Source organism: Triturus cristatus, chromosome 7 (genome assembly GCF_964204655.1).
Source record: "Triturus cristatus chromosome 7, aTriCri1.1, whole genome shotgun sequence".
Classification (NCBI taxonomy): domain Eukaryota; kingdom Metazoa; phylum Chordata; class Amphibia; order Caudata; family Salamandridae; genus Triturus; species Triturus cristatus.
Window position 1 is genome coordinate 1194418057 of NC_140590.1, and position 144179 is coordinate 1194562235.

A 144179-nucleotide genomic window follows, 5' to 3' on the forward strand; every position below is an offset into this window, starting at 1 on the left:
GAGCTGCGTTGCGCTTGCGACGCATCTCCAGCAGTGCGTCACTTTTACAGCACACTTGCGTCACGCATCTGTGCCGTTTTTGCCCCATGGTGCGCCGAATTATAAATGTGGCGCATCCATGGTGGCGGAGCTGTGGCGCACAATAACTGGCGCATCCCTGCTGATATGCAGGGATGCGCAGGTATTGTAAATATGCCCTTCAGTTTCTATAAACCTTAGTCTGTAAAACTAATAAACACGTCATACACAATGATTAAAGCATTTCAAAACACATAAAATAGCATCCCCTAAAAAAAGGATGGACTTTAAGAACTTTCCAAAGCCCTATCTACATCTGCTGATTGTTTCTTCTGAGAGTTTAAAGACTGGAGTACTAAAGAAAAGATGAGCACAGAGTAAGGTTTAGATAGGAACCTACACACCAGACAAAGACCAGCTGTGCAGAACCATATCACCAATTCCAGTTGAAGGTTACCAGAGAGGAAGGCACTCAGCTCTCGCTTGTTGGGCTTGTCTGTGCAGCTTGACTCACACAGCAAGAATAGCAGAACCTGCTAGTTTACTGAACACAGGCCTTAATGTTTAGACAGGCATGTGGGTTTGAACCATCTCTGAAATTCAAAATAGATTATTTTTCTTCTGTGCTAGAATTAGTTTATGCTTAGAAGTAGCAGAATGAGGGTAGAAGTGCTATGAAAACATATAGCACTTATTTTGTAGGTTTTTTTTTTTTACTCTTGTGGAAACCTTTGATGGTGCCATTTATTGTTGTTACTATTCATATTGTGTACATTATATTGGTTTATTAATTTTATTAGATTTTCACAAGTTATTTTTGAGTATTCTTCAGCCGTGTTATTCCTTCATGAAATAGGATTTGGGGTTCGATTAGCAATACCGTTAATGTCTCACGGCATTGACCGTTACCTGAAATACACCACACTCCAATATTGGTCAGTGGGTTGTGGAGTGGTTGCAGTTCAACTGATTTTATTTTGCAGGTTGATACATTGCCCCTGAGTCCATAGTACCAGGTGGCTTTAGGAAACCCAACTCTGCATTCTTGAACAATCTATAAAATGCATCAAGGCGGGTGCATTGACTTCAGCTTGCACTTAGGAGAGGGGGACATATTTTCTCTGTTAACCTAGGTAGTAATTACAGAAAAGTCGGAACAGTAGAAAACCACTACAGCAAAAAGTTAAAAGAAAATACATTTTATTTGGGAGGTAAAGCCATGTGGCAATCTGTTCTTTAGATGTAGCTGATCTGATTTTTTTTGTCCACCAGGTATGTTAAAAGATTGATCGTAAGTCAGAAGCTGAAAATAGATATTGAATCCCTTTGGTGGTGCAGCTGTCTGAGGGCCCCACTAAGATGGTGTTCACAACATCATAGGAACATGCCTCCATGGCAAGATGTAATGTAATGTAAATTGATACTTGTATAGCACACTACTCACCCGCAAGGGTCTCAAGGCGCTTGTACGAATACCGCTGTGAAACCCATCCTGGCTTACCCTGTGAGGCGTCCACTCCTGGGCACCCCCAAGGTGGAGGCCAGGCATCCTTAGCGTTGTGGGGGCCGTTGTGGAGATTAAGCAAGCTATTGCCCAGAGTTGCAGAGTGGGACTCCCTGATTGGAATAGGCACGAGGCGAGAATTATCAGGTCTGTGGAATTTTTGAGCCCAAGACCCGCCGAGGCGGGGAATTGAACCCTGGTCCTGGGCTAGACCTCTGCATCAGGGTCTGCCGCTCTAATCATTGAGCCACACTTCTCCACGAAGTTCCAAAGTTGGTAATGGTGGCATTTGGGACAGGTGAAACTCACTTGCAGGGCCCTTGAGAGAGCAGAGAGGCAGCAAGATGATAATTGCTCCTGAGACCCCTAGAATCAAGGTGAGGCATTACTGATCTGATCTGATGTTGCCAACAAGGGTACTTGTGGGCAGTAAATGTGGGTTCACCTGTTTGCCTCCCACCACAGAATAGATCACTGGGATGCAAGGAGGCACTATTGCCAGCCATCTTGGCATTGAACGTGACCAAGCTCTCCCTGAAGGTCTACAGTACTCCCACATGAGTTACAGGGACAATTTCAACTTCTTCTGATTCCAAGAGAGAATATTTGGACACTTCCAATTATATAGTCCACATTATTTTGACACTACTATGACTCCTGCTCGAGAAATGAACCTAGAGGTGACCATTCCATGAGCATCCTCACCATGCTACAAGACTGTTGTTACCTCGTCAAGTATGATCAGTGAGCAGGAAATATTTAACCTCTAATCCTCTGATGTATTGTGCCCATTGCATAGGGACTACTGAGATAGACCAAACAAGAGCAGCGAGTAGTAGAATCGTAGCGTTGTTGTATGAGGTGACCTCGTGAACATCCAGAACCTACCAAATGTAAAGGGTTTTAGGACACCTCACAGCAGCACATTCATCTTTGCACTCAATGCACCAGTAACTAGCTCACAGAGAATTCCCTATCAAGCATGACTTTCCTCCCCCCAATCCCGTTTACATTTATTGTGTTTTTTAATTTGCTGCTCTTCTGATTTGTTATGCCACTCTCCTTTAGTTTGTTGTTTGAATCAGAAGAGTGGTATCAAGAGTAAGAGATAAGGGGCGGATCACAACTTTGGGGGGGGGAAGGGTAACCCTATTGTCTTACTGTTGTTAATTTAAGTGGCGGTTGACATCCCTTACACTGATTTTCATCTTCTGTTTTTTTTTTTTATTCCTTGCCTGCACCACCCATTGCATGGTATTCCACTATGTGGTGCAAGTTAAAAGTCAGTCGCTGAGGAGTCAGCAGCATTACGTTATTGTCCTGATTAGGGACTCCATACCAGCCACAGCTTTTGTGGTTAGCAATTAATAGATATTGATAATTAAATCACATAATCCAAAGAACAATGATCTAACAGAGTGCAGAGTGCATGCTGGGACTCAAATCTGCAACAACAACCCTGGAAGCACAGATGTCAAAGTGATGGAGCGCACACCCTACACGATTGACTGTTTTGGTCCTGATGTTACTGAAGGAAATAAACCCAGTATCCTTCTTAAGAACTGAATTAACTGAATCTATTTATGATAAGGCCAACAGCATTTCGTCAGCTAATGGCCATTCCCAAAACCATTGAGTCTTGCCATTAAGATGCACGTTCAGCGCTGTTGGCTTTGCCTATGTGCCTGCAAAGAATTGTTTAAAACAAGTCTTAAAAAAATGTATTTACATATACAGGAAGAAAAGCAAACCCATATCTTATAGTATCTCAAAATTACATTGAACTCCATGTTTTCAATCTTTATAAATTACATGATTTATTTTTCAAATACTCTTCAATCAGGAAATTCTGAAGGGAATTTAAGAAAAGGAATTATCCGAATGTAAAGGGAAACACTTGTCAAGGCCTAATTTACTGCCCACAGGAGTCAGCCAACTGCTCCTCAGTAGCCCAGGGAGCGGGTTTAGAGGCCTCAAGGAGAAGTGTTATGCTAAGTACACCTTTTGCCTCAGACACCCCATACAATCTAATCTTTGTATTAAATACTTCACAGGTATCACAGTCCTGATACACACAGCAGAGGTTCAGGGGATAAAGTAATTATAGACCAGCTGGTGGAGAATGATGACATCAGGAGTGATATGTATTTACCACTATGAAATGCCCTTGGACCTGAGGTTCACAGCCCTCTTTCGTAGATCCAGCTACAAAATTTACTGTAGCCCTAGCTGAATTCTTTAAACGCTTCACTTCTTCCCTGAAAATCCGTGTACAGGCATGGAAGCTACTATATTGGCTATTCATAGAGGACAAAGACCCTCTAGTACCAAAACATTGTAAACCAATTTAAATACTTATACTTGACTGCAAAACCTATGCTGAGATCTTGGCTAATAGATTAGAAAAAATACTACTCAAAATAATCTACCCCTCACAAAGAGGACATTGATAACACAAGATTGTTCTGTCACGTTACTGAGAAAGCTAAATCTGTTTTCTCCATCACTACAGCCACCATGCCACATCCATCATGCTAGACAAGGCAAAGTCAAAATCCAACTTTCTTTTGGCAAACAAGCCATTGAAGTCACAAGTAAAAATACACAGTGCAATTACTTTTCATAGAATACACGACTGTGAGAACATCATTCTTCAATAAAAACAGAGCAGAAAAATACTGCTATCCAAAGAGCAGATCTTCAGACTTTTTAAAAAGGGCAATGCGTCATGGACCATTTCAACATATAAAAACATTTAGCAGGTTAGAAAGCTAACAGACCTATAAAATTTAAATATGGGAGGCTGTTCTCAGTATCAAAGTGGGATCCTCTCATATCTATTTCCAATTGCTACTGCTTTCCTAATAAAGTTGAGAACGGCAAAACACACATCTATTGTTGCGAGATTTTGTTAAAAAAAAAGTGTGAATGTTTGATTGGTTCTGAAGCTCCGTCCATCACCACCCCCTTTTGTACCGCTTTGTTCGCCATAAGTTGGCAGTTCGGGCTGAACTGTTCCCATGAGGCACAGGGTCAGACTGATTTGCATATGGCCATGTCTGAACTGGGGTGGCAGAGTGGGCTAAAGAACGGTGATGGATCAAACCCAGATCTGTTGACTGGGTGTGAGTGTTTGATTGGTTCTGATGCTCTGTCCATCACCATCCCCTTTTGTACCGCTTTGTTCGCCATAAGTTGGCAGGGTATGCTCAGAAGTGAGTCCCTTGCTCACTTTGCCACTGGATTCAAGCAAGCCTGGCTGAAGACGGCTGAAATGCCAGAAACCGGTCCTAGGAAGCTTGTTTCTGGTCCAGGGAAGACATGGCTTTGCAGTTCGGGCTGGACTGTTCCCATGAGGCACAGGGTCAGACTGATTTGCATATGGCCATGTCTGAACTGGGGTGGCAGAGTGGGCTAAAGAACGGTGATGGATTAAACCCAGATCAGTTGACTGGGGGTGAGTGCTTGCAATGTTCAACACTCCGGCCATCATTTCCTTTGGTTTTTGCTTTGTTCGCCATAAGTTGGCAGGGTATGCTCAGACGTGAGTCCCTTGCTCACTTTGCCACTGGATTCAAGCAAGCCTGGCTGAAGACGGCTGAAATGCCAGAAACCGGTCCTAGGAAGCTTGTTTCCGGTCCAGGGAAGACATGGCTTTGCAGTTCGGGCTGGACTGTTCCCATGAGGCACAGGGTCAGACTGATTTGCATATGGCCATGTCTGAACTGGGGTGGCAGAGTGGGCTAAAGAACGGTGATGGATTAAACCCACATCAGTTGACTGGGGGTGAGTGCTTGCAATGTTCAACACTCCGGCCATCATTTCCTTTGGTTTTTGCTTTGTTCGCCATAAGTTGGCAGGGTATGCTCAGACGTGAGTCCCTTGCTCACTTTGCCACTGGATTCAAGCAAGCCTGGCTGAAGACGGCTGAAATGCCAGAAACCGGTCCTAGGAAGCTTGTTTCCGGTCCAGGGAAGACATGGCTTTGCAGTTCGGGCTGGACTTTTCCCATGAGGCACAGGGTCAGACTGATTTGCATATGGCCATGTCTGAACTGGGGTGGCAGAGTGGGCTAAAGAACGGTGATGGATTAAACCCAGATCAGTTGACTGGGGGTGAGTGCTTGCAATGTTCAACACTCCGTCCATCATTTCCTTTGGTTTTTGCTCAGTTTACAGAAGTGGAAGGATCTCTTGGCGGTGCTGAAGAGGTTAGGGTATGGACCAGCATTTATGGCCTGGGTCCAACTCCTTTACACTAAACAACGGGAGCGGGTCTGGGTCAATGGGATGGTGTCCCGAGAATTCGACAGAGGTACTAGGCAAGGGTGCCCTTTCTCGCCCCTGCTCTTCGCATTGGCGCTAGAGCCCCTGGCCAATTGGGAAGACGTGATCTTGCTATATGCTGATGAAATACTACTGTATCTGTCTGATCCAGACCAGTCCATTCCCCATAACTTGGAAATCCTAACTATCTTTGGAGACTACTCTGGGGTTCCTATTAACTGGACAAAATCTGAGGATTTCCTGTCTGCCCCTGGGCAGCACTGGGTGGGGGCACCAGAGGGCTTTACATACTTGGGTATATACATAACGTGGGACCGAGCGGAATTCCACAGGTGCAACTTGGGAAGGATCCTCCAGGAATACAGGGTAGATGTCGCCCACTGGCGGGGGCTTCCTCTGTCGCTGTTGAGCAGGCCTGCCCTGCTTAGAATGATTACCCTGCCCAAGTTTCTCTACATGCTCCAAAATATGCCTTATGAAGTGCCGGAGCAGTTCTTTAAAGAGGTGAGTGCAATAACCAAGCTGCTACTATGGAATAAACGGTCTCATGTATTGCCCTGTCACTGGTAAACATCCTTTACACCGCAGTCACAACAACGACCTGCCTTTACAACAAAGCCACGGCCCCGACTGTGAGATAACCACGCGTTACTTTAACCAACAAATTGTTACAACAACTTTCTTTAGGGGGCGCGTTGTTGGACTGGTGTTAAATTTTTAATTACAACACCTTCTCTACTGTTGCATAGACTGGAGTTGGAATAGTATTTATACTATTCCAAAGTCCAGCGCCGCCTAAAGCAAGTAGCGGTAAAAACTTGCGTGGTAAAGTTACACGTGGTAACGTCGCAGTCGGGGTAGTGACTGCGTTGTAAAGGCATGCGGGGTTCCATAATACAACCCCGGTCGACTCCTACGAGGGGCCCCTATGAAGGAGGCATTGCCCTCCCAAACATGCAATTGTATTACTGGTCAACCCCGCTATTGGTTGTGAACGGGTGGGCTTTTGACCCCCAACAGGACCCAGTACTACAGGTGGACAGATACCAGATGGGTCCAGGGGGCATAACTACGGCACCTATATAGGTCGTAGAGGAGACTCACATACAATACATTGTTTTGGCGGGTGGTTCACAGACACGTAGTGTCCCAGATCATAGAACTCTCCTTAACAATAATCAACCCCCACTGTCCTCATTTAAGGAGAGGTGGGAGAGAGAGTTGGGCATGCTGGTGGATGAGAATTGGGGAGAGGCCTGCAGGCACCCGAGGGAGGCGGGATACAGGCAGGGTTCCGTCTGGTTTAGTTAAAAATCCTACATAGGGCCTATTACACCAGGACCAGACTATGCCGCATGGGAACGATTGATAGACAGGTGCCTGAGGGGATGCGGCTAGCCGGGCACACTAATAAATTAACTGTGAGGCTCCCGGGGTCAATGCTACTGGGACCAGGTGGGGGATCATTTGATGAAGGTCATGGGGTAGACAATTTTGCTGGGCCTGGCACTGGCCATACTGGGAATTTGGGAGGTGGGATCAGACGACACTTAAATATAATTTGCTGTGGTGCAACAAAGTCCTCATAGTGGGCAAAAAAACATCGTCCAGCAGTGGGGCAGCGAGAACATTCCCACAACTGAACGCTAGGCAAATAACCTGCATTGGCATGCAGGCTGAGAAGTAGGTTTACGAGGCCTGCGGATACCCAAGGAAATTCGGCAAGGTTTGGGGCCCATGGTGAGTCCACAGAGACCTGGGCTAATCAACATTCCCCCACCCTTGCAGGGAGCAACAGAGGAGGCAAAGATGTTCTGGGCACTGGCAGGTACGATGTGAAGAGATTTTGGACTCTTAAGAAAAAGATTGTTGGGTTGAGGAACCCGTCCGCTGGTCTACTTTCTGGGGGGGGGGAGGTAGGCAGTGTCATTAAAATGTGTCAAATTGATTTTTTCCGTTCTTGTAAAAAATAAATGTTTAATAAAAAAGAATTTTAAAAAACATACATTAATCAACATAGTATTAGTTTTCTATTACAGATGAAAAGCTTATCGTCAGACTGAATAAAATAGAAGGAGCTAGAGAAGTTTGCCCACTATCATCATCTTCCTCCTAGTCTTTGAACCACTGGTAACCTAAATAACAGAACAGGATTTCGTGGGTATTTAAAATGACCATCATCCCTACAAAGCTGCTTCTTATGTGGACAACATCTTTTAAAATGAAGGCTAACACCTCTAACCTGACGCTCCTTCACTTAACGGATGATTATGCTTTGTTATATAGTAATACTTTCATAAAGGCAAATTGGAGGTAAATCCACGTAATCCCTGATAGAACCCAGGTGTATATGGTGACTGTGGTCTCCACTGGCAACTATCATTTGGATTGGTTGCCTAATTTTGTATCTTGATGGGGAATACTGGAAACATTAGCAGTGATGATTACCACAATGTTTAAATATCTCTCAAGTATGAACGCAATATATCTAGCAATATCTTTTTTTAAATCCACTGATGAACAAAAAAACAAGCACAGCCTTATGAAAAACCAACTTCTTGCCAAAGGACTTCGAAGAGTTAATTAAGCCAACATTTCTGCCTAACAGAATGTCTTCCTGAGAAGACAGGGTTCTCTACAATATGAATCCAGTATAGCCATACTACTAGGTTATCAATGGAGAAATCGTTATTAGGCCTGATTAAAATAACTTCAACTATCCCAACAAACTAATTCTTGGACAAGCATTCCTATGACATCGAGGGGGACGAGGCCCAGGCCTCAGGGCTGCTGGATAAGAAAGTATGCAACAAACTATATATATATATCTCTAGTGTCAATCTAGAATAATAAATAAATAAACAGACAGGAACACAATATTTTGGGGAAATTGGCACAAAGTGGTTATCTTTGTTACTGAAGACTTGGAAGACACTACCTTCTCGTAACCTTTGCTGATTTCAAACTTGGACTTTTATACGTTTCTGAATTTAAAAGTATCACAAAGCTTGGTTGACTTACCAAGCCTAGACTTGCCTAACCTTTGAAAGTTTCTCTCAATCTTGCTCTAATTAAGGTTCCTCACAATAGACAGTTCATTCTGCCCCCTGTCTAGGTTATACTAAATAAATATACTTTCCAGACTCCTGCTGGTGCTGCAATGAAAAGAAAAGTGACCTCACACATATAACTTTCAAATGTTAGAGATTTCACCTCCTCTGGTCAGAAGCATCTATTGTCATCCAAGATGTTACAACGATTGATACTGCACTTAAATCCTCTTGTCAAGGAGGTCAACCTAAAGTTAACCCTGTATTAAGAGACCAGAGAGAAATTCTTTTAATGGGTATCAAAACCATATTTTCCAAAAGGAGATGTGCTGAGCAGATATCAATACACACATTCTGGGTATGCTCTCTTTCTCGTTTGGCGTGGATATTTCTACATTGAATCATACAGATCGGAAGAATAGAAAAACTGCATAATGGAACAAACAGTATGCACATTTAACCAAAATAAAACCCCTAACAAGAATCATATGATCTCTCTATTGGACAGTTTGCTATTTAGAATCTTCCCCTGGTGTTTCCACAAAACCTATATCTGTTCACCTAGTAACCTTGTTTGCCTTTTATTTATCACTATGCAAGTGCTTTAAATAATCACCAAGACAGGATCCATCCCATCACCTTAATGTTTAAAACCCATGTCTATAAACAAGAGTTCTTACATCATATATTTCTTACGTGTTTCTAAAATTCCTTTATGTTGGTATCTTAACCCCTTTAGTGAGGGTGTCGGCCAATAGCAGACACCCGCACAGCCTCCCCAGTGCCTCCGACGGCCAGTGGTTGACACTGAGGAGGCACATAAAAGCCCTGGGATTGCTTCATTAATTTTTTAATCTCTGGCTGAGTCGGTCTTTTTAAAATTTTTGGTGTAATGACGATCAGCATGCATGGCGTGCTGACATCATTAAACTAAAGTGAAAGTAAAATGAGCCAATGGGCTAGTATTACTTTCACTGCATCAGTGCTCGGGGCAGCTCTCAACACCCCGAGTGCTGATTGGGTGGGAGAAGTATCTCTGGAAAGGGGAGAATCTCCCCTTTTCATTTATATCTCTCCTCAGTGTATCGCCATAGGAGAGCTATACTCAAGCAGGGATCCACCCTCTAGCAGCAGGGATTTTATGGCAGTGCTCCCCCCACAGTAGATCAGTCTTTCTGCCCCTAGACACCAGGAAGGATATTTTAAATAATTACAGGTGGTGGAGGCTACCCATTATGGTCATGCCCCAACCCACCAAAAACTATTGTGTCAGTCTTTCTGTCACAATATGTCTGTTGGAAGATGTGGGAGGGTGGCAGGAAGACCTCTAAACACCAGGGAATTCAAGTATAGGGGTGGGAGCTGCACACCATGGGCATGGCCATGCCCCCAGCCCAACAAGAGAGATTGTCTCTCTGCCCCCACTTGGGTACAGATAGGGGTAAGTACCCTCTATCTGCAGAGGGAGTGGGGGGAGGATCAGAAAGCCCACTAGACACTAGTCTATTTTTGAAATACACATAGGGGTGGAGGCTGCCGATGATGGGCATGTCCATGCCGGCACCCCCCCCCCCCCAAACTAAGGTTAGTCATATCTGCCTCCCCCAACCCCCTGCAAGGGACTGAATTGACCTCCATTTGATCCATTCCTGTCGCGGGCACTGGACCCTGCCACACAAGTGGCACAGCGTTTTTATCGGCACAAGTGAGGTAACGCCAGGTGGTAGGATTTTGTGGATTCCAGCAGATTCCGAATGTTTCCATTGCAAAAATATAAGTAACGTGACATTTCAGGCACAGTTTGAGGTTTGCAGGCCATTGTGGGTAAGAAAACCTTATTGGATTCACGCAACGCACAACACCCTGAAATCCCCCAGTTGTCTAGTTTGCAAAAATGTCTATGGTTCATAGGTTTGCATGGGTGGCACCGCAGCTACCCCAATTGCTCATCTCTCAATGTAGGGCTTTGGGGCCTTTTTGTGTTGTGGCCTCGTGGCCCACCCACACAAGTAGGGTACCATTCTTATCGGAGGACTAGTGGGAACTCAAAATAGTAGGAAATATTTGGCTCCCGCAGATTCCAGAACTTCGTCACAGAAATGTAAGAAAAATTAGTATTTTTTTTACCAAAGTTTGACGTTTGCAAGGGCTTCTGGGTAAAATTACCTAGTAAGAGCCATGTAAGTCTAGTTTACAAAAATGTGCAAGTGTGCTGGGTTACACTAGGTGCTGGCACAGCTAGAGTTCAAAATCCACATCTACCCACTTTACAAACAAGCATTGGCATAGCCAATAGGTCTCGCTTTTGGGACCTTATAAGTGTTTAGCCATGCAACAGTTGCCGTTGTTGCACCAAGGATATTGTGCTGCATAACTAAATACTTGTAAGGTCCCAAAAGCGAGACCTATTGGCTATGCCAATGCTTGTTAATAGGGCATCCCGGGCCCAATTCAGAAGAGGTCAAAGGTAAGTTTTGAGATTGCCTCTCTCATTTGAATGTACTTTCGTACGTTTTGGAATTTACAGACATTCTCACTCTAATGTCTGGAAACCTGTGTCACAGCTTTTCAGCACATCACTGGGAATCGCAATCTAATATAACTTTTTCTGATGTTGCATTACCTACACTCTGGAACTGTGTGTACAATGCAACCCCACTTTGGGGGAAGCCACCACCTTATGAGAAATTGCACATTTTTTCTTCTCCACGGGGTAATATTTTTTTCCCAAAGAAAGGGGGTCCTTTACCTACATGCCCACCAAGTTTAGGAGTGTTTTGCCCTTCTTCCCTCCCTGGAAAGAGATTTACTCCTGTCCTTTGGAGGAGCAAATTTCTAACCATTTCCAGGGTGAGAAGGGTCAGAGAGACTTTGTGAATTTAGCAAAATCACTATTTTTGGTGTGCACCAACTCAGAAGGCTAGCCACACCTTGGAAAGCCTACTTCCTACCCCTGGCGTAAAGTTACTTCTGTGTGATTGGACAAACTCTTAGCATACAATTGTGTAGGTGTAAATAGATGTGCACCAGGTAAGTATCCATTTCTGAATAATTTTATTGTATCTTTATGGACAAAACACTTATGAATTCGTCACCCAGATTTAACCACTACTGAAGCTGATCCGCGTGTATTCTGCACTTCTCAGATTCCAGCTCTCAACCAAGGCCTTCCCCTCTCTCGGGGGTAGTGGTGAGGGAGTCAATGACGGCTTGAGCAAATTTCCAGTCAAATGCCCCCCATGACTCGGCCTGAGTTCCCCTTAGTGCCACGAGCCTAACGAGCGCCGAGCCCAGAAGTTGTGGATTGTACCACCTGCATCCAAGCTCCCCCTGGCACGTCATTCTACAGTCCCCTCTGGGTGCTCCGGTTTAGAGGCTGCTCGGTAACTGCCTCTACTTCCACAATTAAGATGCAAAAAGCCTGAGACACAGGCCAGAATACCCCTGGCACCTAGGGGGCTTGGAGAATGACGTGATAGCGCATAGAGGGAAGGGAGGCAGAAAGAAAGAACTAGTTGCAAGTGTGCTGACAACCGGATCTATAGGAGTAAGAAAGACGGGAGGAGAAGCTGAAGCGGGAGGTAGAGGGGCATAGGGAGCGAAAGCAAGGGAAAGCGAGAGATGATTGTAGATAAAAAGAAAGGGGTAGGGAGAAATTATACCCAATAATAAAAGTTTTTGAGCATGTTATGTCTCTCATAAATGTGTTATTTTATTTAATAGAATACAAGAGGTACTTTCTTTTGTGTGCAGAACATTCGTATTCCTCCTGCTATCAGATCTACCAATTCCTGAAAGTCGTGCTATAGTCAGGACCACTGGAATTATGCGATGTTGAATCTGCGGTGTTTTCCGTATAGTTGGGAATTTACTGCATTTGCCTCATAGTCTATAATCCACTGTATAATCTGCACCTTTAATAAAATGACAAAATAGCAAGTGTATGCTGTCACAATATGCTGCAGCAGTCTGTTTATTGATTGAGTTAGCCTTAAGGTTTATTTGGGTCGTCCTTTACCACATAATTCCAGAGGCCCTTGTGACAGATCGTACATACAGCCCCTAACTGTCCAAAAGAGCTGGCGGTCAAATCGGATAGTGAGTATATTATAGCCACTGGAAAGGACGCAGTTTAGTCGGACTGGGAATTCCCCAGCTCCTGAGAAAATGAGTCGGCCTCTACATTTAACGCTTTAAAAATGAAACACTGCAGAAATAAACCAGCGTCTGAATACATTGCAATAGCGCCGACATATGAAACACCTCCAGGCACTGAAGTCTGACACGTGATTGCGAACGACACCGGGCTTTCAGTCAATATCTACACGAAACCCCCTCTAACACAGGAGAGACCCGATCACTTCTGTGCACAAGGAAATTACACAAGGTTGTAGGAGTTCGCGAGACAAGAGTTGGGTAGAAGGGTGCCGGGGAGGAAGAAAAATGCAGAGAGAGGAAAGAAACAATAAGAGAGAATAAAATGTGAGACAGGAGTTAAAAATGAAAAGGGAGTATAGAGAAATGAAGACGAAGGAGGGTGAAAGAGAGGGGAGCTATGACAGAAGAGAGAAGAAAGGATCTATGAGACGTGAAGACGAAAAAGGAGAAGAGAAAGGGGGAGGAAAGAGGAGGACGGTGGGAGAGATAAAAGCCATACGGAGAAACGAGTACAATTTCGGGGATTTGAACTGGAATTATAGAAAGAAGTAGGTGAGAATGGAGACAGCGAAAGGATGGCACAAGGGAAGAAAATAGAGGCGTAGGGTAGAAACAGCAGAGATCCATGAAATGGAATCGGACAGAAGAGTGTGTGTAGTTGGGTATTACAGCAAAAGTAAACAAGTTACTGTATAGCGAAAAAAATCTAAGACTGCTTAATGGTGTAATGTTATAGCTAACAAGGAAGGAGGGGGAGAAGGGAGGGGGGAGAAGGGAGGGGGTAGTGAGAGCAGACAGCAAGGGGGTGGAGGAGGCTTAATGAGCCATGACAGAAAGGCAGATGGCCACTGCTCACGTGCACGCTCACGTGCACTCAAGCTTTAGGCCACCAAAAGCCTCTGGTGGCACTTTTAAAAGCCACTTACTAAATGTCTCGAAGAGACAGCATGCGCTGTCTCAGGCGAGACCTAAAAATAGGGTCAGCTTTAAGTAGAAAAATGTGATGTATCCATATTGCATTCTTGCTGATATCCTGTTGTGGGCACTAGGTCTATTCACACAAGTGAGGTATAATTTTGTATCGGGAGATTTGGGGGAATGCTGGGTGGAAAGAAGCTTGTGACTCCCTGCAGATTCTAGAACTTTCCATAACAGAAATATGAGGGAAATTTGTTTTTTTAATCAAAGTTTGGGATTTTCGAAATATTTTAGGAAATAAAAACCTGGTGAGAGCCACATACGTCATCATACCCTGGATTCCCCCAAGTGTCTAGTTTTAAACATTTTGCAAGTTTGGTAGGTTTCCCTAAGTTTCGGCTGAACACGGCCTAAAATCCACAGCTACTTACTTTGCAAGTTTTAAATGGAAAGATTTGATGCGTCCATGTTGCGTTTTGGGCATTTCCTGTCGCATGCACTAGGCCTACCCACACAAGTGAGGTACCATTTTTATAGGCACACATATGGGAGCATAAAATAGTAGAACATTTGTTATGACCAATTGGATTTTGCAGCATTTTTGATTTCCGAATGTAAGTCAGTGTGCAAGAAAGAAGACGTTGTGAAAAATACCCTCTAAATTATATGCTAGTATGGGTACCCACAATTTCAGAGATGTACAAATAACCACTGCTCCTAAACTTATATCTTGTGCCCGTTTCAGAAATACATACGTTTCCTTGATATTCATTTTTCACTTTACATATTTCACAATATGAATTGGTCTACACTCGGCACACAATGAAAAACCATTATGCGGTGCTGCTTAGTTTTTGGTTCTGGGTACCTTGGGTTCTTGGAAAACCTACAAACTCTATATATCCCCGCAACCAGAAGGATCTAGCTGATGTAATGGTATATTGCATTTGAAAATTAGTAATTGTGAGAAAAAGTTACAGATAAAAACGTTGTCACAAATGGACGTTTGCTCCTACTCATTTTTTGGGGAAACTTTTGACCCCTTGCTGAATTTGAAATTGTGTCTAATTTTCAGAAAAGTGCAGCTTTCCTGGATTACCCATGAGGTCCACACTGGTTTCCACCTCAAACTGGAAGTATGTTTTGAGCCCAAAAAAATGGCAAAACTGTGGTAAAAAAAATTGTTTTTTTTATTCAGCTCTTTATGTTCCTGAAAGCTGGTGACTTAAGCACAGCAAACCATTCGTTGATGCCATTTTTAGGGGAAAAACAGACACTTTTATTCAGAGCACTTTTTTCCTATTTTTTCCCCCGAAACTCAAAATGTAGCTATATTTTAAATTCTTTCTCCATCCTCTCCAGGGGAATCCACAAACCCTGGACACCTTTAGAATCCTTAGGATGCTGGAAAAAAAGGACACAAATTTGGCGTGGATACCTTAAGTGGAAAAAAGTAATGGAGCCTTAAGCTGAACTACCCCAAATAGCCACTTTAGGGGGGTTGGGGGATGGGTGGGAGGGTGTTAGGACCCTCAGCAGTTAAGGGGTTAACTCTCAATACAAAGCTTTGGGCGCCCTGTATTCGAAGGAACACAGATAATTAACCCATATATACACAACATTATTCCGCAAGGAATCATTTATTACGGAACAGTGTTCTGTATATATGGTATCTGAGCTAGGACTCCTAATATACATCGTTGAAATTAACCTTTTATACCCAGTCCATCTTATATTAATGCTTTACTTCAATGGCATTAAGGGATTACTGCCTGGTGCAAAATGATGCTACTGTTCTGTATTCAGTTTATGCATAACTTAAAATAAAACTATTGACATTTTAAAGTAAAGCTTGAGTGTCAGCCCAAAATACTCTAACACATCACTTAAGAGTGTTGAATGCATGAGCACATTTGCACCATAACTCATGAATATGAAACTGAGTTCAAATGTCATCACTCAGTATTCATTAGTGCATGTTGAGTTTGACATTATCTCTCACAAATCCTCAATACATGCCAATATTTGTGGCATACATTTAATGCTGATTACATTACACCACTCCCCATCTAATGGACCGAGAATGTCCTCTGCATGGTATGCAGGAATGTACCCCGTGCACTGATTGCCTGACTGCTGGTTGTAACTGGGATCCTGACTTTCATGTTTGCCCTCTTGTCCTGTTCGTCTAGCATGGGCATAGGCCTGTCACCGACAGTGCGGGGCCCAATACTTTCCCTGCGACCTGGAGGAGTTCACTAAGCATGTCCTCCTTGTATACAGAGGACTACTGACCTTGTCCTCAGGTTAGCACATAAAGTGGCAGTGTACCGTGTTTTGTGATCTTATGTTGACCAGGTTTTTATCCGTGCCACTTAAGAGTGTGACATACTGGCCACTCTTGTATAGTTCTGTAGTTGTGTGAAACCTAGAATCTTGTGGTGACATCCTGTGTGCCGTTTGAGTAGACAGTGAGATCCATTTTAAATGCCCCTGGTTTCGAATGGCACAAGATGGAGGATAAGGACAGGTTTCCTAGACAGTGGAAGTGTATTCCCTGCATTCCTGTGACTAGAGTATGGAGATTCAGACACTAAAGTTAGGAAGATAGACACAGGGCTAGCTCTAACAAATCTGTGAGAACTTTAGTTCTGATCACAGCCATTTTGCTAACGGTAGGGGTGAGAAGGGGAACTGCATTTTCTGTTGTGCAAGGTGAGGAAGCTTATAGGTTAGGTCTGTCCTTATGTCTGTCCCCGTTTATTGCTTCAGAAAGGCTGCTGACAGCCTTTTGCAGAAACTTCAAACTTCATTGTGCCCATGTTGTGGGAGACTGCCTGTGGTACCTTTTGCGAGAAGAAAGCAACCTGAGAAAGACGCTTGCAAAAGAACCAAACCATTTGTGAAGTTTGAGATAGTGCTCCAAGTACTCCATATAGAAACTGTGTATAAAAGTAGGATCCAAACAACTTCAATTTCTTTCAGTTCCAAGATTTTCATAACTACGGAAGGTAGTGCTATACAGAGAATTTGAAGGACTGCTCTGTGGCTAGGGACGGTGTCTACCTGACAGTCAGTCTCTCAGAGGTAAGGGGACAGCACCTGAAGCCTGCACTCTCTGTTAGAGGAGCTGAGGGTCCGTCTAGTGCCTATTAGCCTGCTTGCCAGTGACAGAGGGAAGGAGTCTGCCTGGCCTTCCAGGAGGAAAGACTCTGCAGGAAGAGAAGTCCTGTGTGTTCCTAGCCTGAAGAGCACCAGGAGAAATCAGATTGCTTGAGAAAGGGAAGCCAAGAGCTAACACTGCTGCAGTGGGTCTCCATTCTTTCTCCATGGTTCCTTCCCATTGAATAAAGCATCCAAAAGACTTATAATATCTGTATGTCTCCCAGGCTACTTCTATGAGCTGTGATCTGAAGCTGCTGTCCGAATAAGAAGCTGCACTGTTACCATAAGAGAACCAATTGGCACAGGAAGGCTGCAAATGCCAGGACCACACAACTCTCTGTACTGGCTGAAGCTGGGCTCAACTGTCTTGCCATGTGATCGGACTACAACAAACTGAGGTGGACTATACCTGGCAAAGACACAGGGAGCGCTGCACCAGGTCATTTGTCTGATCTTCAGGGAGGGTCCACATGCCAAAGAAGCGGCCTGCGTCTGACCTACTGAGATTGGTACAGAAACAGCACAATCGTACAGTGCCATCTACCTGTGGCTCAGACCAAGTCACTTACATGTGCTGAAGCTATCACAAGGATAGCAACCACAATGGGGGTAAGAAATAAGTGAAATGATTGTGCATTTGAATGTTTAGGGAACACATTCTACACCTAAACCTAATTTGTGGCCTAATTCATGCGTTAGCCAATGATTACTGGGAGACTATCATAAACAAGGTAACCCGGGTGGGAAAGAGCACAGAGAGCAGGTGGTATGTAGCCCACAGAGGGGAATCGTGATGAAGGGTATCATCCTTTGTTTGCTAGTTGTATTGTGTAGTATTTAGTACTGCTGAGTGATTAAAGGTACTTTTTTTCCCCTTCGAAATGACAAGCACTGGGATGGACAATACTTTATTGCTGGTTGATTGTTGAGTTCTGAGCTCTTGCCCCTCACAGTACCTCTCTTAAAAGCCTGTAAATGCTCACCCTAGCTACCCTGAGATTCAAGTTCAGAAAGAATGGTGCTTGGCCCAGTTTCACAGCCATAGCAGGTATACCTCAGGATACCACTGGAAAATTACCTCACCCACCAAGGTTGGGGCCAAGTAGGCCTTGCCCGCCCTGTGCCCTTCCAACAAGGTGTAACATTTATATACTACTCTGTTACAAAAAATGTATACATATTACTACTGACGGCTCTATATCACCATCCAGTCTTCCTTATGAACCGCTTGATTCCTATGGCCATGTTTACAACTTGTGTGTTAATTTCTTTCCATCTAATTATGAGTGGTTTGTTTTTCCTCACCCAATTTTACTGTTTGTGAGAGAAGCAAACATGATTTTATCAGCTCGAAAAATTGCACAAGGCGTGGCTGTAATAGCAGCCAAGACTGATACTGCGTTTTTTCTAACAGGGAAGCACACAAACCCCAGGCTATAAAAAAGCTTGCTCTTTTATCTCACACTCTACCCACAGGCCTATGAATATATTCAACGATAGAGAGTGTATGAAAAAAGCACTGAATTAAATATAAAAAGGTCATTGGGTAGTTTATACTGCAACAAGTATAGTTACATAAAAAGATCATGCAGGTAAGATAGCTGACTGGCTAAAGTACAGCTTGCAGAGATTAGGGTGTAACCTAAAAGTCACGTTTTTTAAATCTGACAGGGTCGACTTAAATTTTCACTTGTCCATTTGACAAAATAAGTACCTTTGAATATGACAGAAAGTTACACCAGGTATTTACAGCTACACCAAATAGCAAATGTGTTCTATAAGAAAACAATCATTGTAATGCACATTTCTATAAGCTTCATCCAGAAATGAATACGTTTTAGCTGAACTCAACAAATGATGGGGAAAGAATTTAATTGTTTTCATATGTGTGTGTTACTGATGCATTAGCTGCAGAAATATATATATATATTTTATTTTATAGATCTGTACAGTGGGCAAATACCTTTTGGGTGCCAGGGCACAGGTATTGACTGGGAGAACAGACCAGAGAAAGTTCTAAGCTAAAGATATATATTATTGATTACTTCGGAAAAAGCCACTAGGTTGGTGGCTATCTGCAAAAGGAAGAGAGTTCAATGTTTTTGCAGTAAGACACGAAAAAGACTTTACACCAGTCTGGGAGTCTCAGATAGGAGAAATGTTTAAAAGTTGAACTGAAACAGAGCAAAAGCAGTGCTCAGGATGGTAGAAAGAGAACATGCTGTGGATAAATTAATGATTATGACGGGCATCAAGCCTCCTAAATGCTCTTAAAGACGTTTCGAGACTGGAAGTCAATTAGCTTGTTTTAAACAAATGGAAATGGAAGTTCTGCAATCAGCTTCAATAGAGCCACTGTATTTTGTAACAACCACAACTGTTGGATCAAAAACAGAAGTCATACGTAGAGTAAGTTGAAATAATCAAGCCGACTTCTACTATTACCTGAAAAACTGTAAAGGTAACGTCTGCAGGAAGAAACAGAAGAATCTCCTTTAATACTTTTAAACAGTAAAATCACATGGGTGTAATTTGGGGACTCGAGATCTGAAGGAAATATTGTGATAAAATGTGAGCCCGAGTATTGAGCTATCGTACAGCACCACAACAACTTAGTTGTTTTGCAATTGCATTTCAATTGATGTCCACTGCGTATGTGGGACAGAAATATTCCAGCATTCAGAGTTTAAATTGACTTGGTCTTAATGTACAGTCGTTTCTGTACATAAATCCTGTACCACAAGAACATTCAATTTTGACATGAGGTAAGAAATTGACATAAAAAATATTTAGCAAAGTCTTCATTGGCATATTTTTTATGGGTTTCGTGAAGAAAAATGAGACCTCTTCGACTGTCCCTACTGGGATATCAATTATCCTTCCTGCAGACATTTCTGGTGGTTCCTGAATAATAAGGAATTGCTGACCTTCATTTTTTTCACTGTGTCTGATGTCTCACCAGTACTGTTAATATCTTTCCTTTTCTTAGAAAATTAAGGATTTGTTGTTTAGCTTCCTGCATGTTTTTTTTGATGTCGATTAAAATCACTTTTCCTACTGAAGTCTTTGTCACATTCTTTACATTTGTACGGTCTCTCGCCAGTATGTATTCTTATGTGACCATCCAGGTTATATTTGCGATTGAAGGTTTTGTGACAGAACGTACATACAAATGTCTTTTCCCCTGAATGTGTTTTATAGTGGGTGATTAGATGACTCTTCTCAAAGAAACGTTTCTCACATTCAGTGCAGGCATATGTCCTCTCTCTTGAAGTGGTTTGTATCTGTCCACCAAGCTCCCCTGCCGGATTGAAGTTCTCATCACATTCAGGAAAAGTATACATAGTCTGGCTTTGCTGAGTGTTTGGGAGATAATTAGCAAACTGTAAATTCGTCTGATTGCTCCCACATTCACTATATTTTTCTGAATTTCCAACATTGGAGCTTCCCAGATATACATCAAAATGTGCCCGATTGTGAAAACTGCTTTCACATTGAGCAGGTTGTTCTGCAGCGATTGACCAATCTTGGCCTCTTGAGTCTGTCTCCATGTGAGAGTTGTGAGTCACTTTTGCACCGGTTTTCACTAATAAAGTTTTAATTGGTGGCGTTTCTTCATGACATTTTAATAAATTAGCAACCTTTTGGGGTCTCTTCATGCTTTTGCTGCCTGCAAGATTTAAAACGAGACAGTCATTAGCTTTTTAGACATAAGAGGTAATGTTTTTCCCCACACAGTTAATCAAAATAGAAATGGCATAATATATAAGATAAAGTAACCCCTGCCAACACAGTTAGGATATTGCAAGTTACAGAGGAGTTCTATGACCATGTAGAGTAACGAGGCTGAAGTTAGAGGGTACTTTAATCCTTAAAATACATGGTCACAATATCACCTTTCTCACAAACCAATTAAATATTTGATGCTTAGTATTAAAGAGCATGTTTGCAAATATGAAGATTAGAAATACAATCTCTAGAGCAAAATTTAACACATCAGAAATGCTGTTAAATATATGTTGCAAAAGATATTAGAATCAGTTTAATACGAGTCAGTCATTTTAAAAAAAGGCACAGTAGCTTGAAATGTGCAGAAACATGCATAAATATTCGAACTTCTATAATAACATAAGGAGTAAAAATATAACACATGCTGCCATATCTCCCCACTGCTTGTCACTGTACAGCTAGAATAACAGAGCAGAAGAAAGAAAAACATTTCATTTTAGTTCTTAAAATAGCTGCTTCAATTACGTTTTGTGCCCTGATCTGCTTTTCACCTCGGCTACTGGCTTGGCAACAGGCATTGTGACATCAGAATTCAACTTAGTACAGTTGAGCGGCTACCTAATTTCTTTATAATGGGTGACTGGATATGTTACGAGTCGACTGTTATAAGGAAATTAGAGACAGGTTTTTAGAAAGGGTTAGCAGAATTGTGTATTATTATGATAACTTTGCAACACATCCTCAATTCTGAGCTGAGCTAATATACAAAAAGATTTTTATATGGCGATGCCTAATGAAGATATTCATAGCAAAGTGTCATGTGTTAAAAATTGTAATTGAATATATTTAAGCATGTTTTTGGTGGTCCGAGGGCAAGATGGTGGCTGATTGATTGCAGCGAGAGGTCGCAGTTCTCCCTCCCTCTTCCCAAGTCTCTGATTATGCTGTAGAGAGATGCTGGAATGCTGGAGATCCCCCTTCAAACAAACTACTGGATAGTGGCCTCGATTCGTGACCTGTGTTCACTCCGCTGGGTGCCACAGTTCACGGTAACTTTGGTGCATTGTCAGTCCAATTGGCTTTCCCAGTGGTTGTGGCGGCTTAGGTGCAAGTTTGGCATGGCGCCTAGGGGGCCCAAGCAACCAAAGGACGATGCGGCCCAGCAGGAGCAACAGGATAACAACGGCGGCAAGTAGTCATTGAAAGACCCAGCAGCTCTGTGTACTACCCAGCGAGGTACAACGCAGTCGCGGAGAGGCACTACCAAAAAGCCTGATGACCCACGAGGTTATGGCGGCGGCATTGGATCGGTGGTGACTAGCGGCGGAAGAGACCTTAACGGAGGTACCCGTAAATCGACGGCGGTAAAGATTGGCATGGATGGGGGTAAACCTAAGGCCCCCAAGGAGCTGGTACTACGGCAGCCTACCTTACAGGAGTCCTTTACCACGAAGGCAGCAGAGACGGCAGTGAACGAGGCTGGGGCTGGAGCTGTGCCGGAGGATGCTGGAGGTGTGATTGCTGGGCAACAAATGGAAACAGTGCTGCAGGCAGTTTCCGAGATGCAAGGTAGTTCGATCGCGGCCTCTGCAGGGCCAACAGCCGAAGCTCAGGATATGCAGAGTATTGCAGAAGGCAAGTTTCCTTGTATGGGCGCGAGTCTGACTGACAGTGAGGTGAGTGATGGTAGCAATTCTAAACTCGCCCAAGCTACAGGTACCGTTGGGCGGGGGAGTGAATTTACCAAATGACAAATTGACTAGATTGGGAAAAAAAACCCTTGCGGTCTCTGTGTGTTTGGTGAGGGGGGGCCCACAGGACAGACTCATACGTTAATACACAATAGAGGGATTCCTGGCACCGCGGATGGGGAATGTTTCTTTTCGCTTAATGATGAAACTGACTCTCTGTTGTCAAGCGAGAGAAGCGTGGGCAGCAGTTCGGACTTAGACTCAGCAGTTAGCTCGTCAGTCCAGAAGGCACCCGCGACTCACAGGGGTTTTCAGCAGAAAAAAAGGACAAAGTCAAAATCAAAACCCCCAATCAGCCCAGTAGGCGCTGGGGCGAATAGGAAACTTTGCTGTGACTACTCAGCGACCTCGCACCTTTACCAGGAGGGTATGGTAGCGGATTCACAAGTGGGCCAGGACAATTTAAGTAGCCTGCCTCAAGCCACATCACTCGATCTTCTCTATATATACCCTAAAGCAAATGCAGGGCGAGGCTAGACTTGAGAGCCGGAGAGCTAAGCAGGCGGCGAAGAAAATCCAGAGCTCCATGTTGAAGATGAATAAACTATATGAGATGGCAGAGTCGCTAATGTTGAGGAAAGAACGGGAAGGTTGGAAGACGATGTCAGTAGATGGCATTCATTCAAGGAGGCGCAGGAGAAGTTGACAGAGGATGTCCAATGGAAACTGGAGGATTTCAAGAATCGCCAGAGACGAAATAACATAAGAATTTTGGGGGTGGCGGAAGGGGCTGAAGGGCAGGACGTCAGGTCGTTTGTTATTACTCTGTTTAAGGGGGCTTTCCCCGAGATGGCATCCGGGGGGTGGGAGAGCAAAGTCCAGAGAGTACACCACTTCCCATTTACTCAAAAAAGATCTTAAGGGGTGTCTCAGGTTGTAAGACCTCGGGCAATCCTGGTCTATGTCGGACATTTTCTCCTTAGGCAGGAGATTATGGAGAAGGCAAAACCAGAGGCTAGGCGTACGTTTGACGGGGTTACCTTTTTTGCCCGGCCGGACTTCTGCCACGCCACTGTGGAAAGAAGGTGGAGGCTTAGGCAGTTGATCGCGCCCCTTCAGAGCCTCGGACACGAGGCCTATTTGATATATCCAGCGAGGTTTAAGGTCATTGTTAAGGGCAGGTTAGAATCTTTTTTTCCGAAATCAAGGCCCAACAATATCTGGCAGAATTAAAGGAACAGAAGGGGGGTTAGGGTTTTTTTTCTTTGGCTTGTTGAGAGACATGTTTTTGTTTGAGGGATCTCTTGTAAGGAATACGTGGTATTAAGGAACATAAGGGTGGAACATGGGGGAGAGGGGGGTTGCGACTGCTGCAGTCCAAGCTGTCACACATAGGTCATGAGTGACCTATTTGCCTGTAAAGGGGGTGGGGGGGTTTGGGGGGTAGTTTTTTGGGGGGTGGGGGTTTACACGGTGTAGCACAGCACCATGTCGGAGATGCCTGAACAGTCATAAGAGATGTATTAGCAAAAGAAGGAAACAATTTTCACAAGAGATGGGAAAATCATGTAATGACATACTGGTTATCTGGATGGGTCAGGCATATGATGTATTTTAATGAGTATAAGGATTGCTTCTCTTAATGTGTGTGGGCTGAACGACCAATTGAAAAGACAGCGCGTCGCGGCTGCCCTGAGATTAATGCGGTTGGATCTTGTTTGCCTTCAGGAGACACACGTAGAAGGGACAAGGGGTTATTTAATAGAACAGCTGAGGTTTTCTTTGCTTGCACACTCGAAACAGGGGACTAGGACTAGAGGGGTGGCTATCCTGTCTAAAAGAAGGGATGTTAAGGTCACCAGGAAGAAGGAAGATCAATGGGTTGGATGGGTTTTGATGGAATGTGTAATAAATGACCAAACAGTCCCTATTGGGTCAGTGTATGGATCCACCGAGGATGATCCGTTTTCGAATTTTTAGATTCAGAGTTGGCTTTTTCGCCAGAGCCGGTTATTCTGGGGGGGGTGACTTTAATATAAATGGGGTTGGGGGTCTGGGCACGGAGCATGGGCAGCGCTATGGAGGCCGGAAGAAAAAAGTATGCCGGGCGATACTTAATCTGGCATGCCATAATTCCTTAACCGATGCATGGGTACGGTTGAACCCATTAGACGATGGAACTACTTATTACTCTGCCCCACGTAAGGTCTGTGTCAGATTGGACTATTTTTTTATGTCAAACTCTTTAATGTCAAAAAGTCAGATGGAGAAGTTTCCTTGTTTGGTTTCTGACCATAATCCGCTGGTTTTAACATTAAAATCGACAGGCGGTGATAGCCGGACGCGAACATGGACTTTTGAAAGGAGGCTGCTTAAGGATGATGATTATGTTAAACATATGAATAATTGGATAGTTACTTTCTGGGAAATTAATCGTGGTAGCACTTCCTCAGGAGTAATCTGGGACGCTTTTAAAGCCGGTATCCGGGGGAGACATTAAGCTATAGTATCTATAAACAAAAACAAGAGGAGATCAGAGTCAATAAATTGGTTAAAGCGGTCACAGAGGCAGAGGAAGAACTGATTTTCGCTGTTCGGTCTGGCGCCTCTCCATATCCGGCACTCCTGAAAATATTGTGTATTAAAGCAAATGAGGTAAATGAGGGCTTTGCTACTAAAGCAGCCGCAACCTATTTGATAAAAAGGGAGCAATGCCACGAGTTCAGTGAGCGTGTGGGACATATTCTCGCGATTCGTACAAGACAGAGATTGGCGTCGGGAGAAATTAAAGAAATATCAGATGGTAAAGGAGGTACAGTTATTGATACCGAGGAGGTTAGGGAGGTTTTTAGACAGTTTTATGCCAAACTATATAGCTAGGATCAGTCAGGGGACCCCTCAGATATCCAGCGGTATTTGGGGGATGTTGCTGCTCCCAAGCTCTCTGAAAGAGACAGGGAGGCGTTAGATGCACCTTTGAATTCTGAGGAAATTCTCGTGGCACTTAACAATCTCCCTTCAGGCAAGGCTGCCAGGACTGACCTAATCCCCGTTGAATTCTATAAAACATTCCAAGCTGTAATATGCCTCGACCTGGTTGATACAATCCTACAGGCTCAGTCAGGAAAATCTGTGCCAGGCTCCTGGGCAGGCGCCGATATTGTTGTGATTCCAAAAAAAGGGTAAATCACCCTTGGGACCAGGGTCATATAGACCTATCACTCTTATGAACTCGGACGCTAAGATTTTTTCTAAGGTAATGGCTCTTAGTTTGTGTAAGATAATAGGGCAATTGGTTAGTCCTACACAGCATGGTTTTATCCCAGGGAGGGGAACTGCACAGCATGTCCGCAAGTTCATTACTTTATTCGATGCCACAGGAGTCTCAGGAGACCCCATGGCAGTCATGTTTTTGGATGCAGAAAATGCATTCGATCGGGTATCCTGGGACTTCCTTTGGGCAGCTTTATCGTGGTGTGGTATCGGAGAAGGGTTTATCAAGGCGATTCAGGCACTCTATCAATCCCCTACTGCCCAGCTTAGAATCAACGGAGGGCATACCTTGGCAGTGCAGATTAAACGGGGTACCCGTCAAGGGTGTCCATTCTCGCCTTGGTTATTTGCGGTTTACATGGATCTGTTGATTCGCAGGTTGGAAATAAATGACCAAATCTTACCTTTTAGGATTCAGAGCCAAGTGTTTAAAACTCTAGTCTATGCGGACGACGTTGCGATAGTGACTCCTTCTCCAACTAGCGCAATTGTGGAAGTAGAAAGGGAGGCGGAGTTATTCGGTCGGATTTCGGGCTATGCGTTGAATGGTCCTAAGACACAGATCATTAAGAATACCCAGGTGGTCTGTGACTATGTACGGGTAGTTAAATCGGCTGGGTACCTGGGCATTAGTATTTCAGCAGATCTGGATAAGATCGTAGATCATAATATCGAACCTATAAGAGCTAAAAGTAAGAAAGATCTTGATAGGAATCATAACCTTCATCTCTCCTTGGTAGGGCACTCTAATGTGGTCAAAATAATTATTTTGCCAAAGTTTCTTTACTTATTTAGGACAATTCCATTGATTTTTTAAGGTAAATGGTATGTTGCAATTGAACATGTAATCAATAGATTTATCTGGGCACAAGGGAAGACTAGGAGAGCCCTTCATTTTATAACTCTTTCTAGGGATAGGGGAGGATGGGCGGTCCCCGATTTTAAGTTATATTACTGGGCAGCAGCCTTCCAGTACATGAGTGGGCTGATGGGGGGGAGATACCCTAGACCCACAGGTTAAGATAGGATCAACAGATATATACGCAATACTTATTGGCGAAGATGCAGAAAATTGCTTTCTGAAATAAACTGATCCCAGCTATTTTAAATGAACCAGATTTAAGACACTTATGGCAGGCTATAAAATGTGGGCATCATTTTGTAAAAAACTGGGCCTTGGTAGATTCAATGCTTATACTCGGATTGAAAGGAATGTCTCTCTCCCAGGAGAAATATTCGCAGATTCTGTTATGGTTGATTGGGGCCGGCGGGGGATTCGGAAATTGGGGGATCTGATGGGGGCTAATGGCATCCTCCAGTTCGCTGATATCCAGGGGAAGTATGGTATTACTAGGAATATTTTTTTTAAGTTTTTGCAAGTTCGGAGTTATTTGACAAATAAACAGGGTGGCACTGCCGGGTTCTGTAAAAATAGGATATGGGATGTAATTGAGGGTGGGGCAGAATGTTCTATTAGAAGATTCTACGCTGAGCTGTCGGTTTTACAAAGCGACGATCTGGAAAAATATGGAAGGAAATGGGCAGATAAGCTCCAGGTGGGCCAGGATTGTTTTCAGGACTCTCTTGAGTTGGGGCGGACTATACTCTGCTCGGCAGCATTGCATGCCCAACACTATAAAACAATATATTATTTATATCATACACTTGCTAGGATCGCTCAATGGGGGGGGGGGGGGGCGGAATTAGGTGCCCCCGGTGTGATAATGTTGAGGCTGATATTATCCCTGTCTTTGCACTATGTCCGCAACTTAATTTGTTACATAGGGCCATTGAATCTTTTTTTGATAAAACTTTAGGAATTAATGTTACCCTTATGCCAGCATGGATTATTCTTGGGGTAGGTGGGGGAAATGATTAATGCAGTTCGGATTATTTTTTGTTTATGGCAATGTCAGTTTTAAGAATCTGTCTGGCAACAGCATGGCTGGATAAGGTAGTCCCAACCTTTCATCAATGGTTGGCTAGATTGCTGTCAGTATATAATCTGGAAAAAGGGATATATGATAGGAAGGGGAAAAAAGGTAGAATCCTTGGAAAATGCATATGGGAACCTATCATGAGGTGGAAGGAGAATGTTTGAAAATAATTTTGAATTTATGTTTGCTCTCTTTTATGGTGATTAAGGACTGTTCTCATGTTTTCTTGTCCTATGTGCATCTCAGACAAGTGACGGTGCTATGTCCAAAATTATCTGATTTCTTTCTGTTTGGAAATAGAAAAACTTAATAGAAATATTAAAAAAAAAAAAAAAGAATATATTTAAGCATGTTTTTGTTGACATTCACTTCACTAAGTAATTTTGATTGCTAAAAAAGGGAGACGACAGAGTGCACATGTATTTCAGGGATGAAAAGAGGAGCATAGCAATTCTTGTTATAAATATGTGTACATAAATTCCCACAAATATGCCACCTCAACCCATTTGGCATACTAGCACCCACACTGCATAATTGCACTTAAAATAATTTGGAGGTTAAACGTCTCTCTAGCAGATGCTAATGCGACATATTCTGGAACAAGAAGGCTTTCAGTCTATCAACTTATCAAAATTCATGTTAAAAAAAGCTATTTAAGGCCATACTGTCACTTCTCTGACTGTAATTGCAGGTGGAAATAACATGTTATTACAACAAGCCACGACCCTGGATACCGTCACCACATACGGTACTCCCTGTTTCATCCCACAGCAACCCTGGTCGTTCAGAATCAAATAACTTGCAATTGTAAGCAATCCGAATGAAGGCCGAATCAAGGCAGCTGGAGCACCCTTCAGATAACACAGCAAGGGGCAGATGAATGACCTTTTTTGCGGTTGCAAACGGGAATTCGGCTTGTTTGTGACCGCAAAATTGATCTGCTCCATGCACAAACCATATTTTACGACTCTGTAACCTACTACCGACTCGCAAAATATGGTTTGCGACCCACTATTAGGAAGGGGCATGCCAAGGGCGTCCATTGCTGGTAGCGAGTCTACCAGCAATGTATAATCGTTTTGCGACCGCATTTGCAGTTTACCACCCCTTCCCCTTTGTGAGTTTTGCGAAAATATTTTTTAAGAGCAGGCAGTGGTCCCAGGGACCACTGCCTACTCTTAAAAAATGAAACTGAAACGTTTCTTTTAAAAAAAAAGATAGGGCTAAAATGGTAGTTACCACAATAACGCGTTTTCCCTGAGCCAATGCTCTTTACAGCTGTCTGAACTGAAGTTTTTTTTTTTAAACAGACTTTTATTGGTTTTCTGAAAAAGCCATACAAACAGCCTTATGGGCATCATAGAGAAGAAGTTGGAGAGGCAATATGCATTACAATTATAACCATTAGCATTCCTGCGGCCATTTCCAGATGGCTACAAGCAAAAAGCCTCGACAGGGTCCCTCAGGAGCACACTATCTCCCCACAGTTAGCCTTACATATAGTTCTGTTCACCTCCATGTCTGTAACAGTCCGAAATGCAGATTCAAATAGAAAACTCCCAATACCCAACCCACCCCCTATCCCTTAAGCACCCCAACAAAGCCCCCCCACCACAACCACCGCCCCCCCAGCACACCACTAGCCACTTAAAAATACTCAGGGAATCTCCCAGCTCTCCTGCACCACCCACCAGAGTCCTTGCCTTGCAGATCTCTTTCTAAGGCAGACCGGGAACATCGGGGGGGGGTTCTTTCCAGTCCCTCATCAACCTCAACATGCCCCTCTTTCATCAAGAGACAGCCACTCCAGGGGTTGCCTGTGCGCCCTCCATCTCACCCAGAGCCCCTTCCTCATCAGGGGGGTGCTTAGCCAGTTCCACCAGCGCCGCCCACGCCCGAGCCATTTCCATTAATTTCTCGCTCCCATTACGCCTAGCCATGCATAGCCTGTAGTTACCTTCACTCTCCGCCCACTTCACAAGCTCCCGTTATCAGCGCACAAGAGCAGGTCCCTCCCTTGCATTCCAATGGGTAGTAAGCTCTCTTTTTGCCAGGACTAACCCCAGATCAATGAACTTGCTGGTGATTTTGGTCTTGGCAGTGTGCGGAAACCCGTGCACCAAGCAAACCCTTGGTGTCATGGCTATCTCCCTCTCCGTCACAGTCGCCAAGGTAGTCGTCACCCCTCGCCAATAGTCCCACAACTGCGGGCAGTCCCAGAACATGTGTAGAAACTTCGCCGCCTCCACAGTACAACAGGGACAAGCGGACGACGGCCCAAAATAGTCTTTGATTTTACCGGGTGTTAAGTATGCCCTATGTAAAACATAGAATTGGATTAGCTGAAAGCACGCATTCCGGGAGCTCTTCCATGCTATCACGACAACTTCCCCCCAAGGATTTCCTCAATGGGTTTCCCCAAGTCTGCCTCCCATTTGAGTCGCAACGCTGTCAGAGGTTGGCACAAGTCCTGGGTAATCCGCCGATAAAGACAGGTTACCGCTTTAATAGTTCCCGCTGCCAGCACTACATACTGACAGGCGAGGAACGTGTCCGGTTCCTCCAGTCCCTTCCGCCAGGGCTTTCTGACAGCCGCCATCAGGGCCGCATGAAATAGGAAGTCCCCTTGCGGAAGATCATGGCGATCCATGAGATCATTGAAAGGGAGGAGGTTGACATCCTCGTAGAGGTCACCTAATGTGAGGACCCCCGCTTCTTCCCAGGACTGCAGCTTGCTCCAGTCACCCCCATAGGGCAGCACCTCGCACATCTTCAGCGGGATCTCGGGCGAGTATGGGGTCCTGATGTGCGCCCTCCTGGCCATGCACGCCCAGCATCGCTGTACCACGCGCACATCAGGCGGCACTGATTCCCCTCCCAGCGGCACCCGCAATAGAACACAGGACAAAAGACGCCAACTCGGATCCGACCCCCCAGATCTTCCGGATGCCTGATGTGACCCGCTAACCCGTAAACCATTGGAGTTGCGCAGCATGGTAATAGGCCTCAAGGTCCGGCAACGCAAGGCCCCCCTCTGCCCTAGGCCGCTGCATAGTAAACAGAGCAACCCTCCATCTCCCAGACCCCCACAGGAACCCTGTAATTAAAGTGTTAAGCTGCGCAAAGAACTTACCTGGGATACAAATGGGGAGCGTCCCAAAGTAATAGAGGGACCTCGGTAAAGTGACCATCTTTACTAAAGCAACTCTACCCGCAACAGATAACGGAAGAGTCTGTCTGAACTGTAGTTAGTATTTTTTCTGTAGGTGCAAAACGCACTTCTGCATTTTAATACTAATACGATTTATATGCAATCGGTACGGTATCACCTTCATTGAAAGTGACATATGAGTAGCCAGTGACTCCTTCAATTATGCTTATCACCAAATTTGTGGTGTTGACGCGTGTGTGTAAATGTTTGGATGCATGCATGTATGTTTGCAGTGTTCTCAGAATCTGTGTATGTTCTGATATCCAATGTGTACTTATAAATTCTGGACGGATTAATTCATAAAACTGTTTCACCCGTTGTGCATAGTTTGTTCTACCATAGTTGAGAAAACCCAAAAGTGATTGTAGCTTTTTTACTGTATCTGGTGGTTGTAAGAGTGCACATTTCTCTAAAAATAGGGGGCTAAGGAGCTTTTGCCTTCATTTGATAACTTGCATCCTGTAAGAACAGAACACTGAGATAGGCATATTTTGTTTTCTGGAAGTTGAATTTGTTGCCTTGTTCAGCAAATCCCACAACAATGCGATCTACTCTGCTAAATGTGTAATTCATCATCTGTAAGGTATATATCAACTAAAAAGGACAATGCTTCTGAGTCAATTTTGTATAAAATGTATGTTACTCGGGCAGAGAACAAACCAGGACTGTTCTTATATCCCTGATGCAGTCTACAAAATTGTTTTAGAGACCCTAATTCAATGAATGCAGTTAAATCCCTGCATTAAGGAGCGATGTTTTAACAGAAAAAGCCATTTGAAATGTCTAATGTTGTTTTGTATTTTTTACTGACAATGTTCCTCATTAGTGCTGAACTGCGTGAATTTTGAACTGCAAATGTCCTGTTTAAATGTCTGTAATCTAAGACCAAGCAATATGAATGATCTGGTTTTACTACTGGAAACAAAGGATTGCTCATAGGTGAGATACAAGGCTCAATTATGCCTTGATAGTCTAGTTGTGTTCTACGTTCTCTAGCTGGGCATTTACTTTTATGCTTAATATGGTATTTTGGTTGAACTTGCGGGCTAGACCATATAGGTATGACATGATAAGGTGAATCTTGATCATATCTAACATGGTTGCGGTATAATGCAGTGGGTTGTGCAAGTGCCCACTCCATGGCATACGCTTGTTTGACAGCTTACGGAACTAGGATGGAAAAAGATGGCAGTATTATCCCCTTGTGGGACTTTCCAAACAAACTCTGGTGGCCAATCCCTTTCAGCCAAGAGAATTTTTATATGTAAGTGTTAAATGTTCCCAAACAATTACTTTAATGGTACATGGTATATCACCCTCAATCTGGATGTCCAAACCAAACTACCAATCTGGAAAGCTAACCAGCTGATCAGGTGTTTCCACCTGAATAAAAACATTAGTTGCCATCGCCACCAGAAACTCTTCAAGAGTCTGGCGAACTATCATGACCTCTGCCCCGCTGTCTAGCAGTGTCAGTGTCCACTCATTTATCTGAAGCAGCATCCTCAATATGTGTGGCATATTTAATGGAAATACCTGCCACTTTCTTCTTTCTGAATTGAGGCTTTTGTTGAGGAAGTTTGTCTTCCTTTTTAGGTCTCACCTATGCAGCGCGCATGCGTTGCATTGGAGGAGACCTTTAGTAATCGACTCCCTTTTTCTAATAAAAACGTGCACGCTTTGCATTGCTTTCAATGGCAACGCGTGCACGTTGGGCGATTCCCTTGAGGGAGCGAGCTTTGAAACCATCTGTTTGTAATTAACAGATGGTTCCTGCTCGCTCCCGCAAGGGAAACAGGCGCAGGCCCCCTCCTCTCTCCCCTCCCCCTGCTGCCTCCTCCTCTCCTCGTCTTTTTTTTTTTTTACTTTCAGCGCGAGGTGCGCGCGCTTGTTTGAAATCTACTCTGGGGATCCGATTAGACCCAGAGGCCAGAGACTATGGGGTTACAGTAGAAGTTATGTTTTTGGAGAAAAAGTGGCAAATGCATGGAACTGTCTTAGTGGAAGTGGTGGAATGAAATGACAGCAGTGTAAATGATACTGTGGCGAGCACGGGGAAGCAGCAGTTCTGAGAAAATGATATGAAGCAATAGTTCAAGTAAGCAATGTTAAACACCCACCGCTGACATCTGCAGTGATCTGTGAATCAGACCATCGAATCCATGTCCTAATTTGGCAAAAGGGTTTTATCATTAAACCAAATACAACACACCTTTTTCACAGTGAGTAGAAACCACAGAGAATATGCTGGAAACGCTGTGTTGAAACAAGTTATGAACTTCATTAAGCAACCCTTATTTAAATAACACTTTTGTTACGAGCACCTATAGGTCCAGAGCGTTTTTTTAGGTATTGCCTGACCCAGCGCATGCGCTGGTCTGGCGAGACTTATTGAGAGGGCTCCAAAAAGTGCTACCAGGCTAGTCTAGAGCTACAGTGCATGTGCGTGCGCGCGCGCAGCGCTTTATCGCAATTACTTTCACTTTCACGGCCGCTTTGATGTTTGATCGCGATCTCGATCACTTTCGCACGGCTGCTTGGCATAGCCAATAGGTCTCGCTTTTGGGACCTTATAAGTATTTAGTTATGCAACTGTTGCATGGCTAAACACTTATAAGGTCCCAAAGGCGAGACCTATTGGCTATGCCAATGCTTGTTTCCTCATACCCAGCCTTCTTGATATAAGGATCCCACTACCCCAATGACACACTCCTCCCATAGTAAAGTGCAACAATTATGGTCTAGTTGGTAAGCTTGGGCTAAATATATCAGCGTGCAAGACAGGCATACCGAGAGGGGCCGAGCAATGAAGCGAGATGAGGTATGCCCTGGGCATATCAAAGGTATCATCTACTGAAGAACAGTTGTGTTTTTTTCCGGGACTGTACTAATGCCAAGCTCCTAGAGAAACCTTAGCGGTGGCATACTGAGAATACAGATATCAAGACCGAGCTCCAAAATAATGACGCCCCGGGGGGCGGGCATCTCTGTACCTTTGGATTAGCCTTCTGTCAGAATCAAATCCAGAGCAGCCTCACGATTCATTACAACGGGTTTCTGGCACGTATCTTTGACAGGAGGGCTGGGACGGGTAGAGTAAAAAGAGCGCTCAAATGAAAGTATGCATTCATGTGAACATGTCAGCACCAAGGATGCCAGTGCCCACGCTAACCTGGACACACCAGCAGGAAGAGGTGAAAGGAAAATGCAATAATAAACAGTTTTCTAAGGCACCAGTGAGCTTCTACTTGTCAGTAAAAGTAATACATCACACATTGAAGCTGAAGTCATGAAGTTGTACTCAGAGTAGACAAAGTAGAACAGAATAAGAGGATGACTCTAAACATAGGCGCCCGGTGGCACACAGACCAGAAACCACCCGTGTGAGCCACACTTTCACACAACCAATCATAAGCTAGACAGCAGTACAGTCACATCTGCAGACTGACATGAAAGGAACAGACTACATACATAAACAGAGAGGCATGCAGTCAAGGATTCGTACACACAGGCAAAGAAGAAAGCACACACTAAAACACAGATAAGCTCAAAATAGGCACAGCCAAACAATACACATAATTAAGCATAAATTAATTATGGCATCAATTACCCTATGTGACTAGGTATTCATTGTTATTACGTAAGGTGTTTCATGGTTAACTATTCACTATTCCATCCCTTACATATTTTTTGGTCTCCTTTTCGTAAAGAGACTAGACATGAAATAACTTTGTAGCCCTTTTTAGAGTGTCGGCCTTCTTGCTCACACTGAATTGGGTGCCAAGCTCGAGCTAAGATGGTGCATTATGACCTTCATGTATCTCAACTCTTTGTGCACCAGAGATGAAGAAGGGATGGCTATTTCCTAAAAATGTATGATAAAAAAACATGATTGCACTGACTGTCAAAATCCACCATTGCACGAATGAGTGTCTCTATTTTCTACAATCTGTTAACAGAGGCAAGTGTGAGCAGAAAACCCTGTTCTTAAGCTGTGCAGCAGCATGGAGATTATGCAAAATGACCTCTAAGCCTTGAGGACACATTAATGTAGCTTGAATGTCTCAAAATATATACTGAAGTACATTTAGTTCAAAATAAATGGTGAAGCATTCAGTTTGAAATTCTATAGCAACCCTGGGAAAATCATTGAGTTAAAAAATGGCTGACTGTGTTAGAGCCTGGGTCGGATACAAAAAGTGGCTAGGCCCTGGTGAAAGTCTGCAAGTCAAAAAATCTCAAAAAAGTTTCCAAGACCGACCATACAGAAAGGGACTTTGTCACTTTTTTAAAGAAAACCGCTCACGTTGCTTTCAAGTCCCAATGTGTCTTATTTATTGCTTTCTCCTGCTTGCTGTTTCAGGTAGAACACACTACACTGTCTCCTAACGCTTTCTGTTTATTATAGCACGGGTGCCAAGGGCATTAGTAATGCAATAGGTCTCGCATTTGTGAGTGGGTTGGAGCTATTGGCATTGTAAATGACAAAGCCTTTTATTTATCCGTTTTAAAAACAACACATAAATAAAAGGCATTATTATTTACAATGCCAACAGCTCAAACTCTCGTAAATGCGAGACCTATTGCATTGCAAATGCTCGTTTTTGATGATGTCAGATGAGCATTGTGAGTCCTTTCTCGGTTTCACATACTCTTAAAAACAATCTCTCCATACGTTAATTTGTATGTCATTATTGTTTGACAGCAGTACAGTGTGCCGGTCACTGACAAGATATGGTTACTTTTAGATATCTAATATTGCTAATGGTCCTTTGTGCCCTGACTCTCAAAATGAGAACAGTGTCACCTTATGTACTGCATGAAAGTGAGAGCACATGACTAAACTAAACTCTCACCGCTGAGTGATTCATAAACAAGGGACAAATCTGATCCTTGGGTACCCCACAAATTAACAATACTATAGAGCTTATGTGGCATTAATGATATATGGTCACTGGAGCAGGACTGGGCTACTCTAGGGCAGTGCTTAAGTTACTTGGACTTTATGTATCCTTATCTAACACCCATATATTAGGCAGTAGCTCAGGGTGCTTTTCAGTAACAAGAAGTAGCTCTCACTACAGAAAATGTGGGAGTCCCCTGGTCTAGGTCTCGCTGAACATATGGGCTTTAGCTAACTGCCCAAAAGGTACTGATCGCCTCTTTGGGGCCAGCTTGTGTTGAGCCCACTTCAAACAAGTGGGTGGGTGTTATGCTGTTGCTCGCAGAACAGGCCACTTTCATTGGAATTTGTTCTTTCTTGGTCTTCCCTTCTGAAGTTATATCATTTTGCAGTCCATTAGGAAGCCTCTGAAACTTCATTTACTTTAAGACTTTGTGCAGGCTGGTCCAGCCATTTCTGACCCAGTAGTCTCACAGGTGGAACAAGTTAACAATCGCCTAATGCAATTTCCTCCGATCCTAGGGGTGCTATGTGCCCAAGAATACACCACCTTATTAATGTGAATTCTGAATTATGATCCGTCCTATATGAAACTCATTCCCTCACATCTTTGTTGTTCAGCAATTCCATAGCATGACACTCATTTTTATTTTGTTATTATACATTCTGAAACTCAGTTTTGCTTATATGAAATGCATCAAACAGTCCTGAACATAACCCACCACTTTAATATTACATGTTTCAATGTACCAATTGGGATGTTCTTTGAATGTCTAAATTGTGGCTTATGATGCATACAGTAATGTGACAAGGCACCATCCTCTTAAACCTTTGGCAATGTATAAATCTAAAAACCTTACACATTTCTGAACAACACACATACACCAGCAAACCTGGAAAAGTCTTGCACCTTGAACCGCACAAATAAACAATCTCTGACATTCTACATTCATATGTGAAACCTACTTTGGCATGGCAGAAACAAATTCAAGCATGTGCCTGGATAATGGCAGTACACATACTGGTAAATCAGGCATGTATCAGTTCAGCACTGGTTTGAGCATGTGATTTCCTCCAGATGTTGCCATGAAACAAATAGTGCATGCAAAAATACCAGGACCGAGTTCTGCGTAGAACCTGTGATTACAAATCAGATGCAAACTGTTAGCAATTGACCCTGAATCCTAGTGTAATTTGTGTGGTACCCATGATCTGAAATTGGGCTCAGTGTGAACAAGATTTCAAATTTAGGATTGAACTCACAATGAGGCAGTGAGTCTACATAACACACTGTACTCCAATTTTCTTGTTTCAATATGCAATATTATTTTATTACACACGTCTATAAAGCACCCACACTACAGTGAGGCACATCAAAGCACTACAGGGGAGAGTGAGTTAGACTGAGTCAACAGAATTGATCCATAGTTGGCGGAAGGTGAAGCGCTGGATATCACCTGGATCCATAGGCAGAGGGTAACAAATATGTTTTCTATGCTTTTCCGAACTTCATTTTGTCAGGATTCTGTTGTTGGAGAAGCAGTAAGAGTTCCAGAGAATAGAGTGTCACATATGTAGTGATCCTACATTGAACAAACTATAACATGTTGTAAGGAGCGGTAGAAGGTTTAAAAGATGGAAGCTCCAGGGATCATGTTCAATATGAAACACACACCTTCAGAGCTTTACACTGGCTCACTGTTGCGAGTTGAATTTAGTTCAAGGTGCTCTTTATCATTCAGAAGGCATTCCATTTATTCCTGTGTCTCACTTCCAAATTTTCTCGCCACATCTTCATGTACATACTCGGAATATTCTGAGGAAATTCACTTATCAGTCCACATTTCCAAGCTGTCAGATTGGGAGGTAAATCTATCTTCATGCTCAGAGTAAAAATCTGGAAATCATTGTGTGGACACTGTGGTGTTTAGCTGTTGTGATACAGCTGCTATGTCATTTACCAAGTGATGTTTGATTATTATACTTAGACAATAGGTGGCACAGCTAATAACTAGGACGAGGTCCTATTGCTTTACTTATAAGACAAACTGGCACCCAATCAGGTGAAGTGTGGGTTTCGTGGGACAGACAATCTATTTGAATATGCCATCCTCTAATTTTAATTAAACAAGTTTGATTTACTCACTTGTTTGAATGTCAATATTTTCTATTCTCTCGCTGTCCTGAATGTCCATTGATTCAACCTCGTCCTCTTCTTTTATGAGCACTGAAAAAATTTCTGGAAAACGAATAGGTCATAGTATGAACAATGACATCAAGATTTATGATACCATTAGGCACAACATTCAAACATGATTGCAAAACTGGTATCTTAAGTCACTGTGCACAGTGGAAGCAATTTATGGGATTTGGGAAAGGTTTTTATCTTAAAGCTAAGTAATGGAACACATGTACAGGGACATCTCAGTGCCCTTATATAGATCGTTCCACCGATCCATTTTTAAACACCCACACAATTATTGTATTTACTTTCCTATGTCCTATATTACTGGTAAGTATATATATTTTTTAACTCTTTTTATTGTTAATAAAACACCGTCACAGTTTACATTTGAGAGAAATCATAAAGCATGGTAGTTTGCTATTCATTACACACAATTCCACAGCATCTTCTGAAGTATTCTTTAAAGTGCACACTGGAACATTAAGTTATTAGATCCGCCTTGGGCGTTTGTGCTGGTAACACAGGTGGCTCACATATGGTACCTCTATAGTCGTTCCATTTCCCCCATATTTGTATCCATTTTCTGGGGCATCCTCTTGTGACGTACACTGTTTTTTCTCGAAACATGGCCCAATCAATGTCCCCTTCCCATTCCCCCAGCGGCGGGTTGTGTGAACTCCCCACTTCCTTGCCACGTTCCTCTTAGAGAACATCAAGTCTAGAGTTACCCAGGTTTAATCCTTACTTGCCCAAGTCAGTCAGCTCCCATATTTTTAGGAGACACCGCTTAACATCCACTGTTATTGTCTGCTACAGAACTTCTCCCATACATGAGGTAATCGCCCTCCAATAATTCGCTATGTGAGGGCATTCCCACAGTACATGAAAAAAGGTGCCCTCTTGGCCACAACGCCGCCTGCAATTAGCGTCATTTCCATACCCAATCTTGACCAAAGCCGGCCCGGTTACATATATCCTGTGCAGTATTTTCAGCTGCACCAGTTTCAATTTTGAGGATATTGCCCCCTCCCTTGGGGATGCCAGCGCTTCTGTCCACTCCTCCTCATCAAGTTCAGTTAGGTCCCTTTCCCATGTTGCACGGAGCTGCAGGAGGGGATCAGGTGAACGATTTACAAGTTTTAGGTATGTCAGGGAAATTGCCTTCTTGGGCATGTAGCCATCCAGAAGCCTATCTTCGAGAGGAGAGGCCTCAGGAGGGTCCTCCCCCTTCGGGATTTCAGTGTATAGGGAGTGTTGCACCTGCAAGTATCTGAATCGCTCAGTGTCTGCGAGCTCAAACTTCGTCTACAGGGCCGAGAAAGGCATTAACTTTCCTGGCCCAGAACATAGTGCTCGTGTATAATTTCCCCCCGGGAGGAGCCAACTATACATGGCATAGCCAGGGTCCGTAGGGGGCCGGTGCGTGTAGTCGTTGATAGCCGCCAGTTGTGAAGCTCAGTAGTATTTTTTTATATTTGGCAAACCGATACCCCCATCATATCAGCTCCGCACTAACCTCGGAAACAAGATTCTCGGCCGACCATTCCTCCAGAGCAGCGTTCGCTGCGCACTTTCCACCTGTCCGAAATATGATGTGGGAATCGGGGTAGGTGAATTTTGTAAGACGTATAGAAACCAAGGCAGAGACATCATTTTAAATAATGCAGCTCTACACAATATTGATAACAGAAGAGACTGCCAATGTTCTACATCAGATTTCAGTCGCTGCAACGGTGGTAATAGGTTAGTACTATAGAATAATTTTGGATTTTTAGTGATAAAAATCCCCAAATATTTAAACCCCTCTGTCACTATCTTGAGTTAGAATTATTTCGGTAGGACTGGCGGTGTGCCCTGAAGCACGAAAATTTGCGATTTTGACCAGCTAATAGTGTACCCGGAGTATGTATCAAAATTAGTCAAAATGTTAAGGACTCTATGCAGGGATCTATTTGGGGAAGCCAAATACAACAAAATGATGTCTGCGTAGAGCGATATCCGGTCTTCCCAGTCAGCAGCCCAGTGCAGCCCTCTTATTGCGTGGTCTCGTCGGATCCAGCAGGCCAAGGGTTCTAATGTAAGAGCAAACAGCAGAGGGGACAGGGGGCACCCCTGTCTAGTCCCCCTGCGGAGACGGAACATAGCATATTTTTGGTTGTTGACTACTACTCGCGCTAATGCGTCAGTGTACAAGAGTCGGATCCAACTGATAAATTTAGGACCGAATCCCACTCTTTCCAGGTTGGCGACCAGGTATGGCCACTCTATGGTGTCAAACGCCATAGAGGCGTCTAAGGACACCACAACTGCATCTTCTAATATGGTGTCAGCCCTGCCCAGAACACCCTGTACTCTCCTTAAATTCAGGGATGTGTTACGTGACGGCATAAAGCCAGATTGGTCCAGATGGACCAGTTCCGGAAGGACATGGATCAAGCCGGTGGCAAACAATTTGGCCAATATTTAGGCCTCAGCGTTCATCAGCGATATGGGTCGGTACGACGCACAGCTGTCTTCTGGTTTCCCCTCCTTAGGTATAACTACCAGGGTGGCCAATCTATGGTCCTGGGGCAGGGACCCTCCTCAAGACTCTCTATGAACATTACTCTGAGGTAGGGGGCTATCTTATCAGGCCTTAATTTGTATAATTCTATTGGGAGGCCATTAGGGCCCATTGCTTTCTCAGTCTGGAGGGAACGAATAGCCTGTGCTATTTTGTCCGAGGCAATGTCTCCCTCAAACGAATTTCTGTCCTCATCCGCCAAAACCGGCAGATGAATTTCAGCCAGTAGTTCTTTAGTATCCACCTCTCGTCTGATGGACCTAGAAGTGTAGACCCAGTCATAATATCTACCAAACTCATCCGCGATGTCCTGCAGATCAGTAAGCTTTTTCCCGTTCGCTGCATTAAGTTCCATGACCAGTCAGATCGTTGCTTCTCTCCTGTCCAACCAGGCTAATAGTTTCCCGGCCTTGTCTCCCAACTCGTATACACTCCCTAACTTGTGGCTGAGCATGGTTTTGGCAGCTTCCCTCGCCTCGGACCTATATTCCTCTTGTGTCAAGTGGAGATTATGCATTGCATCGTTTTAAAGGCCTCCCAAAGGACCCGAGCCGAGACAACCATGACGTCATTTTCAGCAAAGTAGTATTCAATTTCCTGTTCTAACTTTGATTTAATTGCGGGGTTTCTAAGATGCCAGGGGCTAATAGGTGCAACCTGAGTACAGTCTCCCCTCCCATACTCCATGTGTAGCCAAACTGGGGAGTGGTCGAATATTCCCCTAGCTAGGTGTCTTATTTCATTGACATAACCAACCAGAGCCGCAGGGGCGAGGATATAATCTAGGCGAGAAAAGCTTTTGTGGACTCCAGAGTGAAAAATGTATTGTGTTTCCGTAGGGTGGTACACCCTCCAAATGTCAACCAGTCCCATAGCTTCTAGACAACAGGGGGGGGGTGTAGTCGTGAGGGAGGCATGTCCCTGGGGGGGTAGCGAACTAGAGTCCCAGAAAACATTGAGTTTAGACCTCCCCCTATTATCATCCTCCCATTGGGAAATGTAAGTAGTACCCTTCCCAGGTCTTTAAGCGTAAGCTCCTGCAATCCTGGTGGCAAGTACAGTGATAGCAGTGTCAATGCCTCACCCTCCCACTGTCCAGATACTGCCACATATCTCCCAAAATTGTCTGTGTAATCCTGGTCTTTTGCCATTGGGAAAGTACGTTTCTTCAAAATACCAACTCCCCTGGAGCCCGTCATGAACCCGGAGTGAGCCACCAATTGGTAGCCTCCTCCAGCTAGGGCCTTGCACATGTTTCCTATGAGGTGCGTTTTATTAAGCAATACTACTTCTTGGGCATGTCGCCTAAGAAACTGCAACATAATTCCTTATTTAATTTTGTCCCGCAAGCCATTCACATTCCAGGATAACAACCTAATCCGTTTCTCACTTGTAGTGCCCATGTCTTCGGCTATTCTGCGCTATTGGGGGAGGCACCCAGCCATGTCCCTGGAACACCCTTCCTCATACAATAGAACTGTGTGCAAGCTGTCGTGGTCTCAACACCAAGGTGCTGGCCACTGTGGTTCCCATGCTTAAATTCGCTACTTACAATTCTGTGACAAACTGACAAATGAATAACAACCCTACAAAAACAAGACTCCCAACACCCCCACCCTGTTGCCCTCTCTGCTCCCCCGCACTCTGGGCTCGAAACTGCCCATGACCCCAATAGTGCAGAGTGCCTGTCGCCCTAACCAAGAAACCCAACTAGAAATTGGAGGGGGAAGAGGTAGTGGACTCCTGCCCAACACACCCCCAACCGCTACTATCTGCTCCCTATTAACCATAAATGGACATGCATCACTGTTAGAATCCGGGTTCTCTGGTTGGCACAGGTAGGTACTTGTGACAAGCAGGGAACCTTTCCTCTAGTCAGGGTAAGGGGTTACACTCCTAAAATAACCCCTGCTCACCCTCTAGGTAGCTTGGCGCGAGCAGACAAGGCTTATCTCAGAGCGTTATAGGTTAAGCATTTGTGAACACATACAGTAACAAAGTGACAACACTACAAATGGACACCACACAGGTTTTATATTAAAAATAAGGATTCTTTATATAGAGTTACCACAAGATCATTAAACTACAAAAATACACAATACTGTTACTTTAGATGGTAGACATTTGCTTAGTTCTCTTAAGTTCTTAAATGCGACACTTTAAGTCAATGTACCTTTTAGATGCGACACGCAGGGCAACGAAAGTGTTGCAACGATGTTGATGCGATGAAGTTTTTGGTGCAAAGAAATAAAGACGTAAAGATCTTCCAGATGCGTTACGCTTCTCCGAGGTTGCGAGAAGACTTGACTCGATGCGTCAGCTACAGCGGCGTCACCCTTTACGCGATGCGACGACAGCGGCCTTGGCAGCGGCATTCTTCTCCGACGTTTGCGAGACGCTTCCGCTCGATGCGATGTCGCACCAGCGACACCCCTTTATGCGATGCGACGACAGCAGCTCCGACGGCGGCACGCTTCTCCGTGGATGCGAGGCGCTTTTCTTGATGCTGTGCAATGCGACAGCTACTTTGGCAACACGCTTCTTCCTCGATGCGAGACTCTTCTCTCGATGCGGTGCGATGCGTCAGCTACGATGGCTGCGATGGCGACACGCTTCTTCGGCGTTGCGAGACACTTCTTGGATGATGCGAGACGCTTCCGCTCGATGCGATGCTGCAGCGGCGACACACTTTATGAGATGCGACGACAACAGCTCCGACGGCGGCACGCTTCTCCTTCTTGAGTCGCGCTCCCAGCTCCTTGCGACACGCAGTCCCTCAGAAGGCCTAACAACAGCAGCAGGCACTTCCAAAGAACTTTGGGGAGCTGGGGGGTGAAGTCTGTTATTCCTGAGACTTCAGCAGGAGGCAAGCTCTATTCCAAGCCCTTGGAGATCTTTTTAAGCACCAGTTAAAATAAAGTCTTTGTAGTCTTTCTCCTCTTCTTCAGCAGCAAGGCAACCACTGCAGGCCAATCCCCCAGGTCAGGGACAGTACTCCTTCTTACAGCTTTCCCAGTTCCTTCTCCTCCGGCAGAGGTTATTCTTGTCAAGCAGGATCTAAATTCTTTGGAGCAGGGTCCCAATACTTATACCCCTAATTCATTTGTTCCTCTGGGGTAGAGGGGCCTTTGCCCAGTCCAAACCAGTTCCTGAGCACTTTGTTGACATGACTCTGACTTTCTATTCAGGGTGCAGGGCAGAGACATCAGCTGCTCCACAGGAGGTGGAGCCAACATTGTGGTGGCAGAGCACAGCCCTATTCAGAGTCCAGGTGCACTCCTCCCACCCATTTGGATGTCAATCTCTCTATTCACCACCAGGCTACCTAGCCCTGCCCCTCTGGGTTTCCCTAGCCCTGTCACTCACACAAACCAGACAGGCAGATACACATCATAGCAGAGGCGGGCTGAAATGGTTAGGCAAGCAAATACCAACTTTCTAAAAGTGGTATTTGCAAACACAGAATATTAAAATAAACTTTACTAAAAGATGTATTTTATTATTCTGAGTTCAGGCATACTAAAATTGATTTTCTACCATGTTCCCTGGGTCTGTTAGGATCATATGATGTAACAATTCTAAGAGCCCATTCTGGCCTATGGGAACAGGTAGCCTTGCAATAGTGAAAAACGAAAATGGCTGTAATTCACTATTAGGACATGCCACACACATAAGGGCTTGTCTTACCTTATGCTTACAATTCACCCTGCCCTTGGGCCTACCATAGGGGTGACTAATATGAAGTTAAAGGAAGGTTTAGGGACTGGAAAGTGGGTGCACTTGCCCAGTCAGCATGACAGTACCAGACTGCACGCAGGTTCTGCAATGGCAGACCTTAGACACATTTTACTAGGCCGCTTCTGTGGGTGGCACAACCAGTGCTGCAAGCCCACCAGCAGCATTTGTATTTACAAGCTCTGGGCACTCCTGGTGCACTTTACTGGGGTCTGACAGTAAACCAAATAAGCCAATCATGGAATCCAACCAACATATACATTTTAAATCGGGAGCACTTGCACTGTGGCACTGGTTGGCAGTGGCACAGTGCTCTGAGCAGCTCACACCAGCAAAACACATGAGGCACAGCGACAAAAAGTGGAAGGGAGACTCACGCCAAGGTGCCAGGTCTAACAATCACATACAAATATAATCAAATAATGCAGAAAATGTTCACTTGGCCTGCTCAGCGCAGCGTCTCGGTTCATCCGGCGTCGTTAGAGGCAAGGGTAACGGAGAAGTCCCTTCGAATGCGTGGCAAAACAGTCCCTGGCCAGCTCTAATGTCCACGGCTCATCTTGCATTGTGAATCTTCGCTGGACTCCGGCCCTCCAACCATTCTTGTACTGAATCCGGCCTTTCAAAAAACCAAGTCTTGCTGTCCGCTTCTACTCGCAGCTTAGCCGGGAATAACATGGCATAACAAATGCCTTTATCCCGCAGTAGTTTTATAACGTCTAGGAAGGTGCGATGTTGGCATTGAACCGCATTGGTAAAATCCGGGGAAAAGGATAGTTCACTGTTGTCGATCTTTAGAGGAGGGTTAGCACGTGCCTTTTGAAGAATACTGTCTCGGTCCCGGAAAGTAAAGAGTCGCGCCAGGATAGGTCTTGAAGGGGCACCGGGTTTAGGTCTTCCTCCTGGCACTCTGTGTGCCCTTTCAACTGTAAAGAATTTCAACAGCGTTTTGGGACGTAGGTGGTTCATGATTAGGTCTTCCACGAACAGGTCCGCGGCTGGCCCCTCAGTTTGTTCAGAGACCCCAATAATTCTGACGTTGTTACGTCGTGCGTGACCTTCATAGTCATCCAGTTGAGCATCCTATCTTTTTTGCGCCACTTGAGGGTCCTTAATTTCTTTACCCATTCGCTGGGTGTCACCACTGAGTTTCTTAGTCACCCCTTCCATGGTCTTCACCTTTTCGCTAGTATTTTTCAAATCGGTCCAGAGCAATGCCATTTCAATGGATATGGTGTCCATTTTGTGTTCCAGCGAGGCAGGCACCCCCGCTATGGCTGCCATTACGTCCGCCAGTGTTGGCTCTTCTTCGGATGGCGCCGACGACTTCTCTGTCTCCCTCCTGGATGCCCCCTCCTGGTCGCATCCTTTATGAGTTGTGAATTTATCCAGCTTCATCTGAAGCATAGACCTTTGTCCCTTTAATCCCGACATGATGCAGTGGCATAAACCGAGTATTGACCGCCCGCACTCTGTATTCAGGGTTCACTCTCCACTCACCGCGCACCAAGCCAAACACCCAAGAGGCTTCCAGAGTACCGTCTCGCTAGGACTGCCAAATATATGATGCACTGACCTCAGCGTGCCACAGATGTCGAAGCTTGTATGTATGCCTCCCTCCAGCGAAGTATACGCCAACCAGTGGCTATCAGTTGTGAGCCACTATCCCCAGTTTGTGTGTACTTCGCCTACTGTGGCTTTGGACCCGGGTCTCTAGTGCACAGAGTGCAGTTTCTTAAGAATGTGACCAGACTTTACTGCTCTTAAGGTGAATAATGCCGCGGCTCACCCACCCATCGATCCTGATCCACTGCTGTTGGGTAGGGCATTGATGTAGGAACCGGCCGCCTCAACCGGAGATCGCGGCACTTGTGGGCTTTTCGCCCTCAGTGGTGGACAGCGTATTGGACAGCGGTCCTGCCAGTCAGCTTCTTACAGGGCCGCTGTGCGGTAGGTGGGCCAGGAGACGCAGGGCCGCGCCACGGACTGCTATTGTTCCTCTCTTCCCCACGGCAGTCACTCCGGTAAAGTGTCTGATGGCAGGAGAGAGGGAGGGGGGAACCAACAAGAGAAACGTCCTAGAGACCCCTGTGCCTGTGGGCGTCCGGATGTAAGATTTTGGACACGGGCCTCCGGGGCGCCGCCACGACCCAACAACTTAGGCCGCCCTTCACAGAGGTCCCGGCTGGCTGCACAATCACTCGAGCCCGGGGTTCATGGGCCCGATCTTCACTGCATTCCAATTCAGCCCGGAGTCTATGTGTGAGCATTTCGACGATCGTTTGGAGGGAGAAAACGGACATTGTACGGATATTACGGCAGTTTTAGGTCGTCGGCGTCAGGAGCTTCACCGCCTCGCAGCCATCACGCTCGGCGGTAAAGCCACGTCCCACTGGTAAATATTTGTATTGGTTTTCCAAACAACACATTCCGAGCAACATAACCAAAGTTGTGGCTTTACCATTTCAGACAATGCATTACATAGGTTGAGGAACGATATGCAGTGAGACTAGTGTAGTCTCTTGTCAAGGATTCATGCAGGTAACAATAATTTAAATATCCCCACCAAGTACTCCACAATGCATGTTTCATAGAACATTCTCTGGATTGGGGCCAATGCACACACTCCTTAAGGGATTTGGAGATCACTGTAAAGTAAAGAACCTCTGTATCAACACCTCAAATACACAGTAAATGATCCTAAATTACAAAAGCAATTTAAGGAATACATTTAAAATTTATGGAATGCAGCTGGATTGCATGAATCATTTTGACTAAATGGGGGTCAGAATTGATGCAAAAATGTCCCGTTCCCCTAACTTTTTAAAAAAATGTGAGATAATCTGGAGCCAATATACCAACGCTGTTCTAAGATTTTCTAAGTCTTTGGGTCGTAGATTATTTGCCTCTGCTCTCGAGGCATATCAAGCACAGGACCGTAGCTGCTGGGCCCTACAAGTCTGAGCTGTGGCTGCATAAGAAAGTCTTTGGTATAGTGAGATCTGAGAACCAATATCTACAACGCCTTCTTCATCTTGGACGGGGGACCCCAATGGATACTCTAAGGTTAGAGATGGGTCTTATTCCTGTTGGCCAACATTTGGCACTCGGACTAATCTTGAATTGGATTAGAATTTGGACGAAGCGATGAGCAACTACCTCAAAATCCTGTGTGAGCTAAGGTCAAGCGCCAAGTCAACCAAGTTACCTTGGTACAACCATGTAAGCTGCCACTTTGAACTCTATAGGCTTCTCGGAGTTTTGATCCAATACTGAGAGCGTGTCTGCAATGAATCCGCAGCTTGTAAAAGAGAAGCTTCGGGACTACATTAATGCTTATTTGAGCAGCAAATTAGTAAAGCGCTTCCAGGTTTTTAAACAATTTCCTTTGTGTGAAAATTATTTGGACCAATTATACCCATGAATTTAAAGAATATGGTATATCCGATTCAGATTAGGGACACTGCCAGCTAAATCTTGAAAGCACTAGTGTGGTTTGGGCTTCGCCAGGAAGCCGAACCAACATGGTGCACGCAGTGTGAGCTTCCGCTCCAGATGAGCTGCCACAGCACTTATCCAGTGTTCCGAAGGTCCGTCAAGCACACCCACTGGCCACAGAGTGCAGAGGCAGCTGGTGAGACAGGCGACCCCGAGGACAAACTATCTCTTGTAATCAAACCTGATCCACTGCAGGGCTGGGCACCCAAGAAGGTGAGCAGATCTTCCGAGCCACAGATGACGCATCCAGACTCCTGCAAAGGAATCAAAAGGCTTCCAGATGGATATGGTCTGGAAGGCCGGCGACTGGCTAGTGTAGATCCCACAGGCAACCACAATCATGGGGAGGGGGAACCTGACTTATCATGGAAGGGGAATTGACAGGCTCACACGAGGCTAGTAATACCTGGGAAGGAACACCCGCTTACGGGCGTTTGTCGAGGCCATGGAAATGCTGGAAATCTGGCAGTAGGCCCACTCTATAGAACACGGGTACTCATAGTACGGCCCGCGGGCCGTCAGCGGCCCGGCAAGCCTTCCTTGGCGGCCCGCGGACCTTGCAGACATAGTGCCTGTGCCCTGTGCTTGTCAGCGAACACCGCCGGTTGCAGCAGCGCGGAGCTGTGAGGCCGGGCGATTCTTTTAAAGGCCATTTACTTGTTAATGAGGCTTTGTTGTATTTCACCTCTTCTTAGCGCCCCTGCATCTCCCCTCTGATTGAGTGGAGATGCAGGGGCGCTAAGAAGAGGTGAAATACAACAAAGTCTCATTAACAAGTGAATGGTCTTTAAAAGACCTGTGAAGTACTTGGGTGCGGCCGTGTGCGTTCCCTGGAACCGTCTCAGCGCGGGGTGAGGTGACAGAGGACAGCAGGGTGAGGTGATGGAGGGCAGCAGGGAGTGAGAGCAGGGGGTGAGGTGACAGCGGGAGGAAGACAGAGTGCGACAGAGGGAGGAAGAGGGAGGGAGAGAGAGGGAGAGGAGGAAGACAGGGAGAGGGGGGAAGACAGGGAGAGAGAGAGGGAGACAGAGGGAGGGGGAGGGAGGGTGGGAGAGGGAGGGAGAACGGAGGGAGGGAGGGAGACAGAGTGAGGGAGACAGAGGGAAAGAGAGAGCAATAGAGAGAGGGAGGGAGACGGAGAGAGGGAGAGAGAGAGAGGGAGGGAGGGGGACAGAAAGAAAGGGAGACAAACAGTGAGTGAGACAGAGGGAGGGAGAGAGAGGGAGGGAGACGGAGAGGAAGGGAGGGAGAGACAGAGAGACAGAGAGAGGGAGGGATAGAGAGGCAGGGAGACAGAGGGAGGAAGGGAGGACAAAGGGAGGGAGGGAGGGAGACAGAGGGAGGGCGGCAGACAGAGGGAGGGAGACGGAGACAGAGGGAGGGATAGGGAGGGAGAGGGATAGATAGATAGATAGATAGATAGATAGATAGATAGATAGATAGATAGAGAGGGCGGGAGACAGAGATAGATAGATAGATAGAGAGGGCGGGAGACAGAGTGAGAGATAGATAGATAGATAGATAGATAGATAGATAGATAGATAGATAGATAGATAGATAGATAGATAGATAGATAGATAGATAGATAGAGAGGGCGGGAGACAGAGTGAGAGATAGATAGATAGAGAGGGCGGGAGACAGAGTGAGAGATAGATAGATAGATAGATAGATAGAGAGGGCGGGAGACAGAGTGAGAGATAGATAGATAGATAGATAGATAGATAGATAGATAGATAGATAGATAGATAGATAGATAGATAGATAGATAGATAGATAGGGCGGGAGACAGAGTGAGAGATAGATAGATAGATAGATAGATAGATAGATAGATAGATAGATAGATAGATAGATAGATAGGGCGGGAGACAGAGTGAGAGATAGATAGATAGATAGATAGATAGATAGATAGATAGATAGATAGATAGATAGATAGATAGATAGATAGATAGATAGATAGATAGATAGATAGATAGATAGATAGATAGATAGATAGATAGATAGGGCGGGAGACAGAGTGAGAGATAGATAGATAGATAGATAGATAGATAGATAGATAGATAGATAGATAGATAGATAGATAGATAGATAGATAGATAGATAGATAGATAGATAGATAGATAGATAGATAGATAGATAGATAGATAGATAGATAGATAGATAGATAGATAGAGCGGGAGACAGAGTGAGAGATAGATAGATAGATAGATAGATAGATAGATAGATAGATAGATAGATAGATAGATAGATAGATAGATAGATAGATAGATAGATAGATAGATAGATAGATAGATAGATAGATAGATAGGGCGGGAGACAGAGTGAGAGATAGATAGATAGATAGATAGGGCGGGAGACAGAGATAGATAGATAGATAGATAGATAGATAGATAGATAGATAGATAGATAGATAGATAGATATGTGTGCATACCGGGTCTGGAGGCTCAGTGGATGAAGGCGTCCGCTGCAGTGGCCTGTGTTCAACCTCATGGTCATAGTTTTTTTTTGCTCTAGCCCCGCCCCCTCCCCCACTGGCCCCGCCCCCACTGGTGCGGCCCTCAGCCAGAAACCACACTGTAAATTTGGCCCCCGAGAGAAAGTTTGTGAGTACCCATGCTATAGAACAACACTACTCCTACCCTGCTGGGATGGGGGGTTTGTTAGACTATTTTTCTCGTCCCCCAAATACTCAGGGGGAAAAATACCATGACACTTGCTACTGATTAAAGGCATTTCAGTACCACCCCAGATATCCACCCGACTGAGGGGGGACAGTCCAGTGTGCTTGGTCAGGGGGAGAGAGATATGGAAGCCAGACCCCTGAGAACTGAGAGACGCGAACACTAGGAACCTCGTGACATTGACTACAGAGCTTTTATTTAAAAGAAAATTCAGGGACAGTGTTGTCTTACATAATTACTGCAGGCCATCCAATAAGGCAGTCCTTAAAGGATTGCAGAATTATTCAAAATAATTCCAAAAGAATATATCTAAAGAAGGAAGAAGGCAAACAATACAAATACAGAAATGTATTTAAAAAATGTAACACAAGAGGGTACCAAAAACATTTCTCATATACAAAACTAACTGAGATGGATACTATTTTTACAGTAATCTTATCTCATGGACTCTTTTGAAAAAAAACACTTCTTACACTACGAAAAAAAGGAAATCGTCTTTGAATATACAATGAGCAGCTCCTACATACAAATATGTACGAAAATGGGTTGAGAGTGTCGACGTTTTGGTCTTATCTGGTGTAGTCATCTACAAGACCATCTTCAGGACAGAACGTTCAGATGTGACCTGAAGACACTTAAGAAATTTGAACATAAACTTTCTGTTCCAGATAATCAATGATAAATACGGCTCGTTTTTGATGAAAGAATAATTATATTCAAATATTGGGTAAAATGTAGAAAAAACAATCCATCACGGGTAGCCAAGCTGAATTCAGTGCATCGATTAGAGACAGTCCTTGAGATGCTTTAGGCAGCAGCACACCTCGCATTAGTCGAGTGTCCACTGGATCACAGAGAATTCCAACCGTAGCGAAATAGCCGAGCCAGGGTGTAACACACCTGGTTGATATACCTGAAATGTAACAGTCGATGACGGCCATTCAGTTACTATATTCAGATCCTCTTGCCAGTCCAGACGAATCTTGGTTACCCCAGACTGTCGGGCCTCTTGTGAAAATGCATATCGTTTGGCAATGACACGCTGTGGCGATGTCACTTGCAACAGTGGACGATGTATTGCTATACTTAGATGATCCCCTAAGGCCCATACATTTTCAGGGCTATGTATCTGGTTGAAATCGGTCATGTTTACGCTGACCCCCTTACTTCTCCTGAGGCCTGAGTGTCTCCGCTGCAGTCGTTCCTAGGGGGGTTTTGATGTTGGGGGGTCTATGTTATGGATGATCCTGGAGATTTCCTGAGACACAATCTGGGCTGGGTCCTGGACGGGTACAGAAGGGACGCAGGACACTGGAGAACACTCCCGTAATCTCTGAGGGGCAGGGCAACCTTGTAAAAGAGGATAGTGCCCCCCAATTTCCTCTATGTAGGAAACTGTGATTTTGTTGCAGTACCCCCCCCCCCCCACCCACGGTTTGCCTGGTATTTGATCCAACTTTGACTGAAATGTCCTGGGTTCCTGCTAACCAAGTCCCCAGCACCAGTGTCCTTTCCCTAAAACTGTACAATTGCTGAATATTACATGTGAGAGCATTCCTGCATGAGCAGATATGCCCCTGTTCTGGTCAGTCATATTACTGCCAGTACAAGTCAGCAGGGAAGTCATTTTAAAACATGTATTGGACACTGGTGAAAACGAGTTCCCCAGCTACATGATGGCTTCACTGAAAATAGGGATGTTTGTTTGGTATCATACATCTTGTATTGGTAAAGCCACACTGATGCCAGTGTAAGATTTACCAATACATGCACCCAGAGAGCACCTTAGAGGTGCCCCCTGAAAACCTACCAGCCTCTGGTGTGCTTGCAGCCTGCCACCCAAGACGCAGTTCTGACCTCCTAGGGTGAGAGCCTTTGCTCTCAGGAGGCACAGAACAAAAGCCTGTCTGGGAAGAAGGGTGTGCTACCCCCTCCCATAGGAAGACCTGCTGATTAGCCTCCTTGGGCCGGTGGGCTTCAAAGAAGCGGTCGCCTTTGGAATGCTAAGCTGGTTCCTTTCAAAGGAGAGCAAGCCACCCCCCATGTCCAGAGCCCGCTTGGCACCTGGACAGGCAGGAAAATTACCTAGTCAGGTAGGTCGTGCCACCTCCGGGCTAGTACCACCCCTAAGGTGGGCTATTGTGAGGTGGACAAGATTTTTTAGAAGTAGCCATCTTTGTGATGGCATACTTCTGGGACAGGGTTATGCCCACTTCCCACAGAAAGTGGTCATTTAGGGCATGTAGTGACCCCAAGAGTCAGTAGCCCATTGGCTACTACCCTATACTCCCCTATCACCCCTAAATTCAGTATTTAGGGGAGTCCCTGGCACCAGTGAAGTAGATCCTGATGGCCTCCAAAGAAGGAGTACACGTAGAGCTGCAAAACCAGAGACTGAAGAGAGCACTTAACTTGGCCCCAGTCCTGCTGTCCTGTCTGCCATGTCGAACCTGCACCAAAGACAACTCATCCTGCAACTCTGTGTCTCTAAAACTTGTGAAGTCTGCCTCCCTTTAATAAAGACCAAGACATCCAGAAGAACAGTGGAACTGTTCCCTGCATCCTGCAGAAACTCCCAAAGAAAAAATTCTGAGGCCTCCCGAAATGCCAAACCTGACACCTGAACCCACCACTGCACCCGTCGCATCCGTCCCGAGTTGAAGCGGGCCACCGGTGTCAACAGGTTCCACAGTCCTCCAAAGCCCCAGTCCATTGACTCCCCAGCGTCGCCTGAAGCCTCTGCACGCAGGACCCTCTACTGCGACTGCTCTGGTGAGGAAAAAGCAGACGCCTAAAGATACCTCTGCACCAGTCACCCTTGGGCCTCGGAGAAGAGGACCAAAGGTCCTCGAGCATCTCAAGGCCTGAGCCCACTTGCTGCTTCAGCCTGACTGGCCTACTGGCCAGAGCCTGTAGCCTCTTTTTACAGTGACCGATCCCCACTGAAATGCACTGGGCTACCGATGCCGATTTGCACCTTCCACCCAGCCGCCCTGACGCTGCTGGTGGTGTACTGCTGGTGCTGCCTTGGCCGTTGCCCACCACTCACCTTAACACCTTAACTCCTGGAGATTGGTCCCGTAAGTCGATGTACTGTACCTGTTTGCAGAACTTGTTCTTCCTTCCACAGGATTACATTGCAGAACTCGGAAATTGCACTGTGTCCACTTTTTAAAGTGAAAAGAATGTATATTTAGAAACGTACTCACATGAACGATTTTTCTCTAAAGCCAAATCATATATAAAGTTGCTTGGTATTTTATAAATTGATGTAGATCTCCTTCCTGAGTCGTGTGTGTCATTTATTAACCGCTGTGTGTATTTGCAAATGTCTTTCACTCCTCTGTGTTAAGCCTAAGGATGCTCAACCACACTACCCCCTGATAGAGTACTTTGGGATTGCATAGTAAGCCCCTGTCCATTCATAAGGTAACCCCTGGACTCTACACGGTATATAAACTTTTTGATATACCACATAAAGAGCCAGCTTCCTACACTCTACTGCTACAAATACACTATTTTTTAAATCTGCGCATGCGGTGACCAGATCCATGCTGTGCGATGGCTGGACCCCGAGCACTGCACTACAAGCCCTGTCCAGAGACCCATACGTCTCCCAGACATTTGTCTGTACTACTACACCGCACAACTGCTAGTTGTCAATGACTGGGCATTTGTCCCACATGAAGTACCCTCTTTAATAGCAGAAAGAAGACTGTTGGGCCCCCGGGGATACTTGCAGAAGCTTTACGAATAATGTAGACCACATCAACACCCTTTCCCGACAGACTTAGTGATAAAACTATGTACATTTGGGATGGCAGCGGTGGATCCCACTGGAGACAACAATATGGGTCTTGGTCCTACTGGGAGCCTTACAGGGGTTGGAATGCAAGCTCCCCTTCTCCGAGCTACAGACTCAACATGAACTGACAACAACTTAGCCCTTCCAATACTTAAAGGCTCAGCACGCACTCAGAGGTTTCCGGGATATGCTGCGTGAGGTTCCTGACGAGGTGTGGCAGGAGTATCGACTGCTATCGGCCCCTTTGCAGAGCCACACTATTTCCCTGAAATATAGGACATTGGTGGCCAACTGCCAGCCTTCCCTGGCCATGCTACATGGGAGGTGGACAGGGGGGTCCTGATAAATGAAGATTGGTGGGTAGGTGTGTTGGCACCCTCGGGAGGTGGCCATCAAGGCCAGATACTGGCTGGTACAGCTGAAAATCCTCCATGTTACTTACCTCACTAGAACTCGTGCTCCTGATGGGTAGGACTGACAATGACAGATATCTGAGAGGTTGTGGTCATCGCGGAACCCTGATGCACTCTATCTGGTACTGTCCAATCATCTAACGGTTCTGGACACATGTGAGATGATGCCTCTCCACGGTTGCAGAGATACCAGTGGAGATAACCCACAAGTTGGGGTGCTTGGGGATATGGTGGAACCAAACCCTACATAGACACACACTACGGTTCTGCAACGTGGCACTTATTATGGCCCGAAGAGACACTGCCCATAAATGGGGGGAGTAGAGACATGCCCACATTACCACAATGGCAGGCAAGAATGGATTGGTGCATGCATCCTAAGTGTACAATATACAAGCATTTACAATGCAATGGTCTCGGCAATATTATAGGTAGAGCTATTGGTATTGCTCATTATTTTTTTATCATTTTTGTATCCCTAATTAAATGGCATTGTCATTTCTATTGGCATTAGCTTTTTTTTTGCATATGTGATACCTATTGCATTAGCAGAGAGAGAGTGAGGTAGTGAGGTAGTGTGATAGAGAGAGAGAGTGAGGTATTGAAATAGAGAGTGAGGTCAGAGGTCAAGCTAGCACTGAGTACGCTGTGCGCGAGCCTGGTCCTGCTGTTGAAAACAATCTAATAGACTGACAAATGAAAGCGCGACCATGTCTCACGCCGATGTTCACTATGTGTTGGATGATGAAAAGCTGAGCGCATTTATAGAGATAAAATTGGTGTGGTGAAAGCTTACCGCTTGACAAGCAACCGTCACATGTCATTAAAAGCAAAAGTGAAAGAAAGGACCGAATCCTGCTCTGCAGATGGGCAGGTGTAGACCTGTCAATCTCACGAACGTACGTGTCAAAATAATCTAACAAATAGACGCGTATCCATATCTCTTTGCCGGTATTTACTATGTGTGCGATTAGACTGAAAATGCGCTAAAAACAACTGAGCGAATCGCAGAGAATAAACTGGCGTGGATAATGTTTATCGCTTGCTCAGAAACCGTCTATGTCCGTCAAAGTCGAAGGGAAGACTGAATCCTGCTCTTCTTTCAAGCCGGTGTGAACCGGTCAATTACACGGGCGTACGTGTCAAAATGCATACGCTCACAGTGATGTTGGAATTTAGCAGGAGCGAGGGAAAAAAGACTATGAAAGGTGCGCCCTGTGTGGGGCTGCTAAAAAAATCTTCCTAGACTGGGAGGCCCTCAAAGGTGACGGAACATATCACGTCTGGGGGGGGGGGGGCATGGATGGCATGAATTGCTGTACATATCCCAAGGATGCGATAAATGGGTGCAAAGATTAACAGATAACCAAAAGTGTTAATCCTATACATAGAATGACAGATACAGAATGTGATTAAGTTAGCCCCAGTGCGCTGCAGTACATTTTGTTGGTCTGTGTTCACCGCCCACTGTCTCACACTGCGAGACTGTGACGAGCATCTGCTGGGAGGAGACGTCCCCGTCCTCAGAGTCGGAGTGACACCACTTCACGAAAGACTTAACCAACAGGCTGAGGCGTCGGTCATCACCGGCACCGTCGCCATCGATTAGGAGCCGCTTACGGATAATTTCGTCATCGGTGACAGCCCCCATGCCTTAGACGTCCTAAACCAAGAGAGTCAAGTAAGTCGCAGCAGTCACCGTAATCAGGCTATCACAACGCAAAAGTCGCCGAGCTGCAAACTGCCACAAAACCACACGTGTTACAGAGACCACCAAAACAGAATCAGCAGCCCAGAATTATTTGCTGAAGTCACCCCTAAGCTCTTCTGCTCACTCCATCCGGTGAAGCCTGCCCCGGCAGCGCCGCCACCAGCACAACAACACGGCGCTGGACGGATGGATCCTCACGGCCAGACTATAGCAAAAAAATGGCGGATGGAAGCTTCGAAAAAATTTCGGATTCGGGGGCGTGTTCCTGCTGTTCTAAAAGGGCGTGGCTAAAAAGTGGAAAGAACAGCAAGAACACGCCCCCGAATCTGAAAAAGACGGAGCCTATTTGGAGGGACGGCTCTCTCCTCCAATGGCGGGCCTCCGTTTAGGAAGCCAGCCAATGGAGGAGAAGCAAAAAGAGAGGCGGGCTAAATAGCCACTCTAGGAAACATTAAATCTTCCGACTTCCGGTTGATCGCCCGGATTGTCGAACTATCAGCTGTATGCCCAATATGTATGAATCACTGATTTTCAAACTGTGTGCTGTATTAATGTCAGATGTTGCTATGCATGTTTTTGTTCACAGCATAATAAAACGATTTTTTTTTAGAAGCACCAGTGTGTTTGTGCCCTTTCTCATTTGTAAGCAGACCTGTTGCCATAGGTTAATAATGAGTCCAAAGACGGTTACGAAGGTCGACATGTGTTGTTGTTTTTGATTTTGGGCAATTACTTTTAAGACCAGAGGGCTAATATTTGGCAAAGAGTATCTACATAGTCAATACTGCACCTATACCCTGGTTTGCATATGCTTATCGGTTGTCCCTAACCTTGATTGCTGGTGCATATAGTTTCACTTCTACATTTGACTGCAAATGTAGTATCAAGATAATTTATGCAGTAGAGGGTTTTCTCAACTCCAACAGTAGCAGGAAATATTGCTGTAGGTGTTAAGGCAACCCCTACTAATAACTTATATGAGCTTACTGCCAAAACATGTTTCAGATTTTCATGTTCCAATTCGGATTTACTCTTTGTTCTCATTTTTGTATTTAAGTGAACAGTATTTGTGCAATGCCCATTCTAGAAGTATTTTTGTTCTATTTGGATAGATGTAAAAAACAGATATAGGAAATCAAACTTTATCACATATGGTGTTACTGTAAGAGGTAATGTTCGACTTTAAGAGTTAGGCCCAGATGAATAGTCTTGGAAACGGTTTCCCTTTTCTGGAAAATCCTACGGATGCCTTGTTGGAATGTGAGTATGCAAAGGAATCACTTTTGGACAACATCCTACTTGCCAAAATTATGTGAACCATTTCTTGTCAAAGTCAGCTGATGTTTCAGCAAGCGCTATGGATTGCATTTCTGCATGAAGCCAGGTTCCTGAATAAGTTAACCTGAGCTCGAATACTCATTGAAGGGCTGGGTCCATTCTAGGTGCCCACCCCCGTAAAATGGAACGCCAGTCAAAGAAAAAGAAATAATATTCTATTCAGAAGCAAACAGAAATGTACACCTGTACCTCAGAAAATCAATCAATTCTTTAGTAGATCATATTTACTGATCAACAGATGTGGAACTCCAGTGTAGGTGTCTTGTGTAGATTTTCAACTTTCCCATGTATTGTCTCCTAAGAGAACCAGTGTTGGATCGCCCTCTTAAGAAGGGAACAGTGAAGACGCCAAGTGCCTTTTTGGGTCACACCGTCAAAACACAGCAAACCTATAACACTAATCTTTAGTACCTTAAAAAAAGTTATCTTATAATTATCTGAAATTCTTCACATAAAGTGAGGTAATATACAACTGGAGCATGGGAGTTTATAGAAGGAAATCATATGTGAGAACTATGCCTGGAGGTCAATTTTGGTTTCAAGCTACACCATTCCCACGCTCAATTGCAAAGTAAAAAAAATACCTGAAATTCCTGAAAAGGCAGTCACCCACTAATACAGTATAGTCTGATAGTCTGCAATGAAATTAATGAACTGCTAAGAAATAACTGCTCATTGAAAAACCTTGTCAATCCAAACAGCAGCAGCTCAAGAGGCATGAAACTTACCAGGGCCCGTGTCGATAGCACCCTGTTCTCCCTCTCGACCAGGGCGAGCCATCACATTCACCGTTGACTCATCTTTTTTGCGTAAGCAGACATCTGTCAAGAGAAACAGAGATCTGAAAGAATGATCCAAACTGCTTTGCATTTTCGAAAAATATAGAAGACATAAAAATGTAAACATCTGCAAAATAACTTCACAGGAATTAAAGGGTTTCCATTTTCAGTTTCAGTGCGACACCATTTTACGTTTACGTTTGTGAAAAGTAACCCTAATACCTATAACAATTGGAAAACGCCTTGCCAACTAAAAACTTTGTAACATCACTGTACTGTGTTCAGTGAGACGCTCCCTCTTGGCAACTTCAAGGGGATTTAATTGCCCAGAATAATGCCAGCTTTAATACAAAGTTCCCAGGGTGTAGGTAAAGGTAGAAGAATGAGCGACATAGAGATCTCTCATATCTCAAGTGAGGAGTAGAAATCACATAAATTAACTGTTAACATTGGTAAGCCTAAAACAGATATAGCAAGAACATTTTATGTTTATCACAACTATATTTGTGGATAAGAACTATGTGAGCAGTCACTGGGAAGTGAGTTTATAAATATAAGTGTCACATATGGCTTCTATTGCTTTCTGTTTGGAAGGTGGTCTGCCCAATGCCTACCAATCACTGTCGTGGAGAGGGTAAGTATAGGACATTCCATCCTCTACCTGGAGAAGGAGCTGTCAGCACTGTGGTCCATCGCAAATGGATACTTCATGAAAATTATGGAAACCTTATTGTCCTCGATCATCTCATAAACCAATTATTATAAAAATCACCGTTTTTTAATTTACCACGTAACTGTTGTTGCGCAACAGAAACCCCTAGTAAATTGGGGCAGCCACAAAGCTGCTGCTAGAATGTCCTAAATTACAATCAATAAATACCATAATTACAAATGGTGACCCTTTCAATTGGAGAAGAGGTCTTTATGATTAGCCAATCAATGAGGCAGAAGACAGAGACTCTGTGCTTGTTACAGCTGTCCATCAGTGAGTGACTGCTTTGCACTGTTTTGCAAGAATCTTCAATGCTGTTTTGAACACCAAACATCTGCCTAGTGTGGTGCAGAAGAACAAAACGTTGCAGTCATACTGATCCAGCTTTATAGTGGCTGCTGCACAGAGACCGCTATGTTACAAGTGGCACTACATGTTAGATGATATGGTTGCTAGTTTACGGGCTATTTTAGAACTCTCTGTGGCCTTTGGTAACATTTATCATGGACAAATCCATGTTCTTCAGAGTGATGGTGTGAAATCAGTCTTGGCTCTCTCTAGCCAAGGGGTACTCCAGGCTGCTTTCTCGCCCCTGTTTTATTTAATGTGCAATACTGTGCTGTAGGACGTTTTGATAAAGACTTTGGAATCAATGTCAAATGCAAAGATATTTTTGTTTTGTAGGAATCGCTGTAACTTTGCTGTATAGACTTGGTTAAAAGAGCTAGTCGTCGCCAGTAAAGTCTGATTTAGTGAAATTATTTGGTTTTACGTTAGCCTTATGGTTATGCCTGAATGATGTATAAAACAATTACAGACGCTTGTATTGAAAGTGTTAGATCAATCTGTTTATTCTAACAAATTAATTTGGCACTGAGGTCTCAGCTCTGGAAGTGCTCCACAACTGGCAGATGGGGGTGGGGTTGTACTTGCAGGACTTTAAAATAAGTCATTGGCTCAGCTAGAAGATGTATCCATGCTACAGATTAGCTTTTCTCCAGTGAGACACAATGTTGCATATAAATTCAGCTTTACTAATACAACCATGAATTTCACTAGAGGTCCAGTGCATGTTCAAGGCTGTCCTCTGACTTTCAAGGCAGTGACATTTAACACCCAGCCAAACATCTGATGATTCTATGGAACCTGAAAAGAAATAAATCTCTCTCATCACAAACATCCAGGTTCTCGAAGACTAAAAGCCTTTCTCAGCCTTTCTTGCAGAAGGAAGTAGTTTACACAGTCTGATGTCCTAAAGGAGTCTTGTCAAAACACCATCTTTTCCAATATTTCTGTTGATTGCGATTGGGGTGGTTTGGTTATGAGGTGTAAATACGTATGAGTGTGTTAGATAATTTTCTCTGTTTATTATTTTAATGCGTATGCTGTTCATGGGATGGTTTCACTGTTAAGTGTTCAAACACCTAAGGGTTGTGTTTGCTCTAGAACAGTGTAATAAAAAAAAAGATCTCTGTAAATTGCATATTAACTTGTGTTTTTCCACTTACTGGAAGGTCTCACCAGTGGCTTTTGGTTTATGTGCGTTCGCTCTTTACCATTAAGTCTCCGTGAATGTACAGAATGGATGGCTGGATCAGCTGTATGTAGAAGAAAATGAAAGCACAAATGACTGAAAAGACAGAGCAACTAGCCAGTAATAGATAACATTGCATAGACATTTGCGCTGTAATTTATTGCTCTAATGGACCTTTTGAAGCACACAACCTCTACTCGTTCAGGATTTAAGGGTTCATTCTCAAGCCACAGCTGGCATCCCAATATTTGTAAAAATACTGAGGCGTAGCTACAGCCCCACAACCCCTGAAATATCTCCAATCCCCTCCACTTACCAGTCAGCATGCCCAGGTTAGTGTCATTGCAGCCTTTGCACAGAGGATTCTAGCTCTGCTACAGTCGGCCACACTCTGCAGACAAGTACTTGAAGTTCATTCACTAGTATCAGACTGTCTTCTCCGGAGGATCAGACTTTAAATATTCTATACTGCGCCTGCCTCTTGGGGACTCCTTGCTCATAGGCCTGGCACTAGATTGTGCCAGGGTGGTTCCACATACCTCTCCCATCAAGAGAACTCTTTCTTTCTTTTTCTTTAGGGAGATCTACTCAGTACTTCACTGCAGGCTTACTGTAATCCTCTACCCTTAGATGTCCATGAATCCTACCAAAAACTTGCATGTTTGGACTCGGTCATACCTATTCCAAACTCACAGCTGATCAGACCACACACTCACTCTCTGTAGGCAACTGATCGCTGCACTTCGCCATGCCACTTGGGAATGCGTGGTGCTCTATGTGCCAGTATCCTTGCTGCCTGTACCATCTCTGGGGCTACATTTTATTTCAGTGCACTCCTGGTCTGCTCTGCTCTATTATTAGTGAGTGACAATTGGGGCCAGCTGTAAGTAGATTTTTGAGGTTGCTAACTGCCTGATTTGCAGAATAGGGCTTTTTGTGACCTCCAAAAAACATTTGTAATGTAAAAATACCCAATTTGCGATTTGGTAACCCATTAGCGAATCGCAAATTAGGCTTGCAATTCAGTATTAGGAAGGGGCGTGTTTACAGAGCCCCTTCTTAATAGCAACACACAGTAGTATGTGTGTATGTTTTGTGACTGAAATGGGGGGTCGCAAAACATTTGCGTTTTACTTTCTACTTAAAGTAGGTGGTAACCCATGCACAAACAGGAAGGGGTCCCCAAAGGACCCATTCCCATTTGTGAATTTATGTGAAAATGATTTTTAAGAGCAGGCAGAGGTCCCATGGACCACAGCCTGCTCTTAAAATATTAAAAGAAAACTTTTTTTTTTAAACGCATCCTGTTTGCTTTCAAGGAAAACGGGCTGCATTTCAGAATAAAACATTGCTTTAAAAGCAATCACAGACGTGGTGGTCTGCTGACCTCAGCAGGCCACCAATCGTGTGATTTTAGCAATTCCCAGTGGGTCGCAAACCGAGACCTACTTCATGAATATTAATGAGATAGGTCTATTTGCGACCCACTGCAAAATATGTGAAACACACATTAGTACTTATCCCAATAGCCAATCGCGAAAACTCCCTATTTGGTAATCACAAAACCAAATCTACGTGCATCTGGCCCTAGATCTGCTCCTGCAGATCAGCTATCACAGCCTGCACACATCGCTGCGCTATAGGTTCATAGCAACTAAAAACACTACAGGCGTTACTAGCACTCCCCCGAGGAAGACACATTCTTGAGATGAGCCATTCACTGAACTATTAACAACTACTTCTGACTATACCTACAACATTTCAGCGAGCAAAGACACAATGAAGTGTTTCTCCAAACACCTGGTCTGGCTTTTGTAGAACTGGCAGAGGAGTTCAATGGATACAAGGATTGGGAGGACATGTATCTGTGTCGCCCGAGAAGCATCCAAGGTCTGATAAACGTCAATGTTTGTGCTAATCCCGAATTAAGAGAAAACAGCGCAGAAGTTGTGGGCTGTAAAATGTCTGACGGGCTAGTCCCACCTCTACTCCAGAGAACACACCTCAGAGACACATTGTACATAACTCAGAGGAATTTCACAGTTTGATACAAGTGTACGGAGACATTGTCTTCAGTATCAGAAAATGACATCATTACCCTGGCTCTCATTAGTAAGGAAATGAGTTGTGACATTTTTTATGTAACGAAGGGCATACAAATGTCCCTAAGAGTAGTGCCTGCCATATCAATATATTATCTTGCCCTCCACTCTCCCCCACTAGCCCGTGCTATCCACTCACCTGAAGATCTTGCCAAAGGCTCTTTCGAACGTCTTTTTTCATCATCATTGTTGTTACTTAGTGAAAACACCGCAGTGACAACTGGATAAGCTGAACATAGAAAGAAACAACATTAGTTAAAATGGCCCAGGTTATTATCACATTAGCAAGAGGGAGTTTGTTAACCACTGCTTCCACAAGGGTCAATAAAGGAAGGCACCGGACTAGCTCCCTGGAATGGTATTCGCTTATAACAAGTCTCTCTTTTAAATTCTTGCTGCTGCACTGCTAACATGCTTGGGAAACCCATAACAATAAAATGTGCCAATGAAAATACTAATGCTATAAAGAATCTTTCACCTCTAAGTTGCCCCACATTTGTATCACTTAAATACATTCAATTGGAACCTTGGAATGTTGGGAGCGCCGCGGAACACAATCACGTGGCTCAGGGCAAATCATAGTTGATATAAACCTTCCGCTCCAATAATACAATGTTAGTCTTTTGTTTTTCCGTTTCTATCCTCAGTAAGTGAATATTCTACCGTCTTACATAGCCCTTCTAACTCAGGCAGAGGCTATACCAGTTGTTAAAGGCCCTCTCCCTCGATCTAGACCCTAGCCTGCAGCTCTGGCCCATAACTTGGAATCAGGGCCTCGAACAACCACTACAACCCTAACCCTAAGGCTATAATACAGACTCTTTTTGTGTTAAATGAAAAACCTGAGGTGGTGATGGAGCAAGGTTTCACATCTAAAGAAACTTGCTCGTATGCAATCCTCTAGAATAACATGTAATACTGTAACCAACTTTTCCGTGAGTACTAAAATTGCACCACATTTTACATAATCACATCTAGGGGGAAGGTTTTCTATGTGCTGTCTTAATAAGTAACTTGAGTGTCCTAAAAATGGCCGCTAAAACGCGGGAAATCTTCAACGCATTCGTCTACCACATCACGTGGTGTGACGTTCTTCTGTCGCTTGAGGGGAAATCTTTGCAGCTGCGCAGTAGCTTCTAATATGGGCAATTCAAAGTAACATACTAATGCGCATGCCGAGCTGAAACTAACCTATGCACGTACTACTAAGCTATTAATGCGAAAGATTTATTAAGTAAATGGGGTTAGAGTAGAAGTAAGTGGTATACAGTGAATTCATTTAATTTTGTATTCTTACATGTCTCTCTTTGACTTTATTAATAGTTCGTATTTGGGCCTTGGAGGGTTACTGATGTCTTCATCCTTTGTGGCAACCACGCATGCATCTTACCTCTCTGCTCTCAAGTCCATGAAGTCATGGGACGACTGCCAAACCCTAAGCCTAGCAAGGACATGGGAACTCAACTTTCTGAACGCTATGAGAGGAAATTATAAGAAACATTGTACCATAAATGTATCGATCAGAATATGAAATGCTTGTGGGAATAAAGCTTGTGGGTATTAAAATTAAGGGGAGGGGAGTTAGACAATAGACTAAAGAAAATTATTGCACTTGGTATGGTGTGATATCCTCACCCCACTGCTTGACCCAATCAAATTGCGGGTGAACATGGAATTGAAACATTTGGGGGTGGATCATACACTTGAATTTGGTATAACAGAGGTAAGTTCTAGATAGTTAGGTACACTTGATGCTGAGATGCTAATGCTATGCTGAGATGCTGCCCGAATTTGCTGCAACCTGACAGAAGAATTCTACACTAGGGACAATTCGCGGCACACCAGAGGAGGCACATCTAGGAAGGGGTCCGGACGTGCCTGAGCCGGAGAGAGTAGCACCAGAGAGGGGTGTAACGCTGGCATTGCACTAGAAGAGGTCACCTTACCCTGTCCCGAACCTGTCCTGAATCCTTGACTCTGACGTTGGGGTCCTCACACCATTCTAGGTAAATATATCTGTAGGGTAAAAGCTCCGTACTTGCTCTCTGTCCTTTCTCTCCTCAGGTGCTGTCATTACAAGAATGTATTCATGCAAACTGATTATAAGCTAATTGTACTATTTTACCTGATGGAGATTTTTTGGCATATTCATGTGTATTTGATTTGACTCACAAAATTATTAATTCAGACTTTTAAAACTCCTGAGTCTGTGGTTCTTTAAACAAAAGAATAAATGCATTGTTGTGATTCCCTCCCTATTCTAATCTACTACTAGATCCTTCGACTGTACATTTTACTCAGGAGACAGGATTGGTAAGAATACTGGTGTAAAGGTTTCCTGGGGTAGAAGAAATTGATGACCAGTGGATATTTGCCAGCTCATGGTGTGTATGAATGTATATGGGCCCAAATGAATGTTGTGTGTAGGAATGTGTTGAGCTGGTAAACTCCGCTGCATCAGTTTACTTGGAAGCAGAGGCATGGTTAGTATAGATAGTTATGTGACGATTATGTTTGAAATTTTGAATTATTGATTTAGGTTTAACCAAAACCCGTTATGTGCTGTTTTGCGTTGTCTGAAAATTCCCGGGAATATTGAATAGAGGGTGGTAAATGGAAGCCACACTGCAGTGAGGTTATTGGTCTGGATCGAGAAAGTGCTGAAAGTTACGCAGGACTAGAAGCACTAAGTTAGGGAAAATTTCTTGAGCGTTAGTGAGAATAATTGGAAGCGAGGAGTCCGCTGTTGAAATTTTGGTATTATATCACCTAGAAAGGGTATTTCTGAAGGAGTAGCAGGTTCTCTGATGCTTGTGTGAAGTGTAAACGGAAAGGTTTTACTCGTAGTGTGTGAAGAGCATGCGGAAGGGTTTTACTTGCAGTGAAAGAAATCTTACTATTCTTTGAATTAGTGGGTCAGACACAATAGTGAATGTTTATACGTTGTTAATTAATGAAAATTGTGTGAAAAGTTTGTAAGAAAATATGTTTTCGCATTACCTTGTGAAGGAGGGGTCAGTTGCGTGTGCTGCACTGAGGTCACTGAGAGCCGCGCTGGGATTGGTTGGAACAGTGGGCGTACTGTTGATGCGAAATTGTAAAGGAGGGGTCAGTAGTAAGGAGTGAAACTGACGTCACAGAAAAGCAGCGCAAGCATTGGCTGAGCACGCAAGCAGAGTAAAAGTTGATTAGTACTCAGAATAGAAAACGCGCTGGTATTGGAAAATTATTAGAATTAAAGCAAGCGTTTGATTGGTCATCAAAATAGAGATCTCGAAAATAATAATAGATAGTGGAGATTGTATATACGATCCAACCTTAACAGGGACTCGACCAGATAGAAGATTTGTAGGATTTGCTTATGAGCAGCACCTTAACCAGCACAAGCACGCAATGTACGGAGAAAAGAGAAAAATTACTTTCATACAAAAAGTTAAGAATTATTTCAAAAAGGACAAACCCATTAAGAGTAGCGAGGGGATTCTCATTCCTCCTCCAAATACGCCTGCATCATACATGATGGTGGAGAGAAGTTATCATACTTGAGTGTGGTTAGAAAATTGGATAGAATACACAAAAGATGATGGTATATTAGCATTTCCTGAGTACGGAAGCTTTAATGGAAGAATCCTGTACAATTTAAGAACACAAATGAATGAGTTAGAACCGAGATCTAGATTGCCTCAATATGAGGCTTTAGAAGAATGGGAAATGGAAGCATTTGAATGTGACAGGCCGGAAACAACAGACATTTAAGCAAATATTACCCGAAATTTCCCCGAGAGACTAGAGATAGTCAAATGAAACACTGGAGACAGGCCATGGTGGCAGAAGGTTTATATCCTGTGTTAACATCAGAAGAGCAGATGGGAGGTAAATGTACAGAGAAGACCAAGCACTTGACCATGATAGATAGCGGAGAAACAGAAGAAGGGTATTTAGAGGACGTATTGATGAAAAGTCCTCCACCCTATAATGATGGATTCAATAGAAGGACACTTAGTGCCCTGATGATAGGAACACCCTTGGTTCCACAAATAGTACATGACACCGCAGACAGGGTACTTCAACAGAAAGAAAAGGAAGCAATAAATAAAAACAGAGATGAATTGATTCAGAGGATAGCTCAGCTAAACGCACATCTGGAAGCATTGACCATACCAGTTACAATAGGTCTGGAAGTTCCATTATATGGAGAAAAATCAATTTGTCCTAAAGTTCCTGTAATGCCTACTCCAAGCATAGAACCTAGAAAAGATCAAGCCAGTGAATGTGAATCAGTAATATCATTGATGGATTTGCCTATAAGAGAGCCGATAATGGAAACCCCGAAAAGAAATGTGCCTAGTTGTTCAAAGGAAATTAGACTAGAGACATCATCAGGAACTAGAAGTACCACAATAGTCACTCCAGAAGATATAAAGAGATGGTCTCAAGAAATAGAGAAGCCAAAGTCACAGCCAAAAATATTGGACATTTTTAAATTGAGGGTAGAATTGGAAGACATTATTGCCGGAAATGTGGGTCTAGACAGGCTAAACACATAGGGTGAGGAAGAATTACTGTTTATTTGTTGGAGCATTACACGAAATATGAAGGCTTTTCATGAAAAGCTGACAAATTTGGCCTCGGAAATGGGAATTGACATAGGGAAATCAAAGGTGTTGCAGAAACCACATAGAGCAGAATTCTCTGACAAGGATTTGGAAAACATGAATGTGTCGGGAAGAAAGTTGCAGATCAGAGAGTTGTTATTTCTGTTACAAAAATTAGGAGATCTTGAAAGATGGAGAGAAGCACAGGTAAATCGAACAACATCTGAATATGTCATGAGAGAAACAGAAAAATCTGAGAGGTTGTATCAGATGAGAGAAGTACCCGGAGGGGGGTACGTACATGTGCCATGGACTAGACAGGATATTATGTCTTTTACAAATGATTTTCCAAAATTGAGAGAGAAACCAGTGGAATGGTACAGACAAGTTGAGAGGTTTGTGAAAGTATCGAAAGTTTTATTGAAGGATCTGGATGGGTTGTTTCACATAGGAGTACCTGCAGATTTGTGGACAGAATGTAAAATTACTGTGGATTGGCCTAGTGAGGAATATCCAAGAGATGAAAAACAGGTGCCTCGTCGGAGGATGTAATGAAAAAGTATCATCAGGAAATCACCTTTCTGAAAAGTAAAATTTCCCCGAAAGAAACTGATTGGGTAAAGATAGACAGAACAACTCAAGAAAAAGAGGAGTCTGTACATGCCTACTACGAACGTCTTTTACAGGTGTTCAAACAGTATAGTGGGTTTGAAAGTTTGGAAATTAAAGACATGACTCATTTTGTGTACCGATTTGTATCTGGGCTGAGATTGAATATATCTCAAATGATTAAGCAGCACATGCTGTGCTGGCAGTCAAAGCCCATTGATGAGATTCTAAAATATGCAAAATATTGTGGAGACGAAATTGATAGCAAACGAAAAGCTTTAGAAAAAAAAGTAATGTGGGCTCAAGTAAATTTAGCTGAACAGCAAGAGCTCCAATTAAGTAAACAATCAGAAAATCAGGGAAGAACACAAGGTCAGAATGACAATAATGGGGGAAAGCCACGGGGAAGATTAAATCGGGAAGAGACAAAGAAAAAATTCCCTTGTCACGGGTGCAGGAAGTTGGGACATTGGAAGAACGAGTGTAAAGCCATACAAGTTAATAATGCCCCGAATCAAAATTTAAATCCACAGACGCAGAATGAAGTTTTAATGAGTCATCAGCCATAGGGTATAGATCTTCAGAGTCAATTGCCACCTGCCCCTAAATCAAATTTTGTGAGTCAAGCCAAGTACAGTGTGGACACCGGATTTCCAGAAGGAAGTGGTAAGGAAAAATTTGTAACATCTCAGTTTCTTTTGCCGAACCCACTGATTGATTACGATTAAGAATGACGGGGCCTGAGGGGGGAGGAAGGGGAGTGCGTACTTGGCGCATCCCTACCGGTAGATCATTCAGGGCCTTACATGGAGGGTAAAGTAAAGGGAAATTATATTACCTTCTTGTTAGATACTGGCGCTTCCAGGTCTACTGTGAGAGCAGCAGACATTCCTAACCTGCCCCTCTCGGGAGAAGAAATTCAAGTAGTAGGTGTTTCAAACAGACAAATTAGCACTCCAATCACAGAACCCATGGAGGTGCGAATTGGCAATTTTAAAGAAATGCATAAGTTTTTGGTCTGCGACTCAAGCCCTGTAAATTTGCTTGGAAGAGACCTGTTGTGCAAAATGAATTGCACTATATTTTGCACACCAGATGGTGTTGCAATCAAAACTCCACATGAAGATGGAGTTTACAAGTTCATGTTAGCTAAACAAGGAACAGAAGTAAATGAATTATATTCAATGATGACCCAAAATGAATTACCTGCAGAAGTCAAACTGACTGTAAATGCAGAAATATGGGATTTTACTGGAAAAGAGATAGGGTTAATGGCAAATGTAGATCCCGTAAAAGTGACTGTAAAAGAAGGTGCTGTTTACCCGTACACCCGACAATACAAAATGAGTACAGAAGTAAAGGCAGGGGTCGCAGCAGAAATAGAGCGATTGGTCGAACAAGGCATTCTGAAAGAAATAATGAGTAGCCGGTGTAACTCACCTATAATTGGTATAAAGAAACCTAACAGAAAATACAGGGTGGTTCAAGACCTCAGGAAAATTAACAAGATTGTTGTACCATACTGCCCAGTAGTGCCTAATCCAGCTGTGATTCTTTATCAGATACCATGGAAAGCAGGACGGTTCACAGTGATCGATTTATGTCATGCATTCTTTTCCATTCCACTGCATCCAGATAGCCAGTTTTTATTTTCGTTTAAATTTGAAGAGCATGTGTATGTTTGGAATCGTGTGCCTTAAGGGTACACAGAAAGCCCTTCAATCTTTAATCAGATACTCAAAAGAAGCCTTGAATCTCTTGTATTGCCCAGAGAGTCAGTCCTGGTGCAGTATATTGATGACCTATTGGTGGCGTCAAACACAGGAGAGGACTGTGTTACTGATTCAATTGCATTACTTAAATCATTTGGCAAAGGGTGGACATGTAGTGTCCCCTGAGAAACTTCAGTTTTGTAAAAATTCAGTTAAATACCTGGGACATCAAATAGAGAGAGGAGTTAGAAGGGTGACTTCTGAAAGAACCAGAATAATAAGTCAAATGCAGTTGCCACGAACTCAAAAAGAAATAAGAATGTTCCTTTGAGTTGTAGGGTACTGTAGGCAGTGGATCGTGGGGTTTGCGTTACTAGCTAAACTTTTGATACAGCTGACCAGAAAAAGAATGAAAGATCCCATAGAGTGCGATAACAAAAGCATGGGAGCTTTTAGAAAATTGCGGGAATGTTTGCGTGAAGCTCCTGCATTAGGAATGCCTGACTATTCGAAAGAATTTGCATTATTCTACTATGAGCGGGGTAATTGTGCACTTTCAGTCCTAACACAGAGACACAGATTAATGAGAAGGCCAGTGGCCTATTTTTCTGCTACCTTGGATCCTGTGGCCTGTGCATTACCAGGTTGCCTGAAAGCTGTGGCTGCAACTTGTTTAAGCATAGAGCAGAGTGAGTCAATTGTGATGGGACACCCTGTCAAGGTGTATGTTCCTCATACAGTGGTGATTCTACTGACCAGGACCCGAACACAGTACCTAACTCCTAGTAGGCTGACAAAATATGAAAGAATAATACTAGGGGCTGAGAACCTGACAATAGTAAGGTGTACTGTTCTTAACCCAGCTACTTTATTACCTGATCCACATGAAGAGGAAGTGAGAGATGAGGTGGAGCATGAATGTCTTGATGTGACTGAACTTAGCACCAAACCACGTCCTGACATACAAGAAGAAGCTTTGAAAAATGCAGAACATGAGCTGTTTGTAAACGGTATAAAGATAGAATATCGACGGGAAAATATCGACTAGCATTAATATCGTGGTAAGAATATCGACTGTGAAAAATATCGTAATAGAAAATATCTTTTTAAAAAATATCGTTTCGTGAGAATGACAAAAATATCGTCATAAAAAAATATCGATGAACAAAATGTCGTTTCATATAATATCGACAGAAAAATATAAGTTGTTATAAAATGTATTAAAAAATATGTATTATGTTTTTAAAAAACTTACAAAACTCCTACTAGTAATAATATGTGTTAAAAAATATTTTCTACAAAAGAATTGTTAAAATTTTAGTAGCGGGTTATTGGTATTATAGGGGATAAGGGTGGGTAGTAATTTAAAATTTGGTTTTTAAAAAATTTATAAAATATAAACAAATTAGAAAATATTTAAGAAATCCAAATTTTAATTTGAAATTTCGAATTCTTCACGAAATTAAATTTGTAATTAAATTTTATAATTTCAAATAAAAATTTTAGGAGCGGGTTTTTGGTATTATAGGGGATTAGGGTGGGTAGTAATTTAAAAATGTAGTGTTTAAAAATTGTATAAAATATTAATAAATTAGAAATTTATAATGAAATCAAATTTTAACCTCGAAATTTACAATTTTACACGAAATTTATTTTTTAATATTAATAAAAAATATTACATTAATATTGAAGAAGCGTTATTTTGGTATTATAGGGGAATAGGGTCTAAAAAATAATTTTGATAGAAAAATGTATATTGTTTACTAACCTGCACATTTCCTGACTTATGTTGGATTGGAGTTAGAATAGTAAATTATTATAAAATATAAACAAATTAGAAAATAATTAAGAAATTTAAAATTTAATTTTAAATTTCTAATTGTTTACGAATTTAAATTTTTAATTAAATTTAAAAATTTCAAATAAAAATTTTAGGAGCGGGTTTTTGGTATTATAGGGGATTAGGGTGGGTAGTAATTTAAAAATGTAGTCTTTAAAAATTGTATAAAATATTAATAAATTAGAAATGTATCATGAAATCAAAATTTAACATCGAAATTACAATTTTTACACGAAATTTATTTTTTAATATTAATAAAAAATATTAAATTAATATTGAAGAAGCGTTATTTTGGTATTATAGGGGAATAGGGTCTAAAAAATAATTTAGATAGAAAAATTTATTTTGTTTACTAACCTGCACATTTCCTGACTTATGTTGGATTGGAGTTAGAATAGTAATTTATTATAGTTTACTATCCAGCACTTTCCCTGAGTTATGTTAGGAGTTAGAATAGTAATTTATTATGGTTTACTATCCAGCACTTTCCCTGACTTATGTTGGATTGGAGTTAGAATAGTAATTTATTATGGTTTACTATCCAGCACTTTCCCTGACTTATGTTGGATTGGAGTTAGAATAGTAATTTATTATGGTTTACTATCCAGCACTTTCCCTGAGTTATGTTATGTTTGGAGTTAGAATAGTAATTTATTATGGTTTACTATCCAGCACTTTCCCTGACTTATGTTGGATTGGAGTTAGAATAGTAATTTGTTATGGTTTACTATCCAGCACTTTCCCTGAGTTATGTTATGTTTGGAGTTAGAATAGTAATTTATTATGGTTTACTATCCAGCAGTTTCCATGACTTATGTTGGATTGGAGTTAGAATAGTCATTTATTATGGTTTACTATCCAGCACTCTCCCTGACTTATGTTATGGTTTACTATCCAGCACTTTCCCTGACTTATGTTATGTTTGGAGTTAGAATAGTAATTTATTATGGTTTACTATCCAGCACTTTCCCTGACTTATGTTGGATTGGAGTTAGAATAGTAATTTGTTATGGTTTACTATCCAGCACTTTCCCTGAGTTAGGTTATGTTTGGAGTTAGAATAGTAATTTATTATGGTTTACTATCCAGCACTTTCCCTGACTTATGTTGGATTGGAGTTAGAATAGTAATTTATTATGGTTTACTATCCAGCACTTTCCCTGACTTATGTTGGATTGGAGTTAGAATAGTAATTTATTATGGTTTACTATCCAGCACTTTCCCTGACTTATGTTATGTTTGGAGTTAGAATAGTAATTTATTATGGTTTACTATCCAGCACTTTCCCTGACTTATGTTGGATTGGAGTTAGAATAGTAATTTATTATGGTTTACTATCCAGAACTTTCCTTGACTTATGTTGGATTGGAGTTAGATTAGTAATTTATTATGGTTTACTATCCAGCACTTTCCCTGAGTTATGTTATGTTTGGAATTAGAATAGTAATTTATTATGGTTTACTATCCAGCACTTTCCCTGACTTATGTTGGATTGGAGTTAGAATAGTAATTTATTATGGTTTACTATCCAGAACTTTCCCTGAGTTTACAATTTATTTTTGATCAAAAGGGTATTTAGTCCTCTGGAACGCGTAGACCCTCGGTTTGAGTCGTCACATACTGTAACTACATATTCTGTGGGAAAGTTATGTCAATCCTGGCTGCGACATTCCACCTTAGCATCTGTTAAAGTTCATTTATCGAAGTTACATGACAAAATAGATTTGAATTATTTTGTTAAAGGTCCTGTGGGTGGCAGAACCAAAAGGTGGGCGTATGCTATTTACAACGAAGTGTGGAAATTTTCGCAAATTGAGGCGGCTTCAAGATTGAGAGCTATTGACCAAGCAAACATGGAAAAGGTTTTAGCCGTTATAGATAACAGCATTAGCACTCTCTCTTCCAGAATTTATACATTAGATAATATTGTTTCGTCAGTTGTTGATATTGTGCATGATGATATGTCTGTGTTATATAATGGTCAAAACCAGTTGCGTTCTGTTATGCAGTTTGCATGGACATTGCAGACGTTAAAGGCAGGGAGGGTCCCTTGGGACTATTTGAGCACTACATCGTTATTCATTCCTTTTAACATTACTGATAAGCAGCTATTTATGTCCATGAAAGATGCTACATATTCATTATTACATATTGAAAAATTAGAACCGTTACCTTTCTCTGTGGCGGAAATCAATTCAGTCACGTGGCTTATATACGGGTTGATAACTCTACCGTTCGCACTTCTTAAGTTTACGTCTTGTATGAAACATTATGCTCTGGGTAGATATGAACAGCTGGGCACCGCTTTCATACATGAGGTTTGGTCCCTCCCCTTTACGTATAGATGTACTAGGGACGGAACTGAGGTTTATCTGAAGGGTGAGGAATGTACCACGACACCAGATCATTCCTTGGTATGTAGGCACATTCAATTACACGGTGCATGCAATGTACAAGCCCCGATTTTGGCCTGCGTCCTACGAGGTGTCCCAGTGCCTGTGATTACGCCTTCTTTGACGCTGCTTGCAAACAGTAGTTATTTAATTTTGAATAATGAAGCTTGCTGCAGGATGTTAGTGGGAATCCCATATATAGTAACTGTATCGGAGAGGGTTGTCTGCTGCAATAATGTTCTCTTTTCACCCCCGCACGGGCGGGTGGATGTTTCCATCTGGCCTTCGATTCCAACCTTGAAAGCAGAGTTCAACAAGTTGAGCAGAATAAGAGCTGTATTGTCCCACAAAGAGGTGTCATTGACTTCCTCTCGTGAAACATTTGTCCTTCACGTTGCTAATACGCGCACTGAGGTACAGGCGGTTTTGAATACTGACCTCCCCCTACATTTCGGAGCTTTGATCCTAACTATTTTCAATGCCTCGTCCACGACCGGCCTGGCTAATTTTTTTAAACTTGTAGGCTCAGGCCTCGTGACCTCTTTCCAAACTATTTTTGGTGTGATTCCGGCATTTTTTCATTCGATTTTCTCGAGCATCTTTGGAGGTGTTCCGCTGCTTCTGGCGCTGGTGGCAGGTGTGCTGCTTTTACTTTTCATACTACGGAATGGCTGCTGTTTCTGTGCCACACGAGCACCTGTCCCGTCTGCATCTTCTTCGTGATAGGATGCTTGACTTTTATGGTACTCTGCCATTGGCGACTTTAAGCCTGGCATATGGATTATCCTTCAGGTATTCCTACTTCACCTGCGTGCAACCTGTATTTCACTGCCTGGATTGTCCCTTTGAATGGCCTCTGGATTTGTGCTTGACCAACACGGTGTCTCTGGTGCCGGATTTCGATCGACTGATGAGGCCCTTAGTGTCTCACGAGTTGGCCTGTTCTGGTGTCCGGATTATGGCTTGTGGTGCGGCGCATGGTATCCTGGGTAATTGGGACATATCAACGGCTGCCTACGACTTCTTGGCTATGAGCTATTTAGAGGAACATTCTGGTTGCCCTCCGATTGTGCTAGAGGCTCCGATGGTTGAAGAACACGTATGTTCCTTTTCTTTAATTAATTGGATGGCTGAGACTTTTAGTGGCCCTGCAAACGATTTTTTGTTGGAAGCAGTTGCCACGTATGCTGCCTATACATTCATGGATTAACTGAACTATCCTCCTTTGCGCCTGTGCTACTGGACAGCAACCTAGCGCAGCATTCATTTTTTTTTTCTAATCATTGTGTTACTTATAGTTTTTGGATGATAGTAGTTGTTAATATATGAAGTAAATTGTACATTTACTTATCAAGTTTAAATAATTTTTGTCAGCTATCTAAGTAGACATGGATAAGGTAGTTCATAAATGTTTTTACATGTAAGTTTCTGGTCGTTGTTGATAAGTTCAACATGTTCTTTTTTCACTCTAAAGAAGAACACTTTTTAATTTAGGGAGTTTATCTACTTTATGCTAAGTTCGAATGAAAAAAGCAATGGGATTTTACTTACTTCAAGTGTAGTATGACGTTTTGTAGTTGTAGTCGTAGGTTTGTATTTTCTTCTCTCAGCAAGGTAACCGTTTTTCTCCAAGTTTGGCCCAAAAATGGTAAATTACGTTAAGTGTATAATTGTTTTTATATTAGTGAGTTAATTAATGGTAGCTTTTGATTGGTTCAATTAGTGAAATTTCAAAATCATTGGTCGAGAACGTTATTTTGAATTAGAAAACCGTTAAATAATTATGTGTGTGAATAGTTTTGTAAAGTAAAATAGTTAAAAAAAAGTGTGTAAAATAAAAGAATAGTGCATATCGAGTTGGTAATAAAAAGACGATATTTTTTGTATATTTCTATAAGCAGATAGGTCGTCGATGTTAGTGTAGTCGATATATATGTCTAAGGTCATGTTATTTAAAATAAAGTCGATCATGTAGTAGTCGATATTTATGTTGTCGATATTAGTGTGAACGATATTAGGGTTGTCGATAAAAAAAAATCGATATTTGTGTGAATCCTTGTTTAAGTATAGGATGACGATATTAATGTAAGCGATATTTTAGTGACGATATTTATTTCTGACGATATTTATGTTAACGATATTCCATCATGGAACCTTTGTAAACAGCTCCTGCATGAGACACGAGGAAGGAGGATTGAGTGCTGCTTATGCTGTATGTACATTAACTGGAATAGTCGAAGCATCCTATTTACCAGAAGTCAAATCTGCACAAATTGCTGAATTGATCGCCTTAATTAAGGCATGCAAAATTGGGAAAAATTGGAGAGTAACCATATTTACTGACAGTCAATATGGTTATGGGGTTGTGCATGATTCTGGCCAACTGTGGTTGCAGAGGGATTTCTTGACTTCTTCAGGGACTCCTATTAAAAATGGAATTTTTGTGAAAGAATTACTAGAGGCAATTCAATTGCCAAAAGAGGTAGCCGTGGTTAAGTGTGCTGCTCACCAATCAGGAAATGACTATGTGACAGCCGGTAACAGATATGCTGACCAGGTTGCCCAACATTGTGCAAGGCATAAGATTGCCTTAAATAAGAAAATCGAAACTTGTGGAATCAGCTGCCAACTTATGCTACTTGCAGGAGTGGGAATCTGGGAGGAGGTGAAAGGTCTGCAGGATGCAGTAGACATGAGAGACAGGGAAGAGCGGGTGAAAATAGGATATCAGAGAAGGGCAGAAGATGGTGTGTGGGTTTGTTATGGTGGCAGACCAGTCATGCCAGACAGTATGCTTGCACCAATGGCTAGAATGTACCATGGAGACACACATGTGGGCAGAGATGCAATGATTCGACTCTTCAGACAAGATTGGTTTAACGCAAAGTTCAGGAATGTAGCAGAGAGCTTTTGCCAGATTGTTTAATATGTCAACAATGAACCCTGGCAGGAAAACCGTGGTCTGCATGGGAAAGATTGGGAAGGCAGAGGGACCTTTTGTGAGACTCCAGTTAGATTTCTTTCAACTGCCTGCTCGTCGAGGGTTGAAATATGTACTTGTCATAGTTTGTTTATTTTCAAAGTGGGTGGAAGCATACCCGACCTGAAGAAATGACAGCTTGACAGTGGCAAACTCTTATTAAGAGAACTCATTCCTAGATTTGGTTTTCCAGTAACGATTGAATCAGATAGAGAGTCACATTTTAATAATGAAATAATTCGACTAATCTGTGAAGCATTCAAAGTCGAACAGAAATTGCACTACGCTTACCGTCCAGAGGCTTCTGGAGTGGTAGAACAATTGAATGGCACAATCAAGTCAAGACTCGGAAAGGTGTGTGCGTCCACCCCACTGGAATGGCCTGATGCTTTGTGCCTCTTGTTCTGATGGGACTCAGAAGTATTCCAGACAGAAATACTGGATTGAATCCTCATGAAATACTCATGGGAAGAACAATGAGACAAGCATGTGTACCAGGACACAAGCTGTTGAATATAACTGACGACTTGGTTTTGGGGTATTGCAAAGAGTTGGCTGACAGAGTGCGTTCTATCTCTCATCAGGTTGGGAAGACGCTTTCAACAGACAGCTGAGTCACTCACATGATCTGAATCCCGGTGATTGGGTAGTTGTGAAGGATCACACTCAAGCATCGTGCCTAGCACCAAGGTGGGATTAACCGCATCAAGTTATTCTGACTACCTCAATAGCTGTAAAGTGTGCAGGGTTGCCTAATTGGATTCATGCAAGCCATACCAAAAGGGTACCAGCTCCTGAAGAAGAAGAGTTACAGTTGAAAGCAGAAATCGGTGTTGCTGAAGGTTGTGCAGCTGAAGAACTTCCTATAGAAGATCATGAAGTAGCTGCCCAAGATCAACCAAGCACTTATCAGGATGACTGGATCCCAGTGGTGGACATACCTGAAGTACTTATAAGAACTAGAAGTCAAACACAGTTAGATAGATAGGAAGAGAGTGCGGACCAGACAGGTATAGAAGAAGTCGCTCAGGAGATTAGGAACACGACTGTTAGGGAACCTGAGCAGGAACAGATAAGGAGAGAACAATATACTCAGACAGAAGAAACTCAAAGCACTGTTCCAGAGTCTGAGATGGGACAGTCAGGAATTAGAGAAACTGTTCAGGCAGAAGAAGGTAAAGAGGTCAAAAGATCTGAACAGGATCAGATAGGCATAGAACCGCAAGTTCAGGATACAGAAAAAAACCCAGACATCACTAATCCTGAACAGGGTCAGATTAGGGTAGATGAACCCATCCAGACAGAACAGGCTGAAATAATAAGCCCTGGACAAGGTCAGAAAGTGAGGAAATCTGAAGACGAAGCTTATCAAGTCGTGCAAAGGTCTAAAGAAAATAAAAGGAGTCTTGAAGAACCTGGCAGTGCAGTAAAGTTTACGAAAAGTCAAAAGGGTGATAATTGGCCAAGAATTATCAAGAGACTGAGGTATCGACTTAAGACAATCAATGAAGAACCTGATCAAGTGAATGAAGTAACTAGTCAATCTGGACCTTTCAAAGTAATACCAAAACGAAGTCACAGATTGAAGACATTGAATAACAAATTCAAGGGTCCTGAATGGACATATGTTATTCTTGAAGACTTTGAAAACCTCGATTTAAATGAAGCAAGTGATGAAGAACTGAACATTGAACAAGTTAAAGAAGTGAGACCGACCTGAAAAGAAAAAGGCACCCAAGGTGTTATCTCATACAAGGTTCTGAAGTTAAGAACATATAATCTTCTTGCCCAAGATGTCTGATGATAATGTTGCCGGAAAACCAAAACAATGCTGCATAAAGAAGTGCTGTAGTATTTGTATATGTAGTTTAATATTAGTCCTCATAATATGGGTGATATTAGCAATAGCTATTCCCTATCTGATGGTTACTGACAAACAAAACAGTACTAACACACATACAGAAGTTGCAAACATTAAAGGGGATAGACTTAGAAACACCAGATGAGCTAGATTTACACCACACTGTAGATAAGAATGAAACTGATTTAAATGTATTTGCATATCTCTTAGTACATTATGTAGAAACTATGAAAGTTAGCGATTGCCATGTTGCCCAAAATTGCCAAGCTCAGTAGCTGAGAGAGTAACTTATCATTTACCATTGACATATGGTATTTCATGTAGTGTACTAGCTAGTTTATTCTATAGAACTGGAAAGCTGCAGTATTATTATTCAAATGTAGATGTAATATTTTCAGCAGTTCCTATGCGAAAGAGCAGGAACCCTGTCCTTATTACTAGAGACTCACAATTCATGGGTGAATATTTCCTAACAATGAAGACAATAGATATAGCTGATGCACATAAACGCAACTTAACCTGCAAATGGCACGAAGAAGAAAATATATTTTTGAATTTAGTAGAAAATAGGAGACAGGATTTCCAAAGAAGAGCTTCTGAACCGAAACCTCATATACCTAAGTGGGCTGAAAGGGAAGACCTTTTACTAACTGGCAGGACTCATGCTGCTATGTCCCTGGACTTTGAAAAGAAAGGGAAAATCTGTCTCAATAGGCTTAAAAGAGTATAACAATGTATTTATTGGTTCCAGTGAGTGTGAACACAACTTCTTAGTAATTGGGGGTTGGGGACTAAAAGGAGGAACTGATCCAGTATTTCGAGGAATTTATTGTATTTGTGGAAACAAAGCCTATTTTAGATTACCTGATCACTGGTATGGGAGTTGCTATGTCGGAATAGTATTCCCTAAAGTCTATTGTGTTAAAAGAATCACTGGAAGCAATAATGACAGTAGTGAACTAACAAGATATAAAAGAGCTAGTTTTTCGGAAATAGTAGGTGATAGATTTGGTGCATTGAAACCTTCAGTGGGGGTCCTGCTAAATTCTCGAACAATTTGTCAATTGTCAACAGTAGTTGATCTGTTATCTACTGACACTGCTGGAGGATTTCTACTGATCAATACAGAATTAGTTGCTGTCAGATCTATGGTTTCGCAAAATCGACTTGCCCTTGATATCTTATTGGCAAAAGAGGGTGGAGTCTGTAAAATGCTGAAAGCGCAACATTGTTGCACGTATATACCTGACAAAAGTGTCGTGATTGGAAGATATATAAAAAATATTACACATTTAGAAGAAGAACTGAAACCACTGGAGGTTGACAATGTATGGAAGAAAATAACAAATAGTTTTTCCACCATAAGTAATTGGTTTTCTAATATAGGTAAAGGTATCTTAGGTAGGTCAAATATTATTGCCAATCATGAGCATAACTTTGCTAGTTCTGATGATTATGTGTTGTCGCAAATGCAGTGGGAAAATAAAGAAGTACGAAGTGAATGAGAAAGTTAGGAAAAGAAAATTAGAAGAAATACGACTTGAAGAAATTAAAGGAAATATCTATAAAAGAATGAAAGGATCACAATTTGGGAAACAATAAAGATTTGAAGACATCGAAATGGTAGAATGCTTAAGTTGGCATCTGGTTTAATAGAATTTAGTGATGGCATAAAATGCCATCAGAGAGGGGATTGATGGAGCAAGGTTTCACATCTAAAGAAACTTGCTTGTATGCAATCCTCTCGAATAACATGTAATACTGTAACCAACTTGTCCAGGAGTACTAAAATTGCACCACATTTTACATAATCATATCTAGGGGAAGCTTTTCTATGTGCTGTCTTAATAAGTAACTTGAGTGTCCTAAAATTGGCCGCTAAAACGTGGGAAATCTTCAGCGCCTGCAACTACCACATCACGTGGCGTGACGTTCGTCTGTTGCTTGGGGGGAAATCTTTGCAGCTGCGCAGTAGCTTCTAATATGGGCGCTTCAAAGTAACATACTAATGCGCATGCCGAGCTGAAACTAACCTATGCACGTACTACTAAGCTATTAATGTGAAAGATTTATTAAGTAAATGGGGTTAGAGTAGAAGTAAGTGGTATACAGTGAATTCATTTAATTTTGTATTCTAACATGTCTCTCTTTGACTTTATTAATAGTTCGCATTTGGGCCTTGGAGGGTGACTGATGTCCTCATCCTTTGTGGCAACCACGCATGCGTCTTACCTCTCTGCTCTCAAGTCCATGAAGTCATGGGACGTCTGCCAAACCCTAAGCCTAGCAAGGACATGGGAACTCAACTTTCTGAACGCTATGAGAGGAAATTATAAGAAACATTGTACCATAAATGTATCGATCAGAATATGAAATGCTTGTGGGAATAAAGCTTGTGGGTATTAAAATTAAGGGGAGGGGAGTTAGACAATAGACTAAAGAAAATTATTGCACTTGGTATGGTGTGATATCCTCACCCCACTGCTTGACCCAATCAAATTGCGGGTGAACATGGAATTGAAACATTTGGGGGTGGATCATACACTTGAATTTGGTATAACAGAGGTAAGTTCTAGATAGTTAGGTACACTTGATGCTGAGATGCTAATGCTATGCTGAGATGCTGCCCGAATTTGCTGCAACCTGACAGAAGAATTCTACACTAGGGACAATTCGCGGCACACCAGAGGAGGCACATCTAGGAAGGGGTCCGGACGTGCCTGAGCCGGAGAGAGTAGCACCAGAGAGGGGTGTAACGCTGGCATTGCACTAGAAGAGGTCACCTTACCCTGTCCAGAACCTGTCCTGAATCCTTGACTCATTGATGTCGGGGTCCTCACACCATTCTAGGTAAATATATCTGTAGGGTAAAAGCTCCGTACTTGCTCTTTGTCCTTTCTCTCCTCAGGTGCTGTCATTACAAGAATTTATTAATGCAAACTGATTATAAGCTAATTGTAATATTTTACCTGATGGAGATTTTCTGGCATATACATGTGTATTTGATTTGACTTACAAAATTATTAATTCAGATAAACTTTTAAAGCTCCTCCTGAGTCTGTGGTTCTTTAAACAAAAGAATAAATGCATTGTTGTGATTTCCTCCCTATTCTAATCTACTACTAGATGCTTCGACTGTACATTTTACTCAGGATATAGGATTGGTATGAATACTGGTGTAAAGGTTTCCTAGGGTAAATAAAATTGATGACCAGTGGATATCTGCCAGCTCATGGTGTGTATGAATGTATATGGACCCAAATGAATGTTGTGTGTATGAATGTGTTGAGCTGGTAAACTCCGCTGCATCAGTGGGTGAATTCTTTTTTATTTCATTTGCGGAAAGCGGATGACAAATCTTAGACAATTCCAACCATTTCTATTGGTTTTACATCAGCCTGCCCCGGATTATAAATTTAGAAAAAACAGGAACATAAGCAGAATGTGCTGCAGCAAAAATATGCCTCTGTGCAAAGAGAAATTATTAGAGCGATCCAGAACTGTCAGGGGCCGTACAATGTACTTACCTTAATGGTAACTATATTAAGTTAAATACACTGCTTGCGTCTTGACAGTGCATGAAGCAAGTTTCCAGCAAGGGAGCTCCTTTGTGGCACAAGAGCAGCAGATCAGCCCTAGTTCCTCTCTGCAGGCGGGAAATAAAGAGGTGAATTTTGGCTACATTTTTTTACCCACCCCTAGTTAGTACAGTATATCCATTCACTAAACTAAAAGCACATCTGGCAAAGAGAATGTAGAGTAGGGTAGCTATGAATATAGCAGCGCCTCCCTCATCCCCTTTTCTACATCTGTGGTACGAACCAGGTGAAATCTGTGGTTAAAGAGAGTTTTTTATTTATAGTGCACGGGTGTGGCATGTTCCACAGGCCCCCTAATTCAAGAAAATATTTAGTGTTTGGTTCATAAGAAAAGCCAGAAATCTACTCCTTTTTGGAGGATTCTGTGTTTGGATCAAAATTCCGACTTTCTTGGATATCAAAAACAAATTCTAGAAGTATTCATGGGAAGTGCAAATGTGTAACCATTTACAAAGATCGAAAGTGTAGCAGGTGTACTACTTGGCCTGAAAAACCTTTGATTTTATTGCTTCACTGCAAAATTATTTTTCACCATGAAAAGAAAAACCACTTTCCCCTAGACCCATACAACTTGTGGAGGTGGTCTCCCCTATGTCCTACCTGAAACTGATTTACTCTTGCTTTTGGTAAACCATTTTCATTACAGGAAGCTATCTGAAAATGGTTCGTGAATACCCACAAGAATGCTAGTTTGTGGGGTTTCACCACCTGTTGTAGGGAGTTTCGCCTTGAAATGCAGAACAGATTTGGTCCGGTTTAAGTGATGCTGTACTAGTAATTTTACATGCGAGTCAGTTCGACAGAACAACATACGCAGTAAGAAGTTCACTGCTTAGTCTTCCCTATTCAGGCCCTTGTGATATATCCAAATTAGTGACATCGGGAGTGATGTACCTCGAGAAGGTGCTCTACTATTGCTAGTGTCTGATAGGAGAAGGCTTTATAGTGAGAAATTTATTGTATAGTATTGTATAGCGTTTGTGGATTTCCAGCTGCAAAGAAAACATGCATCATAGCAAGAAAGTAGCCTTTTTAATGACAGAAAATGCTCACTGAAAGAATGGAAAGTATCACTGATTGCCCGAAGAAATAACTTTACAATCAACTTTCAAATGCAGAGAGTAAAATAGCCCCTCCCCCCAAAATCTTACTTCGAGCACTGGGTAGATGTTTGAGGACTAAGTGCCTCTTTAAAAGTTGCTTATTATTTGGTGCCGGATACCACAGGCCAGATTCTCTGATTCCAGGCAGTATTCCCACACCAAATCTTTGATGGTGTTGGTTATTCCACCAAGAATGGAGAATCCCTGAATATCAGGTCCTTTTCCGCATGATATGCCCCCTTTGAGGCTGAATAACCGACAGCGAAGGGGTCAGTGGGGTTGGCTGATTGCCTCGCGTCTGGGGCAGTCACAGATTGGTACCAGAGTAGCGTGCTACTCGCCGAAAAAAGCGCTTCAACACTCCATCAGGGGTAACAAGCGCTATATAAATGCAAACTTTTTTCCCTCTTCTATCCTCCGCTATCCTTCTGAATCCAAATAACTGACTAACATATCCACCACTCAAATTACTTTCATATTTCACTATACTAATTCAACACTATTCCTTTATGGATTCCGGCATAGCGTGCTACTTGCCGAAAAAAGCACTTTGACGCCTCGTCAGGGGTAGTAAGCGCTATATAAATGCAATTAAAATACAATACAATAATGCTATGGGGAGTGCTGTATGCTCCTCCGGTGAAGCTGCACGGATTGTGTAGGGAGGGGCAAGGCAGTAACATACTGTAGCCAAAGCAATAAAATACTTATACTAAAGCACCATGCCTAATTCTGACCAATAATAAAAATGCAAAATTTTAGTTTTTTGTAATCCTCTTTTTTCATGCTTTTAACTTATGCGGGGCCTTGTTGATTACCTGAGACCTGCTCGCATTATGACCATGATTGGGCAAGGTCAAGTGGGAGATGGGAAATGTGAACTGTTAATAAGGTTGACTAAGTGAGCCCCGGGTGACTGTGATGAGCTGCTATGCATGCTGCACTTTATAATGTTGTTCCTGACCCAAACCAGTTGCATGCTACTGGTTAATTTTGGCACCTACTGTCTTTTTTTTTTTTAACAACAAATTGTATTGATTTTATAACACCAAGTGGGCAAAACCCAGTAAACGGCATATAGGCATATGACAAAGTGTATGAGCATGAGATACTGAGGATAGCCTCACCAGGAGGTCTGCGAAACATCCGCCCTAACATCCCGCACCTCCCCCCTCCCCCCAACTCTGCACCACACATCCCATGAGAAGCAATAACTACATGCACAATAAGAAGAGTAGGTCCACAGCTACCGCCAATTAACACATTAGATTGGTGAGTAATTGATAACCAGTCGTTCGATAGGGTCTTGACTTGCTGGTTGTAGAAGGATAGACAGGTCAATACCTCGGTGTTTTGCCCACCTGGCCCAAATCTTCCCATGTTTCTGCGGTAAACCCCGGGCCTGAAATACCGCTACTTCAGCTGACATACATTTATCTAAGGCTGTTTTCCATGCCGCTACCCTGGGGGGAGAGGAAGACTTCCAATGCTGCGCAATGTCGCGCTTGGCTAAAGTGAGACCTAGGAACAGGAGGTGTCTCTTGTATCTGTTCCCCCAATGTCTTCTGTGCTGTGAAGAAGTATCAGTCGAGGGTCAGCCGGGATGTCCCACGCCAGTACCTGCCCCAGGCAGGACAGCACACCCGACCAAAAGTGTTGTAGTGCACCGCAACTCCAGACAGTGTGAAGGAACGACCCATCATCAGAGTTACAACGGAGACATGTAGGGGACTGAATAGCTCCCATCTTCTAGAGGCGAAGGCGGTGTAATATATTCTGTGAAGGTATTTGAACTGGATCAACCGGTACCTAGAGGAGGCAGCAGCATACCTAGGGCTGGCAAGGGCCTCGGTCCAGTCATCATCTGTCAGGGCCGGTAAGTCCGCCTCCCACGCCGCCCGGGTCCGAGGTATGTTTGTTTTGGAGTGTGTAGTCAAGTTTTGATCAATTTGGTGGATTTTATGTGCCCCTAGATCCCCCATTAACAGTCTGCCTTCCATGGGGTGGAATTTAGGTAGGGACTGGAGGTGCTTTATCAGAGAAAACATGGCATAGCGGAGTTGTAAATACTTATGGAACTGAGGTTTGTGTAAGTCAAACTCCTCCTGCAACCTCTGAAAGGATTTTAAGCGTGGGCGCCCGCATTACATCTCCTAGTGTAGATATCCCTATATCATCCCATCTGCGAAACCCGGTCAGGGTGGAGACGGGCCGGAGGTGTGTGCCCTGCCAAAGGGGAGTTGTGCCTGTCAGCATGCCCCACCAGCCCATGGACCTGGACACACGTCTCCAGATTTGAATTACCGTGCGGCAGGCTGGGGGGAGCGCCTCCAAGGACAAGTTGCTGTATAGGAGAACCTTTTGTCTTTTTAATGTGAACTTAATATATCTGGGATTTTGGGTTATTGACCATTCATTGTGTTTTAGTGTTGGAAATTTTAAGTGTTTACATTGTTGTAAGCCAAAGTCATGTGTTGGTTAAATTGATCCAAATGTGTGCTGCACACTACTAAATTTATGGCATTCTTGATTGTTTACGAATGAATCGGGTAATGTGCAATATTTCTGTAAGGATTTATTTCTTGGAAATAAAGTATAGTTGATTTGATTTGACTCAGAGGCTCCTACATTTGTGCAGCACATATTAAAAAGATGAGTACTGGGGGTACTGATATATTCCTGCGTGGCATTAACTAGGGTGAATACGTATGGAAGATCAGGTCGTTTCCAGATTTATCCTGAAAGGAGATTTTGTGAAAAATCTCTGCAGAGCGGCCTATGCAACTCAGACTGCCATGGGTGGCACAAGGCAGATCTCCCTTTGGAGAACCCAGACAGAAATGTTTCGCCCTCTTGGAGAAAGGTTCCAAGGGCTAGTGGGTCTGGCACTGAACCAGGCGGAGACATGGGTGCGAAAGCTCATTTCTGAGCTCATGTGATCCTCCACAGGCGCAAGATGTGGAGGTTAGATGTGGAGGTTGAAGAGGAGTTGCCAATAATAGACCCACTGTCTGCTAATTCTATTGTGGATGACACACTGAAAGTCACTGCTGTTGGACAACAATTCAGATGGGTGAGGTTACAAACCCTCCTTATGTCAGTCGGACGAACTAGCTTGCTACTTAAAACTAAGCCCCATCATTTACGGCCACCACTTTGAAATGTCCCCAGCTGCCACTGGAGGTTAGGGTGCTGGGCTGAAGAGGCAATGGACTGCCCCTGCTCACATGTTCTTGTCACTTCGTCATTTATTGTGCTACAGACCAAGAGTAGGTGTAGAAGGCTTCTGGGTTAAGAACTGTCGAAAAGTGAAGCAGGATCCCACCTGGAACCCTAACAACATCAAACTGTGTTGATCAGGTGACGTGGTGATCACAGAGTTGAGGAACGACAGCTCACGTGACTGTGAGCCATAAAGATAGAATGTGAGATACAAGACTTGGGTTTTTCATGTGAGGATGTGAAGAGTTTTAAAAAGGCCAATAATCTAGGGAGCCAAGATTCTAAGGGAAAAAAACTGTAAACAAAAATCACAGATGAAAGTATTAGTGTTTGGATTAGTGAAAGGGATACTATTAGGGGAACACTGAGGGTAAGTTTAATGGTGAGGGTAGGGTTAAACTGTAGGTTATTGTTAGGCCGACAGTTTAAGGCACGAGAGGGAACAGGCACAGTTTTAGACCAAGGCACGGGGTTAGGAATAGGATTAGAGCTGGGATCCGAGTACGCGGAGGGGTGGGGTATAGTTTCAGGGTTAGTGCTATGGTAATTATGATGTTAGGGCTATTGTGGGGTTAAGAGCGAGGGTTGGGGAAAGGGAAAGCGTTACAGTTTGGGACAGTGTTCAAAGATTTGTTTTCCCATTGATCTGGTTTCTCAGGAAGAGGTGGCGGGTGTCATTATACGTGGTACATGTAAACAAAAAAATAACAGATGGTTGTTGTTCCAGAGGATTCTTGGTTCCTTATCCAGAGATCGGTAGCTGTAAGCACTATGTACCCAACTGGGGAGTGCACAGCAGACACTCGCATAGTTCTCATGAATGGCTGTGAGAAAATTTACCACAAGCAAAGGCACTGAATCATGGCGAGACTGCGTGTCCGTAAAAGTAAATTTGGCAAACTTTCATCCAGCAGTTTCCAGGTTTTGCACAACAAGGTTTGCCATGGGAAAAAATATGTTAAATTGAAAAAAGTCACAAGTGACAAACTTAGGACCGGATGTGTAGCATACCTGAACTGAGAACAAGGCTACTCTGTGATGATTATAGAAAAGCAGAGGCAGCAGGACATGTGCTTTAAGTATTCTCGCTCTGTTCAATGTCGTTAATATAGCGGGCGGGGAGCTTGTTTTACTTACCCAAGTTAGGGTCAGTGCGGCCTTTATCTTCTTCTGACCCGGGATGATCAATAACAATTACAGCCTGCTCTTCTGTCCTCAAACAAGAGTTCTTATTTGGAATTTGAGATCCTGGAGAATATAATATATATATATGAAAGTAAATAAATGGAAGTTAAAAATGTAAACAAAACACCATTCTTCTAAAGAAGCAATATCCTTTATGGGGAGTAACGAAGAACAAACCAAGGTTTTAATTTCTTCAAATCTCAGCTGTATGGAGGGAGATGGTGCTCATTCTTTTTTGGCCAGGTTTAAATCAGAAATCTTGAAATGCTATTCTTCTACTGTACTAAGGATGTATCAAAGTCACATATTAATGATTACCGTTCTGTGGAGGTCTTCAGTCTGAAGGACTGTAACATTGCTGGGAATCCAGACTGCCTCTTTTAGGTGAAACTATGGCTTGGGATGGGGGAACATTGTGCATGCAATGTGCTGTGTGTCACAGAAGCAGAGGTTCCATGCCTGTTTACCTGTTTTCTGGCTGTTGTTTCTTTCTCTTCTGCTTGTGTTATCTTGATAGTTTTGATGTAGCGGTTCTTTTCCATTTTTTCCGAATACAACTTCAGGTTGCGAAACTGTGTTATCTGCTGGGTAAATATGTAAATCCATCATTTCCATACTAAGATCAATTGCGGTTAGTCTCAAGTTCCATTTTAAGACTTCTGCCACCATCACTCTCTAAGTGATAAATACTGCAAACAAAAAAAAGTCTTACCTGTGCCAACAGTTCCTCAGTTTAGGCATTTCTACAAAAGCTTATATTTTTTCACTACTAGTAACATCCACCATTGCCGACAGCAGTATACCAATTCTTGTTGAAGTCTCATGGATGCCACTTTATTTCTCCCATTCCCACAAACTTCTTTCTCTCTTCTATGTCTCCTTTAAACCGGAGGTCTCTTTTTCTAGAGGATTCTGGTGCTCCCATAAATATCTTTCTTACCTCCATAGAAGTGTTTGCCTTGGGTGTCTGTCTTGCTCCTTCTTGATTTCTCACGTACTCCTCAGGATGTGTTCTTTGTTCTCCCTTAATGCCTCACTTGCCTGATTGGATATTTGTTTTGTTCCCATGGATACCATTACTCATTCTGGAAATCTTCTGTACAAACAGAGACGTTTCTGTTGCTTCTCTGATGGCACAGTTACTTGTACCTCTGTTCTCCTATTGTCTCTGTTGCTCTCCTAGATGTCTTTCATACAAGCTTGATTGGACTACGCTCTTGCCTCCCCTGAACATGCCTCTTACGTTTGTGAATGTCTTCTTGCTGATCTGGCTATCTCTCTTTCTACTCTATACGCCTCTTGTTCCACTGTATTTCTCCCGTCCCTTCAATTCGGCCCTGGTCTCGAGTCTTCCAAATGTTATTTTTGCTTACTCCAACATGTGATTCTATCTTTGTCTGCTTCACCCTATGGTAGTTCAAAAAATCTCCATCTGCCTGATTTCCTCCTCCCTGGATGTATCTTTTGTTACTTTACTCCGAATGTCTTCCCCAGTCTCTCTTTCTCCTGCTCTACGATCTATTTTCTATCCATATACGCCATTTAGACTGTGAGCTCAGAGTTACCTTCGATAATAAATTATTGTGGGGAAATGGAAGATTGACCAAAGTGAATTATTTCAAAGTTGTGGGAATCACGTTATGGTTCGTAGGCTGTAACTCCAATAATTAGAGTCTTAAAACCATTGACTTTTTTTTTTTTTTTTAAATGATCAGAGCCATATCCCAATCATGTCATGGGTATTTCTTTAAAGAAATTATGCACAAGACAGCTGCTTTTGAGCTGAACTGTAGTACATGTTGTATCACTTGACTTAAAATCTTAAGACTTGTGCTCGCATGAAGAAATTGGTGTCCAGCAGCTTAAAACTATACCTCAACAAAAGATTACATTTTGCTATGAAAATGTTGATCTGTAATCCCTTGGGAACAAATCCCCTTGTAGTCCATATTAAAATGTTTATTTAGAGGACAATACCATTATCTATTTAGATTCAATTGCAGATTCAGTTATTTGGCAAGTCTTTAATCAAGTCAAATTTAGATATGTCGAGACTCTTTGGGAAATTAAGAAATTGTGGGGAATTGGAGCAAAATTCATGAGTTATATGTTATGCAACCAAGTTCCAACACCATATCACATATTTTATTTCACTGCGCTACACTTTATGAGCATACATTTTATAGAAAAAGGATAATATGTAATATCCACAGAATATACACATATGGTTCTACAAGTGATAAAACAATGCAGTGCACATAAAAACACAAGTCAAACTATTTTTAAAAATATGTATCAAGAACAGTGTTTTCAAGAGCAATTATTAGTAATCCTAAACGCTCATTAAACAGTTCAAGATATTTTAAATATCTTGATTGTTTTAAGCTCAGTGCAAATCACAACACAAACACTGTTGCATCAAATCTATACAAGTGCCTCCATTAATCCATCGAGTATTACTCTATACATTTGACAGAACATGAGGTTATAGTTTTCCAACTACAGAAATTGAATTACGATTCCACATTGTAAATTATACAAGACTCATTTCCAGATTCATACCTTTCTCCGAGTTGGGCTTATGAATCTGTGACATATTGGACACTGGTGTCCCCACTAGCCTGTTTATTACGTCTGTCCACTGAACTAAATCTTCTACTGCTTTTTCATCCTTTCTGGTCGTTCTCATACAGAAGTCTTCAGCCATGGCCCATTCTAACTTATGTTTTCCCCACGCATTTTCAGTATGGCCTCTAGGTTGAAGCAAATAGATAGCTTTGATTTAATTTTCCTTTCTCAGGATTAGCAATTGTGGTTAGTAGCCATTGTTTAAGTGAGTGTTCTAGATGGATGTTATAGGGTGCAGTCTTGCCACATTTTTCTCCCAATATCTAACCAGCATTCTGCATGACCATATTTCTCCGCGTCTAGGGCAGGAGGAGAACCTCTCTGGATATATTTTCTTGATTTTTTATGAGGATAATTATAAGTGGTGGACTAATTTTAATACTGCATTACTGAATACATCCCTTGCTTGAATACAAGCCCTTTTCCATTCAGCATTTGTCATGGCTGCATGGATTTCACCCCCCCACTGCTGATTCACCTTTAGGGGTACTTCTTTGCTATCACTTTTCAATGCTTTATGAAGCAGTGAATTCAGCCTGCGCCCCTGTCCGAGGATCAGTAGTGCCTCTAACGTCTGGGACCTCATGTTTATTTACAAAGCCTGTCCATATCTTTCTAGCTATCCTGGCCAACTTCTCATATTGGAGAAACTGGCCAGGTATTACCCTAAAGGTCTCCTGCAGCTCATCGAAAGATATAAAGATTTCCCCAGGATATATATCCCCGGCTGTATTACAGCCCCCTCTCTTCATCTGGCTACAGGCACACCGTTATACACCTAAAGGGTTGAAACATCCAGAATCCTAGATCCCTCGAGAAAGGATGTCGACAGATGATTCTCTGGGAGGGGCTTCTCCCATATGGATCAGTTTAGAAATCTCTTCTGCCAGTTATCTTCCTTCATGTACGAATTAGCTGCGTGCTGAACCTGGGTCGCTATGTTCCAGATCAAGTAGCTGAGAATCCCCGTGGTCCCCTAGTCAATTCTCCACATGTCTAGTATAACTCAACTTTGTTTCTCAGCCTATACCAGGAATATATCTGGTCCACATCGGAATAGGAAGGTGTTCTGCAATATGTACAAACGCAGAGAAAGAAACGTCACCTTAGCTTAGACAATCCTCTCCTTAATTGAGAGCGGAAGCGAGTTCCAGAATTGTACGGATGAGATCAGTCGCTATGTCCATATTATACGAATATTGGTTGTCAGTCGTGTGGACAACTGGAATCCCTAAATATGTGAATTTCACCGTTTCCCATCTATGTGCCAGTTCTGGAAAGCTTTCTAAAGACTTTCTGACAAGGCCACTCAAGGGGAACAGATTACTAGTACCCCTTCTTATGTAGAGTGTACAAGGACCATCAATAGTGGAGTCGCACAAGGTTCAATTTTTTCAGCATTATTATATAATATCCATATGCTTCCTCTCGACATGTTACTGTATGCTTTTGGAGCCTCCTTTTATATGTATGCCCATGACACCCAAATGATTGTCCGGTTATCTAACTCTTCTAACACTCTGGGTGGCACCTCTTTGGATGGTCAAGGAACCCTGGCCAATTCATTATCTATTATTTGCTGGTGGATGTTACCTAGGAATGGGCAATTAGATTCTGATAAAACTGAGATGTTTCTGTTATCCACCAGGTGACATCCTCTATTCCTCTGTAACTATGGGCAGCTGTCTTTCATCTTTAGCAACTTTCTCCTGCGCCAGTATTTTGATTAATGGCAAACTCTACTTACATAATCTGGTAAATCATGTTGCAAAAACTTGTTTTTGGCACCTTAAAATGTTAAAATCACTAAAACCACTCGTTTGATCCAGTTCTTCATGGCACAATACTGAATGCTTTGATCCAGTTAAGGCTTGAATATAAGAATGCCATTTATTTACCCACTGCAGGCTGCTTCCTTCATTAACTTCAGGTTGTGCAAAACGTGAAACCCTACAGGCAAAGGCAGAGTCGGTAGCCAAAATACAGCCGAGTCTCCATGTCTTCTGTACCTTGCCTTCCTTCACATCTGCTAGATGCGCCTCCAGTTAGTAAGTTATTCCTATGGCCTATAGTTTAACGCATAAGTGTACTCTATATATTTTGACAAAGTCATGAAGTCCTTCAATATTTCATTCCTCCGTATATTGTATGATCCCAAGGACCCTGATCAGTATCTCCTATGCTGGTTTGAGGTACCCGTGTAGTCAGTCGTGCTACTATGTATGTGGAGTTCATTCCCACAAGTACTGATATTAGTGTCAGATTCTTGTTATTCTCTTTGCATAACCATATCCTGTCCCTGTCATTTTAACATCTTCATTTTCGCCACTTCCCCCAGGTAAATACTCCAACAACTAAACTTTGAGTGGATCATCATTATGTAATCTGTAATGGATCTAGTGAAATGTTCACTCAGCTTTTCCCTCCGCTTCAATTAATACTGGAGTATGTCAACAATTCAATATTGACCAAAAGAGTTGGATCAGGTGACGAACACAAGGACCGCTCACCTCGGAACCACTAACCCGTCGCTGTCTACAGCACTTCACTTTCTAACGCAAGGCAGATCACCATTCCTTTGAGGGAGATAACATTTCTGTTTCAAAGAATGTATGTTTGCCAACTGTCGAGGCCTTGGTGCAATAGCTCAAAACTTTTATGGTTTTGTATTTTACTACAGACAAATTGTGTTATTTATTGTGCAGTTTCCATGTTTTAATTTTCTATTTGAACAAGGTTCATATGGTTTGTATATACTATAAATGATCTAGTTGTTAAATGACATGATTTGTTCGCTTGTGTGAGTTTCTCTCATTTTTTCTCCTTTGTACCTGCTTCAGTCCTCTAAGCTAGACCGTCAATATTATTTTTTCACTGTCAGCCATTCCTGTATTGTTTTACATTTCTTCACAGGGACATTAACAGTAACAGCATTCATGAGTAACCTGATTAATGAACATTTTTGTCCTTTAAACGGAGAGTGATGTGGCAATGCTGCATAAGTGAAAAATGGACTATGGTTCCCATAAATGTATCTATTTACATGTAACGAATAATAAATCTGGAGACTGTGTAGTATTATTAATATTCTTCCAGTAAATAACAATCTAATTTATCACAAAACTATAAATGAGTCTTTGAGTGTCTAGTCCAGTCTACATTCCTGTTGCGTTGTTTATTTCTTAACCATCGCAGAGATAAATCAAAACATTAGTGCCCGATGACAGTTCTTTTAATTTTCACTTACTTGCAGAATTCCTAATGTTGTGTCCTCCCTTGGGGTCCTGGGCGTTAATGCGACACAACTCTTGATTTTCTTTTGCTCTTAATGAGACAACAGTTGTGGTGATAAGGGGACCTGAATTGCAAATCTTAAAATTAGAATTTCAGTTATAGGTTCTATGTAATGATATCAAATATTAAGAGAGTTATACCGCTTTGAAATGACAAAAACATGATCGCGAACCATGGAGAAATACTGGAAATAATGGAAATAAAGGAATATACATACAACAATAGAAAACAACAAATGGAAAAGGATATAAACAACAGAATTCAAGTGGTAGGCAACTATTGATCTATAGTTACAGCAACAAAGGAGGAAACAAAATATCTAACCTGAGAAACCAACAGAGTAGTCAGTGAATATAACTTATTCAGCTAAAATCCATCAAAACATTTATCACATAAAACTAGACTACAAATAGGTGTTCTAGAAACAAGGTGGTTCGATTACGCAACTTAGTGCCTAAATTAATAATAAGTTCCTTCTTGCAAAAAAAGAAACACAGATAAAATTGTATAAATAATCAAATGTCACACAGCAAGTCTAACAAAATATATACAGAGAACTTTATGAAAAGGCACAAAGTTAATGTAATTAGCTCAGCACCTTATCACAGAGTATATTGTTTCTTGAGGTACCAACTTCATCAGCATGAAATTCACAATGATAAACTCCAGAGAAATTCAAAGAGATCTTGGGGATGTGAGTTCACTGGATGTGGCAAGGGCACTCTTCATGCACTGTATAACAAGAACTCCAATGGGCACAGTAAGGGGCACCATTAAAGTTATACCACCTGTGGAGTTAAACCCATTCAGAAATTCCATTTGGAGTTTGCAACCAAAATGTTTGTTGGATCACAACATGGGACAAAAGCCCACATGTGACCTCTAAAGAGCAGTAGTGGGTCCACCCATTACTATGAGGAAGGGCAGGAGTAAAACCACTAGTTTCCTGAACAGTAAAAAGGGACTTTAACAGATAAAGCATCACCACGTCCATTCTCGTTTATATGAAAATTAGCTCAATTAATTTTCAGCTCTCGTCAGCTATTACCAGTCAAAAAGTGTTTCCTTGGCTCCAGCTGATGAGCTGCGATTCTGAATGTTTTTTTTGCTCAAACATTTATAGTGGCAACATGGGTCTAGCAATAATTCCCAGTTCAGGTCCTTACTTGTCCTCAAACAAGATCTCCATTTTCCAAATCCGTACTCCGTAACCCCGTCTCTTTCCTAATCTGAAAGACTCCCCTCACGAGAGATTCAATAAAGGATTCGCCCTCCCTTAATTGGACCTGTTTTTATTTCTGTCTCTCCTGAACCAGTAGACGCTGGGTTGGCTTGGATGACGGGTAGGCATACTGCAATTACCTTTGAGATCAAAATACTGAAGTTCACAGGGGGGCGCTGCAGCAGCACACCGGTCCTTATTTCTTGCAGCACAAGATTATCCCAGATCTGACCCTAGCACTCTAGGAACTTGGGTTATAAATTAATCAATGTGACACAGGTTTCTCTAGATTCATTCATAAAAAAATTCTCAAATCTGGTTTAATACACTGAAACACATTCTTATGATGCCAAATTATTGGCAAGCAATCAGAAAGACAATTCATAAGGACAACCCATTCATATTCAAAATATATATTAGGAATGCTGGGAGCTTCTTTGAAGACAATGGAGCAGCAGTGGGCTATAAATGAGGGATAGTCTTGCTGCTTTTAACATTACAATGTCCTAATCTTCAGCCTCTGCGTCTGTCTTTCTCCTGCCTCTCTAGAATATGTGGATTGAGGAAAGAGAGAGGCTGTGGACCAGGCCACACAGGTGCCATCACCCTCCCTCTTCTCGTAAAACACAATGTCATTGGTTTCTCAAAAGGAGGAAGAGGGAAATTCTGTTCAGCTTGTGGGTCTCGCTGGCTCGACAGAACGAGGAAAAGCAGTTCGGCCAAGCTCAGGGAGAACAACAGGCTGACTTCAGCCTCCTTTCACAGGTTACTCTGTATGTTCAACAATAAACAGCTGTGACCCTTTGTGTGGCTGTGATTGTTGGACATTCACAACAAGAGATGTGAAACAAAGGCTTCAGAGCTGTGTAGGGAGGTTTCAAGCCCATCTATCTCCTGGGAGACCTCTGTTTTTAATTAGGACACATTTCCCTCATGGGGTGGAATATTTTAAAAGTCAAAGAGCCCGCCATTGCGGTCTATACCAGCCATTAAAGCCCCACTCCCTTGTTATAGGCCCGAGCCGAATGCTGGAGCGGGCTTTTTAATGGGTGGTGTAGCTGCTACAGCAGGCTGTAAGGCTATAATACATCATCATAAATGTACATAAATTACATTATACAACAAATGTAAGAGTTACGTAAAGATGTAGGCAGCGCACAGCTCTGTGAAAGGTAGAGTAAATATGAATAACAGACACTCTTTGAGTAATTATTTCTCAGCTGTCCTTAGCTGCGTCTGTACAAGAACAAAGGTGCCTCTTGGTCCATAGACTGCTCAAAGTAGGTGAATGTTGTACACAAAAATGACAGCTCAGAAATACTCACTCACCTTATGTACTCAAATCCGGCTAGAGTTCGGGCTAACCTCACAGCAACGGCTATTAAAAGCCAGGTTCCTAGCTTATTGCCTGAAAGCCAAGCAGGCACAGGAGCGCACGCTGAAATATTGCATCGGGAAATAATAAACAATCCAGCAACAAACTGGCCTAAGTTTTTAACTCACGCTTTGGAGTCTTTAGAAGCCCGCACAATCTGGACAAGTGGGCAGTCGGTACCTGTGGTGGCTAAGCTGCTGATGAAACTAGCGAGACTAATATCGGTAGACCAGGATATACAAGTGGTGAAAAATTTGGGGCATGGTAGTCTGGCCTCGATGTTCTACGAGCCAGAGTCTCTTCCAACCTATCTTTCCCTGCCCCTCAATCTCACCATGAAACGCCAGTTGATGGGCTTGTGCTTCGGTTTAGTCCGCTGAAGTCCTATTGGTATTGGCGGAGGAACCTGAAGGAGGACAGGCGATCTTGTTTTTGTGCAAAGGGAGAGGAATCATTGACCCATGTGCTATATATCTGCGAGGAGTCGATTCCACTAAAGAAGTTTTGGCTTTGACCACTATGCCACATCTTGAACATCCGGATCTGTCAAAAAGCCATAGAGGTGTGTTTGAGAGGGGAATCTGTACAGGTGGCTGCCTGCTTTGTGAAATTTATGAAGGCTGCAGTAGCACTGCTGTCTGCTTGACAAACACAAGAGACCGTTCTCGGCGCAGAACCCTCCATATCGCATAATGCCTAACCAGCCACTGATGAGAAAACTGATTCAATAACCCCCCTTTCCCACATGCGGACCAAAAGAGAGACAGATGGGCTGAAATTGAGAATTTTGGAGGTTGGAGGGAAACAGCACACCTATTGCTGAATTTTGCCTGAAATATTTGTTTTTAACATATTACTGGTTTTGATATAGCTTTTTTTTATGATTTATTTATGTGTTTTGCTATATTTTTACTGCAGCTGCGTTTAACATGAAAGGGTTTACATTGTAATAATTTTAAGTAATCGTGCAATCAATAAATAAAACCTGAATCTGCACTCATTCAAAGATTGCTCGTTATTCATATTCATCGTACTTTGCCTTTCTCAAAATATTATTTGTCTAATAATGGAGTTTATATATAGATTTATGATGGTAATATAAGATAACAACCCAAAAGCAAGTGTGTAAACTCTGTGGTACTTCTGGTTCAGAAAGTATTGGGGCATTTCAATCTAACAACTGACCTGAAAAAAGTGAACAAGTTTATAATGACAAACAACTGAAGGGGGGGGTTAATAATTAGTAATTAATGCTTAATTCAGATGTGTTTGTGTTAGCATACTGTCCTCAGTCAAAGACAAGGCCAAAGCCAGCTTGCAAAGCCATCCATTTACAAAAATGTGGACTTTTGTTTTATAGTGAATGAGCCTTTCCATGTGCATGTTTTAGTGCGTTTCCACTTTAGAGAAAAAAAAGTAAAATAGAAGCTCTGGTCACATTAGGTGTGTGAAGATAAAATACATATGTATTAACGTGCCTTCCTCTTGAGGAAGCTCTGCCCGGGATGTTTTTGTCTCTGGAGCCATTCATTTATTTAAAACTATTATTGTATTAGTTTGTTATGAAATACACAGTCATCTCCTCATGTACTTTATTCATATTTTGTTAATTATTTTGCAGAAAAGTAGGTGTTCCTAAATGTTTCTCATTTGATGTATCATGAGTATTCAAACAGTGACTGATATTTTCATATGCAATAATATTAGCCCAGCCCTATAACTTTATTTCACACCATGTTGAGTGCATAAAACCTATAAAATGTGCCCTTTTTTGGGATGAATGTCAGACTTTTCCTGGCCTTTTTTGAGAGAGCAGGTTCTATGCTAGCCTGTTTACTCACTTTACAGTGAGACTTTTCTGGTCTTTCTAACTTTGCAGACTCTGCACTCATCTGTTGTTAGATTTATACTCATTGCTTTTTGCGCACTGTTTGGAGGCAGACTCTTTATCAGTCCTCTTGCTGAACTATACTTGGTATTTGCTTACTTTGTAGATACAACTTATGTTCATTCTCTTGCATTATTTGATTGTGACTGATTATGCCGATTTGACAATCTTTTTGCCTTCTGTAATGATCCTACTTTTCAAATTAACCCTAATGGGTTTGACTTAGGATTCTTATCTTGTGAAGGTTTTATTAATTGGTACTAGGGCTAAGTCTACGAAGGCTCACTAAATCTTACGAAGGCTCAATAGCCCTGTTCTTGGTCACTAAACCTCTAATTATTTAATTAGAGTGTCGACACAACCATAACAGATCCCTGGGCATTACTCTCCTCCAAATATCTACAGGATGCATACCTCATATCCTTGTCAGACCTTCAGGTCAAAAGGTTTAGGATTATTGTAGGAGAGATTGTCTTCCCAGAGAAAGGGAATCCAGACCTCAAGCCTAACTTACAGGCTGTGTTGAAAGTGGGCTCCTTATTCAAAGAGTGGCTTCAAGTGCAGGGAGGCATCTGAAGAAATAGTCTGGTTCCCTTTATGATTAACTGTGAGCTCCACATTAGGATTTGATGATCTTTGTTGTTTTGAGTTGATCTACATGCATTATGTTTGTTCATAGTGCCACACTAGGTCTAGATGTTAGCACCCTTGTCTGTCACCTACTTCAGTATTGGAAAATAGGATGTTAGGGACTTAACGATTCCTGCTGTAGAACACTTTCAAGGAACATAGTATTGTATTGACAGTGTCTTCCTCGTAACCACACCAGAGATTTTACTCATTGCCTCCTGAAACCCTTTATCATCATAGTAGAGCCAGCGGAATGGCAGGATGGGGCGATAAGTCTTAAGCCAGGACAGCTATAGAGGGGCGATTCCCTTCAGAACAAGCAAACTTGTCCAATTAGAAGAAACTGTCTGCTGCAAATGCCTTGGAAGCAATTGCTACTTCCAGAGTAGGAGTGAAAAGAAAAAAAAACTATATGGTAACAAAATCAGAGGGATACATTCACATTTTACCTAGCACCTCTGGCCTTTCACATTGGCTCCTGGACAGACAATAATCCCCTCTCGTGAATGGTGGTGCACATTCAAGTAGTGGATAAGACAAGGGCAGTGCGAGTAAGCATTCTTCCTGCTTTTTCACAAATTCTGTCTGGGCCTAGACGTTTTTGCTGGTCTTCTTTTTGCAAGGTCAAGGAAAAAAGGCCCCTTCTGGTCTTGTTTCCTTGGAAATCCACGAGTGGATCTTTTTTCGCAGAAGGACTCAACACCCCTGTTCCTAGGTTCCTGTTCAGGTACTGGGGGGGGGGGGCTGGGGAGAGGATTATGGAGCGCTCTATTGTTGGTGAGAGTGTAGTCATTCTCCATTTCCTTCAAGAGGGTTTTGACAAGGGGATAGTGATGGTCACTTTAAGGGGAGATTAAAAAAGACTTAACTAAGCCCGAGGGGAGGAGGGAGTGGGTAGCTACCCTTGGATGACTGGGAACGACATGCTGAGAGGGTTTCCCCCTCAGTGTTGGCATCCCAGGAGGACCATCCACATTTTGATCCATTTGGATCACCCTGCCTCAATTCTTCGTTGTGATCTTTGATCATCAAATTTTGGGTTTGCTAGAAACATCATGAAATCATCCTCCTGTGCCTTAAGTGGGTAACCTTGTCAGTATTTTTCTGGCCTACTGTATGGCAGATAGGTCCTTGCCTCCCTTACGGAGACAGCCTAGCAAATGGCTACAAGGAGTATGGCCACTTTATGTGTGGAGGTCGAAGCAGCCTCCCTTTCAGATACATGCAGGGCAGGAGAAATTATACTAATGTTGCTAAGCTGAGAAGATTAACTTTTTGCCAAACAGAGGCAAGAGTTCCCAGGTAGGTGCAACATTTTAGCATCCTTTACTTTTAGATCAATGGGAATTGAAAAAACATGCAGTACGAATAAAAGCACTATAATTTTTACAAATTTACTATTTTTCATTTTCTATTTACGAATGTCACAACATAACCTCATGATGGACTTTTAACATTAGACCGTTCTTCATCCCCTAAATCAAACTTTAATAAAGGCTAAAACACACAACAATAGCAGGAGACTCTACAGAAAATACCTCTTAAGGTTCATTATCTCATGGGTCATGCTCCTTCCTGTGCTCTTTGTAATACAGCAGTTTGTAAACAAATGTCTAGCTTCAGGTAGTATACCAGGAGTTTTATTGCATTCTTCCCTTGTCCAAAAACACAAATGAAACATGTACTTTTCAGAGGGGAATTCATTGGCCACCTTGTTTGAAATATATATATCAGTAGCCATGTTTTAGATGGTACTGATGCCCAAAACAGTCAAAGACTTGAGCCCTATTATTACATCCTCTGTATTATGAACGTCAGACTCTGGGATTTAGACTTGTTTCGGATATTAATATCCATAAACTCAAAAACAAATATATTACATTGTAAATACATAGGAAATCAGGGGCCTTTGCTTTCTGTATAGTTTTCAGAGGGATTCCTAGTTCTTATTATCTCCCTCAACAGTTGTCACTAGCAGGCCTCTTAGCAGCTTCTTGACATGATAACCTGTGTCCTACCCTTGTTCCTTCCAACCTCCTTTTAAACAAGCACCTAAGGGCAGTGATTTAATGGCCATATAATATTTCTCACTTTCATCATCAAATCTTACCCAAGTTGTTGACTGGTATGCCAAACATAAATCTATTTACAATTATTTAGGGTGGATTTAAAAAACCTACTTTCTATCAATCCTGAAAGAAAAGGAATTTGCTAAAGTATAAAATCTGAATATGTAGACAGTGTGACCTTACCCAGGGAGATCAAGGCTTGGTGAATTTCCTTCATCACATTCATGTAAAGGTCCTTCTGCCAGTCATGTAGAAGCTTCCACTCCTCTTTGGAGAAATAGGCAGAAGCATCATGGAAGATAACTTGTGCCTGGAACAGAAAGTATTAGAAAGATTACAGAGAAACTCCGAATTCTAAAATATACATATTCCTTTAAAATGTTTTGTATAGCACCTCATGCTATCCATAGAAGGCTTCAGTGCACAGAATTCATTTGCATTAATTTTTAATAAAGTACTCAAAAACAATTGAACGCTGAACTGCCTAAATGTGCATTTTACTAAAGATTTTACATATCTATACTTCGATCTATCATCGATCTATCATCTCTCCCTACCACCCTAAAAGATCCCTGCGCTCCGGGAAGAAACATCTTGCAGTTGTTCCCAGGATAAATAGGGCTCGGAGTGGTGGACGTCTATTCTCATATACTGCGGCGAAATGCTGGAACCAGCTACCATTTTATATTAGGCTTGAGGCCAACTATCTCTCCTTTCCCAAACTCCTGAAAACTTTTCTGTTTCTCTAATGCCTGGCTGTAGCTCGGTGATGACTCTGTTTTAGCGCTAGGAGGCCTTCTGGTAGCCATGCGCTCTGTAAATGTATTCACTCATTCACATGATAATTCAAAACACATGTAATGCAGCTTAACGAACAAGTTACTTACCTTCGGTAACGAGAGACATACGTTAGTGATAAATTGCTCACCTTAGAATTACCCCCAGGGGTCAGACTGGGTCCAGAGAATTTTTCTTCAGCAGTACCCCTGCACATTGGTAGATGTCGTCAGTCAACACTGCGTTCGTCGTTGGCGTCATGATCGCCGGAATGGCGTCGCGGTATCTACTTAGACGCCGGCCCTGCACGCTGACTTCAGTTCTTTACACGACATTCCACACCAGAAGCACAGAGCCATGCAAGACACTGACCACTGATGCACACAACTAGGGCCCTGAAAGGGAGTCCCTTACGCTAGAAGTCAGTTCGCAGAACGGGGAGGATTGGTGGGGAGGTAAGGAATCTATAACTAATATATGTCTCTTACAGATATATCTTTACCGAAGGTAAGTAACTTGTACATCTGAACGAGACTATTAGTTATAGATTTCTTACCTTAGAATATATACCCCAGCAATACCAACCCCAGAGGTGGGTCTGTAAACCAAGTTCACACCAGAAAGTCCTATAGAACTGAACGGCCAAAGAAGCCGCCTCTCCCGATTTGAGTATCCAGGCAGTAATGGTTAGTGAACGTGTACAGAGATGCCCACGTGGCTGCCTCTCAGATGTCACCGAGGGCGACTCCACGTCCCAAAGCAGTAGTGGCTGCCTTCGCCCTGGTGGAATTGGCGCGCAGTCCTACCGGAGGCTCCTTTTTCGCTAAGGAGTAACAGAGCTTGATGCAAAGGACAACCCATCGAGAAATGGTCCGTTTTTGCACGGCCTGACCTTTCCTGGCGCGCACATAGCCAACAAGGAATTGATCATCCACCCGGAATGGTTTTGTGCGATCCAGATAAAATGATAGCACACATTTTGGATCCAGACGGTGGAGCCTCACCTCCTCCTTAGAAGGATGCAGGGGCGGGAAGAAGGTGGGCAAGTGATGGTCTGTCCTATGTGGAAAGAGGTAACCACCTTGGGAAGAAAAGAAGGTCTAGTTCGAAGGACAACCTTGTCCAGATGAACAGCAAGGAAAGGAGGTTTAGAAGAAAAAGCCTGAAGCTCACTCACCCTGCGTGCAGAGGTGATGGCCACCAGAAAAGCAGTCTTTAAGGTCAAGGGTATGAGAGGAAAATTATGTAGTGGCTCGAAAGGAGCGCACATAAGGTAAGTTAAGACCAGATTCAAGTCCCTCTAGGGCATTACGAAAGTAATAGGAAGAAAGAGGCGAGTAATGCCTTTAAGAAATCTATTTACAATAGGGGACTTGAAAAGGGAAGGCTGATCAGGAAGGCAAAGAAAGGCCGAAATGGCAGAAAGATAGCCTTTAAGGGTGCTCAAGGCAGAGCCCTGCTGGGCAAAAGAAAGAATGAGGAGCAGAAAGGGGATCCACAGCCCGTGTTGCGCACCATGCCACAAATTTGTTCCATCTACAGGTGTATACCGTTTTAGTGGAGGAATGCCTGGCTGCCAAGATGACATTACAAACTTCGGGAGGAAGGTCAAAAGCTGTCAACTGTCGCCGCTCAATCTCCACGAAAGGAAGTGGAGGCTGGTCAGGCTCGGGTGGAGGATCGTCCCCTGCTGCTGCAACAGAAGATCCTCCAGAAGAGGTTGTCTGATCATAGGATCGATGGTCATGTTCAAGAGCTCGGGATACCAGACTCTTCGTGCCCACTCCAGAGCCACAAGAATGACATGGGCCCAGTCCCGCTTGATCTTCTTCAGTACTCTGGGCTGAAGTGGTATAGGCGGAAAGGTGTATAATAGACCGCAACTCGACTCGTGACGAAAAAGCGTCGCCGAGCAAGTGCCGCCTTGGAAATTCCAACACGCAGAACTGCTGACATTGCGCTTTCTCTTTGGTGGCGAAAAGATCTAACCAAGGCTCTCCCCACTGCTGAAAGAGATCTTGCACCACCTCTGAGTGAAGACGCCATTCGTGACCCAGCATGCACAGGCAGCTGAGTTTGTCAGCCCTGGCGTTCAGGGAGCCTGCCATGTGTTAAACCACCAGGGACATGCCCTGATGTTCCAGCCACGTCCAGAGGCAGAGAGCCTCTTGACATAGGGTCCACGACCCCACCCGCCCTGTTTGTTGCAGTACCACATGGTGGTGGTGTTGTCCATGAACACCTCCACTACTCCTCCCTTGCCAGAAGGAAGGAATTGCTTTCAGCGCAAGGCGGATCGCCCGGATCTTCAGCAGGTTGATGTAGAGTCTGGACTCCACCAGACACCAGAGGCCTCTGATCTCTGCCTCCCCATGTGGCCGCCCCATCCCAGAAGTGACGCATCTGTCACCACCATGATGTCTGGTTGGTGCGGGGAGAGGAATCTGCCATTGACCCAATCCTGGTTCGTTAGCCACCACTGCAATAGGCTTGCAGTGCCCTCTGAGATCGGGACGGCATCGGAAAGATTCCCCTGATGCTGTGCCCACTGGAGCTTAAGGTCCCACTGCAGAGCGTGCATATGCCACCTGTCATGATCCACCAGCAGGATGCAGGAGGCCATGAGGTCCAGCAGCCTCAGAGTTATTCTTACCGAAATCCGGGATAGAGGCTGAAACATCGATATCATAGCCCGAATATCCCGGACTCACTGCTCGGGAGGATAATTAAGACAGGCTGCAATTTGCGATCCCATGTGAATGGCTGTGAATACAGCGATGGTGACCTGCAAGGGACAACAGTCCATTATGCTTTGCTCAGCCAAACGAGAAACATTTTTGAAGCAGGCACTTTTCATTAAAAGGATAGGGGCTGCTTTAAACAAATATTTCCAGTTTGGGAAGACCTTGAGCGGAACATTGAGTGGTCCCTTTGACCACTGTCTCATCCCCCTGAGGCAGGCCAACATAATTCACAAAGGAGGAAGCTTCATCTATGCTAATCAGAAACCACCTCAACTCCGGTGTCAGTATCTGATTAGGAGTTTGCCACCACAATGGTTGTCACAAACCATTGATAGATATTACTGCTAAGCGCAACTATGACTGGACACCTCCTTGCAAAAAAAGTAAGAGGTGACACCCCTTTCATGACTCCACCTAAGATTCAGAGTAAGCCGAAGAACCCAGTTTGTGAGTCACAAAGGCTTTTCTGCAACACAAATGGTTTTCAGAACATTTCAAAACACTCTTGTGCAGTCACAAGCCTTTTTTAGGAATCACCAGGCTTGCGAATGCAAAATAGTTTCGGACATGGGCACTCGTTCCTATACTTTGGTCTTATTCTGTTATTTTGCCTGGAATAAACTTGTTTGGCTATTTACTGGTTGCTGGGTTGGAATTATGGTTTATTTCATTATTTTAGAGTCAACTATGTATCTGCAACGTTACCAGTACCTCCAGTCAATCAGGTACTATAATAGGGGAAAGAGCCTTTACTCCAAAGTTTTTACTTCATTATAAAGTCTCCACGCATTTTTTACATCGTAAAGAATGTTGGCACGCAAGTCTTTACAACGCAATACAAAACCACGCATTTGAGGGTAATTAAAAAAGGAGGCTTGGGGGGTCTCCCACCAAAAATATTAAATATTCAATTAGTACAAAACCCGGAAACAAAAAAAGCAATTTTAAAACAATTAATGTATAACGTTTTAACAGTAGGTGGCAGTGTTAAACTGTGACAGGATTTTTCAGAAACAGCGTGGTAAAAGTATGCGTGGTAGTGGAATACGTGGTGAAGGCGTTTCTAATGTGAGTGAACGTAATTGCATGGTAGTGGTATGTATTGTAAAAACTGCGATTTAAAGACGTGCATGGTGAAGTAAGGCGTAGTAATGTCATACAACCTATAATAGTGACAATTGAATTAATTCTGAACTGGTTTGGCAGTGCGGTCATCATGCTTAACCTCGTCTTTGCTCCGGCCTATTTTATACTACTATATCAAACTATAGTCAAGTTGTATCACATTATACCAAGGTCAATAATATCAATCTACAGTTACATTGCATCAAGTGCATCAGCTACCAGTACATCATTGTGGTCCCTTCCTTATCATCTACATCATCAAGTTAAGCCAGTTAACTAGTGTATCTATCCATTATACCTCCATTGTGATGTAGCATTGAGGTCAAAATAGAGGAAGAAACATAATTGTCATGCTACAAAACGCATGTGACATAGTGGGATTTTACCACGGGTTCTGCAACGACAGCGAAAAACAGGGCTCTGTGGGAACTAACAATTGGATCTTGTGGGTGAAGACCAAGTTATGGATAATTCCGTAGAGAAGTAAAGACACAGACACACACACGGCCGGGCTGCATTACTTTACAGTGGGGTAGCTACCTGCTGTGGGGATGAAAGCTCTGATGTTGTGAGGGCCTTTGTACCACTCTGTGTATAGTTTTTCCCTCAGTGGATTCGGTGTCTGTGAACCAAGTAGACGTGTTTCATGTGCTTTGGGTTGCTCACGAACGTGGCAACATCCATAGTAGGTGGAAATGTCCACTTACCGAAACATGAAAGAATAATAGGTGCTGGCAACGGAGATTCTGGATAGAGAAGTACCAATATTGCCAAAGTGTTGTCTACTGACCCAGAGAAATATCCATTCAGTGTCCAGTAACAGGGGCCATTCTCTTCTCCATTTGTGTGTTTTGTGTTTGGTCTTTCTTACCTATTGTGTGCATGAAGACTACAGCCAGTGTGACACTCTGGCAGAACTAGCTTCTTGCAGCTTAAGATGGTTGCTCCAGCCAAAGGGTAAGGACATTCCATCTTCCCTGACCTTGGAGCGGTGCCGCATGTTAAATACACCACATCAGTGTTCTCCCTGTCTGATTTTTGCCTGATCACAAAAGACTAACATAACTTATTCTGCTGTCTGCCAGCTCTACCTACCAACCAATCCAAAGAAAAGCTGTGCCTCTTTCGTGTGAGGCCCAATCAGCATCCTATGGCCATCTGTGGTATTCGCCCCTTTTAAGTTCTGCACAGGACCATTGTGGAGTCTGTCTTCTCTCAAGAAATTCACGTTTGTATTATGTGCTGCTATAGATACACATGCTCTGTATACTCCTGCCATCTGGCAGTGGGTACGGACATTTTCAAGTTGTTTTCCTTCAAAGAAGGCTTCGGTCTTGTGGTATGTCATAACTCCTCCCATAACTCACAATGAGCCAAGACAAAAACTCCACCTCCGAGTGCTTTTTTCCCCACCATTGAGTTTGAAGGTTCCAGCTCAAGCTCTGGTACGAACGGCAACCTGAGCGGTTCTTTCGGTTGCAGTTGCCAAGAATCCTGAACCACTGTCTTAAGAATCATAGACGAGCAAGTGCTTAATTTGAGCTGATAGTGTCCAGTGCTCGGCACCAGCAGTTAATTGTCAACACTGGCGCTTGTGGCAGTCCGCCACAAGGTGGCGCTGTCTGGTTAATTTAGAGAGGACCACAACAGTTAATTGATTCAATATACATTAAACTGACTATTACCTGCCATCTAAGCCATTCTTATAGCTTTGGTGGCCTGAAATAGTCTGAATTGTCACACTTGTAGGCATGTGACGGTTAGTAGAAGGGTTGTTACTCTCATTGGCAGCATGGCAGGGGCAATGTGTGGTGCAAGCTGCAGTGGCCTCCTGATGAGAGCCCAGGCACTTAGATTTTTTTTTTACAAAGTTATCACTGCGATGAACGCTTCTATGACCGTGTCACATTGGTTCCCAACCACACCAGAAAAGTTCCTTTCCAGAAATGGTTGTATTGAGAATGACTGTTGGGGGAGGGTGGTATGGAGAGCATCCCCTTCCAATTTTGTCGCAAGCGTAACCACAAATACCCATGGTCGGATCATCATTAGACCTGCAACCTCTGCCCGTTTACAAAGCATGAAGAATCTACTTGCTCGTCACATGCCAGGCTTACAAGAGAAGGACACTGATCAGTATAACTGAGAACCAGTGCTTAACTTGAGCCGGTGGTTTACGGTGCTCAGCACCGGCCCTTAATTGTAGGCACCGGCACTTAATTGCTTACACTGGCCCTTATGACAGCTGCCACATGGTGGTGCTGTTTGTATAAATTAGAGACAAACTGAACAGCAATTATTTATTAATTGAATAGGCATTAAAAACAGCTAATACCTGACGTCTAAGCTATTTTTATGTCTTTGGAGGCCTGGAATAGTCTGAATTGTCACACTTGTGTGCTGGCTGGTAGTAGTTGTGTAGGTACTGTCATTGGCAATGAGGGCAGTGGAAATGGGTGGTGATAGCTGCACAGGCCTCCTGACTAGAGCCCTGGTACTTATTTTGTTTACAAATTAAGCACTGCTGAGAACGTCGTTTGGCACATTATAAGCAGAGGCGCAACTAGAGCCAAATTTCGGGGGGGGCTGAGCAAAAATTTCGGGGGGGGCTGAACTTTAAGCAATAGGCAGAGTGGAGCTGCAGGGGCTCTTAGAAGGGGTGAAACAACAGCAAGGCTCCATTAACATGCAAATGGTCTTTTAAAGACCTGTGAAGTGCTCGGGTGCGGCTGCTTTTTTGCCCGGGAAGCTGTCTCATCCCGGGCTGCCACACACGACGGGGGGGGCTGAAGCCCTGTGAGTCCAATGGGTGTTGCGCGCCTGATTATAAGCAAGGGTGAAAATCCGTCTGGCATTCCCATTTGCTCATGGGGAATTGAGCCCCTAGATCCTGTTGTAGATGTGTAGGCAATATCTTGTTAATTGACACTCGGGGAATCAGCCCAGAAAGCTGCTTCAACCAGCGGCTGCGCACAAGCACCGCTCCAGAAGGAAGTCAGGCCTGCAGCCCAGAATCTAGCCATAAAAGACACCTGACCTCAGGTTTGGCTCTCAACCGCTACGCTTTTCGGTGCCTTGGAGTTCCCAGAGATGTAGAGTAACTCAGCGGACAACTAATGTGAAATGTGAGTCCTTTATCTCTCATTCCTTCCCCGCCATACCAAGTAACCCACAGTGCTTGCCTTCAATACAGAATGACAGCATCACCCTGCTCACTCAGGCACGACACCAACACCCTTTTCACACGGGCATGCAAGTACAACACCTTTTCAACTAAGCATAACCACGAGTTGTATGTAGTGTGCTACCCGTCTGACAAAGTGCTTCGCAGCCTAGCAAGAAGTATGAAGCGCTGTACAAGTGCAATTACTATTACAACGTATGAGGCAGAATTAACAGCAGCAATCCCTGACGGGCCAGACTGATTACCAAACACTGCATAAAGCAGCCAATAACAGTATCGTCCATACACAATGCACCCCACAGATTGGTCGCTCCCTTAAAACTATGTCAGAAGACTTCTAGAGTGCCGAAACGAGGCGGGCGCCGATAGACAACATGACACGACTCACCTCAACCGATCCCTTCCGGGACATTTCTCTCCGGTAATATTTAACGCTTCCTCCGCGAAGCTCTCATGCAGTTATAAACCCTTAAAAAAAATAAGGTTCGTGGTAAAAATCGGCCTGTGGAGAGAGCTAAATGCTAAGAATAATGCCCCAAAATAAAGCACTCTTTCTCTAAGCCAAGTGTAAGCAATTTTCCCTTTGTCATTCTATTGCACAGACTCAGAGTATGAGACGCCGCTCACCCACACGTCCGTAAACATCACCAAGAGAACGCCTGCCCGAGACACTACTCACACGCGCGCGCTCAGAGCGGCGTCAACCCAGAACGGGCGCCAAGAGGCACTGATCGCCGATTAGATTAGAGCAAGGAACGGAAGAAGGTTCGTAGGTTCCAAACAAGATTTACACCAACGCGTTTTAAGGTGGTTGTCATTGAAGGAGATCAGTTAAGACATCATGCTTCCAAAGGATGGTTGCCACATATCTGCCATAGCTTTGTAGAGAGAGCGATCAGACGCCTGGAGTTTAGGAGAACGGGTCTGGTGTTTCAGTCTCGATCAAAGTCCATCTGAGTGTTTCTGTCTCGACCAAAGTCCATCTGAGAATCAGTTGCGCTTCGTTTCCGGGAGCAGGGTTTCAAGTAAAATCTTCACTTGCTTGAAGTAAAGCAGACATGCCACCCTCCCGATTCAGGCGATTTGAAGGCTAGTCTCCCGATTCCTGCATCTAGAAACCCGATGCCAGCACTAATAAGGTTACCTGCTGCTCTAATGTGCGTCTTCATGCGAGGAAGTTATTTAGAAGAGCAATCTGCCCAAACAGCCTTTTCCTGTGATCATTTCGAAAAGAAAAATTGATGCCTAAAGACACAAGTGATGAAATAGTAACAAAGAGAGGGTGTGCTCATGAATTGTGTGAAATGTGGGCAAATCACAAGCAGAACAATATGTAACATAAATTACAAGTTTCTTTAGGGCGCAGAGCTAGCTGAGGTTGCTGGAGAAGAGCTGGCTTCGTTTGGGACCTAAGCATGAGAAACTGGCTTACCTCAGTAGAATAAACACATTAGTATCCTTCTGTGCTGTTTATAGAAAAAATAAACCTATGCTTGTTTCAGGAACGTAGGGCCAGATGCATTAAGATTAGTAATAGTGATTTCCTAATTGCGATTTCCTGCAATTCGCTATTAGGTCATCGCTATTCCTAATGTATGAAACTATTGACTTTCATTAGCGATTCCTAATGAGTTGCAGATAGACCTACCTCATGCCTATTAATGAGGTAGGTCGTAATCTGCAACCCTCTAGGACTCGCTACCATCACAGCGGGGGTCAGCAGACAATCATGTCTGTGATTGCTTTTAAATAAAAATGCAGCCCATTATCCTTAACCCCTTCAGCGCGGCGCGGATTTCCGTGCTGGGCTGAAGGTTCGGTGCGCGGGCGGGGCCATGACGGAGCGGTTCCGTCATGCGCACAGCGCAACCGACGAGCATGACAGAACCGCTCCATCATGCGCATCGAAAGGGTTAAAGGAAAATGTGATGCATTTAAAAAGAAAAACGTATACGTTTAATTTTTTAAGAGTAGGCAGAGGTGCGTGGGATCACTACCCGCTCTTAATATATTTTTAACATTCTTGAAAAGGAAGAGGTCCCAAGGGGATCCCTACTAATTCGCGATTGGGTTACCACCACTTTTTAAATGGTGGTAAAGTATTGCTGTTTTACAACCGGAATTTGATGGCAAAACAGTAATACTTACCATACAGATTCAGTAATTGGAAGGGACGCTCAAAATACGCCCCTTCCAAGTACTAAAATGTGAATGCAAATTGTGAGTCGGTAACAAGTTAGCGAATTGAATGTTGCACATCAGAAAAAACATTTGAATGGTCACAAACAGCCCGATTCTGTGAATCGGGGCGTTTGAGACCAGAAAAATGCTTTGTCCATCTGGCCCCTAGATCCCAATTTACTCATTAAAATGTTAAATAAAGTTTATTTAAAGTAGAAGCACTCCTTTCCTACATTAGGAACCACAGGTCAGGGTCCCAGTCATTCAAAAGGTCTCTAAAAATTATTTTTAGGGGATGGGTAGAGTCATCAGCTTCTTTCTTAACTCTATCCAGGAACAATCAGAGGTACCAGGGTGCAAATCTCTAATTTGGGACCTTTTTAGATGGCAACAGAGACCATTCCACAGAACGGGTAGGCAGGAGGGAAATGGCAAATCTGCAGTTAGATAGAGTATCCACCAGAATGAGTGTTACTGAAAGTAAGTAACTTGTTCTTCTAATGATTACTTCTAACTGCTGATTTCTCACCTTAAGACTAGATAACAAACTACTACCTCCCAGGCAGAGGATCTGAAGAATGCGCTCAGACCAAAAAGTCCTGTAGGATCAAACAGGCGAAATGCCCTTAACATCAGATTTATCTTTCAAGGCAAAAGTGCTTCATGAATGTGTGCATTGACAACCACGTTGCAGCCTGACAAATGTCCAGAATTGGCACGCCGCATGCAAACACAGTGGTAACAACCTTGGCCCTAGTGGAATGAGTCTTCATCAGTGGCGTCTCCTCCGTTAAGGCGGAGGAGCGTCGCCCCACTGCTCAAAATGAAAAATAAAATGATAACGATACGTTATTATCATTTCATTTTACCTATTGAAGTCAGTGGCTCTCGGGCCAGAGCAACAAGAGGAGTGGTTTGCATTTCTTAAATGCGCATGACTGCTTGGTCGGCCTCCTTGGGCCGGCTAAACAGTCATGCGCACTTTGCATCTTCCTCACCAGGCTCTCTTTGCACAGCATGGCGAGGAACATGCAAAGCCTCCCAGTCCCTGTCTGAGAGCCGAACCACGGTGCTCAGACATATCACAACACTGCATTGCAGCGTTGTGACTGGCTATGGGGGCCTGGGAGCCCAGCTACTTCCTGCTACCGGCAGAGACAGAAAGAAGGAAGAGGACTGAGGAGAGATGGCAGCCGGCCCAGGTAAGGTTTTTTTTCTTTCATTTCCTCCCCTCCCACCCCCTTGCCCGTCCACCAATCCCGTCCGGTAGTAGCCGCTACTGGTCCTCAGTCCTTCCAGGGGCTGCTTCTTGGCCAAAGCGTAGCAGATCTTAGTGCAGAGGACTATCCACTTTGATAAAGTCCTTTTCTGCACCACCTCCCCTTTCTTTGCCCCAGAGAACCCCACAAATAGCTGATTGTCCACCTGATGATATTTGCTGCGATCAATGTACATCTCTCCATCTAATGAATGGTAGGGAGGCCTTCAACATCAGGCAAATGGCCCTCAACTCCAACGAGTTGAAGTAGAGTTGGGTTTCCGCAGGAGATTACAGTCCTCTGATCTCCACCTCGACCAGATGTCCTCCCCAACCCAGCAGTGACACATATGTCATCACTGTCAGCTCAGGGTTGGCAAGGGAGAGGGGTAAGCCGCTGGTCCAATTGCTGTAGAGTAGCCATCACTGCAGATCTTCTGCAGTCGCCTGCGAAACCTGGATGGAATCCGACAGGTTCACTTGGTGTTAGGCCCAATGAGACTTGAGATCCCGTTTCAAAGTCTGCATATTCCACCAGCTATAATCAACGAGCATGCAGGAGGCCAATAGGCTAATAAGCCACAGAGCCACTCTCACTGAGACCAAGGACCGAGGCTGAAACATCGGGATCATAGCCCGAATGTCCTGCACTCTCTGATTAAAGAGGGAAGGCCCTGAACTGCACCATTTTCAGGAAGACTCATGAAAGGGAACCTTTACAAAGGAGTCAGGTGTGCCTTTGGCACGTTGATCTTGAACCTCATTGATGTTAAGAGATTCACAGTCTCAAAGTGGTTTATGACTGGTTGTGTTATGTTATTTTAATTTATTATGTGCGCGAATTAGCCCCGAAGGACTATCTCGGCGCAAGACCAGGGCAGAAGGACAGGCTAGAAATGACCTAAAATAGGTGGGTCTTAAGCGCCTTCTTAAAAAGGAAATAGTTTTCACAAAGACGAAGTTGCGTGGGCAGATTATTTCAAAGATGGGGAGCAAGGAACGCCTTCAATAGCCAGTAATCAAGGTAGTGGAAAACCGGTATCCCTACACTCTAAGGTGTGCCATGACCACTGCTGTTACTCACATGAATACCTTACGCCTACAAATTAACTATTGTATTTTCATGATATGCCAGGAGCACAGGCATGATACAAAGGTACAGTTTAAAAATAAATAACACAGTAATGGGCCATATCAGCCTAAAATGCTTAGGCACTGCCCAGATGTTCAGGTAAACCTCAAATAGTCATGCATTATCATCACTTGGCTATGAACTGCAAATAATGCTGTAACACAGCCACATATTATCAATTGTGGTTGCACATGCCATGTGCTATCCCACAAATTCCAATACAGCCTTAAACAATTCAGTACAGCCATGGAAGCCCCGCGCAGCTTAATATGGTTCAACATAGCTTCAAAGGTCCAGCACATCCTCTCCATGAACAAGCATGCACTTGCTTGCGAAGTGCAGCCACCGCATGGGCAGATATAGCCTGAAATATAAGGCACATCCTCCACTGCACTGGGTTAGATGCAAACACTGTTAGTGCAGCTTCCCTGTGTGCATTAACAGCCTCAAATGTTGAGCACATTGTTAGCATGTTTAGTGTCAAATGTCAAGTGCAGACTCCCAATGAAGGAAAACTGTCTAATGCACAGTGCAGTGTCCAATGCACCTCGGTTCAGGATTGCAGCATCCCTTGCACTTTCAGTACTGGGCCCATGTTGACAGCTCTGTTAAAATGGCTCAATCCTCTATGTATCACCTCCTGCCATTTTAGTACTGCCCCCCACAGACAGCCCTGCCAGTAAATATCCCATCTGCTTGTACTATGTCCTACTGCTGCACAGTAGGATTCATGTGGCTCTCTGTACCTTAGTTTTGTCTAGCACCACCTCCTGCCATTTCACTGGCAAATCTGCCCTTGACCCCAGTCCTGCTTGTAACACTTCCTGCTGCTCGAGTACTCTGTCTCACGTGCTCGAGCACTGATAGAACTATATGTGTATCCCACTATTCAAGCAACAGAAGATGTTATAATCAGGACTATGGTTCTTTTGCAGAGCTGTGTAGGTGACAGTAGTGAACTGGCAGCAAGATGCAAGGGCATAGGTTGGCCCTGTCAATGAACCTAAGGCCTAAACTCCTGTTGCTTGAATAGCGGGATTCACATTTCTGGAAATGCACCTGTCGCTGTTTTATTACTGGAGCCTACAGGCTAACAGAGCCAGTGTACCTCACCCCTGCCCTAGACCACCTCCGGCCATTTCGGTACCAGAATCCTCACATGGCTCTGCACATGCACTTTAATACTTCCTGCACTACCTTCTGCCGCTCGAATCTTGGGACTCGCATACAGCTCTCATAGCTGCCAAGGTTTCAGATTGCTATGCGTGTCATTTTCATAATTTCAGTGTAATTATACCTTGCGGAGCAAACATCGCGCCACGCCAAATCTCTTTCTTGGCTCCAGGGCTCCAGGGCTGGGGGACAGAGAGTCGCCAGTAGTCTCCCTCGCCGCCTCCCACCACATCGAGGCCGCAGTGGAGGAGGACTACAGTCCCCAGCAGCCCTCCAGTACCCGCCCACATCCGCCGGAAAGCGCGCCGGAGGCGCTACTTCAGTAGAGGTTCCCCCCGCGTCGCGGGACGCGCGCGGGCGTCGCCGGGCTGAGCCCGGGCAGAGGGCGGGCCGTCTGTGGCCGTCCGGGGCAGGACGAGGCTGGGCTGGGCCCCCCCCCTTTGCATCGCCAAGCCGTACAGGTATTTACATAAACTATGGGGAAACGCACGATGAAGCCTATACCTGCTAATACTGCTACCCCTATCGAGCTGCCATCATCGATTGATGTATTACTGGCTAATGCCCTTACCATGGTTACCAACGAGATTGCGGACACCGAACGCAGGATGTCCTTTGGACTTCCTACTACTACCTTGTCATGCTCCCAGTCCCTTAATGAATCTCCTACTTTGGGTCTCCCCCTCTCCCCTACAGTAACAGTTATTAAACCATCAGCCCAATCTGACATTGTAACTTCTATTACTGATACAACCAGCTTGGTGACTGTACCTGTAACTGTCCAATTAGCGGAATCCGCACCAGACAAAACAACACGTCCCATCACAACAACAAGGGAGAAACGTAAGAGAGGCCCAGTGAAATGTTCCATAAACAAAAGGAAACAACCAAATCACTGTAGAAACCAACCAACCCCACAAAGTTTATGGAACAAAAATAAAGGAAATGACTGTGAAATAGTGTTATCAGGCTCCATTGTGGACTTATCATCGCAACTGTCACCATCGGATGAAGGAGCGGGAAGACCCACCGTCTCTGTTTGTAGACCAGAGTCTCCTGCCCGGGATAAGGGTATATGTGAGGTCCCTAGACTATGCGATGAGATTTTTGACAATTCGGTCAGTACCCAGACCGAGCATACTGACCGCAATAACCAACCCAAAGTCAATGGCAATCTGATTGAAACTATCGTTGATACCATTTTTAAGCAAGTCGAAATTCAAATAGCTAAGCAATTTAATCTTGTTTTTAAAAGATTGGACAAAATCGAAACCCTTGTAAAAAAAGAGGAAATTAAAAGGAAAGGCACTATGAGTGTGGATGTCGCCCGGGGTGAAAAAATTATGAACAAATTAGAATCATTATGCAATGATCTGAGGGAGGGAGGTTTGGCCACTACTGATGACGGCGGCGACACTAACACTAAAAGCTTAACAGCGGTTAAAGCCGTCCCATCTAGCAGTACCTTAACCAATATCCAACCCGCACTGACTAAGGGCCCAAATCATGATTCTTTTGGAGCAGCAGGAAGAGCTACTACTAATATTGTGAGCTCGGACGCTAATCCTACTATTACTCCATCAGTAACCCGAAAAGATAGGACAGGCAATAAACTGGAGAGTGTAAGCGCAAGCAGAGGTGCGACAGTAAGAAATAGCACCACTAACAATCTAGGACCATCACTTCACTTACCCCCAGAAGCCTGCCCATATGTTCTTGTGCTAGCTGGTGTACCAGCCCTTAATGAAAACCAAAGCGAGTCATGGCAACAATTGCACAATAAATGCATTGATTGGCTGACTAAACATAAAGGGGCAAGATGGAACATATCTAATGAGATTATATCAACCCGTCGGGTAAGCTGGGTGGGCCCACAACACAAAAATATCAGTGGGGACTGCATAGTGATTAACTTCCGACACCCGAGCTCAGTAAGATTCTTTTTAGACACACACAATACCTATGCCAGTACACCGACTGTCATAACTCTTCACTCACTGGGCCATTTTTATAGGCCCCCACACAGAATATTTCAAACGGCCCCTAACACAATTCCTTTATTCAACAGATTCTCCGCTCTATCTGAATTAGGTAGCCTAGATTGACCACTATTAACTTCCTCCACTACACTGGATAAGGTTACTAGTACAATGCCTTTGGAAAGGGCAAAATCTATAAACACTCCTGAGCCCTGTCCAGATGGATTAATTTCACCCCTTGTAGTATGCCCCGACCTTCCCATTGCCCACTCTTCTCGCACCACTATTCCACCAATTGACACTCTTAGTATCATTAGTTGGAACATTGCTGGGCTCTCAAGCAAGATGAAAATTAAAGAGTGGGTTACATGGATAAGTCACTTTGATGTGGTAATGCTGCAGGAAACATGGTGCACATGTCCTCAATTACTGGAGGGTTTTTTCGCCCATAATCTTACTGCTTTGCCCTCCGTTTCGGGGCGACCAAGTGGTGGTTTATCCATCTGGGCAAAAGTTTCTAAAGACGTGAAAATTGAACCTTTACATGTGGTCAGTAAACATCTGATAGCTGTGAAATATGTTGCAAGGTTAAGAATTTGTCTTATAAACTTTTATAATAATGATTTTATTAACCATCCAAATCCTACTTTTTTGGAATTGTTTAATTTTATTGATGAAGTTGCAAATGGGGAAAAGTTTGGCCAATTTGATGGCATTTGTGTTGGTGGAGATTTTAATGCCCACATCCACCATACATCCCCGCCCTGTAGACGAGGTGTTGAATTATTGGATTTATTACATAGCAGGGATCTAGATGATGTAATGAGTCTATGTGGATCCCCTGAGGGAATTGAGCCGGCCCCTACTTACATTGGCCGTGGTAGTTCAACTACGATTGACTATATGTTTACCTCTTCCCTCCTTAGTGAAGTGTTATTTAGTTCTGAGGTTGTTAGTAGCCCATATAGCGATCATCTGCCCATAGTAATCCAACTTAAATCTATTAATAAACCTATAGGCCCTTATGAGACAGGAGCCCAAAATATTACTGTTTCTACAGATGGGCTCAGGATTGTCTGGAGAGGGATCGACAACCAAGAGATCCTATCTACTGTGATCAGGAATAATCCTCTGTTGATCTCCAAATGTTTAGCATTCGGTGGCCCCGACATAATTAAGTCTTTTTGTGATTTATGCACAGTTATAAAAAGGGCAATATCCAGACCGTCAAAAGAACACAATGTAACCGATCAAAGATGGTTTGATACTAATTGCTCGAGGGCCAATAGAGAACTCAGAAAGGCCTTGGCAGTCAAACCTCGAGATGTGTCCCTTGTCAGTTCACTACGCTTTAAATATAAACACGCACTAAAAGTTAGAACTGAGGAGCTTTTAATAAGCCACTGGGATAATCTAACTAAATCTGCTGCCCTAAAAGATTCAACTGGGTTTTGGAGAAACGTAAAGAACTTGAGAGCCCTGGGAAGTAATATTACCCCGATTAACTGCAATATCACAGGAGACTCATGGGTCACCCACTTTTTGAAATTATATGCGGAAGTTGGAGACCATACCGAGGATAGTTTCCCAGATAGCACCATAGTTATAACACTAGAGGAGGTAGAGGAAGCTATTGGAAATAGTGCCGGTAACAAGGCACCAGGCCCGGATGGCCTGTCTATCGACCAGATTAAATCCAACATAAGCTTCTGGGCCCCCTTACTCTGTAATCTTTTTAACAACTTGAGTAAGAAATCTATCCCCTCGACTTGGTCCAGTAGTACTATTGTACCTATTTTCAAAAAGGGAAATAGGTTGGACCCGGGGTGTTATCGACCAATATCATTGATCGATAATACCCTGAAGGTCCTTGGCAGGGTCTTATTTGACAGAATTAACACATGGGCAGATGACAACTCTATCATCCACCGCTGCCAGTTAGGCTTTAGGAGCAAACTTGGCACGGTGGAACAATGTCTGAACCTCAACCTTATAATGGCTAAATACACAAGAGCTAAACAATCCCCTCTGTATTTTGGGTTCATGGACCTAAGCTCGGCATTTGATTTTGTAAATCGTTCCCGCTTATGGTCCATTCTTTTAAATTACGGCTTAGATGAACCATTAGTCCACTTTTTGGCCAACCTCCATTGCAACCTGAAGGCACGCGTCCGAATAAATAATGAAGGCGAGGTCTCAAATGAAATTTTAATAGGCAAGGGGGTCAGACAGGGCTGCGTTCTGGCCCCCTTGCTTTTTATATTATACATCAATGAATTAACCCACTCTTTATGTAACCTGACAAAAGACGTCCCTATGATTAACAAGAAACTAATCCCGGCGTTACTCTACGCGGATGATGCGGTACTTATAGGCCGCACCCCGAACGCCCTACGTATTTTAATTTCGGGATTCGTTGACTACATGTCTGACTTAGGTTTGTGCACTAATTACAGTAAATCTTTTATAATGACCTGTGGTCCTAAAAACTATAAAATCCCAAAGATTGTGATAGGCCAAAACTCCTTAAAAAGCACTTGCACTTTCCAATATTTGGGCCTGCTATTTTCTAATAGCGACTCGTGGCAACCCCACGTTGCAATGGGGAGAAATAAACTCTCAAAATCGACTAACTCTGTTATCTCTCTCCGTCAACCGCGCCAGGCGGACGTGGTTTCCAGCTTATTACAAATTTATCGGAGCCAATGTCTCCCAACTGGCACATACGGGGCTGAAGTTTGGGGGTTTTCGAACTGTTCCGAACTACAGAGAGAAGAGAACAGATTTTGCCGGAAAATCTTGGGGGGAGTCATTAGTGCACCAACTACTGTATGCCATAATGAATTAAAACTACATTATGTTGAGGATTTTATAAGAGCAAGACCCGCACTGTTCTGGTTAAGGGTCTGGAAAAACCCGGCAGCTTCCCTGTCCCGCGAGATTATTTTGGACTGTCTGAATTGCGAGAATGTCGACTTAATTCCCTGGATTAATGCGGTAGAAAAGAGCCTCATGAGTGTTAATTATGGTCATCTTTTTACATACCCCGACCAGATTGATGGCTCCCACAAAAATTTAGTGAGAAGGGCACTCTATCAGCATTACCACAAAGAGAGGGAAAGAGTAGATTTTGTGAAACCATCTACTATCAATTATTTACAAATCCAGGAATCATCTCTTGAATTCTCGACGTTACCTCAGCCCTATTTACGTAAAAAATTGGGCAGATGGAAGAGGACTTTACTCTTCAGATTCAGGGACCGGAGTATTATTAATCTTATCTGTTTTCCATTGGGTTACATTAAAAATCTGGAAAAATTAAATTGCCCATGTGACCATGGTGGAACCCAGAGTATGTTACACTTTATCTTTGGCTGTGGTTTTTACATGAAGTTTACAAGGCACTATTTAATCCCCTATTGTAGAAAATATGATTTGACCGACCTCAATCATGCTTATAGACATTTTTTAATGCTGGGATCTGATGAATTAATTTTTAGAGTTAGCAATTTTCTTAATGCTATTGTATGCTCACGCAGGTCCTTGAGAATTGATTAATTTTATACCAAGATATGCACTTTGCACTTTAAAACATGATCTGCACTAACCTAATGTGTTATAACGCATTTGTCCTGTTTTCATAATACCTATGTTTATCCTTTGCTATACACTGCTATATATTGTATCTAAGGTGGTTTTATGCATTGTACAGTATAAAGGCCATTTGAGTTTTCATTGCTGTTTTTATAAATTATATTTGTAAATGATAAGTTGTGGCCCAAAATTGCAGTATTATATGTGTATTTTTAAAATTTACTTTGTGCTTTTATGGATGGTTTTTGAAATCCGAATAAAGTCTATTTGAATTGAATTGAGTGGCATTTCAAGGACTATAAGCAACACTTTCTCAAGAGCAAAATCAAGCAATGAAGACGAGGAAAACATAAATAACAGAAATCACCAATTTGAGCAACAAGAAACTCTAAGAACATGTTACAACTGCTGCAAAGCACCAGAAATGGAAAGGCACTAACCGGAGACTGCAGTTCGTAGTAACAGAAGGTAGGCAGGCACTGCTGCTGGTCTGAAGATGATCTCATTGATCTGAACATTCATGACCAAGCATTAGCCTAAAAAGCAAAGTTTATAGCATAGCTTAGCAAGTGGAACTAGTTGATTATACTGTCACTAAGTCTACCAGCAGGATGGGTCACGTCAATGCCCTTGAAAGGCTGCTCCACTCACCTGGGATGGACACCGGGCACTGCAGCCCAGACCCTGCTCTCACAACACACATGGAGTGTATGAAGGTGGAATGGTTACCCCCACTTTTTCCTGGTGTGTTGCTGGTTTTCGACTTAGTTTGACTGGGATCCTGCTAATCAGGACCCCAGTCTATCTGCTTTCTCCCTAAATTGGTTGTTCATGTACTTTAGGTACACTCCAGATTGGATTCTGGGGTATCCTTATCAGTCCCTAGTATATGGTATACTATGTACCCAGGGCATAGGTACCCCAGAGGCCTCTCAGGGGCTACAGCATGTATAATGCCACCCCTGGGAGACCATTCAAAATGACACAACAGGTCTGCTACAGCAGCCTGTGTAAGGTGGTGTATGCACCCCTTACTTAGATATAGGTTCACTATATCTATCCATATCACTGCACATATAAACCTATCAGTGACCTCTATGGCAGGCCTTAACAATCCTAAAGGCAGGGTGCTGGGTTTTATGTGAGAGGTTGCCCATGCATGAGCAGAGCCCCTCTGCAGCCTTCAGAACCTATTCTCCGGGGTTGTTTGTGATGCAGCCAACCATATATACTTAAGGGCATTATAACCTCGCGGTAAATGCTAACTTTAAAACGGCTGCATGGAAACATGTCATGTTTGGTGTCAAACACCTTGGAATCATACCTCCACACCAGTAACTGGTGTGAGAGGTATGATTCCACCCTACCCGAGGGAGAAACATGGCAACACTGGTACACCCGGTACCAGCTTCACATAACCTTGGCATCACAAAATGGATGCTGCCAGCCACAGACACGAGTCTGCCCTCCTGCTGCTGGACGAAACTCCGGCAGGGGAGGCTGGACAATAGGTTTCCTGTCACAGGGAGGTGTGACCACCTCCCAGACAGACTTTAGTGTATTGGGGCTGGGCAGGTGCACTCTGAGAGTGCTTTGATGTCTGGACTGGCAGCACATTTGGTGTCCCTGTGCATAGTCAAGCTCAAACCGGTTGCAGGGGCTATCAGCCCCTGCTCTGGTGCGAAACTGGACAAAGGACATGGGTGTAGCCACCCCTCTGTCCTGACCATCCCATAGGTGGGTCCCCAGAGTTTGTCCCACTTCTTCCTTGGGTATAAAGTAGGAACCCTTGGCTACAGGACTTTAGATTTACCTGGACGAAACTCTGCTACGGAAACTAAGTACTTCGACTATCTACACTTCGTTGGATGACTGAAGAATCTCCTGTGGAGTAAAGGAGTTACTCCACTGCAAGACAGGCACCTAAAACGCATCTGACCTGTTTGCATCTCCGAAGCTCCTAAGGACTCCGAAGAATTCTGCAACACAGGAGGTGGGTTTCCAAGTGTCCCCGAGGTCAACTAGTGCTCTCAGCAAACCTGAGACCTGCAGCCCTCTTGGGGATCGTGCAACCCGTACCCCTGGACACTGTGTACATTTGCAGCAGCATATACTTTTTGGCGATCCCTGTGGCTGTGCTTTGGGCTACCTGTAGTCCTGACCCCGAGCAGTAATTCCACCGAAGATTTCCGGCCTACACTCCACGAGTGTTCCGTGGGCTGGTATTTTGTGATTCAGCTCGAGGTCCCTTTGCGATCCCTGGTCCATTGACCTGTGGGTCCCTAAGAAGGCAACTTTAACTTTCCGTGGGCTTTCCTGGTTGCTCCAGATGTGCCCTGACTCTCCATTGCTTGGGGAGTCCCCAGGACCTTGCAGGTCCACACCGAAGCATCTTTTCTCTGCCCGCGTGGGTTGCAGTTGCCAAGGCTTGTTGGTGTTCAAGTCGGACACTGACCCCCCAGCACTTGACATCCTTTGTGGGATAGCTCGCCTGCGGACTTTGGTCGACGTCTCCTGGTCCTCATGGCTGCAGAGTCAAGCTTCTTCTCTTCTCACCTGAAACACCCGACATCGGTGGGCATTCGTCTATCGTGCCCCTGGTCACTGTGAAGTGACCCAGACTCTGTCCCCTCTGCTTTCAGGTTCTTCTCAGCTCTGATCCAGGCTTGGATCACACTGGACACTTTTCACCTTCCCAGAAGCAGCACTTCTTCGTATCACGCCATTGAAATCAATGAGCGTTTCCGACACCACTTGACCCCTATGCACCGTCTCTCCTGGGATAGGTAACACGGGTACCTCGGTACTCTCAAGGGTGCTGGCTTTAGAACCTTCTATGTTCCAAAGGGTTTGCTTGAAGTCCTCTCCTAAGTGTCCTTAATCTTTAAAATTCCAACATCGACTTTCCCATAGAGTTGTACGGAACTCGCGTCTGTGTTCTCACACTGCACACGTCCTCTGTGGCTCCCCTGTGTCACTACCTTGGGTGGTTCCTTGGGGTCCCAGCGATTCTACGTGCTCTAGGCACTGTGTCTAGTCAAGTGGGGGTTGTTATACCACTTTCTTAATATATGGTTTTGTCTCCTCCTGGAGCCCATGAGTATTGTGCTATTTACTGTCGTTCTGCTGCTTTAATATTGTGTATCTTGTTCTCTAATCTCATAAAGAGGTTAGTAAAGAGTGTTTAGTAATAAATACATATATTTTATATATACCATGTGTGGTTCTCCTTTCATTTGGTTATTCAGGAGGTTCTATACTGGTAAAACAAGCTGCTTTACATTCCTTTGAGACTTAGCCTGAAGGCTGCTCTCCTTAGCTACCACTAAGATAGCTTTCAATAAAGGTTGTCTTTAACCTAATCATCAATAAGGTTAGTTTGGACTGGTGCAAGGTGCCCACTATAACTAGTGGACAGCATATACCAGGCCAACTTCTCACATTGGTGTGCAGCGGTTGGGATTCAAGCTTGCTATTGTTTTACCAGATAATTTCATTAAGTGACTAACTGAAAACCACTAAAGGTACTTAGGTACATATAAAATCAAGACTAGAATAAATTAAGTTCTACTGAACTTAGAGTTGGGTAAGTCAAGGGTCTAGCACACCCTCTCTCCAACTCAAGAGAGTTTAGTAGTTCCCACTAGGTTAGGTAGGTGCCACACCACATAACACTAGTATGTCTTCTAGGCCAGAAGCCAGTGGGCCTCTGCCAACTCAGTATGACCATATCCCATTCCAAGAATTGAGGACTATGTGTACAGCTAGGAAACTGAAGACAGGGAAAAACCCATACACTCAACGCCTCATAGAGGCTTTGCCGTTAGATGATCTCAGAAAGACCCCAGGGTCTGATGAGGAAGGCAAGATGGGAGGGACAGCAGAAGAGGAAAGGCCAGGAGGTGAAAACCCCTATGACCTGGACTCTGATGCTGGCCAGGAGGATCAAGATGATTCTAACCTGGACAATACGATTCTTCCTGAAGGTGAGGGAGAAGGCCTCAGTGGCCCTCTCTTTACCCCACCTGGAAGGGTTAACAGTTTACCAAGAAGATCAAGATCTCCTAATCAGGAATCTAATCATTCTGGTACTTCTGTAGGGACCTCTATTTCTCATAGGACCTCTGCTTCTCATAAAAGGGAGTCCTCTTATGAGAAGAAGTGCCAACTGCTTGAGTTTGAGAGAGTTAAGCTCAGGATCAAGAGAGAGCAATTGGCCTTAGATAGGGAATCCCTAGAGCTTCAAAGAGCGTCTAAAAAGTCGGGGCTAGAGCCCCATGGTAGCAGCAACAGTGTCCCTAGAGGTAGAGAACATACTCATGACCATAGGAACCTGAACAAGATTGTCCCTCCCTACCAGAGTGGGGATGACATCCACAAATGGATAACTGCATAGAGAAGGCCTGTAAAGTACAGAGGGTCCCTCTGGAGCAGTGGGCAGCAATCTTGTGGCTCTCCTTTGCAGACAAAGGTAGAGACAAGCTCCTCACTGTTAGAGAAGAGGATGCTGATAATTACAAAGTCTTGAAGAGTGCTCCGATTGATGGGTTAGGCTTAACCACTGAATAATACAGAATTAAGTTCAGAGATACCCAAAAGGCACAGACTCAAGACTAGGTTGACTTTGTAGATTGTGCTACTAAGGCTCCGGAAGGTTGGATACATGGCAGCAAGGTGCATGACTTTTGAGGATTGTACAATTTGATTATGAGGGAGCAGATCCTTAATAATTGTCAAAACCAGTTTTTACACCAGTACCTGGTGGACTCTGATCTGACCTCTCCTCAAGAATTGGGAAAGAAGGCAGACAAATGGGTCAGAACCAGAGTAAAGCCAAAGAACCAGGGTGGTGACCAGAAGAAGATTCTTCCAAGAACCAAGAGAAAGGTGGGGATAAATCAAAAGATAAATCCACTACAGGGCCCCAAAAGTCCTCTTCTGGGGGTGGGTACCAAACTCCCCCCCCCCTGAAAAGAAACCTTATTGCCATGCTTGTAAGAAACCTGGCCACAGGAAAAATGACCCCATTTGCCTAAGGTCAGGAATAAGGAAAATATTCTTCCTAGCAATACTACCACTCCTCCTGGTACTACAAGTAGTAATCCCCCAGTTGGTAGTAGTCCACCCAAAAAGTTAGGTGGGTTCTCATGGGGAACTGAGGTGGACCATAATTTAGAAAGGTCCCCCTCACAGGCCTCCTCAGTCTGTGATGGTGGCATGGGATTTGCCACTTTTACTGTCAGTCCCAATTCTTTGGGCAATTACAGACAGGAGCCACTAATCAATGGTCAGAAGGCGTTGGCATTCAGGGACACAGGGGCTAGTGTCACCATGGTGATAGGGAAGCTAGTCCCCCCTCAACAGCTTTTACCTGAGTTCAAGTACCAGATGACCAACATTGATGGTATTAGGACAGATCAGCCCATGGCCATAGTCAATCTCAGCTGGGGAGGGCTCACTGGCCCAAAGAGAGTGGCAGTGTCCCCAAACTTGCCAGTAGATTGCCTGTTGGGTAATGATCTGGAAATTTCAGCCCTGGCTGAAGTTGAATACCAGGCCCATTTAAGAATGTTAGGCCTCCCTAAGAGAGTTGGTGGGACTCTGAGGGCCACAGCCAAAAGGGAAATTTTGGAGTGATGGAGCCTGAAAGAATGGCCCACTCTACTCCACAAGAGAGCACAAGGGTTGAAGAAAAGTCTTCTTCCCCCAGAATATACGTAAGGGTCAGCCTCCTCAGCGAACTGATTTTACCCCTAGTGAAGGAACTGCCCCAGAGGTGGTCAGGCCTTTCCTGGCAACACCCCTTATGGCAGGGGACCCTTCAAAGGTGGTACCCAGTCTAGAGCAGGTAACCTGCCCCTCTCTACCCTACTTCAATCAGCCCAGGGCTGCAGAGGTCAGGGAGGTCAGTGGACCCCTAAGGGCCCACTGTCTAGAGGAACCCCCTCATCCACAGATTAGGGGCACCCAGTCTAGTAGCCATAGCCAGGTGAAAATTCCTCAACACACTGAGGGATCCCTCTTAACATTGAATAGGGACCACCCCAGATGGACTCTGTTGGGCAAAGTAAAACCTGGGACCAAGTGGTTCCAAACCTACCATGTCCCTCCAGTGTTCCAACCAAAGGGACCCAACCCCCGGTGTAGGCAGCCAGAGGTTGACCCTTAGGGCCAGATACAACTCAGTCATGAAAAGAAAGGCCTCCCTGTTGGCCAGTGATCTGAGAAAGCTGAGACCAACTTTTTTAGGACCTCACTTCTCTACTCAGACACCCCACCAGCCTTTTACTTTGCCACAACACCCTACAGGTAGAAATCCAAGCTTTTGGAGACCATCCCATACCCTTAGGGGTAGGGACTGCTTAGTGGACCATAATACAGGGGATATCCATGCTAGTGCAGGATCTTCCTTATATGGCCACTTAGTCAATAAAGGCTCAACTGGCCACGGTTAGCCTCATCTCCTTTTGTTTGGAGGGGGGGGGGGTTATGTATGAAGGTGGAATCTGACTGCATGCTTACCCCCACTTTTTTCCTGGTGTTTTGCTGGTTTGAGACTTAGTTTGACTGGGATCCTGCTAATCAGGACCCCAGTCTATCTGCTTTCTACCTAAATTGGTTGTTCATGTACTTTAGGTACACTCCAGATTGGATTCAGGGGTACCCTTATCAGTCCCTAGTATATGGTATACTATGTACCCAGGGCATAGGTACCCCAGAGACCTCTCAGTGGCTGCAGCATGTATTATGCCACCCCGGGAGACCATTCAAAACGACACAACAGGTCTGCTATAGCACCCTCTGTAAGGTGGTGTATGCACCCCTTACTTAGATATAGGTTCACTATATCTATCCATATCACTGCAAATATAAGCCTATCAGTCACCCCTATGGCAGGCCTTAACAATCCTGAAGACAGGGTGCTGGGTTTTATGTGAGAGGGTGCCCATGCATGAGCAGAGCCCCTCTGCAGCCTTCGGAACCTATTCTCCGGGGGTGTTTGTGATGCAGCCAACCATATACACTTATGTGCATTATAACCTCGCGGTAAATGCTAACTTTAAAACGGCTGCATGGAAACATGTCGTGTTTGGTGTGAAACACATTGGAATCATACCTCCACACCAGTAACTGGTGTGGGAGGTATGATTCCACCCTACTAGAGGGAGAAACATGGCAACACCGGTACACCCGGTACCAGCTTCACAGAACCCTGGCATCACAAAATGGATGCAGCCAGCCACAGACACGAGTCTGCCCTCCTGCTGCTGGACGAAACTGCGGCAGGGGAGGCTGGACAATAGGTTTCCTGTCACAGGGAGGTGTGACCACCTCCCAGACAGACTTTAGTGTATTGGGGCTGGGCGGGTGCACTCTGAGAGTGCTTTGATGTCTACACTGGGGGCACATTTGATGTCCCTGTGCATAGTCCAGCTCAAACCGGTTGCAGGGGCTATCAGCCTCTGCTCTGGCGCGAAACTGGACTAAGGACATGGGTGTAGCCACCCCTCTGTCCTGACCCTCAAATAGGTGGGTCCCCAGAGTTTGTCCCACCCCTTCCTTGGGTATAAAGTAGGAACCCCTGCAAGGCAGGCACCTAAAACATATCTGGCCGGTTTGCATCTCTGAAGCTCCTGAGGACTCCGAAGAATTCTGCAATACAGGAGGTGGGTTTCCAAGTGTCCCCGAGGTCGACTAGTGCTCTCAGAAAACCCTGAGTCCCGCAGCCCTCGTTGGGACCGTGCAACCCGTACCCCTGGACACCGTGTACATTTGCAGCAGCATATGCTTTTTGGCTGTGCTTTGGGATACCTGTAGTCCTAACCCCGAGCAGTAATTCCACCAAAGATTTCCGGCCTACACTTCACGAGTGTTCTGTGAGCTCGAGGTCCCTTCGCGATCCCTGGTCTGTCGAGCTGTGGGTACCTGAGAAGGCAACTTTAACTTTCCGTGGGCTTTCCTGGTTGCTCCAGACGTGCCCTCACTCTCCATCGCTTGGGGAGTCCCCAGAACCTTGCTGGTCCACACTGAAGCATCTTTTCTCTGCCTGCGTGGGGTGCAGTTACCAAGGCTTGTTGGTGTTCAATTCGGACACTGACCCTCCAGCACTCGACATCCTTCGTGGGACAGCTCGCCTGCGAACTTTGGTCGACATCTCCTGGGCCCCGTGGCTGCAGAGTCAAGCTTCACCTCTTCTCACCTGAAACACCCGACATCGGTGGGCATTCGTCTATCGTGCCTCAGGTCACTGTGAAGTGACCCAGACTCTGTCCCCTCTGCTTTCAGGTTCTTCTCAGCTCCAATCCAGGTTTGGATAACACCGGACACTTTTCATCTTCCCGGCAGGAGCACTTCTTTGCATCACGCCATGGAAATCAACGAGCGTTTCCGACACCACTTGACCCCTATTCACCCGGGTCTCCTGGGATAGGTAACACGGGTACCTAGGTACTCTCAAGGGTGCTGGCCTTAGAACCGTCTATGTTCCAAAGGGTTTGCTTGAAGTCCTCTCCTAAGTGTCCTTAATCTTCAAAATTACAACCGCAACTTTCCCATAGAGTTGTACGGAACTCACGTCTGTGTTCTCACAGCGCACATGTCCTCCGTGGGCCCCTGTGTCACTACCTTGGGTGGTTCCTTGGGGTCCCAGCGATTCTACGTGCTCTAGGCACTGTGTATACTCAAGTCGGGGTTGTTATACCACTTTCTTAATATATGGTTTGGTCTCCCCCTGGAGCCCACTGTGCTATTTACTTTCGTTCTAGTGCTTTACTATTGTGTATCTTGTTCTCTAATCTCATAAAGAGGTTAGTAGAGAGTGTTTAGTAATAAATACATATCTTTTATATATACCTTGTGTGGTTCTCCTTTCATTTGGTTATTCAGAAGGTTATATACTGGTAAAACAAGCTGCTTTACATTCCTTCGAGACTTAGCCTGAAGGCTGCTCTATACCTACCACTAAGATAGCTTTCAATAAAGGTTGTCTTTAACCTAATCATCAATAAGGGTTGTTTGGACTGGTGCAAGGTGCCCACTATAACTAGTGGACAGCATATACCAGGCCAACTTCTAACATGGAGGGCAAGAGAAGGGTTCGGTGCTTGCAGGCCCTGTTCTGGGTGGTAGTGAAATGCTCTGGGACCGGGTTCCGCTGAGGCTAGGGTTGCCACCTAGCCAGTTTTGTACCGGCATCACCAGACTTCTGATGTCCTGGCTGGTAAAAAAAATAAGCAACATCACCAATAGCCGGTATTTGTATCCATTATCTGTACATACTTCAAACAGCAAATATAAATAGAAATCACTTTTAAATGTGTTGTAGAGCTATGTTAATGATTCCTGGATAATAATTAAAGGAAACAAAGGCAAAAAAGTGATGTTATAAATAAATATATGCGATTTTGTTTAAAATCCTATTTAGTATCATACCTGAGCCTTTCACTCTTAAAACAACAACAGGGCAGTATTTGTTTTCGTGGAAAGGAGGGCACTCCTAGCTGAGGTGAGAGCACTAAAAACACAACAGAGTCATAGTGGGCGATACTCAAGCCTGTGCGGTGGGGTAGAGGCACCAGAGGCTAGCGTTGAACTGTCTCCCTCTGCCACAGGTCCAGAAAGAGAGATGAGGAGGGTCAGTAGTGAAATGAAAGGAGAGGAACTTGAGTTGGCTTGAAGAACCCCGGCCTTGTGCACCTGTAGAAGACAGCATCCACCACATGATGTCTAGTGATCGAAGGAAAGTTCCTGCCATTGTCTGTAAGGGGCTGTAGGCAGAGCCAGCAAACACAAATAAAACAGTACCCTCACTTGTTGGCACTGTCATAATGAACACTCCAGATTTTGCTTTTCACCATACCCTGACCATGTAGCGCTGAGAGACCATGTGGCACGTATAATTCAGTGCAAAACAGGTGAAAGTTCTGGCGTGAGTGCATTTTCGAAATGGATACAACTCCAAATTGGTACTTAAGGGGGTGTGGTCTGGCCACGAAGGAAGATGGCCGCCTAAACGAGAGGCTCCGCTCCGGGACGGAATCCACATGGAGGCAGCCCTCTACCCAGCGTGTCCAGGACTGTCAATACAGCGTTACAGAGCTCGTTCAACATTTGGGCCATAATTAGTGTGAGTTTCACTGGCTAGCGACCTTTTTCGGGCTCATTCAGAGCTGAAGAAGCATCTGAGGTGAAGTGAGTCAGTCAGGCCTTGTGACGCGCTGCTAATACCGGACCTCGTGTACTCAGTGCGCCCGTCGCCCTGACAACCTCCTGAAGGCAATGTGAGGTAACTTCGTCAGAAGGCAGTCTCTCCAGCTACACTCTCTGCACTTTTTAGGAATTTGTTACGCCATGCTTAATTCCTGCATAATTTGCCTTTGACCATGGCAAAAATGCGAACTTTGTTCTCAATATTTCTCCTGAAAGCATATTCGCTTTATTAGCTAACATCAGTATTTCTCACACTATAGTAGTTTTCTGTTGCATTCTTTACGCTCTCTCCTTACATGCAGAGACACATCGATTGACAGACCTGCTACTCGTTCTTCTATAATCTGTGAGGAAATACAAATGTGGGTGTCTGCTCTACGTCTTACTGAGTGACGATATTTTCAGTCCATACTCTGCTTTCATGTACTCTTCTGTAATATTGACTTTTGACTCTTATACGACTTGTCACCTACATAATACATTTTTATCAAGTCAGCTGCATAATCAATCGGCAGCTATTAATACATAATGAATAAATTATATTTCCTCAAATATTTTTTTATGGAATGTGAAGAGTTTCTGTTACCATTTTAAGGCTGCTTATTTCATCAATATAAGAGCCAATTTATGTGACGTTAATGAGGAGTGGTTTATGTGACTTTTATTGTCAAATTACAAACAATAGCATTTACTGAGTCAGTGGTCTTCTATTCTTCAAAACTTTTTCTCCTGCTAATACCTCCTTAAACAGGCAACACCTTTTTACTTGTTCCTAGTCCTTCATCATACCAGTTTGAGTAGACCACTTACTAGTTTACTCCACCTCAATGTGACTTGACAAAAAATCTGTATACTCGATATCAAGAAAAACAATCATTAAATACTTGGGAGCTAATTTATCTCTACTGATAAGTCTGTCACACATTGTTCTTTGTATCTTTAAATTTATGAGGCAATGTTCATAACAAAACGAGAACAAGTCTAATAAGCACTTTTTGCTGACGTGCTTAAGCAGCCAAGCACCATGTCAGTGAAGGGTTCTGCTTCACCGTCATCTACTAAGTCCCACACTATTGCAACTGCAATACAAGGGGACGCTATGGATCGTCTTCTTCAAGAACTCTCAACAATTAGCTGTCGTCTGACAGACATAGACATCAACATTTCCTCTCTTGCACTAGAGACTAAATCAATAAGAGCTGACATAGCGCAATTCCATACTAAAACGGAAAGTCTGGTTGAACGCTTAACAATAGTTGAGAATAAAATTGATTCAGTGCAAAATAGAGATCAAGAACTATTATTTCTCCGTAGCAAACTGGTTGATTTGGAAGACCGCAGTAGGAGAGATAATATCTGTTTCTTTGGTTTTCCAGAAAAAATTGAAGGTCAAAATACCAGACCTTTTTCATGTGATGTTCTTCCAAAACTGGTTGGTATTCATTTTGACTCAATGCTTGAAATTCAACGGGCACATCGTCTTGGTCCCCCACACAAAGGCACTGATACTCGTCCAAGACCTATCATTGCTTGTTTTTTGAGGCACGAACAGGTTAGACAACTGCTTACAGTGGCACGCACTCAACTCTCCTTCAGCTATCAAAGCCATGAAATTCGACTGGCAGCTGATTTTTCTCGTGAAACCAATGAGCGACGGAAAGCATTTTTAGCTATGAGGACTCAACTATGTAAAATGGACATCAAATATGGTTTGTTTGATCCAGCTCGCTTTCGTGTCACTAAAAATGGTGACTCAAGAGATTTCTACAATCCAGAAGAATTACTACGCTTCTTAGATGACATGATCCTACAGGATATGGATACGCAGCATGCCTCTACTCATCAGGTTTCTCAAAGTCCTCAACCTTCTACCCAGTTCTCAGATTCCAAACGTCGAAACACGGGTGAAGTTCGTCATCGTGGCAGAGAGCTTGAGATGTCGAATCGAACGCAGGAAGATACAACTTCAGCTTACAAATTTGATCGTAATTTTTCTGCATAGTTATTTCTAGCGTTTTCATATAGGATAAATGTTAATTGCATTAACTATTTATTTATGTATTCATTATTGATGTTCTCTATTTGACTACATTTCTTTATCTGCTCATCTTTTCCTACTTATTTTATTGGAACATTCCTCGTCATCCGAAATGTATCTACTCGTAATTTTTCTATAAATTTATTTATTAAATAATGTTTATAGCTATGACTATAATCTATTATACATACAATTTTTTTATGATACTTTTAAGCATGAAATGTTCTCACCCATTTATACCACTGATAAGTTTACATCCTCAGAATGCTCTTTGGATTTCTTTCTTATATTTCGTAGATTTGGATGTTTGTATGTTTTATAGAAATTAATCTTCCCTTTCCAAGGTCAACACTAAATATAAATGGATTCCCCAGATTCTAACACTTTTTATGATTAGTCCTGGCCTTTGTCCTACCATTCCAGTGGAGGTCCTACCCAGAGCGGTGCTGCTCTAGTGAGGCCCGCGGTATTAATATTGAAATATCTTATATACCACAATATTGCAATTTGAAAGTATATTTCTGCTTATTTTGCACAATCTATTTATTTTTAATTGGTTGGGGATCCAACAAATCTTACATTGGACATTGAGGAAAACTTCTTTCTCAACAACACATTTCTCTCTCCCTCTTTTGGACCTCACTCTTCATTATCTTTTCTAACACAACAAAACAAGCTCTAGTACTCTCATAGTTATGGTTGCTACTCTTGTCTTATGCGCAATATCATGGAATGTTCATGGTTTAACCCACTACATAAAGAGGAAAAAAGTATTCTCTTACCTTCAATCAAAAAAGTAGATGTGGCTCTTCTTCAAGAGACACATCTCGACGAACTTGAATCACAAAAACTGTGCAGGGATTGGGTGGGGAGGGTTTTCCACAGCACTATACACAAAGATAGACCCTCGGATTCAGGCCCTACTCGAAAATGTGGTGTGGCAATTCTCATACGTAAAACTTTCCCAGTTATGGTATCCAAAACGTGGGAAGACCCTGATGGTCGTTACGTCTTTGCTAAGTTGCGTATTGGAGACACTCATATATGTGTGGGGTCAGTTTATGCTCGAACAGGTAGCAAGAAATACTTCTTCTTACATTTGAGTTGTTTGCTGTCGGAGATTGATGCTTCACAATATCTTATAGGAGGTGACTGGAATTTGATGAGGGATCACATTTTAGACAAGACAGGTCCTCTCGACAAAAATAATGCTGCAGACAGAGCTCTCATGAATGATTTGATTGAGGACAATGGCCTAATAGATCATTGGCTACTTTCCCACCCAGATGATACTGAATACACATTTACATCCCCTACTCATGGAACTCTTTCCGGTTGGATTACTTTCTAATCTCTCAGACTATTGTCCAATCAGTTGAAGACTCCAATATTTTGGAAGCATCAGTGTCCGATCATTCTCCGGTTTTACTACATTTACAAACAGGGATAACCAGACCAGGTCGTAAACCTTGGAGGTTAAATATTCAGCGTCACAAAACACCTAAGGGTAAAGCACAATTTCAAGATCATCAACTCAACTATCTTTCCTTGAATCAAGGCTCTGTGTCCTCTGGTAGGACCATGTGGGCGACTGCTAAGGCTACTATTCGAGGACAACTTATGCGTGATGCAGCTCGAGCCAATAGGAAAAATGCTGCTCGACAGCAGGAACTAGAACAGGATATTGCATTCTTCACCCGATTATACAGCAAAAAACCTACTTACAAAATCAAAAATCCTTAGAACAAGCTTGTATGGCACTGAACAGTCTTTTCACCTCTAAGGCAGAATATGCTCTACAAAAAATGAAAGGGAGGCATTACGAACAGGGAGAAAAGGCGGGTAGAATTTTAGCGGCACAATTAAGACAAAGAGATGTTGCCATGGCCATTCCAGTCTTAAAATCACCTGGAAGTCCATATTGACACGTTCTCAGGAAATAGTTAATACATTTGCTACTTACTACAAATCTTTATATACCCCAGGAACACACATAGATCATGATAAGATAATATCCTTTCTTGCAGGTCTTGATTTGCCTCTCCTCTCTGCAGAGGACAGAAAACTCTTAAATGAAGAAATAAGTAAAGAAGAGATGACACAAGCTATAGCCAAACTTCCATATCATAAAGCCCCACGGGAGGATGGTTTCCCTGCGGAATTTTACCGCTGGTCCGGCGATAGCATTGTAGACTGTTTACATGCTGCATTCAAAGAGGCTGAGCATTCATCTTCTTTAGGATGTCTTTCTAATAAAGCAGTTATAGCAGTTCTGCCTAAACCGGGGAAAGACCCTTTATTATGTACAAGTTATCACCCTATTTCGCTTCTTAATTGTGACATAAAAATCTTGGCAGTATTCTTGCCTCTCGTCTCCGCAGAGTCATACCGTCTCTAATTCACCATTCCCAAGTGGAATTTATACCTGGGCGCTCTTCCAGAAACCATTTGCGTTCGTTAGCACATACCCTTCTTGCTGCCAAGCTTCTTCAAGATGATGCCTTAGCATTATCTCTTGATGCCGAGAAGGCATTTGATCGAGTGGAATGGGACTACCTATTCAAAATCCTAGACCAATTTGGATTGGGTGACCAATTTATAAACAAATTACGGCTACTATACGAGCAACCTACTGCACTAGTTAACTGAGGAGGTTTTGTTTCTGATACTTTCCGAATCTGTAGAGGAAATCGCCAGGGTTGTCCCCTTTCACCTCTTTTGTTCCTTTTGGCCATTGAACCTCTGGCAACAGCAATCCGCCAGTCAACCACTGTTGTTAGTGTCCCCCTTCCGGTGGGAGAATCTAAACTTTATCTCTATGCAGATGACATTTTACTCACCATTACTGACCTATCACGTTCAATACCATCGTTGCTTCAAATCATAGAAGATTTTTCCTCTTTCTCCGGGTATAAAATTAACTGGAACAAGAGTGAAGCGCTTCCCATATCAGATGGCACCTCAAAAGATGTAATACAAGACTACCCCTTCCATTGGCAACCCTCTCGTTTAAAGTATTTTGGTATTCTAGTAAACAAAGGAACAATAGCTATGGTCTCGGATAATATAGGTCCCTTAGTTACTAAGATGCAACGTGACTTCGATAAATGGAAAGCCTTGGGTTTATCTTTGTGAGGTAGAGTCCAAGCTGTAAAAATGGTTACACTTCCACGTTTTCTCTATACCCTCGGTATGCTTCCTTTTCATATTCCGTTATCAACATTATGCCTCATAGACTCTAAGATAAAATCTTTTATATGGGCTTCCATAAAACCTCGTTTGGCAGTGAACAAACTCATTGCTCACCACTCCAATGGAGGTCTTAGTCTTCCCTCGATAGAACATTATTCACGTGCATTACAACTATCTCAACTTACATACATGCTCCACGACAACTTCAATACACCACAATGGGTACATGTTGAAAGATTCCTGTTATCTACGGAATTGGGTCTTTCAGCCCTATATGGGTCAGGTACAAGATGTCTGGATCCCTGTAACCCTATGCTATCTGCAATGCGTAAAACATGGCTAAGAACACACCGTATATTAGGCTTTAATCCGCATTTACATGCAAGTGCCCCAATATGGAATAACTCTGGTATTCGCATTAAAGGGAAAACTCTCTTCTGGGTCCAATGGAAATCAGCAGGTATCATTATCTTGGATCAGATTCTTAATGACAGGAATCCTAAACCTTTTTACCAATTGGTGGATGATTTTAATCTCCCCTTATCACATTCAGACAACTGTTCACAACTCAATAATTCCCTTGCTAAGGTTTTAGGTCCGAAACCCTGGTTACTACAAATTTCGCCAATAGTTTCTTATATTCACATTTGGGGGAGGCATAGAAGGGTTATATCAGGTCTGTATAAAACAATTAAAACACAATTATTTTCACACCCTTTATCCCGTGATCTTCGTTCTAAATAGCAATCACGTTTATTGATTACTTATGAAGATAATGAATGGGTGGAATTGCTAGAAAACCTGGCTAAAGGTGCCCGGGAAGCTCGTCTCAAATTCTGTTTATTTAAAATACTTCATGACTGGCACTGGTCACCGGTTAAACTACATAAGGCTGGCCTCCTCGGCACACTAATTGCTGGAGGTGTAGCACCTCTGGCTGTGACATAGTCCACATCATATGTACATGTCCTATGGTTAAACAATATTGGTCGTACATAGGTCAGGTTAATCATAACACTGTTCCTTTACATATTCCACTCTCGCCAGCAACAGTTTTACTGCATGATTTGCAGGATTACCCTACTCTCTCCAAACCACAATGTCGTCTGGTTCATTTTGCATTGGCTACTGCTAAAATATGTATATTAAGACAGTGGAAGTCCTTATCCACACCATCCCAAGAAAATTGGTTAGCAACTATGATTCAAACTGCTTCACACAAGAGAGTTATATATAACATTCAAGACCAAACAGAGGTGTTTTTACAAATGTGGGATAATTTCCTCAATGTGGAAAATGTTTCAGTAACCACTCCCACTACTTAATTTACTTTAGCCACTTTTGCAAAATGATAATTAATTCTTTTTTTATTCCTATCTCTAAATGGTATATTTATGGCATTTACATAGATTGGAGTCATGTTTACTTGCTAAGTCCTTCTCAATTAATACTGTTACACTCATATTTTCAATTGGACGTTCTTGTATTTTTAGCTATATATTATCTCTTCGATATTCAAATATATTTCTTTAATAAAATATGTAATTTAATGCTTTAGCAGAATAATATTTTAATAATTTCAGATTTCAACGTTTTTATGCTTCACTAGATTTAAATTTTAATAATTCCATATTTAATATATATTTTTTTTTTAAACAATTTTTATTAACAGTACACCTCATGTCAATACAAGCAATACTCTTACAGATGCAGTTTGTACAACAGAACGTATCCGACAACACCATTCATCTTACTGTTATCCATTTAAGTCTAACATTCCACACATCTCATTGTACATCTTCGGGTCCTCACCACCCCCGGATGCCAGTGTCCCATACGGCGTTATGTTGCCAATGTTCTATTCGCTCAAGTCCAGATCTGATTCTTCTGGAGGGGGTTCACAGATATTGCCCATAAACGTGTTCCATTTCCCCCAAACCCGCTGCCATTTCCGGGGGAAACCCCTGTTAATACAGACCGCCCTTTGCGCGACCATGGCACCGTCTAGATCCCGACACCACTGCAAGTGGGAGGGAATTGACTGCGCCCCCCAGTGTTGTGCAATATTCCTCTTCGCCAACGCGAGTCCCATGGTTACCCAAGTTTGTTCGGCGTGGTTAAGATCTGTAGCTTCCCACACATTAAGCAAGCATTTCCGTGGTTCGGGGAGGACATCGTGGCCGGTAACCCGGGAGATCGTTGCCATGACCGCCCTCCAGTATAGCGTGATGCCAGGGCAGTCCCATATGGTATGATAGAAGGAGCCCTGGAGGCCACAACCCCGCAAGCAGAGTGGAGTATCCGCCCTCCCTATTTTGTGAAGTGTGGATCTGGTGTAGTATGTCCTGTGCAGTATTTTAAGTTGCACCAGTTTTATTTTTGATGGGGTCGCCACCTCCCGCGGGGACGCCAGCGCCTCCTGCCATTCTTGTTCGTCCATTTCCCCCACCTCAGCCTCCCATTTCCTTTTAAGGATCCCAGTGGGATCTTTCTGATGGTTAATCAGCTTGCGATATGTCAGCGATATAGCTTTTTTGGCTAGGTGGTCCGTAAGCAGTCGATCCTCAACTGGGGAGGACTCAGGTAGGTCCGTCCCCTTAGGTATAGCCTTCCTCAGTGCGTGCTGTATTTGCAGGAATCGAAAATGCTCTTACCGCGCCATCTGGTATGCCGTCTGCAACTGCTCGAACGGGATCACCCCGCCCCGCTTCCAGAGGTCTCGGACCCTGGAGATGCCAATGAGATCCCATTCCGCAAACCCTTTACTCATGCGTAGCTTGCCCATCTTGGGGGAGACCCACAGCGGCGTCTGTCGAGTGATCACTTCCTCCGAGCCCAGCGTTCGCTGCGCCGTGCACCATATCTGTACGGTGTGCGCTGTCGGGCCCGTTAGTTTAGTTTTCCGGGATTTATCATACAAGGCGCAAAGGATACCCAGCATATGCCTGTCCATATGCAAAGCCGGTTTGTCCTGTGGTGCGTGTAGCCACTGATTAATTATAATGAGCTGGGAGGCCCAATAGTATAGGCGTATGTTGGGCAGGGCGATTCCACCATCATACCAGCTCCACACAGGCTTACAGAGAGCTATGCAGTGCGGGTTACCCTCCCACAGAAGATAGCCCACCTCTGCCTCAACTGACTTAAAGTAGGAGTCTGGGACCAGTATGGGCGTGCTTTGCAGTGCATATAAAAACCGAGGGAGAGCCATCATTTTGAACAAAGCTGCTCTCCCCAGTAGCGTCAGTGGAAGGGAGTGCCAATGTTTGACATCACTCTGTAGTCTCCTCAGGGGCGGAAGCAGGTTGCGTTCAATGAATTGTTCAGGATTAGGCGTAATGTTAATACCGAGATATTTAAAAACATCCTCCGCCATTGATATCGTCACCCCTCTGGGCAATCGTGGCGGTGGCCCATGTAAAACATAGAGCACCGATTTTGCCCAGTTGATCGAGTAGCCGGAGACCCTGCCGTAGGACTCACAAATGTCAAGTAGGCAGCCGATAGACCGCCCTGGTCGCGTCAGGTACACCAGTATATCGTCCGCGTACAGCGAGATACGGTCGTCCCATCCCTCCGTCCACTGTAGTCCTGTTTTCACGGGGTCCTTCTGTATCCACACCGCCAGAGGTTCCAGCACCAGGGCGAATAGCAGTTGGGAGAAAGGGCAACCCTGTCGAGTCCCCCGTCCCAGCGCAAAGTTCCCAGACAGTCTCCCGTTCACCACCACCTGTGCCAGAGGTCGTGTATAGAGCAGCTGCACCCATGCACAAAATCTGGGCCCGAAACCAAAACATGTGAGCACTGCAAAGAGAAATGGCCACTCCACCCGGTCAAAGGCCATACTTGCGTCTAGCGAGAGAATGACTGCGTCCTCGTGGATATACGGCCCACTAGCCAGTATACCATGCAATCGTCTGAGATTCATCGCCGTGTTCCTCCCAGGCATAAAGCCTGATTGGTCTGGGTGAATGAGTGTCCCCAAGTGGGGCTGTAGACGGGTCACTAGTACCTTCGCCAATATTTTGGCTTCGGCATTTAGGAGCGAAATTGGCCGGTAGGAGGCTCACTCATGGGGGGGTTTGCCCGGTTTGAGTATCGCTACCAATGTCGCGACCCTTTGGTCACGGGGTAGTATGTCCTCCTGCAGACTGGCTTCGTACATTTTAAGTAAGTGCGGAACCATCGTATCTGCCTCCTGCTTGAACAGTTCCACTGGAATCCCGTTTGGCCCCACTGCCTTCCCCGACTGGAGGCCCTTAACGGCCAAAGCAACCTCCGCTGCTGTGAGGTCAGCCTCCAGTAGTAGCGCTTCATCTGGAGTCAGTCTTGGGAGTTGTATGTCGTTTAGGAATTCTAAGTTTTCCTCTATGGTAGTCGTTGCAACGGAGGTGTACACTTTTTCATAGTGATTCGCAAAGGCCATCACTATGTCGTCGGGGTTCGTCACGATCTCCCCATTGGGCAATTTCAGCCGTGCCACCCAGCGGCTGGCTCTCTTTTTTTTGTCTAGCCACGCTAGCAATTTGCCCGCTTTGTTCCCCACATCGTAAACCGTGTGTTGTGTTTTCGCCATGCGTGCCCTGGCCGCCTCCCACAGGTGGTCCATGTAGGCCTGTTTAGCGAGGCGAAGTATGTAGGTGTTTGTGTCGGTGGGGTCCCTGGGATGCACGCCCTCTGCCTGGGCAACTGCTTACTCTAGTGCTGATACCTGGCGTGTCATGTCACGTTTGTGGGCCGTGATCACTGCAATGGCTTGTCCACGCAGCACCGTTTTGTAGGCCTCCCAGAGGACAATGGGTGAAGACATTGACTGTGTATTTTCTTGAAAGTAGTGCTCCGAAGTTTTATGCAGGGCCGTCCGCACACCAGGGACCTTCATGTACACGGGAATGTATAGGGAAAATATGTCTCCTTCCCATGAGGCACGAGGAGTAGGTTAAGAACAGTGGCGAGTGATCAGATATACCCCTGGGAAGGTGTTTGACCTGCTGTATTTTATCAATACATGTAGGTGAAGTGAGGAAGTAGTCTATACGTGAGAGACTGTTATGCGCGCCAGAATGGTGTCTGTATTGACGTTCTGTGGGGTTTCGCGTGCGCCAAATATCAAGCAGCCCCAGTGCATTTGTAAAGTCTCGTAGGAGCGATGAAACTGTGCCCTGTCCTCTCGGGGGATGCCTGTCCCACTCACCGTCCAATGTGGTGTTGAAGTCGCCCCCTATTATCAGTTCTCTGGGGGGTAAGCCCAACAAGAAACACCCCAAGGCCGGGAGGGCAAGCGAGTGTAGCGCCGGGGGGATGTATACCGTGACAAAGTTGAAATTGCGCCCTTCCCACTGCCCAGAGACCGCTGCGAAACGTCCCTGGTCATCTGCCCACGTCCCGGTCACCACTAAGGGATAGCTTTTGCAGAGTAGGATCCTGACCCCCCTGGAATCAGAAGTGAATATCATTTTAAAACCCCACCTATCAAGCGCCTTGACGGCCGTACCCACTAGGTGAGTCTCTTGTAGGAGACTGACTGACGGAGCGTGTCTCCTAAGGTGTTGTAGCACTAACCCTCTCTTAATCTTATTCCCCAGGCCGTTCACATTCCACGATATCATGGCCAAGGGGGCGCCCGGGGCGTGGTAATTATCTAATTGCGAACGCGCGGCTGTCGTGTTGGTGCTTGCGGTGTGTATGGAAGCAAACATAGGTCCTGGTCCACTCTTGTGGTGTATCTAGCATACCCCTCGCATGTCTCGGAAACGAACTTGTCCTGTGTGAGTGTACTCTCATGCTTAACTCAAGGTGACTGGTAAACAATGAAGAGCAAAAAACCTGAAAAACCAAAAATAAAAAACAGCCCCCCTCCCTGCTCCCCTGCCAGACGGATCCCCAACTACCCGCCACCCCAACATAGCAGAGTGCTTCAAACCCATAAAACAGTACTTGTGTGTAGGGGGGGGAAGAAGTCCGAGAGTCGCGGCATTCATCCCCAACCTCAAAGACAATCTTGCAAACACTGGAGCTCTACACCTCCTTGTCAGATCCTGCAGCCCTTATACGTTGTGTGCCTCCCATGGAAGGGGAAGATCAGAACGGCCAACACCCCATCACTCGTAAACTCCACATCTCGTGCGAGTTCAGCTCGCACCCACATCTCGAGGTTTGAGCGAAACTCGCCACTGCGATTTCAAATCACATCACTCCCCAGTACGCTGCGGATATTGCTCCTCTTGCTCCTGTCCGGATTCCCTGGTGTCCTCTTCCTCTCTGCCTTGCCGTTCACGTCTCCTTGACCGTCCAGCTCCCTCCGCCCGTCGCCATCCCTCGAGCCAGTCGTGAGCCTCCTCCGGTGTTTCAAAAAACTAAGTCTTTCCATCCACTACCACACACAACTTCGCAGGAAACAGCATCGAGTAAGGTAGTTCCTTGCGCCGAAGTTCCTTTTTCACCTCAAGGAAACTTCTGCGACGTTTGGTAACCACCGCCGTATAGTCCGGGAAGAAGGATACCACTGAATTTTGGATGCGTAACGGTGGTGCCACCCTCGCTGTTTGCAATATAGCATCCCGGTCTCGGAAGTTAAAAATGCGGGCCAATATTGGTCTAGGGGGAGCCCCAGGCTTGGGCTTACCCCCCGGCACTCTGTGCGCTCTTTCCACTGAACATATTTAATATTTATTGATGATTGTTTTATTGTATTTGATGTAATGTGTTTTGCTTTTAACAGCTTCCCATCTACACTACTCCATGTATTATGATATATTTGTTGTTATACAGAACTGTTTTTAGCAATATTTCTCTTCTGCTAGAACTGTTTTTAGCAATATTTCTCTTCTGCTATGTATTATAGAATTTACTACCTTATGATATTCTTTCTGTATTATATTTATGAAATGCTAATAGAAATTTTCAACACAAAAACAAATTTGGTACTTAATAATGAGAAATAAAAATATTAATGTGTATGAACATATTGGCTAGGGGCACACAAAGAAAATGTACAGGCATACATGAAAACACAGGTTCAGACACTGACACTGGGCCATTTAGACATGTTTGCAAAAACTGGGATAATAATTACACTTGCGTCCTGACTGGTCCTCGAAATGTTTGTGCCCGATAATGTACACATATTCACCAAAATTAAAGAACAAGTGCAACTCTGCATTTATTCCCGCTTTGGTTAAAAACTTTCAGTTGGGACCTATCTGTTGCTAATGAAATAAAGTAAAAAATAATGCTGGGAAGCATCGGTGCAAGACCCGGAGGTGTTCCGCTCTAAACACGTGGTAGGGCAAAAAAATGAATAAATACAAATTGCACTATCACGAAGGTGTAAAACAAGGTCCTAGAAACTATTGTTAACAAAGCATGAAATCCTCTAGGAGAAACAACACGGTTTCCACCTTTTGTTCCTAAGTTGTAAGTATGTAAACTTCCACTGAGATAAGACGCTTTTATAGCTGGATGCCCACTTCAATGATAATTGTACTTGCTACAGTCGACGCCTCTGTGGCGTAACGAAACTTGAGGGACCCACCTCCGGACTCAATCAAGAGCTCTCAGGCCAGTGTACTATGCTGAGGGGGCCCCGCACCGCAGGGGATGCTTTGTTACGCCACTGTGCCGCCGTGCTGCGTCACAGAAAAAACATAACTGCTGTGTGCTCCTGTTTACCTTCTGCGAGGACCACTAATGGGCTGCCTTCCTCCTACCACTTCTTCAGCACTTAGCTGGCAACTTGAAGTCAATGGAGCGCAGCAGGCGGGTGTTAGCACATAGCGAGGCCTTCAGAGAGCTGCGAACCGAGGAGCAAGGTAGGAATATGTTATCCAGGCCGCCTTCTCTTAAGCGCACGCACAACACTGCCAGCCCATGGCTTCCCACCAGCATATACCAGCGGGGAGGCACCGCACCCCCAGCGCTTGTAGGGGAGCACTCCCTCTCAGCATCAGACGGAGACCCACACTACAAGCATTCAGGGAGCTCCTCAAGACCTGGCTCTTCGGATACCTGGAGCTGCCGAAGCCCCTCCCCAGCGCCTTGGGACCCTTACGGGTGAGTTGTGCGCTTTACAAATCTCTGATTGATTGATTGATTGATTGAGCCACCGGCACCACCACTTTTAAAACATCATGACATGCCTACCACCTTGAAATAAAATGTGATTAAAGTGCTGCCACGGTTGATAACGGAGCATGGCTCAGTGATTACTCTTACACTACAGCCGCTCACTACAGTGCAGGCTCAACTAAGGCACAAGATCAACCACTCCATTGCACCGCGAAGCACTGTTTGAAACTGCACTGCGGTGCCTTGCTCGCGTGCCTCCCCCGGCCCACATATAGGTGTGTCTGTGTGACACAAGTGTACATCCTCGTTGTCTCGGCAGTAGCTATTGGGCAAAATCAGACTGACTCTTGTGACGTCAGTGCTGAATGCCGCTCTGTCGGGTGAATACAATATACCACAGCGAGCTCAGATGAGCCAGCCCCTA

At 43.7% G+C, this 144179-nt stretch overlaps 1 protein-coding gene across 4 annotated transcripts; it reads right to left on the minus strand.

Annotated features, from left to right (window-relative positions):
• Positions 1–19568: 19568 nt before the first annotated feature.
• Positions 19569–109581, minus strand: LOC146811575 (uncharacterized). 4 transcript variants are annotated; one of them, XM_085618547.1, is made up of 10 exons: positions 109321–109581; positions 101286–101412; positions 93872–93982; positions 88464–88577; positions 87949–88059; positions 63037–63126; positions 60770–60859; positions 58499–58591; positions 37990–38082; positions 19569–20769 (listed from the first exon to the last, which is right to left on the minus strand). In XM_085618547.1, the coding sequence occupies exons 1-10, from the start codon at positions 109342–109344 to the stop codon at positions 20108–20110; spliced, it is 1515 nt and encodes a 504-aa protein (XP_085474673.1). In that variant the 5' UTR covers positions 109345–109581; the 3' UTR covers positions 19569–20107. The 4 variants fall into 4 exon arrangements, with proteins under 4 accessions (XP_085474673.1, XP_085474672.1, XP_085474675.1 ...); XM_085618546.1 differs by having other exon boundaries at positions 88464–88580; positions 109321–109547; XM_085618549.1 differs by lacking the exon at positions 37990–38082 and having other exon boundaries at positions 109321–109538.
• Positions 109582–144179: the final 34598 nt, after the last annotated feature.

Excerpts from the sequence above, each read along its gene's own strand:
- LOC146811575 (XM_085618546.1), bottom strand. The coding sequence starts at position 109,344 with ATGTCCCGGAAGGGATCGGTTGAG. Across the intron at positions 63,127-87,948 it reads CCGCACTGACCCTAACTTGG|CTTATCCAGTTGTCACTGCG; the intron begins GTAAGTAAAACA and ends TTCTATGTTCAG. Across the intron at positions 20,770-37,989 it reads AAATATTGACATTCAAACAA|GCAGCAAAAGCATGAAGAGA; the intron begins GTGAGTAAATCA and ends TAAATCTTGCAG.